The sequence below is a fragment of the Gambusia affinis genome, linkage group LG04 (genome assembly GCF_019740435.1).
Source record: "Gambusia affinis linkage group LG04, SWU_Gaff_1.0, whole genome shotgun sequence".
In the NCBI taxonomy this organism is placed as follows: domain Eukaryota; kingdom Metazoa; phylum Chordata; class Actinopteri; order Cyprinodontiformes; family Poeciliidae; genus Gambusia; species Gambusia affinis.
The window spans coordinates 17,153,797-17,282,751 of record NC_057871.1 but is presented as its reverse complement, the minus strand read 5'-3'; the positions used below and the strand labels follow the sequence as shown (position 1 = coordinate 17,282,751).

At 38.8% G+C, this 128,955-nt stretch overlaps 7 protein-coding genes and 1 non-coding gene across 14 annotated transcripts; 2 read left to right on the top strand and 6 right to left on the bottom strand.

The window, feature by feature from the left end:
- The first annotated feature begins 14,539 nt into the window (after positions 1-14,539).
- scoca (short coiled-coil protein a) lies at positions 14,540-21,592 on the top strand. 2 transcript variants are annotated; one of them, XM_044115062.1, is made up of 4 exons: positions 14,540-14,809; positions 18,879-18,950; positions 19,033-19,113; positions 19,585-21,592. In XM_044115062.1, exons 1-4 carry the CDS (start codon positions 14,758-14,760, stop codon positions 19,725-19,727), a joined length of 348 nt encoding a protein of 115 aa, XP_043970997.1. In that variant the 5' UTR covers positions 14,540-14,757; the 3' UTR covers positions 19,728-21,592. The 2 variants fall into 2 exon arrangements, with proteins under 2 accessions (XP_043970997.1, XP_043970998.1); XM_044115063.1 differs by lacking the exon at positions 14,540-14,809 and adding an exon at positions 16,715-16,882.
- On the bottom strand, positions 21,593-30,402 carry clgn (calmegin). The gene is made up of 15 exons (XM_044115059.1): positions 30,264-30,402; positions 27,314-27,574; positions 27,155-27,228; positions 26,988-27,046; positions 26,697-26,838; positions 26,523-26,604; positions 25,602-25,794; positions 25,313-25,502; positions 24,327-24,440; positions 24,075-24,231; positions 23,785-24,000; positions 23,584-23,700; positions 23,369-23,504; positions 23,142-23,284; positions 21,593-22,824 (listed from the first exon to the last, which is right to left on the bottom strand). The coding sequence occupies exons 2-15, from the start codon at positions 27,572-27,574 to the stop codon at positions 22,750-22,752; spliced, it is 1,959 nt and encodes a 652-aa protein (XP_043970994.1). The 5' UTR covers positions 30,264-30,402; the 3' UTR covers positions 21,593-22,749.
- Positions 30,370-39,665, top strand: exosc9 (exosome component 9). 2 transcript variants are annotated; one of them, XM_044115061.1, is made up of 12 exons: positions 30,370-30,485; positions 31,926-32,020; positions 32,582-32,701; positions 32,864-32,966; positions 35,312-35,449; positions 35,542-35,624; positions 37,521-37,653; positions 37,853-37,941; positions 38,775-38,921; positions 39,018-39,202; positions 39,310-39,391; positions 39,489-39,665. In XM_044115061.1, exons 1-12 carry the CDS (start codon positions 30,456-30,458, stop codon positions 39,550-39,552), a joined length of 1,269 nt encoding a protein of 422 aa, XP_043970996.1. In that variant the 5' UTR covers positions 30,370-30,455; the 3' UTR covers positions 39,553-39,665. The 2 variants fall into 2 exon arrangements, with proteins under 2 accessions (XP_043970996.1, XP_043970995.1); XM_044115060.1 differs by lacking the exon at positions 30,370-30,485 and adding an exon at positions 30,856-31,157.
- A 164-nt stretch (positions 39,666-39,829) lies between these two features.
- Positions 39,830-39,901, bottom strand: trnaq-cug. The gene has a single exon. It is a non-coding gene; the product is annotated as a tRNA-Gln (tRNA).
- A 3,944-nt stretch (positions 39,902-43,845) lies between these two features.
- On the bottom strand, positions 43,846-57,233 carry LOC122830029 (high-affinity choline transporter 1-like). Its single transcript, XM_044115058.1, has 9 exons — positions 55,606-57,233; positions 51,811-52,038; positions 51,025-51,138; positions 50,713-50,868; positions 49,978-50,126; positions 49,488-49,631; positions 47,051-47,204; positions 46,200-46,417; positions 43,846-46,072 (listed from the first exon to the last, which is right to left on the bottom strand). The coding sequence occupies exons 2-9, from the start codon at positions 51,992-51,994 to the stop codon at positions 45,509-45,511; spliced, it is 1,683 nt and encodes a 560-aa protein (XP_043970993.1). The 5' UTR covers positions 51,995-52,038; positions 55,606-57,233; the 3' UTR covers positions 43,846-45,508.
- Positions 57,234-57,409: 176 nt separating this feature from the next.
- On the bottom strand, positions 57,410-70,317 carry LOC122830028 (multidrug and toxin extrusion protein 1-like). 2 transcript variants are annotated; one of them, XM_044115056.1, is made up of 16 exons: positions 69,915-70,317; positions 67,625-67,726; positions 67,445-67,513; positions 67,077-67,225; positions 65,903-65,945; positions 65,663-65,707; positions 65,470-65,567; positions 65,280-65,377; positions 64,481-64,662; positions 64,244-64,352; positions 63,372-63,447; positions 62,968-63,037; positions 62,748-62,880; positions 62,566-62,660; positions 60,566-60,629; positions 57,410-59,074 (listed from the first exon to the last, which is right to left on the bottom strand). In XM_044115056.1, exons 1-16 carry the CDS (start codon positions 70,089-70,091, stop codon positions 58,851-58,853), a joined length of 1,734 nt encoding a protein of 577 aa, XP_043970991.1. In that variant the 5' UTR covers positions 70,092-70,317; the 3' UTR covers positions 57,410-58,850. The 2 variants fall into 2 exon arrangements, with proteins under 2 accessions (XP_043970991.1, XP_043970992.1); XM_044115057.1 differs by lacking the exon at positions 69,915-70,317 and adding an exon at positions 68,675-68,764.
- Positions 70,318-70,954: 637 nt separating this feature from the next.
- Positions 70,955-79,008, bottom strand: LOC122830027 (multidrug and toxin extrusion protein 1-like). 2 transcript variants are annotated; one of them, XM_044115054.1, is made up of 17 exons: positions 78,682-79,008; positions 77,688-77,776; positions 76,296-76,397; positions 76,135-76,203; positions 75,888-76,036; positions 75,380-75,422; positions 75,174-75,218; positions 74,969-75,066; positions 74,729-74,826; positions 74,360-74,541; positions 74,126-74,234; positions 73,530-73,605; positions 72,954-73,023; positions 72,727-72,859; positions 71,842-71,936; positions 71,670-71,733; positions 70,955-71,573 (listed from the first exon to the last, which is right to left on the bottom strand). In XM_044115054.1, the coding sequence occupies exons 3-17, from the start codon at positions 76,380-76,382 to the stop codon at positions 71,347-71,349; spliced, it is 1,545 nt and encodes a 514-aa protein (XP_043970989.1). In that variant the 5' UTR covers positions 76,383-76,397; positions 77,688-77,776; positions 78,682-79,008; the 3' UTR covers positions 70,955-71,346. The 2 variants fall into 2 exon arrangements, with proteins under 2 accessions (XP_043970989.1, XP_043970988.1); XM_044115053.1 differs by lacking the exon at positions 78,682-79,008 and having other exon boundaries at positions 77,688-77,889.
- Positions 79,009-79,945: 937 nt separating this feature from the next.
- LOC122830026 (FERM and PDZ domain-containing protein 1) lies at positions 79,946-117,803 on the bottom strand. 3 transcript variants are annotated; one of them, XM_044115050.1, is made up of 17 exons: positions 117,556-117,803; positions 112,993-113,042; positions 107,416-107,529; positions 101,011-101,133; positions 99,874-100,037; positions 95,006-95,108; positions 94,843-94,888; positions 93,515-93,619; positions 91,562-91,657; positions 91,244-91,369; positions 91,037-91,156; positions 90,306-90,442; positions 88,971-89,190; positions 88,645-88,827; positions 88,092-88,233; positions 85,987-87,246; positions 79,946-85,410 (listed from the first exon to the last, which is right to left on the bottom strand). In XM_044115050.1, exons 4-17 carry the CDS (start codon positions 101,127-101,129, stop codon positions 82,046-82,048), a joined length of 6,186 nt encoding a protein of 2,061 aa, XP_043970985.1. In that variant the 5' UTR covers positions 101,130-101,133; positions 107,416-107,529; positions 112,993-113,042; positions 117,556-117,803; the 3' UTR covers positions 79,946-82,045. The 3 variants fall into 3 exon arrangements, with proteins under 3 accessions (XP_043970985.1, XP_043970987.1, XP_043970986.1); XM_044115052.1 differs by lacking the exons at positions 112,993-113,042; positions 117,556-117,803 and adding an exon at positions 110,326-110,456; XM_044115051.1 differs by lacking the exons at positions 112,993-113,042; positions 117,556-117,803 and having other exon boundaries at positions 107,416-108,468.
- Between the last annotated feature and the right edge of the window lie 11,152 nt (positions 117,804-128,955).

Genomic DNA, 128,955 nt, shown 5'->3' with positions numbered 1-128,955 from the left:
ATGCCTCTGTTTTTTCTTTACATTTGAATCTTATGAGGCTTTCATATGAATAAATAAATTATATTGTTAAAATAATAATATTTCACTTAAATAGATGCAAAATACAGATACACAATACATAGACGCACAGTGGTAATACTACTAAAAAAACTACAGATTCTCAATTAATTAATCACATAAAAAGTCAAATTGTTTTGAATAAAGTAAAAAATAAATATAATAACAAATATAAATATAAATACCAAAGGAATATAAATCCAAGATAATTTGAATATAATCAGAAAATCAAAACACAAAGCTTCAATTTGAGAAAACACACTTGAAGGAATTTTGTGAAATAAAAACATGAAACAATGTCATAACTCATAAAGCACAATATATCAGGAAAAGACATCACACCCAGGCTATATTTTAAGTAACTGTGGATACAGAAATGACAGGCAGAAATTGCTGCATTTCTTTGGAGTTTCTTTAGGAAGCTACATTTTACTTTACTAATTTATTTGCTTGTATTTATTCTGGCTCCTCTGGCAGAAATCTGACTCTGAGCACATTCTCGAAATAGAAGAACATTTTGTGTTTCTTTTATGAGGAAAACCTTTCAAAACCGAATTTGACAAAAATATGTTCCTGCAGAACAAACAAAAAGGCCACTGGAATACTTGCAGGTATATATTTATATCTGCAAGCAAGCAATTTAAGCAATTTTTAAAAAAATTAAATCATCTTAAATCAAAAGAAATGATTTTAAGTGTGATTTACTATAGAGTACTGTTTAATTGTCGATATCTCACAGAACTCATCAAAGGTGGTGGTCTGCACTACAACATTGTGCAAAATATTATCACCCCATTTGGTCATGTTTCAACCACCACTGTCACGCTATTTTATTTATATTTGATGTGATGGATCAATTCGAGCTAGTGCATATTTAGGAAGTGAAAGATAAATAATGCATGATTTTAAACATTTTCGCCAATCTGAAAAGGGTGGTATGCATATGTATTTAACGCTCTTTACCCTGGTTTCCTAAATAATACACAGTGCAATCAGTCGCTTTGGAAGTCAGTTAAATAATAAACAGAATCCATGCATGTAAGTTAGTATCAGTGGAGAAGGCCTCAGAAGTTTGTTGGGGAACATTATTGTACAAACAGTACCATAAAGACCAAGGAACACAACAGACAGGCCAGGGAGAAAGCTGTGTAGATGTTTAAACTCCCAATTCTGGTGGGAGGATTTTAAGATGACAACAACTAAAAAATACATATGTATTTCCTGAGCTTTATTCTGACTCAAGTGGCTTTTATTTACAGTAATCAGACAGGAAATGGGCACCAAGAGTTGGGAAGAAGATATTATAAGAAGACCCAACTTTGAGTGTCGAATCCCAGACAGTTTCTGTGAGGACAAACAACCTACATGCATCTTCGCTCTACCACACACCACCACAACAGGACAACCATTACTCAGACATTCCTCAATCCTGGAACTTTATGCAAGATTGGACAAGGACAAAGTCATTGTGGAAAACCCTAAGTAGTTGGATTTACAGTTTCACATCACATAAGCAATGTTGAAGACATACCGAACATATTAGTTTAAGCCAAACTGGAATTTAAAACAAAAATTGTGTTTTGTGGTTGTGGAAGAATAAGACTGCACATTACGCAGATAACACCATCATATCATGTATTGTTACAATGGAAGCATTATGCTGTGTGGATATTGTTCCTCAGCAGGTATAGGATCTTTCATCAGAGCTGATGGGAAGGTGGATGGAGTTAAGTAGAAGAAGATCTTGGTAGAACCTATAAGAGGGGACAACACATTAGACTGAGATGGAAGTTCCTCTTCTACACATTTGTCCTTGTATTCAACTCACACAATGTCTAGACATGAGCCTAAATAAATAGGAAAGACTTGAAAAATGATATTTACAGATAATCTCCATCAAACCTAATAGATTTTAAGCTGTTTTGGTAAGAACAATGGACAAAGATTTCAGCTTCTATATGTGCCGTACTGCTAGAGACATAGAAAAAGGACTCATGGTTGTAACTGCAATGAAAGCTTTATAAAACATTGACTAAATGACAAATGCACAAATTAATTTGTTTAAAAACACACAGAAAACCAGGCACCATTTTATTTATACCTTCAACGTGCATGTTACTTTCTCTTGGACCGTCCCAGTGAAACAAATGGTAGTTTATGGTTGCACTGTGACAAAATGTAGACGAGTTTTCAAAAGATTAGCTAAAGATTAACAAACACAGATTAGCAAAAGTCTAAGAAAATGTAAGAATTGTCATTTGATCATTTCTTTGAGCATTTCCATCATCACCAGAAGCATCACAGGTGTGGACACATGTTCTCCTGCTCACGCATGACACTTCCCCCATGTTATGTCATGTCACAGAACAGCTCCCTCTCTCCTCCATTCATGACGTGCCTCTCTCTGTCATTTTTATTTTTATCTGCTGTGTCATGTGGGAGTTCTGAGCTCCATCCCCGACTGTTCAGGCCATATGTGCCCGCCTGTCTCTTTCTAGCCATCCCACCAACACACACAGGCACACACATGCTGCCATTCACCCGCTCACATACCGCACACTGGCAGACATAAGCACGTACACAGTCACTCTGTCTGCATGGCAATTAAACATGAACACCATGTGTCTGTGGTTCTTATTCATTTTCTTTTTCTGCTTCTGAGCTTAAAGACTTTGGGACTCTTGGATAGACAAGTCAAGATAGCTACAACCACAAATGGGCTTTCTGATCTTTGTGCTGTTAAAGTACAAACGGCGTCTGCTGGGTGCTTAACATCTCTGATGGCATGGATGACATCTTAGCAATCAAAAATGTTTCTTCAAGTCCGCCTACAGTGTTTTGAGTCAAGCTTGTCCTACAAGAAAACTGTGACGTAGTTAGTCATCACAAAATGCAGTCTACAGTATGTACATGGATTCAAATCTTGTTTTTCTTACAGAAAAACCCCACCAACATTCCCATTTGTTAAAACCAAACAAAGTTACCAGGATGCCACCTAAATATTCCACTGTCAACTCTAACTGGTATAAAGAGGAAAATGGGGAGTGAACGCAAGTGACAGCAATTCGGTCACAAAGTGGTAGGCCTCCTAACTTTATATGGGCTTCAGAAAAGCTTCAAAATTGGTGCAGGGAAAAGTTTTAAGCAAGAAGTTTGCAAAGCGATGCATCCAAGACTTACATCAACAAATGCAAAGTGTTGGATGCAGGAGGGTAAAGCTCACAGCCTCTGGCCTCTAAATCAGTACAGGCAGATTCTCACAGGTGATTAATAAAGCTTTTCTACATGACAATCCAATGGACAAGTCTGGATTTGGCAGCTTTTAGGAGAACAACCCTTCTCTGAATGCATTGTGTTGAGTGTAAATTTGGATCATGTTGTGTGTTTGCCAGGCCTAACCTGTTACTTCAAATGAAAGGTTAAGGTATCTTAATGGTTTTAAGATATTTTGGACAATGCTCCTAACTTTGTCAGAGGGCAGCATGGGGCCCCTTCTTGTACAAACATGACTTGTCAATTGTGCTCAAAGTAAAGTCCATAAACATGGATGAGCAGGTTTAGTGTGGGCTTAATTGGACCTAAGCCCAACTGAACATCTTTGTGATGAATCAGAGCGGAAACTGTGAGCCAGACCTTCTTGTCCAACATCAGTGTTTGAGCTCACCAAGGGTATGCTAGAAGAAACACACTTTGAAAATCTTCCGAACTGTTATAGATGCAAAGTGTGAGCTGAAATCATATCATACCTGATTTGATTATGAATTTGATGGTCTTTAAGTTTATGTGTGCAAAGCAAGACAACTGACTAATTTTGGCTGAAAAAGTTCTCTTTCCTGACTTCGTAACATGAGTTTTCTCTTAACTTGGTTTTGTGCTTTATTTTATTTTATTTTTTTATTGTTTTGCAGTTACCTCTGTCTCACTCTATGTGTTTAGTACAATTGCTCCCTGTACAGCTCATTTTAACTTAAACAGTTTTGGGTTTTCGGTGTTTACTGGCATCGTGTTGGGTTACCAACACAATATTAAATTAAGTGAAACTAAGCACACACTCTCCATTTTACAAAATAAATATATAGTTGAAGGACGTGCACTTCTTTTATATTAAATTGCTTCTGTTTTCTTTCTTTAAACTTCAACTATTCAGTCCAAATTATGACATCAAATAAGTGTCAATAGCAGAATTGGTAGAGATGATTGCATATTTTCTTATAGGTTTAGATATTTATATCTCCTGTGTTTTCCTTACACATGTGGTGGCATTTAAAGGGATAAAGAGGCTTTCAACAGTATGGGATTTATAGCAGTGAAGCATTGCAGCAAAAAAGAAATAATTAGTTGGGATGGATGAGAAAATAAGCTAAGCAGTGTGAGTGAGAGTGATGGAAAACTGCTTTAAAGTTTCTCAAAACTTTAAGTAATTTTGTCTTCATTTGCAACAAATTGAAGACCAAATCCAAAAATGTCTGACAAATATTTGATCCAGGATGGACTTATCACTGAAACGTCCTCTTGTGCTACCAAAATCCCTGCTTAACATCAAGCAGCAAGGTCTACAAGCAGTGTGATAACAAAGGAGGAGAAAAATTGCTGTGCAGGGGTGTAGGCGGGTGTGTGTGTGTGTGTGCGCGTGTGTGTGCGTGTGTGTGCGTGTGTGTGTGTGTGTGTGGTTGTAACTGGTATTCTTGTGTTGCTGGCCAGTCTGGACGGCTTAGTACTTTAGGAATGAATGGAATGTTATTTTACACACTCCACACTGGTTTTAAAGTGAGATGGTCTGTCCTTTTTGGTTTTCAGCTCTGACCTTGTGAGAACGACTTGCAGGAGTTTTTTTGAAGCGGGGGAGTGTCCAGCTGCAAACAACTATTGTTCAGCTGAAATATGGGTTCCCGCCATTAAATAAAAAAACACCCCCTCTAGTTTCAGCTTTCTGCTCTCCACTCTGGTTAGATTCAGTGAATATAACAGCATGCAAAGGAGAAAAACATGCAAAATGTGACCTTTGTTGGCAAGTTGAGGAACAGAGTTGTGTTTAGAAAGCCGGAGTGTTTATTAAGACGTTGCCTCAGCTGTTTTCACTCGATCTGCCAGTGCAGGCACACACGAGGCACAAAAGATCATTTGTTGTTCAGTCTTGAACAGGGGAAAGACGTAATTCTTTTCTTTTGTCACCGTCTTGCCGGTTTGTCTGCTCACGACTTTGAGTGTGGGTGGTAAAGAATGAGTTTACACAAAGGACATGCACACGTGTGGAGACAAACAGACAGGCTCACGGTTGGGAAGCAAGGACTGGAAGGAAGTGTTGGGTCTGCATTTCTGTTGCATCACAAACCAATCAAGGACATGCAGACCAAACAAACCCAGGCAGGAGAAATGTGTTTAACCTCATTTGAACATTTCCTCCCACACAGACACCACATTACTCCCCCTCCTGCATTTTTATTTCTGCCGCTAAGGCGGCCACGTCAACTTTTGCAGCTTTTTGACATTCAGGATGCACCGTTCGCCCTGAGGACTACCCTTAGACATGCTTGGTGATGCCCTCAGGCAGAATGGGGTTCTCCTTGGGCCCTTTGCCTTTCTGGAGTTCCCAGTCCTGTTAAAAGCAGAAGGAAAGACAGGAACAGTCCCCTGTCTGTCTTTCTTTCTCACTGGAGAGGTTGCCGGGCTGTTGCACCAGACCGTCTGCTCTTAAATTTTTAATGTACACAGCGCTGCCTCCAAGAATGAGATAAAGAGAGAGAGAAACGGGGTGCCTGATATATTGATGAGCTACAGGGAGAGTGGAGAATTGCATGAAAGGAGGGAGGATGGCTGAAAATCGGTGGATAAAAGGACAAAGGAGAGATACCTCACTTAGGTGCACAAGGATGCTCAACCACAATCCAGATGTTTTCTTTAAAACATCTGAGAAAAACATTAAGCAACCTTTAGTTGTTCAAGCGATCTGTCCCCATAAACATTTCTTGTCATTTTCATTTTTTTTTTTCAAACTTAAATGTTTCAGATAATCCATCTACCCGCTTATCCTCAGAGGATTACTGGGAGGGATCCAGTGGTCACTGGGCAAGAGGCAGAGTGAGTAAGTAAGTAAGTAAGTAAATCTTTATTTATATTGCACCTTTCAAACTGGAGTATCACAAAGTCCTTCGCATGGGCCAACACTGCATTAAAAGTAAATAAAATACGGTACACCCCTGACAGGTCACCGGTCCATCACAGGGCTTCAGTCTGTGAAGCCCTGTGTTTTGTTTTCTGCAGAGTCAGCTGTTTCAGAGCAGCTATACATAGGATAAGCTGTAGAAATTTTATGCAGAATTTAATCTTAGACAAAATAGACAGGCTGCCAAGGGAATTCACCTTAGTTTTTTCCAAATATTTACATTCATTTCAGTTGTCATAAAAGCAAAATCTGCCTGTTTTTGCAATTATTTCACACATGTCTGAGTTTCATAGGTGACATCAGAAATTCAAAGCACATATGATCAAAGTTTGCGACTTTTCAAAAAAAATTAAAATATCTCAGACTGTTGCTGTGTGGACTGATTCAGTAGATATGGAGGGTTTGTTTGTTTATCTATTTTATGTCATAAGAATACATTTTGTAATTGTTTTCCTAATCTGTAGATTAATTTGTATGCAAACACACACTGTGCAGCCACTTTTTGGTTTGTTGAATTTTTGCAAGCCAATAATTAAAAGCCTCTAGAATGGTGCAACATTTTTCCAGAATCACAGGACAACTTCTAAGTTGGCTATTTAGGGGAAGAGAAGCTATGATTTAGGGATAAATAACTTGCTGCTGACTGAAATATATCTGGCACTGCACGGCTTCTTCCAAAGAGGATCTCCTTTGCGTTGGGACACATCTTCTTATGGCTTTCTTTCAACAACTGTGCATCCATGCAGCTCCTCCAAAATTAACATATGGTCAACGTTCACTAAAGTTCTTACCACTCAGTCCTACTTGTATGGTATTTACACTAGAATTTAATTGCACTATTTCCTTACAAGGTATTAGAGTAAAAAGGGCTGAATACAAATGCATGATGCCACACTTCAAAGCTTTTACATGAAACACATTTTTTACTTTCTGCTTGACAATTACTTGCGATGTTTTGTCGGTGTTCAAAAAGCAGCCATGATAAAATACAACGTTTGTGGGTGTAATGTGTAAAATGCAAAATAAATTCAAGAGGAATGCATTGTTTTGCAACAGACTAATCAAACTAACTGCTTAACCAAATCCATATTTTGACTTTTAAATTTGCCACGTAGTGTATAAGTTAATCAGTGCAAAAACTTTCCTCTGCGCTGGTTTTAGACTTATATGTGCTGCAATGGCTGCATTTTTTTTCAAACAGGCATGTTATTGCTAGCCACTCTTACTGCACAAATCACCCCAGTGTTTACTCTTCCTGCACAGAGCTGTAACAGTCTGAAATGACTGTCTGGATCAGAAGAGGTGGTGACTGTGGTCACCACCTCTTGGAAAGGAGGAGGCGGAGCATTTTGTTTTCTGCAGAGTCAGCTGTTTCGGAGCAGCTATTCATAGGATAAGCTGTAGAAATTCTATGTTTTATTTTTCTTAAAGCTAATTGCAATTATGAACTTTAATCATGTAACATTGGACTGCTGAGGCAGATTAAATAACATAACAAAGAGTCCAAGATAACTGGGTAAAATCAGGTATCACAGAAGAGACTTCAACACAGAAACCAACAAACAATGATGGCAGATTACACTCCTAATGAGACGTTGAAGAAAGTTGGACAGTGAGAGACTCTAACTTCAGATTTTCTGTTAAGAGTAATAAAATGTGGAGTGGTACGCGCCAAGGAGCAGTTAAACAGACAAAAAGGAGATACACCAGGAGGAGCAAGAAGCAGAGCAAAGACATGAAACAGTACAAAATACATCAAAATGAATACATAACATACATCATACTGACCATTAAAAAATATCTCAGCATAGACAATGTGTACAGTGCTTTTCAAAAGTGTTCTTTACCCTTCATAAAAATCTGGTAATATTACTAACAAACTTCGACAGATTTAGTGTCACGTTATGTGACAAACCAACACAAAGTGGGGCAACATGGTGCAGATAATCAGAAAAACAGCAAAGATGTCAATGGCTGAGATCCACAGTTCAGGTAAAACAACCAAGCCTTCCCTGGGTTTTTCCTTCTTTCACTTGGATTTCTTCTATCGGGCCAATCAGCAAACAGAAGAAGTTATGAACCATGACGTCAATATTCTGCGCTGTTTTAGAATTGTAGTCTGCCTGTAGTTTCAGCAGTGGCAGCGGGAGAAAGTGAGTGAAGCCACTCAGTCCACGTTGGTCATGCTTCCAAATGTTGATTTAACATTAACACCTGCCTTGTTCGGCTCTGCACTTCCCTGTTTGCAATAGTAATGGTACAGTAATCTTTATAACATTGAACTGCTGCATTACTTATATCACAAACATTAGCGATGGGGTAACATTTTAAATTTCAACACAATTCCAGGAAACAATTCTTTCTCAATAGCCGAGAGCCCAGCAAATAACATAGAACAGGGAACTGGTTTTCACCAGGCTAAAGACAATCTGTCGGCAGGATGAAAAACGGCACAGATAAAATAAAACAGGAAGAAACTGCAAATTATGAATCAATCAAACTAAATTTGGTTCAATTAGGTCAATAAATGCAAATCAAAAGACAATGTTAAATCTATAACCACAGAATTTGACACAAATGAAAAACTAAGATTTTCAGATTTCTGTTGGTTAAAAAGAACGATTTGGAAAAACAGGCATGTTTAGTTAAAAATAATACAATACAAAGCCACTAAACAAACAAACAAACACACACTTACATGAGCAAACCATGATCACAAAGTATGCTGGGTAAATATGCTAATGAAGCCATAATGAGATGCACATGTCCTCTGCCATTAAGCGACATCTTGTTTCTCTTCAGAATATGCTAATTTCCAAAGTGCTAACGGGTGAACATGCACAAATCCAAACAAATAGGTATTTTTGACATCTTCTGCTTATTGTGAGCATGTAAAGACCCTCACAGCACTGCAACAACATGACTCACAATATGACTGTGAGTAGACATATACCCCCACAAATATAAGCAAAGATATCTGCTAATAAAACCTCATGGCACTCTTTACATACTGGACTGATTTACTGATGGATCTGTGAAAACAATGGAGATTATAGGATGACAAATAAAAACAATACAAATACAAATAGAGCTATGTTGGACAAATCAGAAAGATCCACACAGATAAGCCAAAACTACGTGATTGAGAAGAGGTGAAACAAATTGAAATACCGGGATGCTAAATGTTGAAAGTCAATGATGAACATAATTCATTGTCAATAATGTGATGTCACACAGTCCAATTTTGTTTCAGCTTAATTTTATTTACAGGCGGTCCCACTCAAATACTCTTTGATAAATAGCAACAATACCGCTCCCCCATAAGATGCCGCCCTGGGTGGTTGCCCAGGCAACTGCGCATACACTTTTATATCAATTAGCTGCAACCTGCTGTGGTTCACCTGATTTCATTTTAGTGATGACATCTTGTGGTCAGTGTTGTCATAATTGATATTAAATATCCATTTGTCCAAATGTGTTAGCAAAACATATATAAAGGTTTCCTTTTCGCATATATGAAGCCAGTAGCAGACGCCAACTTACAATGGTTTTACACTTGTTAAGAAAGAACAACAAGAAAATACCAAAGTAAAGGAGCTTTTTGTCGTGAACTGATGAAGAATGACCGCAGATAAATTTAAGCTGATTTGATCATTAAAAGAGAAGGAGTCTTGACTTTGGCTCTGAAACGAAAACCATTCCCAGCTGTAAAACACAGAAAAAGTTATTTCGGGATTAACCGCTTGCTCTAATAAAGACTGAACTGAATTCCCTCTAGCGTTTCCAAATTTAAATAATTGGGGTTTCAGACATAAGTGCTGATCTGCAACAATGTGACAGACTGACTTCTGAATTTAGAATTTAATATATGTTTTTGACTTCTTGACAGCAGCGAGACATGTCCTCGCAGGTCAGCTGGAGAAGCAGACTGACTGATGTCAACAATACGACCACACACTGACTCACTCATCAGTCACAGAAAATCCTTTAATAGCTGTTATTCCCCGTTTTCTTGTCATGTCATTATTACACAAGGCAAAGAGAACAATTAAGTAGGGCTGTTGTTTCTGCAAAAACAGAAAAACAAAAAGTGGCTCTTTCATTACCAAGACCTCTTTACTTGAGAGGGAATCTTAGTTCCAGCGGCTGTGATTACGATGCGTGAGAAAGGTTTCTTACATTTCAACTCGATATTAATGAAAATCCTGTCACCGTGTTAGAAGACAATGTTGGAAACATCCTTATGTGGATTTAGCTCAATGTGGAGAAAAAGCAAAATGAGGAAGACTGAAAACATCCCCACAATGTTTGAATGGAGGGGCAAAAGTTTGTAAAGTTGACATATATACACTATATACACTCACATTTAAACCAGATATTTACATCCACTCAACAAGGTGAGTCATAGCCCATTTTTCCATTTGACATGAAATCTGACTACATTTTTCCTATTTTCCTATCCCACAAAGGATATCCTACACAAACTTACTTAACTACATGTTGATTCAACATTCTGACGCATTTCTGTATTTCAATTTATTAAACAGGTGAATGTAGCGCCTTCAGGCATTAAAATCATTGATGAACCAGACTTAAAAAGGTCCACATTTCTGTGATTTTTTGGCTGATTTCATCTGAAAGACTCTTTCAATCACCAAAAAACTTTTCTTAGACGGATATTTTTTAGGAATAAAACTTTAGCAGAGCAGGTTGACAACTGCATTTAAACTCAGACAGGCTATCCATCCACTGATTTCTTGGTACCTCCCACCCTGTCATGACTTGTTGGTGACAAAGAGGCTTTCCATCCAGTAAGAGAGTCATCTCTTAAAAAAATCTAGAGGGTTATAGGTCAAAAAGGAAGGAGATCCAAATAAATATAACTTATGCTGAGTCATATAATCAGTTGGGCTGTTTATGAAGACACTGGCAGATCCTCAACCCAAAGTAAAACCCTTACCGGCTGTAGCCCCACACCATAGAGTATCTGTGAGAAAGAAATAATCTTTAAAGGCCACAAACACCTTCATTTCAACTTTGTAAGGGAACAGCAAAGATGGGACAATTTTGTGCCAGAAAGAAAAACATTTATGAGAGATTGTGCCCTCGGTTTTAAACCACTGCTGGCTATGTCGAGATGTTGCAACTTGCAGCTACTGAGAGATGCTGCTGTTTACTGAAAACATTTATGGAAGAACAGCAAGGCAGATTTCCAAAAAAGTCTGTTTAAACAATAGAAGCCCTCCATGAAGCCATCTTCACCTCACGAAGCACCAACCTACTGAAAACACTTCTGGCACATCTAAAAGCATTTTGGAAATGATCAGAAAGATCAGTGGAGCTTCATCACTATATATATATATATATATATATATATATATATATACAGTAAAAAAACCATATATATATATATATATATATATATATATATATATATATATATATATATATATATATATATATATATATATATATATATATATACAGTAAAAAAAACATATATATATATATATATATATATATATATATATATATATATATATGGTTTTTTTACTTATTGCCATCAACTTTCAGTCAGCTGATGAACAATCTGTCTGAGTTTAAATGCTGTTTTCAGTACATTACCCACACTGTTTGTTTTGGCTGCTGCTCCTGTTTCTTCTGTTTGCATTTTAAAGCTCAGCTTGAGATCTGCTTACAAGCCAAAAACATGCAACGTCTTTCTTTACCTTATGATTGTGACCAGAAGCCTCTTGTATTCAGGCTAAATCTAGCTGAGAATCTGGGGTAAGCCTTAAAAATAAGACAACTGTAATTCATTTAGAAGATGGCCAAAAGTGCTATAGATGAAACAATAATCTTTGTTTTATAGTATGTTTATTGCCCTTTCATAATGGCCTGGAAATCTGCATTTTGTGTGTGCTCTTCTCTTCAAAATAACAATAATTGTTAGGATTAACTTCACCACCTCTGTTCAGCCATTTCTTAACCTACCAGGAGTCAACTGTCTGCACCGTTTAGCTGCTCCAGGTCAAAGGTTAGACTGTATGAACTGAACACACTTACAGTATAATACACCAACAAGATAAGCAGGAACTAGACTGCAGCAGTAGTTGCACCAAACCAAACAATGTGACATTTATTTGCCTTTTTCCTCACTATTACAGTGCACTGGATATGTGAGGTTGTATTAATTGACAACTTGACCAACTTTTGAGCCATAAATAGGACACATTAATCGTTAAACATTAATAGGATACTTTTACTTCCAAATAGTTTACAACTTTTATTCTTCTCTTCCAGCTGACATTGCACAATATTGGAACAAGTATGGAGAAGTTAACTTGACCTGCCCATGTAGATGGGTTCGTCAAAGTTCTCTCCTCCATTTGGAGAGCTTGGTTTGATGCTGTAGGTGGACAGTCGGTGGAACAGGTGAGACTGGCGAGTCGAAAGCGCCACTCTGTGATTTCAGAAAGCGGGAAGAGACTTGTGTGTTTTCAGGAGCCAGTTTGTGTGTGTTTCATCTGCTCCTGTAGAGTAAATGAGAGTGAGATGAGTCTGAAGCAGGAACAGAGAGAAGAGTCAGAAAGGGGAGGGGGAAAATGGAGGGTAAATACACTCTGCCCCTCTACTGGCAGCCTGCAAACCCTGAAGTGGATGGATGGATGGATGGATGGATGGATGGATGGATGGATGGATGGATGGATGGATGGATGGATGGATGGATGGATGGATGGATGGATGGATGGACGGATGGATGGATGGACAGATGGACGGAAAGATAGTTAGACTGAGCTGTGACAAGACGCCAGGACAGAAGAAATCTATAACTAACCAAAAAATTTTTCATAAATTGCATTTGGTCTTCCCAGTTTGTCCCACAGAATGCTTTTTCTGTTTTTTTTTTTTTTGTTTTTCTCTTGTTTTTCAACTGGTTTGTTGGTTGGACGGTGCAGCCAGTGTGTTCGTCTCCTTGTGTGTCTGTTTTGTATGATTATTGATGGGTGGCATCATCCAGATCTTTGTGAAGAGGGAGCCAAGGAGAAGAGATTGTTCGTTCCCTTTCTGTCTCCACTCCCCCGTGATAGTCCACAGACCAGATGCCCACTTTGGCATCGACTCGCTGCCAGCGTTATGTTAGGCAAGGGGGGAAGAGGGGAGGGCGTACAAACACACATGCACGTGCAGACACATTAGCGCACTGAGAGCAGAAGAGGCTGTAAAAGAGCACTCGTCCATCTGTCCGTCTCCGCTGCAGAGAGAGCACATCAGCATGTTTGTGTCTTCTGCAGGATGCTCAGTGTTGAGTGTGAGTTTGTGTCTGGAAATCTGTTTGCTGTGATGAAGCCTTGCTGAAATGCAAAAAAAAAGAAAAAAAAAGGCTTCCTCTGGTTTTTAGCACATCAACTCTGATGATGTTTAGACCTCTTGGTTGCAACTCTTACCTCAGTTTTGAGTTAAAAACCCAAAAGGCTTGATAGACGAATAAAAAAATCTCACTTAAGAAGTACACACGTAAAGGCTAACAATGAACTATTTCTAAGAAAAGAAACATCAAGAAACATTTCCAGTTCTGATTCTGGAAACATGTGTCTGTTTGCTTCCTTAGATATAAAAACTAGAGCAAACCAAAGCATGAACTTGAATCTTGTTGGATCTGCCCAGGAAGGACCAAACATCTTTTTTTTTTCATTTTGTCGGTCTTAAATATTTCAGACTCAAATAAAGTGTAACACCAGAGAAAGATAGTCTGACTAAAAACAAAACACAGTTTTAAATGACAAAAAAACAAAAAAAAAAACCCCAAACAGCTATCTGGGTGATCTGGATCATGTTTGTCCTTAACTGACCTTCTTTATTTTATTTTAAATAGTTACTTTTCAAATGAATCAGCCTGCTTCTGTTACAGATGTTTGTGCATGAGGGATTGTTGTGAATCCTCTCTCTAGATTGCTCTCAGCTGAAACACGATGGAGTTTGTCTCTCTCCTGCAATATTCAGAGTTAACCAGCAGGGCAGATGTCACTCCCACAGACCAGCTGCAGTCATCTACTGCTCTACTCCTCAGGGTTCAGCTTAAACGAAACTAAATCACAGGTAGGTGACCCTTCCCACCCCATCCTGTGAGCTGCAGACTGTTCACATGTCAGTTACTGAAAGCACTCTTAATGTCAAGTTTAAGTACACGTTTATGAGTGTGTTTCACATGAGCCTTCTGGAGTTTAATCTTTGACCCTTGGTATTTTTCCTGCAGATAGTCTTTTGTAGTGCTTCAGGTGTTGCCATGACAGCAGTGTAACCTGAGCTGCCAGTCGGGTAGGACAGGTAACCAAGCTCGTACGGACGATTCGAGTAGCAGGTGCGTGAGCAGCAGGACAAAAGTGAAAGAAAGAAAGGAGGAAAGAGGGAGCCAGAAACCTGGAAACACTGACGGTAATGAAGGATTGTAACAGATAGAAAAAAAACTACAAAAAAAAAACACTCAACTATCCAAGCTGGAGGATGACAGAGAGACTCAGGCCCCCGAGGCCAACATGGACACGGATGATGGGACCTTTATGACCATCTCTCTGGCAGACGACTCAGGTACAGAAGTTGTTTTTAACCTTTAAAGATCTCTTAAAGAGACCAGATCCTTCCTCTGGAACCGGTTTCAAGTTCAGCTAGATTTTGTTTGTTTTTTTGCATAGAAAACTTGCAGCGAGTGATTCACGAGTGTGACATAACTGTGCACATTTGAATAAACTAACAATTGTCCCACATTCAGCTCACTACACACCTGATAGACGGGACAAAGGGCCATGAGGCAGATGGTGTGGCTGTGTGGGTGTGCTCTGACAGGAACAGGACGAATGCTTAGCTCTTAACAATACTTCCGCCAGTTTAACTTTCTCATCTAAAAACTCTCTCCGCTTCTAAATATCAGATCACACCACAAATTTGAGCTGAAAATTAATAAATGTGACTTGCGTTAAAAATAGGCACATGAATCTATACAGGCATTCGTCTTACTATTGGACACCTAATGAGATTAAAACTTGCCAGAATAATTTTTTAAGAGTTGCTTTGTAACGGTTCTGCTTGATTCACAACATTTGACTTTAATGAGAAAATACCAGAGGAAGCACTTGAAGACGACACTTGAAACACGCTGCTTCCTTGTGTGATATTTAAAAAATCAAGACAAATCGGGTAAAATATCAAGAAGGCAAGTTTATTTATTAAACCAACTATCCAAAGTGTTTCACAGGATGCTAAAAGACAAAAAAAGGTTAGCTGACGGACGATACAATCTTTTAATGTTTTGCTTAAAAGACAGCTTCATGATGTGATAGATATTAGGGTTTAATACAAGAAGAAAAATATGAATCACTCATGAGTAATGAGGCAAACAGTGTTGACGTAAAGAAACATATTTTCAGTTCTGATTTAAATGAGACAGCAGTTTCTGCATAACTCTGGTTTTCAGGTGGTTTGTTCTAGAGCTAAAGAGGATTAACAACTAAAAACGTCTTCACTTTGTTTCGTTCTGGTCCTGGGAACGCTGGGTACACAGGTCTCTGAGGACCTGAGGGGTCACCAATTGTTTGAATTTGACCTGCAACTTAGAAATGGATTTCAACCCAAAACTGATTAGTGATTTCATAGATCAAACCAAGAATTGTCACATATATCTTTTGACAAACAAGGTTCTAGTGATGATTTAGAAATACTGCATTGTTATCCATTTTGCTATAGTTTGTCAGGACTCCTACAGCAGCAAGAGCAAAATTAGTTTCATAAGTCTGGTTAATAATTTGTGCTACCATTATAATTAACTTCACTGCTCAACACACAAATCCACAATGTATAATTGTATGCCATTTAGATGAAAATAAATAGGTTTCCTGACCATATGAAATGTATTACTAAGCAGTACGGTTCAATATCAGTCTACACAATATTCATATCTCAAATGACAGCAGAACCTCACATTGGGTCTAACGAGATTACCCAAAATGGTAAAGAAGGTCACGTTATGGAAGCCCTTTGAGAAAGAGAGGAAAGAAGAAAAAATGCATATACTGCAACTGATTTTGTCATTGCTATATTTACCATTATATCGCCCTCACGAGATGTTCTAATATTGTATACCCCTTATTGTACCATGTCTTTATTAGGCTACTAATTAATTTGATCAAAGATGGTAAAGTTCTCTTTGATTTTTATTTTCTTAAGAGAGGATAAAACGTTTTTTTTTCTTTTTTTAAATCAACAGTTTTTGACAAAAAACATAAAAGTGAAATGTTTCTTTCAGTAAGCAGAGAGAGAACGAGCGAAACAGCTGAAGAAATAATACATCTGGAACAAAAGGTATTAGATAAATGCCTCAATCGTCCTGCCATACTACTGTTGCCTCACTTATTCCAGTAGCTCTAACTGCAGGCCGCAGCCAGGGGCTGCTCTACTCATTGCTTGAGATTTGATGGTTTACCTATTTCTGCGAGCTGCTGGTGTTGCTCCCCCTTTCGGTAGATGTCATTACACACATGGTTCAGGTTTTTTTTATATATATATATCAGCTGTCGTCATCCTCCTCATCATCAACAACGCCGTACAGTAACATCATAGAGTAATTCGACTAAGCGAAAAGGTGGTTCTTTTTTTTTTTTACTGTAGGTAAGTAAATTTCCTTTCTGTTTCCTACAACGATGAGGAGAAAACTCTTACTTGGCTGTTTAAATTGGATTACATGAAGCTAAAAGTAGCCACCAGCAGAAAACAACTCAAAAACAGTTCGGAGGCTTGCTTCTAACACCCAATGTTCAAATTATTGATCAGAGAGTCTCTTCCAACTGCGAGTCTGAAAACACGGTTTATGTTCCGCGGCTCTCTCGTCACATTTACTCTGCATTTGATGCTGGAAGTAGTTAGCATGGCTAGTCGCTAAGCTAATTAGCTAAAAGAGCTAACTTACAGAAACCCATTATCGGACAGGCTCTTTAGCTTTGGCTGGGTTAGCCTAAAATTATGACGCCTTTAGGTTTTGTGGTGTCTGATTGCTGTTCTTAAATGTAGCTAATTCTCACAAATTATGTACTGTACATACACAATCCTGATTCATTAAATCGTGACTTCAGTGGTGAAATGAATCGTGTTCGCAGAAAGCATACAGGGATTCACCACTGACATCCAGGGCGCGGTATCTTCAGCACTTCATCACTCGACCAGCGCCACCTGAACTCTAGTTTCTGAGCTCTTATAGCCTTTTTAGTACCTATTACAATTTCGAATTTAATCCGTTTCTTGTTTTTTTATTTATTTATTTTTTACAACTTTTCTAATACAAAATGTCAGGTCTCAATCTCCTTATTCATTTACTGTGTATGTGTAAAAAAGTGTTAACTTTGTATATGTTCTGTTTCTGGAAAGACATTCTTCAAAGCAGTCTGAATATTAAATTTCCTTACTATGAAGGTCTTTAAGTGAACTTCTTTGCTGCATCTTTAATCCAGACTTTGTAGCCAATCATATGAATTATTAGATTATAGGTGATGACCTGATTTACAGTACATGTCTGAATACAGTACGCGCTGGTGGTCAATTCTTATTTTATGAACGAAGCTGAAGTTGGTTACTGATTCGGAAAATGGCTAAACGGCCATTCCACCTTATTTTTCACTACCTTCAACATATTTAATATACTCTAGTTAAAATATTACATCTAGACTCTTCAAACCTGGACTGGATTATTCTGCTCAAATAGCAGAATAGAGTAGATTAAAGATGCAGAAGATAGTGAAAAAATTTGGTGGAATCGTCCTTTAGCCATTTCCCAAATCAGAAACCAACTTCAGGTTCTTATTGAGATACCTGAAAGCACAGCTTCCACCATGGCAAAACTTAATAAACAAAGGCAATAACAAAATTATGGGTTGCATAAAACCCATGAACTTAAGGTAGTTTCTTTTCAGTACGACTGTATGTGGGCACACAAAGCCACTGAAATACTAATTTGGAGTCAGATTGTTGTACAGATGTGAGACAAATCATTCCAGATTCTGTGATTTTTAAATTGATATCAAACATGGGGGAAAAATGTTCCTCCCAGACAAATATTATCCATATTTTCCTTCTTCAGCTAACCTTCAACCGACAACCAATTTTTATCGAAGTTTTGCTAGATAATCATTTTGTCATCATTGGTATTTTGCACTAAACCAAGTGAGTAAATGGGGGAAAAAAATTGTGAAATCGCTTAAAGATTCAGTTTGAAATTACTTCTTTGCTTAATTCCCTGTTAATGTTTGGACAAAATACTGGCTCATCACCAGCAATGTTATGCCTATATGACTCAGTGGTTGGCATTGAGGGGATTAAGCAGTAAGTAACATTCAAATGAATGGAGAATCAATGAAAGGCCATTCATACTGGATGAAAAACCTTAAGAAAATTTTGTACAAGACTTTAAACGATCCAGTTCTTTTTATTGCTTTCCTCTGTTATACCACCACAATGTATTTTATATTTCCTTCATGAAAAGCACTTTGATTGTCCTTTCTGCTGAAATGTGCCATACGAATAAATTTGGTAATAGTTTTAAAAGAAGTTCAAACTGTCCCGTTTAATCAGCAGTTTGTTGGAAACCATCCTGATCTCTGCCTTTTCTCCTTAGCCGACAGAGGATCTGCAGCCCTGTATACTAAACAGGAAGACGAGCTTTTCATCATGAACTGCGACATAGATGGTACGTCTTATGCCAGTTTTGCGTTATAGAATTATTATATTTACCGTGCGTTTAATTGTAACACTATAAATTTGTGTTTCAGGAGACCTGGAGAACCAGGCTGAGATGGAGGAGAAGACGAGGTTGATAAACCAGGTTTTGGAGCTGCAGCACACTCTGGAAGGTAGACGAAAGCTTCATTTGAATGACAGGGGGTTTTACCTATCCCAGATGGGAACTCGTCACATTTATTAAGAGATGCTACAAAGCCCTAACCAACCAGAACTCTGTAAAATAAACTTTTCGCTGTTGGACATGAGTATACCCAACCCGACAAACCAGCATAAAGGGCAGGTTTGTTCAGTACACAGCTTAGAGGTTACTGCAGCTCCTCCAGAGTTACCATGTTGTTCACAGAGCAGCTGGATGAGATTAAATTCCACATATGTGAACTCGATTTATTGATTAGCTTTTACTTCTTTGTATTTTCCTTCCATTTCAATTGTTCTCCTTGGTTAGTCTATCACACACATTACATTAATTTGTGAAGTGAAAAAGATGAAGGTATGAATCGTTTTCGGAAACTTGTTGCAAGATCTCCGGGGTGTCAGTGTAGCATCCGAACAAACGTTCAAGTCGGATTATCATCTTTCAGATCTGTCGGCTCGAGTCGACGCGGTCAAAGAGGAGAACCTGAAGTTGAAGTCGGAGAATCAGGTCCTCGGTCAGTACATCGAGAACCTCATGTCGGCCTCCAGCGTCTTCCAGACCACCGACACCAAGAGCAAGCGGAAGTGAGGCGGAGTCGAGCAGCAGGTGGCACAGAGCGGAGGGGGTCGGAGATCCCCGTAACCATTTACCTGAGTCAGAACTAAACAAATGTAAATATGAAAATAGCGTCTGTAAAATAATTTTCTTTGTGTTTTTTTTTGTGTTTTTTTTAACCCACCAATCTTGGGACATTTTGTTGTGCCTCAATTTAAACTTAATGTTCTAAAATGAATTTAACATCAACCTTGTTACCGTGAAACCTTCTTATCGGCGTTAATTTAATTTATTTTTGTTTGTTCTGTTGTTGGACGGCTGGATCTGGTACTTCAGTTGATCTTGTATCTCATGATGCTCAACTGTTTTCCTCTACTTGCAGTTGATTCGCTGACCAGTGTTATGCAGAATGAAAAATGTGTAATAACGGCATGTTTAAGCAATATCTTAAGTATTAACATATCTAAAGAAATGCCCCTATATTTAGCAGTAAACTGGATAAAGCTGAGGAAGTTTGCAGAGCGCGGTGTCAATAAGGAACGCACAGAGGCTACACGCTACGTCATCAATTATGTTTTTATTGCAAGTGAAATCTTTGTTTAGGTATTCAAGATGGAAATGCAAACGAGGTTTGGTTCCTTGTTCCTCTAGTAGTGATGGAGGGAACATAACAGGTCAAGTAACACGATGATGGGGGAAGAAAGAGATACTTTCAGAGCAGCAGCAAGACGGGCTGAGAGTGGTATTGATCCGATCGGTTTGGCCTGGGATGTATCCGCATCTTCAGTCTTGGCCAGCAGGCAGGCGTGTCCAAGCTCTCCGCCGCCTCAAAGAAAAGGGGGAGGGGGGAAGGAGTCGAAAAGATTGATGTGAATGAGAACTGGATTTTGGTGCTGCTTCAAACTTGTGTGTGAACACGGTGCTGTACAAAAACAGCTTCTATCACATTTTAATGTATTTTAATAGGGTCGTATGTGATAGACCAAAGTAGCGGACAACAGCCATTACTTATTGGAAGGAAATAAATATTGAGAATCCTGATCTGCTGTGAGAAAGAAGCTTTAGTTTTACTTTCATGACTGGTTCCAAGAGGTCAGTCTGATTAACAGTGGTGTGCAGACACGTTTTGGGGGGGAAGGTGCTCACGTGGAACTGTAGTGAGAAATTTTAAGACAGGCAAAGATACAAATATATGGAGGATTGGTAATGTAGGCTTTTAAATCTAGAAAATGCTACCTTGGGCTTTACACTAAGGAAATCAAAACGACTATTTCAGAAGGGCACTTTGTTTGGTTCAGAGGAAGAAGGGCAGGTGCTGTAGCACCACCTAGTGTCTACTTGTGCACGTTTGACTTGCATTTGTATTTAGTCCTCCTTTGAGTCAATACTTAGGATTTTGGAGCATGCCTGGCCACAACTTTGCACATCTAGAGGCTTTTTGCCCATATTTACAAAATAGCTCAAACTCCGATGGGATGGAGTGCGTCTGATCGCCGGGTTTTAAAGGGATTAGAGTTAAGGGGGTGAAGACAAATGCTTGCCATGTTTTTCAGATGTGTGACATTTTGTAAACCATGTACTGTTTTTCTTTCATGTCCGACTGTCAGTTTATCAAGCCAAATGCTGATTAAATGCATTCAGGTTTGTAAAAGTCAAAGTTCAAAAGGGTATGTTGTGGCTTTTCAAGGTTATTTTTTATACTTTAAGCAGTTATGTGTCATGCTGGCATGCTAATTTCCTCCTTTTTACACACTAGCTACTCATGTCTTGTGTCCACATTTGCCTTTAAATGTTTTTTTTGTTGTTGTTTAATAAAATCTCACAGTTACCACTTCAAGTCTTATCACCTGCACAGACCTACTACAGTAAAATAAAAGTACTTCCCAAAACGGACGGAATGCATGTGATTTCTTTTTGTATTAAATAGTTTTATTTCCAAGAGCAAATGTACAAGTTGCCAACAAATGTAAACAGGGGTTAAGTGCCAACATGTGGCTGGAGGGTGAACTACAAAAGCTTTAGACGACAATAAAAAAAAACAAAACAAAGATCGATGTGTTTCCCAGATCTAATCCCCAACTCAAAGAGGAAAGCACTGCTGCGTTTTTTTAATTTTTTATTTTTTTTATTTTTTTATATTTCCTGCCAAGGCAAAGAAATAATGCTACTTTAGCTGCAAGCATTGACTGTCAGTTTTCTATTTTCAGTTTAAATATTTCACAGACCTCTGCTCACAGTAAGCACATCAGTGGCACATATTTGTGGAAAGTTGCCTCAAGCCTTAAAACACTTTAATATTAAAACCTTTATTCATACGTACTGGTGAGAAACAGTCAAGTCGAAACCAATAAATAGAACAGCGGAGCAAATTTTCAACTCAACACTATAAAAAAAAAAAAAAGAAAGTAAGATGCTCATTACAGACCAACTAAAATGTAGACTAGCAATGCGTTTTATCTGGAATCTTCTAACCAAGTTGAGATGAATCTGTTAACCTTCGCTCTCGGCTCAGTTTCGAACGTTTTTAAAACAAGAACTTCCTCTTCAAACTTTTCCCCTCAAATCAAGGATTTACGTGAATAACCTCCGATATGCGGTAAAAAAAAAAAAAAAGTGATCAGCGGTTTTGGGTCTCTGCTGCTTTCATAAACTGATGGTTTATGAAGAGAGAAAGTGAAAACAGAGGTGGAAGACGCCGACTTTCTGACGACTTCTGGAACAGAATAAGGTTGTGGGGGGGGGAAGGAAAAAAATAAAAAACTATCAATGGAAGCTAGAAGTGACGGCGGAAGTAACGCGTAACCTCCGGGGAGCTCATCCGGCCGAGCGGACGGGAGGAAGGAGAGGCGCGGGACGGGGTGCGTGGGTCTGTGAGGCTGCAAACCTGGGCAGAGTGGGGCGGGTGGAGCTGAGACACAGATGAGGCAGCCAGCTGACTGCAGGCTACCGTTGGGGTTGGAGGGAACGCCGTGCTGCTCCGCTCAGGGAGGAGGGAGCAGCTACAACAGAGAAGACCTCCTTCAGAGAGGAAGAGACAGCAGATGTCGGGCTCGCCTCAGTCTTTCCGTACCCTCCTCTTTCTGACGGCTTGTTTGTGGCTCTCTCCTGCGACGTCGCCTCCATCTTTCTGCTGAACGATTTGACAAAAGAGAAGCTGCAGTTGACAAATGAGTCACTTTCAGTCAACCCAGTCGAAACCGAAGGGCGAGTTTTGTCTTCACTGTGGATCATCTACAAATAATTAGACTTTTCTGTCCTTATTGGTCAAGCTGTAATAGGAGTGCCAGATATTCATGTTAGCTAGCATGTGTTCATCTTCTGTATATTCTGGAGACTATATCAAACATGAGATCGTCAGATCAACGAGTTGTTTTGGTGGGGAAGTATTTCCAGCCCCCATGCTTACGGAAAGATTTACCACAAACAAACAAAACATGAGACTCTCACCTCATCTTCTAATGTTCTTTCTGGAGTTTTATCTTCCTCCGATTCGTCTTCCTCTTCTTCCTCCATCTCTTCTTCTTCATTATCAGCCCCCACTTGATTGTCTCCTTGTCCGTCGTTCTCCTGGCTCTCCCCTTCGTCTTGTGCTTTAAAAAGAAAAGCAGCAGTGATGACGAGGGTGAAGGACAACGCTGCAGTAAAGTTGAAACGCCAACAGATAATTGTCACACCTGCTGCTGGTTCTCCAGCTCCAGCTTCCTTCTCTTCCTCCTCTGCTTCTCCTCCCTCTTCCTCCTCTTCTTCTTCCTCTTCTATTTGAGACTGCGGTTGATCGACCCGTCTGTACACGTAGTCGTCTACTGGTTTCTGGAAATGATAAACAGCCGAGTCAAGTAGGAACTGTGAGATGGATTCATGTCGGTAAAGATCAGGAGGTTCTTGCCACCTTCGGCCAGCAGAAGAGCACCGCCAGTCCGACGGGCAGACCGACTGTCAGGACGTAGATTATCCAAAGCCAGGGTCTCTCCTCCGCCGCCATCATCAGCTGAGAAAATATCCCCGGCTGTTAGGATTAAAAACAAGAGACCAGAGATGAGCCTCGCAGAAACAGGACAGCACACGATCGGCCCAACCGTCCTCCACTGACCTCATTGGCGCTGGCCACCAGTTTCTTCAGCCCCCAGCTGTCTGAGGCCCAGCGGTCAGCCACCTCTTTGTGAGACGTGATGATGAAGTTATCGAAGTAAATGTCTGAGGTCATGGACCAGAGCTCCAGGCCCAAAGCCTTAAACGGAGTCATCCTGAACGGCTGCAGGTCCTCGAAATATTCTGGGTTCATCATTTTGCGTGGCTTCCAGACTCCCTGCAGAGCGGACGTGGTTTCATGACAGGAACGTCACAAACATACAAACAGTTCATGAGAATAGATCCATTTACCTGATAGTTTGGGTTGTCAATCAGAGGGGCTTTCCACTTGCCCTTATACTGAGGGTTGTTGATCATCGGCCGCTTCCACTCGCCACAGCCAGGAGCCGTCTCACAGGACGGGTTAGGAACCTGCGGGGCCTCCCACTCCCCATCCATCTCCTCGTCCCTGCCGCCCCCCACCCAGCAAACAGCAATCAGACCAACACATCACTCTGCTTCATTAAACACACACTGTTGGTGCCGGTCAGTTCCAGGACCCACCAGTCCTCTGGTTTCTCTGCATTTGGGTCGGAGACGAACTCTGGCTCGTCATCCAGCCATCCTTCTGGCTTCAAGGCCTCAGGATCCTCAATCTTTGCAGGAGCATCCTCGTCCCTGGAAGGCCGAGAGAAATGCAATTACAGATTTTATTTGAGGCGCAGAACGTCCGAAGTGTTTTAAAGACCTTTTATAATCACCGCTTTATAGATGATGTGTAGAAAGGTTTATTGCTGAATAATTTCTCTAGCTTGTTGAAGAAAGAACTGTTTGGGTTCCAGATATGTTTACGTCTTGTCATAAAAGCTTCTTGTCCTCGAGGCTCTGTTACTTTGATTCTTGTTTTTGTGTTAGCTGACAAGGTCCAACTTTTTATCTCTTAAGATTTTTACATGAATATTTCATTAGCTGGTCCTGGAGGTCTGGTGACCAGGATCTGATGGCTGAACACCAAACAAGGCTGGACACTAAATGTGTTTTCATTAAAAGCCTCAACTATTCCCACCAGGTTTGAGAACTGGTTTATGAAAAAAAACTATTAACTTTTTGTATGTAGTGTTGGTTGACGTATTTTTTTTTTTTTTTAATTTGTCAAAGCTCTTTTTTGGTTTATGTCTGAAAGGTTTTATATAAATCTACTTGCATTGATTTTTTTTTTTTTTTCCTTTCTTAGTTTTTTAAAGATCTTCAACTTTGATTATGTGACATAATTTGATCTACTGCAAATGGGTTCAACAACATTCGGGAAACAAAAAGAAATCCAAGTGTTTCTTAGATGTTAATGTAAAATTCTAAAAGGTATGCAACGGTCTGTCAAGGAACCGTTTTAATCTTTGTGTCATTTTTAATAAATTAAAACAATCTGTAATAAAAAATTGTTTATAACAACCGTTTTACAAGCTTTTATAACAGTATTTGAGTTAAAAATGTTAAACCAGAACATTTGGTGAAAATTCTGCTTGTTGATATCAGAGACAAAAATTAATCACCAGTCATCAGGCTTCACAGCCTCGGGGTCAGGGATCTTGGCCCTCTCGTCCCAGTCGTCCGGCTTGGAGTCATTTGGATCGTCGATCTCCTTTGGCGGGTTGACAGGAGGCACCATGTCGTACAGCAGGTTGCCACGGCTCACGCTCGACTGATCGATGAACATCTCGTAGCTGTTGTCTGGGTTCAGGACTGAAAGTAGGCAAAAGTAAGGACAGCACATACATAAAAAAAAATCCCCACAGGATCAAAAAATAATAATTCAACGCAGCTCGTCAATCAGCCACACACCCAGAGTGTAGAGGTGAGTCTTCTTGTCGGTGTAGAACTTCTTCAGGTCCACGTCGGCCCTCTTGGCGTGTTTCTCCTCCATATCTTTGTTCAGGGGGTTTTTGTGGCGGAAGATGAAGTGCAGTTTGTAGTCTTCTCCGCATTTGTCGGGGCCAAACATGATGGTGTAAGGTGTACGGTCATGGAACTGTTCCTGCATGCGAAAAAACAAGAAGGAAATCAATATGATCAATAACTTTACTGATTTGGCAATATTTCACTGAAAATTCCCAGTTAGGTTACGTGCTCCCTTTTGTCCTGACAAAAAAAAAAGGGTAAATGGATACGGTTGTGTCGTCGCTTGTTACTTAATGTTACTGCAGATTGTCGCAAAACATAAGTCTGAAACCTCATATAAAGGACATTTCCTAGAACTTAATAATTGCACCAATTAGAAAAAAATATCAGCAAAGTTCTTGCATCGGTTGCAGCACATTATTCTGCTAATTTAACAATGTAAGTAATCTTCTGGGGGAATGTCAGACAAGCCAGCAGCTGCCTGACATCCTACAGACCTCAGTTAGCGACACAAGGGTTAAAATTCATGAGAAAACAATTAGAAGAAGGTTAAAAAAAACATGGCATGGTTAGACTGATGCAAAACCTTTTGTTGTTTTTAATGAACAAAATGACATCTTAAAATTGCAAATGAACAAATGTTTCACACTAATATTTTCTGGCCAGATGAGACTAAAACTTCTACTAAAAAACCCAAAGGTGGAAAAAGGACACAGTCTGACTCTGTGGATATATTGAAATCTTGGGTGGCCATTATGTTAAGCAATATATCCAATATGAACTGCAAGCCAGAACACGCAGAAAATGAACATTTCTAAAATGGTGATACATAAACTTTAAGGAATATAAAACACAAATACCAACCAGACTGAGGCTGCCAGAGTCAGACAGCAGCTTGATGTACGCTCCACCACAGTCAATACCATCTTGGAAATTCACCTCATACCTGCAATAAAAAAAAAAACAAAAAAAAACTCAACTCTGACATTTATGTTTTTTTTTCATTAGAACTTGCATCTTGTTCTCATGTGAACTCACTGGACAACCAGAGGTTCATCCTGGAAGACAAAGGGCTTGTCCAGCATGGCTGCTATGGCGTGGTGTTTGGCCCGGGACTTGAGCACCAGGCCTTGGTCTCCGGGAACCTTGTTCTCCTTCAGCGGCTCCACCATCCACTTTCCTGCAGACAGACAGGAGAGGACAAATAAAATTTAGTCAGAAATAAGAATGGCTTAGACTGTTCTAAATGTCTAAATGGCTTTGAGAGTTGTGGATCTGTGGTGTATAAAAATAAAACACTGTAGGATTAGCAGATAAAAGGCTACAAACCGTCATATTTGGCGATTTCATCATCTGCATCCTCCTTTGTTGTTTTCGATGGCTGCCATCTGCCCAGATCAACATCCGAAAAAATCTTTCAGGTATGGAAAACCGTACAGGCCCCAGCTAACAGTGAGGGCTCATCTACCAGAGTTCCCATTAAAACCTAATTTTACCTGTCCAGTGATCCATCGTCAAAGGCTTCTGCAAAGTATACATCACCAGTGGGAACAGGAGTCTTGTATGTCACCTGGGATTAATGGATTATAATGTTATAATTTAAGATCAAAGGTTTAAAATCCAGATATGCACTTAATGTTGGATCTGTTCCCGACCTGGAAGGTGACATTGGCGTCAGATTCAGACTTTTCATCTCCATCTTTATCCTCATCAAACTGCTCTTCATCCGTCACCATTGCCTCCTCCTCTTCGCCGCCGTCCGCCATCAGAACCTGCATTTCCTCCTCGTCGAGGCGCATGTCGCCATCGCCGTCCAGGACGTCCGCCTCAGAAGGCTCCTCGCTGGACGCCGCGGCCGCCGCGGCCAGCGAGGACAAGAACAGCAGCCGCCACAGCCAGCCTCCACCTAATTTCATCTGAGGCGGACAGGAGGAGAGAAGAATGGTGGAAGGGGAGAGAGGAGAGGAAAGATTAAGGTGAACGAAGAGCGACGGCCACAGGTCGGACACTGTTCCCACAGAAAATGTCTAACGCTTTTCAAGCATTTTCAAATTTTTCCAGCATTACACCTTGGAGTTGAAAACAATGCAAATGAACTAAAAAAAAACCCAACAGTTTCAATTCAATATTATGATGTCATATATTGCTGTTATTAATAATGTCTTCCACATCGCACAGCACTGCCAAGACAAACTAAAATATAACAAAATTGTATGTTTTAAAATGTTTCTCTCTCACACACACACACACACACACCCTACACACCTGACTGGTCCAAAAACAAAACACAAACAAGAATCCTTCAATTTTGATAACATACAATGATCCTTTATTTCATTCAAACAGATCAATAAGTCATTGAGCTATTGGGAATAATAAATATTAAAAAAACAAAATAAAATAAAAAATGTTCTTGCTAGGCTTTTGGCATTTAGCAAGTAGTGATAATTTGGTAATTCTAAGTAACCTAAAACAACAAAAGTTTAGTCTGACATAACAGCGAGGGAAAAAAAAAAAGTGTCTTCCTTTTTATTAGGTGTATGAAAATATCTGGTTTCAAATGTCAATAATGTTTTCCAAATTTAGTTTTTGAATCAAATGTTAGATTGCACTTCATTACAAAACTGGACAGTTTGAACATCAAGCACTTTCAAGGACTTTATTAAGCTCTTTCCACACCTTGAAAACAAGTGTCATATAATTCAAGCGCTTTCAAGGATTTCAAGCACCTGTACAAACCCTGAACAGGGAGAACAAAGGGGCTGGAGATGTGGAATGATGAATGACACAGATTTTATTTATGGAGAGAGAGAACACAAGCACATAAAATGATGGAAGAGTGAGTGGATGAGATACAGAGGTCAAGCTAAAGCACCTTAATTATTCCTTTGAAAGATCCATACAAGAGTCAAGACTTCTGTACAAAGCTGACCATAGGCTAAAGAACGAAACTCTCTAAGAAACAGCAAAAATTCTGTGGCCAACTGCAGTTTTCCTCATCTAGACTTCTGGTTTCATGACTGTATAACTGCAGAGCTCCATGCATTGAAACACAATCAGAAAAAATCTGCTCAATATTGCCTCAGAGAGACCTATAATAGCATATCAGTAGCTTCATCTGGATCAGCTCAGCCTGGCTCTGTTTTGTTGTGAAGCAGGAAATTAAAATCCTCACTGTAGATGCAGGCAAAGCACCATGCTTCCACTGATATACCATATTTTTCACTCTGATGCTTATCTGTTTTTTTCCACAAATGAGGAGCCTGTTGGGAACTCGCCTCCACCGGCTCAGTTTGCACCTAAAAGTGTTACACAGAATAACTACAGAGGATGTTCATAAGAACCATAAGACCTATAAGGAAATCCAAGATTAAGACTGGATTTTATGCAACTAGAATGTAGGTGAATAGGGAAGAAAGTAAAAAAAAAAAAAAAAAAATATATATATATATATATATATATATATATATATATATATATATACACATAACTGTAAAATTAAACTTGAGTTCAGGATAAACTGAAGAAAAATTAGAGTTGAAAAATTTGTGATGATTTAGGTCTTGGTATCTTCCTGACACGTAGAGATCAACCAGTACGACAAGCAGTTCCTAACTTTTAATTATTAAATCCTGTTTTCTATTCACAAAATAGCTTTTTATAAAAAAAAAAAACAGACAAACAACATTTATTCTCATTGTAGCTAAAAACACAAACAAATACGCAATCTTGTTATACTCCTAGTATTACTCTCTGAAAAGAAGGACAACTTTTTTTCCTGTCCTTTTGTTATAGTGAAGCAGAAAGCGGCTTAAACAGAAAAAAATCAAAAAACAAATGGGAAACGGCTGTACTGGAAATCTGACCAAAAACAGTCAACAGCTGAAAAGAAGTTTGAAAGTCTAGAGAAAACGTAAAAACTACAAGACAAAATATACAGTCAAGGGAGATGATTTAAGACTTTTGTTTAGACCGAAATCTGAAATATCATGCATAAAAGCTGCACTGATTTAATTTAGGTTATCAATTTATTCAGATGATCTACAGGTGTGTTAACCTAATGGAGTACACAAAGACATATCATCCTTCCAGCTGATTTTACTAGAACAATCCAAACATCTGTCCAACGTCGCTGATGATAAACAGTCGTCCATTTTTATTCGTTCGTTATAAACCGCTTTGCAGATTTCTTTTACAGTTACAGCAGCCCTGGCAGCGATAAAACACAGACAACAAACAGAACGTGGCTGTGGAGCCAACATGGCGGCCACAGAGGACCGCAGTGGCCCAAACGGTTTAGGATGAGCGGCTGTGTCCGCAGCACCTGCTCCTTTGCCTGATGCTAACAGCGCGGAGCGCCACTCACAGACAGCAGACCTTAGCAAAACATGGGCTTAGCAGATCAAACTAATGAGCTCAGACAGGCAGCACCATAATCAAACACGCGCTGGCGTTCAATAAGAAAGCTGCTATATTTTAATTGGAAGCAAAACGGGTTTGTTTTTGCAGTAAAAAAAATGAATGAATAGTAACTACTAGCTGGCTAACTTAGCATTAATGTCGCATTATAAGGGATGTAGAGAGTCATTCATCCCAAACAATTACCTTATGAGGTGCTGTAACCGCAGAGAGGAAAAAGATCTTTGAAGTCTGCCTCTAGGTGTCAGAATCTTGCGCTGTTATCCTGCTTCGGGTTTGGCGAGGAACAGTTACGGTGGAAAGAAGATATCTGAGGGAGCGTGAGTGACAGCTTGGTCCGAATAACGGTGATGCCAGGCTAACTGAAGTGATGCGTTCATGGACAAGCGAAAACAGCGTCTGTTGATAGTAAGCGCGACAAAGCTAAATTATTATCACACCAGCAGAGCAAAAAGCTCGGTGTTTTGTAGCATTTCTTTTGGTCTATCCCTTGAATTTAGATCCTCCTTTTATGTGTAATGATTTAGTAAGCGTTAAGTTACATAAATAATATCCTCTGGAAAACTGTAAGGTCATGGTCCGTACAGACATGTGAATATGAATAGAATAAAATAACCTTACTTGGTGTCTTTAGTTTTTAATCTACGCTTTATCTCGATTATATTTTCTCCCAAAAATAAAACCCTTTGCCCCGCATTTCGAAAGAAGACTATTGTAGAGCTTGGACGTCCCACATTTCTTGCTTACATTGAAAGCAGCACATGTCGTAAAATGAAATAAGCTTTATTTGGGCTTTGGGTTAGTGAATATGGGCTATGTTCGGCACAATAGCTGACTCAATTGGAAATGCTACACTAACGCCAAGGATCAAACGTTTAGTTCAGTTGATATATTTTGGGTTTAGTCTGTCGAGCTTTAGTGCCGTAAAGCATGCTTGCTCGCAACGTGTAAACACAGACTCCGCATGGTTTCCTGAGAAGTGATATAAAAGAATATACTAGAGAAGCCGTCAGCATGAAGGACACACCACTGTCCAACTGTGAGCGGGACTTCATACTGAAAGCCATCGAGGAGAAAAAGGTGTTTATTGTAATCTTTTTATTTCGTCTATCCATGAAGCTAGAAAACAGTATGAACTGAATTATCGCCACCATTTTCCAATTAACACAGGAATCAAATTGAAAAACATCCAGATTGTGGTGTCCTTTCCTCACATACTTTATGAAGAAGTGAGGAGAACACATAAGTATATTTACTTGGATGGTTTGTGAGAATGGCTGAATAGGTCGTTTTCTTTTTTACTTATCTCAAAAAGTAAAGTAGTTATTAATTATTAGTTGTGGAAATGGTACAAAAAATACCCTAACCAGAATGCAATTTTTCAGGAATAGAAGGCAGTGTGTGCTCTTAGTGTTTTCTGAAGATAGAATGGTGACGGGAGTTGTTTAGTTTTATCACTACAACAAACATGGAAACTAGCCGTGCATATAGTTTTGATTTCTATTTCTATATTGATTTCTATTTGTATATCCTTAAGTTCCCTTGTCAAGAAATGCCCTTTCATATTTGCCTCGCTCAGTAAATATGATATTTTAGAAAGGTGAGAAGACAAACAGCAGGAGTAAACTGTTCTGCCCAAAAAGAGGCTTTTATTAGGCTCTGGATTGAAGGTTAAATATACCAGCACAATAGTGTTTGGTGTATAATTTATTGTAACTTGACAGTAAACCTCATACTGCCTGGAACAGTATGTCAGTGGTATTTTGGTAAGAAAAATACCAGCCACCCAGAATAGATATCAGTGCTTTAACACATACAATTTAATCTTCCTGCTGTCTCTTCCTCTAGCGCCTGGATGGGCGACAGACGTATGATTACAGGAAAATAAAAATCACTTTTGGGACTGACTATGGATGCTGCTTTGTGGATCTGGGACAAACCAGGTGAGCGTGTGGTCAGTACTAGAACTAGGAACCAAAGCAAACCAGTCTGAGCTCAGGAAAATGCGAAGGCCCGATACTAACATGTGATCTGTTTGGTCCAGACTTTCCCACTATCTTTGGAGCCAATCCATCATGGTGGACTGCAAGCTGGCTACAATCCAAATTGTCTAAATTTAAAAAAAAATAATCTTGTAAGATTCAGGATGTCTATTACTTTATCAATTTCAGCTTGATTCCTTTTGCTCTTGTTGGAAACTATGATTACCTTCTATTTACAATCACCTTATCATGTGTGTTTTCTCTTGTAGATTTTTTTTTAAAAAACTACAGCTGAAATAATCTTTTCTATATTTTCTTCAAGTTTAGTATTCCCCCTTTTGTCAGTGCAACTGGAAATAATTTCCTTCATATAGTTCTATGTTTACGTTACAATGAAGATTAGGTTTCTGCCTCTAGATTTGAGACACACCCCAGCAGACTTTCAGCTATAATTTCAGCAAAAGGTGCTTTTACACACTATCGACTTGGTTTGTGGTTGAGTTATGTGTCTCTGCTTCTCAGGGTCATGGCCCAGGTGTCATGTGAACTGGTGGTGCCAAAGGAAAATCGTCCGAACGAGGGAGTCATGTTCTTCAACCTGGAGCTGTCGCCGATGGCCTCCCCGGCTTTTGAGCAGGGAAGGTGAGGCCGGCCCGAGGATTCGGTTTATTCTGCACACGGATCCGGCTCACGGCGCGGCTTTTCATCCCCTCTTGTTTACCCTCTGCGTTCCATTACGCCTTAACGAGTTTCGTCGGCCCGTTGAAGCAGAAAATCATTTGTGGGATTTTGTCCTCCCTGCAGACAGTCGGAGCTGTCGGTGAAGCTGAACAGACAGCTGGAGAGATGCCTGAGGAACTCCAAGTGCATTGATACAGAGTCCCTGTGTGTGGTGTCTGGAGAGAAGGTGATGCACATGGCGAGACACACATTTCCTACGCTGAAATACAACACTTGCAGTTAAACTGCTCACATCCCAGCTGAGGAGGGAGGGACAGGCTTTTTTTAAAATGTATTTTTCTGAAACGTCTTACTTTTTAGGCTCCAGACAATTTCATGTTTATTTTTAGAGAACCTTACTAGTTTGCGGCTATTTTCATATTCACTTCACTCAGTTTTCAGTTGACAGCCCAGTTATTGACATCCTTGATTAAAAAAAAAAAAGTACTAAAAACCAACTGGAACTATTTCCAGAGACCGGAACAGACCGAGACACAGACGGGCATCGTCTTCTTCTAAAGACAGGTTTCCCGACTTGTATGAACACAGAACAACATGAACTCTTTGAAATTTTGTGAGATTTCCATAAACATTTAGAGAGTGTAGAGACGACCCAGCCCTACAGATTGTGCAAAGAGGTTTAAGTACAACTGTGTGAGATGTTAAAGCTGACATTAAATGAGCCTTCTTTAAACTTTACCTTCTGAATGACAATACTCAAATTTACCCACATGGTGGCACTGTCTCCGTTGTGTGGTTTTCGAAACCTGGAAAGCAGTGATGACCACAGCTGGGTCTCAAGGGCTCGTGTGCTACGTATTTTAGATGTCGCTCTGTGTCGACACACCTGAGTCAAACAATTGGTTTATTACAAGGACACATCTAAAACCGGCCTGCAGGACACAGACCCTTAAAGACTGACGTTGGACACGCTGACTTTTGAGCGCCGTGTCCTCCACAACACGTGACTCTGTATGCTTCGTATGCGTTCCCTTCACAATAAGACCTTGGCTTTTATTCTGAAGGGAACTTATAAGGTCCAGTTATGCGAGTCGCATTTTCCAATACCAGTGTTGGGTAGTAACGGATGTAACTGTAATTTAATTAAAAAGGATGTTACAATGAGAAAATATGTAATCCAGTTAGTTACTTCGAAAATATTAAGAATTACAAATTTAGTTACATTTAAAAAATATATAAACAAAAACCTTTGCGAAATATATGTAATGATATTTTTGTCTCTATCATAAATGCCAGACCTCTTCAGACCTGTAGCTGGTGGAAGACACCCTATGTGTGCTCGTTGTGTTTTCTGAAGATGAAAGTGGAGTGTGTTCGATTTTATCACTACAATCGGAAACATGGGCTCTTCGTGGAGGAGACTAGTTTTATTTCATCCACTTTACAGGCAGTAAACAGACTGTCAGGATTTAACAATTTTCCCTTTACAAAACAATCAAACCTCATCAAAACAAGATGCAATCTGCAGACAACTGGCACACTGAACAAACAGAAAAAAAGATCGGCATACCAACGCAATTTTACACCGGGCTAGCGGAGCTGCTGCTTACCTTACAGGCAGTAAACACACTGTAAGGGGCAGGACAAACATCTCGGAATTGTGGTAATACCAGCAATTACATAAAACAATAGTACCGTCTTCTGAAACATTTATGCACTGCTTTACATTTACATCTGTGAATATAAAAATGTTTTACGAATATTTGACTGTTTGGTGTTGATGCATGACAAACATAGGAATCTATTCTTTCCCATGAGACATTGTATGCAATGTGCTAGTGTTATGGTTTTCATGAACATAAAGTAAACTAGAAAATTCCTGAAGAAATTTAACTGGGGCCTGCCAAAGTGTGCCCGTCGGTTTGGACCCAGGGTTCTGATGCTAAAAATTAGCATCAATGCTAACCTAGCTAAATAGTAGTCATTAGCTTCTGGAAAGTCACAAGTATGTTAAGTAAGCTGGACGTGCACCATTGAGTATGTTAAAATGAGTGTATGAGCTGAAATTAGCCAAAATGCTAATGTAAGCCTAAATACTTTCAGCAGCATGTGGGGTATCATTAGAATGTTCTCAATAATTTACTTACTCCATTCAGTATACTAAACATGGCTATTAAGTCAGAAAAATAGGTAATAGCTTATTTAAGCTAAAAGGCTAATGCTAATCCTAACCTGAGAGAAACAGATAATGCAGAATCATATTATTGCACTGCCTGTGGCGGTGCACTAAGAAAAATAAAATGTTGAACATGGGTCAATACTCATTAAAACCTCAAAGTAATCAAAAAGTAATCAAAAGTAATTAGTTACATTACTTTTTAAAAGTAATCGAAAAAGTTACACTACAATTACATTTTAAACAAGGTAACTTGTAACTGTAACGGATTACATTTTTAAAGTAACTTACCCAACACTGCAGACCACATGTTAAAATGTTTGACCCGAGCCCCACACGGGGCCTGTGAAAGAACTAGAAAGCACCGTGTATTTTGTGTTTCCCCTCTGATTCAGGTGTGGCAGATCAGAGTGGACGTCCACACGCTGAATAACGACGGGAACCTGATGGATGCCGCCAGCGTGGCCGCCATCGGCGCTCTGTGCCACTTCAGACGACCCGACGTCAGCATCCAGGGAGAGGAGGTCACGGTGGTGAGTCAGCCGGGTCCAAAAAGGAGAGGCTTTACAGTCAGATGTCTTCATCACAGCATCTTTTTTCTTTTTTTTTTTGCTTTTGTCTGCAGTACAGTCCAGAGGAGAGAGACCCCATTCCTCTGAGTATCTACCACATGCCCATCAGCGTCAGCTTCGCCTTCTTCCAGCAGGGGTGAGGACTCGCTGTTGTGTCTATTTCTGTATTTATAATATCAAATAGAAATCCATACGCAGTTTCGGTAGCTTGCTTCTTCAGAGAGATGCGCCAAAATACTGATTTGGACAATTTAATAATAATCACATTTACTATGGATTTGAAGTTTACATCAGCAGTTTTTATTTTTCAAAAAAAAAAAGGCACGTTTCTTTAGTCTTTATTGAATTATCTGGTAATTTTTTTTTTTGGCGTATGGCAACTTGAATTTAGAGTAAAATCAGTTGAACTTTGTTGAAATTTTAATAGTAGAATTAAACAGACTTATATTTTGGTGTTGTTCCCCAGATGGAAATGATTCTCAACATTCTCCGTCTGTATGTCATTTTTAGTGATTTTTCACAGTTTGCTGCTAAAGCGACTATTTCTGAGGGTGTTGCCGCTTTATTACGTAACATATAGACCAGGGGTTTTCAAAGTATGAAAGGGTGAGCCCCCCTCCAAGGACATGGGGTTGGAGAGAGTTGTAAAAACTCCACCTTCAGCCCCGCTCTGGCCAAAACCAGTGTTAGCATAGTTACTTTGAAAAAGTAACTTTAATTGGACTACTGATTACTCCTTGAAAAAGTAACTTAGTTATATTACTGACTACTTGACTTGGAAAGTAACTAAGTTACACTAAAAGTAACTTTTTAGTTACTTTCAGCAGCTGCTAACAACAACGCTCCACCTCCTGTGAAAATCACATTGATCTTTGCCAATATTTAATTGTAAGTTATTTTATAATGGTAACATCAACAATGTGTCTCCACTGATAAGGTTGAACTGAAGAGGAGATTGTAGAAAAAACAGTACAAAAAAATAAAAACATGAGTAATTTGTGTGGTCCTCTGTTGTCTGGAAAACTCTAAGAAGGATTTTAAAGCCTCCCCCCCCCCCCAGCCTCCAGATTCTGGTAATATTAATAATCATAACGGTGCTAACTTGCCATTATAATTATTGCCAACTACGGACACGTTTATTCGTGGCTGTTTTCATGTTTATTGCGCTGTTCATATTGGTCTCGATGTTTGCCGTTTTCTGGAGCGCAACGCGAAGCTCGACGTCATTCAGAGGTAATATATTAACAAAGACACAGCGGGACGGATCATCTGAGAAATGATGGACAGGGAGAGACTGAGTAAGACTCCCTTAATGACGGACAAATTCTGGGATTTATTATGAGTCTCTGCTTATTTCCAACCCCAAATGAGCAACTTCACGTTCAAAAACGAGCCCAAAAAGGCGCAACCAGCAACTCATTAAATTTGCAAGCGACTTTTAAAAAATTAAGCCCAAAGCCGTTTATAATAATCGGACTTGGCGACAGAAACTCAAAATAGTTCCAGTTTTTCCTCCAACAAAATGCGCATCTCCCTCCATTGTTTACATTTCTGTCGCATAGAGACGTCGGTCACTCGACAAGACGAGTAGAGGAAATACGATTAAATAACAAAAGAAGATAGTAACGCAAAAATGATTTTGATAAGGAACTGTAGTTTGACTACTGGATTTGAAATAGCAACGCGTTAGATTACTCGTTACAGAAAAAAGTGGTCCGACGTCAACGTTACTGACATCACTGGCCAAAACATCCTCTAAGGTGGGAAACATTTCCACTGATCCCCGCTCCACACGCGCACCCCACTACCAACTTTTTACTAAATCCACAGAGTTGATCTTGTGCGTAAAAGACGTTTCTCTCACATCAGTAGACAGCAAGCAGATAGCTTTTCCGGTTTACTTTTTCCCTCGCACTGCGCCTCCCCTAAAGTGCTCTGGCGCCCCCCAGGGGAGGCGCGCCTCACACTTTGAAAACCGCCGATATAGACGTTAAATCGGAGTCCCGCCATGTGAACGCTGTCCTCTCTGCAGAACCTTCCTGCTGGTTGACCCGTGTGAGCGGGAGGAGCGAGTGATGGACGGCCTTCTGATGATCGCCATGAACAAACACAGAGAGATCTGCTCCATTCAGTCCAGCGGGGGCATCATGCTACTGAAAGAGCAGGTGAGCAGACTAGAACGAACGCTGCCGTTCTCCTTCCTCGTCTCCCTGTCTGAACTTTGCACAGTGCTCATCCAACCAGTTTCATTCAGGACTGTCAAATTCAGTAGAAAATCTGTGATTATTTCTGCATTATGTGCACGTGTTACCATTGATTTTTCCAAGTTATTTTAATACAATTATTTCTCCTCTGTCGGTGAAGGTGATGAGATGCAGTAAAATAGCCAGCGTCAAGGTGTCTGAGATCACAGAGCTCATCAACAAAGCTCTGCTAAACGACAAGACTGCCAGGTGAGCTGTTGGGTTGTGATATATTTGGTTTGAGAGATGTGGACTCAAGTTGGGTGTTGGAACAAATTATTAGATTTTCTTTTGGTTTCAAGGGGTTGGTCTAAATGTTACTTAAATATTTCTTTAAGCTAACATTAAATTCCAGCCAGTTCATATTAACTTCTCATAATTCACAGATTTAACACAACAAAGAAAAATTAAATAGAATTTCATTTCTACAAAGCATTCCAAAAGACATTAATTAAACAGGGTAAAGCATGTTGCCTGAAAACTTTAAATAGAAGCAACAAGATGTAACTTCCTCTCAGCACTTAAAACAATTATTATTTAAAGCCAATATGGTGACTAACGTATTACTGTTTCATTTTTTTCTTTTTTGCTAGCAAATTAAATAATAGTCAGGAAACTCATTTAGTCAAATGGTCACCTGGGCAAATAGTTGCATATTCCTCCTTAAATATTTACCAAAAAGATTTGTTTTCTGGATTTACAATATTAAATTTACTTGGTAATATTTTTCAGTATTTCCTTCACATTGAACGATTTCCTCTGTTTATTACGTGTGAGTATGAGCTGGATCAAATGATTTAGAAATTCTTTCAGTTGTTTTTATTACGCTGTGATTACTTTGCATATTTTGTCAAATGAAGTGTTTTATACGACGTGGACTCGTCTCCCAATTTGCATATCTTGACTTTGGATTTGACTTGAGACAAAAGTAAAACTTGAAACTTGAAACTTGCATGTGATTTGCGAAACGGTGACTTGGTCCCAGCTCTGGAAAATCCTTGGAGGTAATTGGATCAGTGTCTTGTGTTTTCGTTCTTCCCCAGGAAAGCAGGTGGGAGGTGTGGTTTTGCGGAGTCCATGCCTCAGGAGCGAATCACAGCTCTGAAAACGGACCAGATAGCCGTGGAGATGACCGACGTCAGTGAAACAGCCAGTAGCATTGTCCAGACAGCCGAAGCCCCACCTCAAACGTATCCTGAACTGATCTTAAATAAGAACAAAGGAAGACTGAGTGTCATATATTTATTTGTATTTTTTTAGTTAGCCTCTTTAACCCCATTCATCAGGGTGCCATCCCCATCGGTGCCGGTCCCAGGGGTCGGACAGGTAGGGGAGGGTCTGCGCAACACCTGGGGCCTGGAAGAAGAGGAGGAGGAGGAGGAGAATGGTGGGGAGAGCAGTGGAGGAGACAGTGTGGAGGAAGTGACAAAGATGGATGTGCAACAGCATCAAGAAAACAAGAGCAGAACAGGTTTGCTTATTATTGTGCAAAAGTCATAAAAAAGTTGTTTATAAAATACTTTTTTTGTCATAAGTAAATATTTCAGATCATGTAATAGATTTTTTTTTTTCTTTTAGTGGATGTTGTGGAGATATTAGATAGTGATGAAGAGGAGGAGGAAGTGGTCATCCTTTATCCTGAGACACCAAAAAAACCTAAGTAAGTGCACTTAATCTTTCGTGTTAGAGTTGAGAAAGTAAACAAATTGTTTCCGATGCTGGTTTCACTTTCGTTCTTTCTTTCTTTTTTTTTTCAGAAATGCAGGGTCCAGTTCTGGCCAGAAGGGGGCAGGAGCATCCAGGAAACAAAAGAAAAAATGATTCGTCTAGTAGTTGATCTGACAGCATCGTAAAATAAAAATAAAAATAAGTAGAGTGACATCGAAATGCAATGAAAATGTAACATTGTGCTAATAAATATATTTTTTACATAATTTTGGCTTTGTCCAAGGCTTCATTAATCATACATATAAATCAGACATTTATTATTTTTTTATTAATTGAAAGGGTCATAAAAAAACCATGTTGACAAATGGACGGAGTCCCAGCATTATTTACCAATGTATAGACAAACGAGATGGGGAAGTAAGAAAAAGACAGGTTCCACCGAGATTTGAACTCGGATCGCTGGATTCAGAGTCCAGAGTGCTAACCATTACACCATGGAACCTATGTTAGAAATTGGCATCACCCAGAGGTATTTGACTCAGCAACATCGGAACTACTTTGTTTAGCAGCTGTTTAATTTGTCACCATGTTTTTTGGTTAGGATCTGCGTAGTCCTTGAGTAATCGTTTCATAATTCTAGCGAAATATTGTTCTTTAATACAATATAGCCTCGTCTTCTGCGGACTAGTTTATAATTGAATGATTAAGGTTAATGAAAAAAGAAGCTTTTCATTAAAAATTAGGTTAAAATGAAAAGCACAATAATAAATCAGAAAATATTGGCCCGTACGGGGATCGAACCCGCGACCTTGGCGTTATTAGCACCACGCTCTAACCAACTGAGCTAACCGGCCACGGAAGTCTGGCCCATCAGGTCTGTTTACATCTCACAGCAAATAACATGGCTGTGGTGAAATGTGTTAAGAAGTTGATTAAGTCTGAGGTTTAGCTTGTCATGAGAGAACAACCCTAATCATAGAGTAAAAACTGTAAAGGAGACCTTCAGATCAGGTGATCATTTCAGTCGAGGGAAGGAACGATTCATTCAAGACTCATCCTCAGTGTTCAGGAGAGATTGGTCTCCTTGCCTCAAAATGCAAAGACAGCCCCTCCTGTTCTGATAGATTTTTGAGGATGGCTTTGAGTTCAAACATGACTTCAGCTACTTGTGATCGGCTCAATTAACTCTCCTGCTGCAGTATGGTTTGCTTATTTAAAAACTGCCTTTTCTTCAGTAAACACATGCCCTTCTTCTATTTTATTCCACGAAGTCTAGAAATGCATCAATAGCGATTCTCTGTATGCCAATTGATCACTTACTTTGTGTTTCACATGTGCAACACTCTCCCACATGTTGTCACATGCTGTAAACCAGGTAGCAACGTGTTCAGAAATCAGGAACGAATGATGGCTTCACTCCATCTGGCAGGATCTGCAACGCATTACAGGCTCAATTTGCTTAAGTGTTGAAAGGCCAGTAGGGGCGTTTGCTGCGGAAAACATAGTCCAAACATCTCTGTTTGTTCTCTCAGCTCTTGATCAAAACAACATTGATTGTGCTGTTCTGTGGTTTTCTTCCAAGAGCTGATTAAAATACAAGCAAAAAACTCATTTTGTGTGGATATTTCATAGCAAATACTGAGCTATAATAACCAAAGCTAGGCCAATTTACCAAATGAGTATGCTTTGATCTAAACCAGGGGCCCCCAAAGTCGGACATCCTTCATGTTTTTGTTCTCTCCCTGGTGGCACCAACAAGCTTTTCAACATGTCAATGTTCTTTTTAGGCCTTCTAACGAGCCATCATTTGGTCCAGGTGCATTAAACTAGAGAGAGAACTAAAACATGTAGGATGTCGGCCCTCAGGGACCGACTTTGGGGACCCCTGATCTAAATCATTCCACTGTAGCTCTGATTGTTGAGGGTTGTTGCCCCACTGGAAGATGTTCATCTGGCCCAGTTTCAAGTCTTTTGTATGTTAACATTCTTGTATCGTTATGGTACCACCCACCTCATGTTTATCTGTTAATCTGTGTTGGTTTTTTTTTTTTACATAAAAATCCCCATGACAGTCACTGAAACGTGAGCCCTAAGGAGACAAAATGTGCAAAAGGTGAAATGAGAGTAAATACTTCTGCGAGGCGCCGTAGACAAACTCCAGACCTGAGAACTCAACAAACTCCTGCTGTTCAGCAAGAAAGAGAACAGCAGTTCCCTCATAAAATGTTTTTTTTTTTTCTTTTTCTTTTTTTGGGGGGGGGGGGGGGTGAGTTGATTTTCTTGCAGATCTCTCTGTAGTATTAGAGGAAGTTGGAGTGAATGAATTCACAACTCTAAAACAATAAAATTGACTTGACAAATAATTTGCACCCCCGACTGTTGCTAATGAAGCAGGCAGGGATCCTTGTTTCTTAGTGTAACTGTCCAAGACATTAGTTGCTACGCGGACCTCTGGCGCACATGGATTTGAAAAAAGAAAATAAAAAACTGAACTAATGACTAAAAAAGTATGTTTTTCACTTGGCATAGATACATGGAGGACATTCTTTTGTCTGCAACAGCATCTTGGCAGTGAAGAAGACATTGCCAGCTGGCTTCCTTTGCCAGGCCACAGGAAAGAGCTCCCTCAGTATTTTTCCCGTGACGTCGCCTTCACTGCGCTGGCACATGCAGTCCTGTTCTACTGTAACATCACAGTAATTTTGCCCATAAATGACTGACTTTCTCGAGAAACCAACAAGTTGCATACACTGAAGGAAGTGAAATGATTTGTGTAAGCATGGAGTCTGAAAGCAAGATTTGGTGAGAGAAACAAAACTTTTCATTGGGGCCACAAACTGGCAGGTTGTGGCATGTATTAATAAAAATGTCAGGAGATGTTTCTCAACAGGACCTCAATTTTTTTTCTATAAACGTTGTTAAACTTGGCAATATGTTCCTCCTCACTGCTGCTGCAGCGGAGAATATTTGCTCAGCATTCTCCAAGGGATCATCCATGTCAGAAGTTCTCTTCCTCTGAATTATCGCCAATATCAGGTGTAGTGCCTTTGACAAGGCACTACAGTTGTATCTAAAAAATATAATGACAATTAAAAACAAAACAAAAATCTAATAACCAATGTCAATGTATAGAGTATGAATTTATATAAATCTGATGCTCCTGTTACACCAAAAATGTTCCATCCATCTTCTATTCTAGCATATGAGAACATCGTCAAATCATAAAACAAAATATCCTCAGTCATCATCTGTGTTCACTTCATTTCTCTTCACAGGAAATATTTGGTTAACTAACCACAAATTAGTCTGAGATGTTGCAAAATAGCTACCATTTCCCTTTTAGGAGTTTCAAAATAACTGCACAGATATAAAAAGGTCTGCTTACCAACTACAATGAACAATAAACTCCTTATTGTGCTGTAGCTGAATAGGACAGTAAGGGCTGTAAACGCTCTAATATCAGCATAGTAGACTATGCTGTCCTAAACAAAGTCACAGTACCTACTATGGTTTACACCTAAAGGTATTGTCATAAAATGTTAACCTTGATGCTATTGGAACATATGCAGCTGCTATGAAGAAAATCACATATGCATGCCCACTTGATAAAAAATAATCAAACATTATTCTTGTAGAGAATCACTAGAGCTATAGTTTTTTTTTTTTTTATCAAGAAACGTATTTATTTTTTTAACGCTACTTTTGCCTATCAGGAAAATGATCTGTCTTACTCCTAAAGGGGTTAATTCAAATTAGATCAAACCCCTAGACGAAACTCCTTCAACCATTTTAACTCCAGGTATGCTTTCTTGAATTTTTCTTGGAAAAGAATTGACCTGGATGCCAAGGATTCTTGAGAGACATCTTCTGCCTTGATGTAACATCAGTATAGCCAACAGTTGTATTTGTGGCTTGTTCTAACCTTTATTTAAGGCGCACAGCCAAAAACAATTTTTATGTCCAAATCTTTTGAGGTTTTCTTGATGTCGCTGAGAGAAATCAGTAGAAATACTGTTTCTGAAATTTACGACTTCCTCCTATCATCTAGCTTAAAGATAGTTATGAGATATAATTCAACTTAGCAGCGTTTTTAGATCCCTAACAACAGCCAGTGCCATTGGCATATGGTGACAACGGAGAAAGGTCAGCTTATAAATTCATCCAATCTTTGGAGTTTGAATGAAATATTCAAGTTATTAGGTTATTGGTGAAATTTTAAAGACGAATGCCTAAAGGATTAATACACCGAACATGTTCAACAGCCCATTTCCTCCAGCCGTCTTCTGGTTTAGCACACTGGGATTTTGGTATGATCTGTTAGGGACATAATTAAAATATAACTCCTTGAAAGCTTTCACACCAGATACAACACAAACAAAAATATTAAAATATTGTAGATTATTGGGCTCTGGTATAAATACGGACCTTCCTTCTTAAGCAGAAGAATGTTTTTATTTAAGAAATGCAAGAAAGTACAAAAGTAAAAAAAAAAGAAGTATACAAAGAACATGTGAAGAATCATACAGATATAAAAACATTGATTAAACTGTTTTTTTCATCCAGGTATTTGGCTCACATCTGATGAATGTTACAGGTACTTTACAGTGGAGATATTTTGTCTCATGCTCAGATTTTCACAGTTTGATCGCTGTTTTTCTCTAATAAAAACAGGGCAAAATGTATCTAAAATGTGCTTTTAGATGCATTTTGTTGTATCTAAACGCACTGAAAATGTCCACATGTATGACTAAACATGATTCTTTTTATAATGTCAAACAAATCCCAGGGTGTAAGAGAGATAAAAAATCACCAACAAAATGTCACATGAACTAATAATTGCAATGTTTATGTACCTGAATAATGCTACACGACTAGCCAATTAGGGCTACGATTGTTTAAGCAAACCTACAGTAAATACTGTATAATTACAAAACACCGTCTTTACTCTCTTCATTTGTGCTTTCAAGCTCAGATTTCTATGCAGCTGTTTGAACAACAGAGTTGTGTGAAAGTGTATTTGGCTCTTATGGATTTCTTCTGTTTTTGTTTTTTTTTGTTTCCAAACATAAATGTTTACAAATATCAAACAAAATGAAACATCGGGCTAAGTTATCCTGAGTAAAACAAAAACAAAAAAACTAAAAAAAAGTTTTCATTAAACACATCAAATATTGTTGCATCCACTGATTTAAGATGGTTAAAATATTATTTAAAATCACATTTCACATGATCCTTGCAACCAGAAAAATATAGTCACTATGTTACATCTGGTGAAAAACTAAGCATTTTGTAAAGTGAACATCATAACAGTCAAACACGGTGGTGGTAGTGTGATGGTCAGAGGCAGCTTTGGTTCTTCAGGATCTGGATTTTTAGCTTCAGTTGTTGGAACAATGGATTTGTTTCTCAAGCAGAAGATTCTGAAGGCTTTCAGTTTGTGACATTAAGCTCAAGCCCACTTGGTTATACAGAAGGCCAGCAACGCAAACATTAAATCCATCAAATACGCATCTGAATAAGTCAAACTACCCAGAGTAACTGTTTTGGAGTGGCATAGTTAAAGCCTGGACATAAATCTCTTCAACTTGATGTGGCATGCAGGCTGTCATGCTCAAAAAACCTCAGATGTGGCTAAACTGAAACGAGTGGACAGAGAACAGTGGGCCAAATTCCTCCACGGAGATGTAATGGACTCCAGTTATCACGTTCAAGGGTGGCACACAAACAGTTATTAGGTTTAGAGGTTTGGTTTCAACAGCTTTTCTCACTCACAAATAAAATCATCTGAAAACTGTCGGAATATCTTTGTCTGATATGAAAAACCATATAATTTATCCAAAACGTTTAAGAATGGCAGAAAAGCAGAGACAGAAGATATCTGAGGAACACAGTATTGTAAACACAAACTGTTCCAGGTTTAGAGAGCAAAACCTTCTCTAAACATTTTGCTCTCTAAAAAGTTTAGAGAGCAAACATTTTAAATTAATGCTATTGCAAAATAAATTGGAAAATAGCAAGAACAGAGAGCCTTACTAAAATCTTTGTCAGCTTCGGTTCACGATAGCTGAACTAACTATGAACCTAACCTCACATACAGAATGAACAACAATTATATTTCAGTTTGTGACAATCGCTGTAAAGCCACACCACGGCTGTCCTCATCACTTTCATCATAATTTCCTCCTTCGTCTTTCAGATTTTGCGCAACACCGTCCTCCGGTGGTTCAGTGACAATACGTCTAACTTTGAAAACGTCCCATTTTTCAGGCAGCAAGCTGTGGTTAAACATGACCACAGCCAACCAAGAAAAAATCAATATGGCTGCCAAGGTGCACAGCATGGACACTGTCCTTACAGGAGACTTCTGGACATAGATGCCATCTTCAAGAGTGCAACCTGGAAGGTGGAGAACAACAGGAATGCCCAAAGTGTTTTCTCCTGACAAAATCCTCACAGTCACCCCCACAATGTAACCCACAGTGGCGCCATAACCATTGGTCACTCTGAAGAAAAGGACAGAAACCAAATGGGGGAACAAGAGGGTATAGGAAACGTCTGCTCCAAGAATCCAGAGGAACAGGGTGCTGTTGGTGCAGAATGTTATCGATGTTCCAACAAGACCCACAACTACCACTGATGCCCGAAACACCCACTGCATTTCATTGTCTGAGGCCTGGGAACAAAAAGTCATAAAAGAGAAGATGCTTGGTTATTTATATAAACATCCTGTCCACTTGGGATCGGTTAATTTGTCTGGTTTGGTTTTAAGGCTGCCGGGGTTGAACCTTCAATCTTGTTACCTGTGTACGGAAGATGTTTTTGTAGATGTTTGCGGAGAAAACAGAAGTTGCGGCTAACAGAGCCGAGTCTGTGGAAGACATGACGGCAGCAGCCACGGCTCCAATTCCAATGATGGATATGTAGGGCGGAGTGAGGTACTGCAGCGTGAGAGGCAGGACGAAACTGTGCTCCCCGCGGAGGTGAGGAGACGGAGAGCCATATTGAGTCAAGTTCCAGTCTGGATGGGAGAAATTCACAACATAAACCCTGTCCTTTATTTTATAATTAATGATTTCTTTTTCTACATTTTGTTGTGCTTTTTTGCACAATGACAATAAAGGAATTCTGATTTTGATTTGTTTTTACTCATGCAGCAATGTTACAGCCCAGGTCCAAGTTCTGAATCTTGAAGAACTCTATAGACTAGGGTTCAACGTGATGTTCTAATAAACCCGGAAATTTCTGAATTTGATTGATATGAACAGATTCTGAGCTACAAATGTTTTAAAAAAAATCTTCTATCACCAGATCTCACATTATCGTTGTGTTATACTCATATGGAGACTTTTTACAAACATTTATTTATTTTAGGTCGTGTTTATAAAAACATTGCCAAATCTGGGATCATTTCAAACCTACAACATACGACTTTTACTCAGAGTCGTTATAAGTTACTCTATTGGTAAGACTATGTTACTGAGTAGCTCACGGTTGCATCTTGCTGAAGTGTGGCATTTATTCAATGTGTGGTTTAAAAGTTATGTAAATGGCTGCCAGAGAAAGGAGACATGACTCTGAGGTATCATTCGTTGTGAAAGGCTGACCAGCATTTACTAGCTAATATGTACTTTGTCTTTAGCGTAGTTCTTACCTGTGGAGGCAGCCACAGCCCCCACCAGAACAGGAGGGATTCCTAGAATGGCAATCAGGAAGGCTGCTGCAAAACAGGTTAACTGGGCTGTGCTTGATGAAGATGCCGACAGCGTCCTTTGGTGGAAGCATTGGAATGAAAGACTACCAAGTCCCTGAAAACAGGTGGCAAAGAAAAGTAAATTCTACACAGAAAAAGCAAAGGCAGCAAAACTTGAAGAGGAGAATTCACATGCAAAAATACTGGATCAGCTCAGAACAGTGCCTTATTGTAAAGAACCTAATAAGTCACCAAAGATTTTTTTTTTTTTTTTAAATGGAGTCCTGCTGAAAAGCCATTGGACAATACAACTGCATACTAAATCTACCTCAAATTTAGTGGTTCAAAATAAACTTCACCCCTCTATGGTTGGCAGATTATCAGTGTAACCTAAAAAACGCCATCTGAGTTTTTAGGTTCCTCAAAACTAAAAACTCGGATCCTGCAGATGTGGGCAGACATAAAAGCAAATGTCTGCCCACATCTGCTTTTATGGCCTGCTTTGTTTAAACAGACCTCGTGTAGCAAACTACGTCTCCCAACTTACTCAGTGAAGTCTGTTCAAACAGCACTATTGTATTTTGTTACTCCTGTACTATCATTTTAATTACCTTGGTGGCAACAACATATACTCTACAGCAATGCTTATCATTTTGATCACACAGTTAATATAGTTAACCAGGCTTTCCAATTTAACGGCATTCTACAGTCACATTAATGATCATCTGTCCTTCAACTGCAGGAAGTGTGACGTGCTCAAATAATAAAATTAAATCCATTCAACAGATGCTGACCTGAATGGATCTGATCCATGTAGCACTAGTTGTAAGTCTCAATCTCATCCTCATTTTTGAATCAAAATACATGCTCTTTATACCTCTTTTCTTTTGACTAAACTCAACAGAGAACATGCTGTTAATTGATCAGTTTAAAATCCAAAAAGCAATGTAATTAATGAATAATTCATAATAAATAAAAAAAACATTTTCCTGTATTTGACCCATGCAGGGTAATTTTGGTCACTATCTGACTGATTAGTGCCCTTCTGATTCAAAATAATGTCAAGTGATGCTGAAAAGATACGTTGGCCAGAATCCTTCCATATTGATACGAGAGTCTGATGTGATAAAACAGAAGATTATTGTTGAGATGCTAATCAGATATTAAGTCAGTTAATGTAAATAGGATTTTCTTCTAACTCAGAAGACTAGCCAGGGGCAAATTTTTCTGAGGCAAGAGCTTACATGTAAAATGTTCCAGAGGATTGCCAAAGTCTCAAAAAGTCACTAAAGAAGGATGTTTCTAGACCAGAAAATGAGCTGAGAAGAGAATCATTTTTCCACATTTAATATAGAAGATATGTGAATGTGAGATGGTTGGTTACAGTCACATAAAGAAATACAGAAGAGATTATTTTTCCCCAAAAGAGCAGCTTTCAACTAAGTTGTAAAAGACGCTATTGGTCTGTTAGTTAGGAAGGCTAGCCGTCCTAAATGACAACAGGAAACACTGGAGGTTTAGCTATTTTGAATAGCGTACAAACTTTTAGTAAAACAAGTTAAGGTGCTGATCTTTTTGTCCTCTGCTACTTTAATGCTCTCCTGGTGGTTCCCAATTGTTTTTTTTTTCTTACATTATTGCTTTAAAGATTTATACTGTCATATTTGTAGAATCAACTTGTCTGACAAGCGGAAAGCTTATTCAGTAAAACAAAATAATATGCAAAAGATCAAAAGCACTGCAGGTAAAATTTATCATTTTAAAACTATTTTTGTGTTCACTCAAGTTATCTTTGTCTGGTATTAAAATTACTTTGCTGACGTTAAACACTTAGGTGTTACAAAAAAGCAAAATCAAGAAATATGTAAGATGATCAAATTTATTTTCACAGCACATAAACTGTACAGTGTCAGTTTTAGAATTAAGATAACCTCATATATCAATATATTTATTTTTCCAGTCCTAAAACTTAGGGTTTTTCGAGATGGTTCATCTTCAAACAAAACATAAGTCATAATCTGCCTGGTTTTAAATCAAGATGACATTATTGTGCTTATTTGAGAGTAGAATTGCTCTAGGTGGACTCAGTTTGGTGTAAGAACTGTTGTAAACTAGATACTAAGATTTGTCTTCAAAAGTATTTCAAAAGTAGTCGATACAACTATATTAAGAATCACTGGGTTGCAGAAGTGAGGGCGGAGGTGAAGTTCAGCATCTCACTGCAACACCAAAATCAACAACATGTTGATTGTTTTAGCCAAGCTAAAAAGAGATGTAACCCCGCCTCACTGTTTTGTTTAGCACACTTTTTGAAATTGTGTCAATTGATGAAATAAAAGGCATATGTGTTATTTTTTAGGCCCAATATTACAGAGGTAAAATATACTGACCAGCTTACCAGCATTAACCAGTCATCGATCCACTTCCAGACTCTGTCTTTATCCAGACTTCCAACCCATGGTTCTTGAAATGTGTGGTTGAAAGCCGTCTCAGCGATGTTAACAGATGTTTTGTTCAGTAGAAGAAAGGGTACACACAGCCACTGTACACAGACCAACACACACAATGAGCTCATCAGACTCCAGGCATCAGATGAAAGCAGCAAGAAAAAAAAAAAGAGCCATACAGATGACATGAGACTTCATAACCTGGACATGTTTGTGAAATTCTCCAAACTTTTAGCACTCGGAAAATTGTGAGTACCAACTCTTAGAATGGAGAACAATAAAGGAGATGTTGCTAATACTAAAGCAGCGCTACATGACTAATCAGGATCAAAATAGCTTTGAAATGATTTAAAACTCATTAAATGTGGAAGCAGAAGTAGATTGTCAGATAATGTAGTGTAAGTGTTGGTGTTTGTAGTAAATGACTATCCTCCTACTTACCAGACTGAAGAATATGAGGGCGAGCTGGATGACGTCAGTGTAGGCTACTGAATAAAGACCTCCCAACAGAGTGTAGACGATGGCCACCGCTGCTGAGATCCACACTGAGTAGCCAAAGTGTAAGTCCAGTATCACGCTCATAGTCACTCCTGTTAGAGAAACACATAAGTTAGAGAAACAAATACCTCGACTTGCATCCAGTCAAAAGAGTTTTATTGTTTTTTTTTCTCTTGCCAAACTAATAGAGCACCTCGCAGAATTATTCATACCACTTGGAGTTTCAAGATTTGAAAACTTGCTTCCATTAATGACCGCTGACTTTTATTTCCCAAATTATTTTTTGGCAAACAATAACTTTTTTTTTTCTTTTACTATTTTAAGAAGGCGGTGAATGCTTCTATAACATTCCTCATTCCTGGGCTGCAACACTTTTACATGACAAACAAAACAGAAATGGCCAATTCCCTCCCCTCCCGAAACACATACACAAACTCCAACAGGATGGAAATAAGCATTATGCGTTACAAGACCGATATCAATATTCTTAAAAATTAACATCAGCTGATAGTGATGCTAACACTGATATATCAAGCATCTGGAGTTTTCTGATGTGGTAGGTGGTTGTGACACGCCCCAAAACATTTCCAGCTTCAGATTCAACATGTAGTTTCAACATGGGAAAGTGAGAAAATAGCTCAAAGGGTGACAATTCGTTTTAAGGAGCTGTTTACTCACCCAGTCCTAACAGAGTGCAGGACACCCAGAGCACATCCACCAACATGCATGGCAGCACGAGAGCCCCACTCAGCACTCTGCCATACTTTTCCTGGAAAGGGTCCATCATGGTGACATATTTCTTCTCCCTCATTGGCTTGGCAAAGAAAAGACCACCTAATGCAGGGGTTGAAATATCACCCATTGTCCATTGTATTCATTCAGTAATGGCTAAATATAATGTTTCATAGAAAAGTTTGGATTGGCCCAAACTGCATAGACACATGTGTTTGACATTAAGATCATCGTCTCCTCTTGCCTCTGCAGTCTTACCTACAATGAAGGAAACTGAGTATTGTATGGGCATCAGAGCCCAAATCAAGCCCATTTCGGGAGTGTACACAGCCTCAGCAACACCCAGGATAAAACCTCCTCCAACCCACGTGGCTGCACAAGCACAACAAGCACAAATCAAGCAGAGGAGTCTGTACAACTTAAAAAAACAAACATGGATTTTTCTGCAACAAGATTATCCTTTAAAGGCTAGTTTACACATTGTGGGTGCATGCACTGGAGTTACATTCTAAAGACAAATCCATGGATCTGCACATATTTAACCACTAATATGAGGGGATCCACTGTGTAGATTTTTTAATTTTGCTTTACTCATTTTATTCCAAATGATGGAGAAACACTAAAACAAATAGAGAAAGGTTCAAATCAGGATTTGGTTACAGGTTCAATCTGCCCACTTTAAGATTCACCTGTATCTCTGAGAGTTGTATAACTTTCTCAGTTAAAAATGACTCAGAAAAATGTTGAGAATGTTTGTGTTTTAAAATTATATAAACAGCTAGGACATCTACACACTAAAGATTCACACCGATTCAAATAAAGTGGTTGTGTAGTTAAATGAAGTGTTGCATAAAGCAAAACAGTGCAGATATATTCAGGTTTTGTCTTGTTTCCTTCTTTTGGCTTGATTCTGTCCTGATCAGGTTAGCGGCTTTAGAATTTTCCTTCAGTATATTCTGTTTTGCCTTTTCAGCTGCTGTTCATTTATATCTCACTTTCTGTACACTAGCATATTTGTAATATGTGTTTCCCAGAATCCCCCACCTGTCATGGTGAATATTCCAATCACCAGGCTGATATTCCTGTCTCCAAGCAGCACCACCTCTGTCCTGTCTCCACTGCTCTTCCTCTCGGCTCTCCTGGACTTTCGGGCGGCCCAAACTCCCGTGCCCAGGATCAGGATGTAGAACAGCACCACCGCAACCACACCGGGGATGTTAAGAGCCATGGGGGTCTGCTGTCATGGATCGCACTGACAGGTGGATGGGATGGCTGGGTAACAAGATACAAATAATGTACACAGTGCAAAAGCATGCTAGGACAAAGATAAAAAAACACAGATAGGAAGTTAAAATCTCTGTGTTGCAACCTGTTGGAATATTTGCTGGCATGCTTTGAACTTGAAAAGCGAAAGGCTTCTGCACAGTTCATCTGTGTAATTCCAGAAAGTACTTTTCAGAGAATTTCAGAAAACCACACACAATTGATTGTTTTAGGTTAGTAGAAATTAAGAAAAAAAAAGAGAAAGATTCAGCATTTCTCACAGTAAGTTAGAAACTCTTGTTGGTTTGTATTTATTTTTATGAATTGATATTGACTATTAACAAATTATTCCATTACAACAGTCGAGTCAAAAAGACTATCAAGTCTGGATAGTCTGGATACATGAGGGGCTACAAAGACTATCAAGTCTTTTTGACTCGATAGTTTTTAAACACTCAAAAAATGCAAAACGTAAAAACTGTCAATTACTGCTGATTTAGAATGGCTTTCATACCAACAAATCAGTGGAAGTAAAAAGAGGAACATGAACATTCTAATTGATGTCAGAGCCAACAGGGAGGCGTTAATGAAGAAGGAAGGATTTCTATCCAAGTGAAAAAACACACACAGTAGTCAACTTAACTCACTTTTACTAACCTCTTTCAAAGAAAAAAATAACATTTTAATCAAAGAGTAACATCTTGACAAGTTAGTTGCTGCATCGGTTTTTCGAGAGTATCAACAAATCTCTGACAGGAAAAAAGATGTACATGTAGCTAACATCCCACATACACAACCATGAATGACAGTGGTAAGACACTCCTCCTGGCTCTGATTGGCTGTTTCTGATCAATCGAGTATGACAATGGGCCACCAGGGAGGAGGCATAGGAGGTCAGTTTTTCACAGATTTTCTGTCTCATGCTATACTGACAGGACATTGTGAGAGATGCAAACTGCAGCTGTAAGACATTGTGAATGTTGTCTGGATACATGAGAGGCTACATGAGCCACATAAACAACAAAATTAAGCTGACAAAGAAGCTTTTATTTGTAGAAATGTACCCTATTATTTGTTATGAGATTAGTAGTTTTGGCACTTTCTGTTATGTCTTTACATTTAGAGTCTTTCTTACTTTTAACGAATCCTTTAACTCGCTAATGTAATGAATATAAATCTAATAGGAATAGACTGACAGTGATTATTGTCTTTTGATGTTTTTCATAAAAGGACTGAATGAAGAGATTGTCAACAATGTGACTATTTTTTGTCCATCTCTTGCTCTCTTGTGGTTCCCACAAAACTGAGAACCACAATGTTTGACATATTCACTGCAAATGGAGACAGTAAGTAAAACAAAAACATAGTTTTAATGGGTGGACACAGAAAAAGTTACAACCTCTCCATAAAACTCACAGTGCTAGCAAGACAGGTTTTGTTGTTTTGTTAGAGTGGGGCTCAAAAGGCTATAAAAATGCGTTTTGGATGTACTTGTCTTTGTCCAAACATATTCAAATTTTAGATGTTTTCATTTTAGTGGTGCACCAATTGCAGCTTTCTGGCTGATAGTCAAACTTTAAAAAGCCTGACCAGCCAATTCTGATTTTTTTTAGCAACTTTTACAGACTAAAATTGAAAATCTGATCTTATTTTTGTGAATTCATCAGGCTCATTCAGATGCAAAAATGATGTAAGTGCAGTGGTCCAAGAGAAGGTTCAATAATAGGAACAGCTAGCTGGCTCTGTGGAAAGAACTAGGAGTCGACTTAGATCTTCCCAGGTCTAAGCTCCGCCCAGTGGATGAACTTTAGAAAAGCTGGATGCACATACAGCTTTCCTTAAAAGTTCTTCAGGTTTCACTTCAAAGATTTTAATAGTCCTTCCTCCACCCACTAGAACAGGAGAAGAACAGCTCACGAGTGTGTGTCTCTTGCTGGTTGGCTCCAAAGACAAGGCTTTGGGATTCAGGTCCTGTGGTTGGGTTTTAGAGTGAGGTAATGGGGTTGGTGCTTATCTGATCAGCTCTGAGTTTTATTGCAGGTGAGGGTGTTTTGATAGTGACATCTCCAGGAAAAAGAGTGCTTAGGAATGCAATCTGGTCAGTTGGTCAGCTTGCCAAAGCACTCCTTTGAGAATAAAGAAGTTGCTCGAGGCCAAACTTGAAGTTTCAACCATCAATGATTAATGGGGACCCATGTGATCTGCTGGTGTTTAATCCCCATGTCACATTAAGACCAGAGTCAACTGTGAACCAGGACATTTTAGAGCACTTCATTGCTCCATTTGCTGGCATTTTCTAGCAGGACTTCTCACACTGCTCACACAGTCAAAAGTACCAATACCAGCCTTACTGATCATATTACAGTGCTTGATTGCACAACAAACCCTATTAAGATTCATGCAACCTATTGTTAAGAATATGAGTTACCACAACCAACTATGCAGATTAACTGAGTGTGGCTGTCTTAACTTCTCAGCAGAGACCAACATTGCTTATCATTGATGCAGTAATTCATGCAGAAGGCGTGCAGACCCAAAAATTTAGTGCATACCGTATGGTACATGAACATACTTTTCAGTATACTGACATTTCTGTATTTAAAATGCTTTTTAATTTATATTAAATATTACTGCACTTTTCTAGAAAACTGTTTATTGGGGGTTATCAATATAGTATCACATATCAATATAATATGTGTAACTCTGCATGCAATGAATTAATGAGTCCAGCTCTAATTTAATTTCTGAAATAAATGGCGTTTCTTAGGACATTCCACTTCACTAACATTCACCTGTGTGTTCGTGTGTTCTATAAATGTACTCTTCATTCTGTTGTGTTTTCTGAGAATTCACACACTTGCAGCTTAGATGGAAGAGACATGATGGAAGAGACATGATATGATGGAATATGATATTCCATCATATTTGTCCTGGGGGATACCTGAAAGTTGTGAAACCTGTAAAAGTTCAAAGACTTAAATGCGCAGTAGCGTATCTGCGCAGCAGCTGCGCTTATGGAAAATTCCATAAGACCAGTTGCATCGCAGTTAACTGAACGTTACTGCTGCTGATCGTTGACTCCTTCCTCCACTTTGCTGTTCAACGCTGCTGCTGTTGACACATGAAGCGTCCCTATGAAACCCAGCACCTTCTGTTGACTTTACTTTTTAACCCACTGTATGTATACTAATTAAAGTTAAAGCAAGAGAAAAGTCTGTCTGTACAGTCAGCTTTAACCAGTGTCAGAGTCGGACTCTCAGGAGCGCGAAGAAGCGGGTAGATTCCGAGTGCGCGCCTGCTTCTGATGTCGATGTTGTGAGAGGAAGTGTTAGTCAGCTGGTTAGAGACGGAGACGCCGGGAGCGCGCGCTGACAGAGAAGGCGCTGCTTCGGTTGTTTAGTAGTAAGTAAGCTAGATGGATGGTGCGTTCAAAATAATGTCCGTACATTGATGTTTGCAGCTTTGTTAACTATTTAGAGATGACAAATAAAACTCTTTGTGGGCTGAAACGCGTAGAAGTGGTGTTGGAACAAGAGAAAAAAAAAATCAACAAAATGAAGGAAATTGCAAACTTACTTTAAGATGCCATGAGACAGGAGATACAATTCTGCATAAGTCCCTCGTGTTACGGCGTGCCCCACTGCTACATGCATTTTTAATTCCGTTTATAACATCTGGACCGTGTTCAGAAAACACGCCCATTGGTTGCGATATTTTAGAGACGCATCGAGTCACTGCATTTGCGTTAGTGTGGAAAATTTTCGTCTCCTATCAGTTCTCATAAATGAAGGGTTCTGTTGAAACATGTTAGAAATATATTGTTGGATGCTTCATGGGCTGCAAAGAAAATAGGGGCAACATTTCTGTGGATTAGTCATTGTTGCAGTGAAAACAGCTAATTGTGACCTTTAGGCGTTTACACAAGCACTTCAAATAGTCCATCACGACATAACGTTGAGGTTCCAAAATATATGAATAAATAAGTCAGTTTGTTAGAATTAAAGGCAGTGGAAAATTTTGTACTCTCATGTCCCCTGTAATGGTCAACAATAATGCACAAAAAGCCCTGGACCACACCCCATTTTTTTTAAAGGTCCCAAGAGTCTGACTTCCTTGTGAATTGTTCTTGATCTATTGTTCAGTTTACCTAGAGGTCTTATAAAAATTCTAAAGCTATTTTTGCGCAATTATGGTTGCTTTTACCTCCTCTCTCAATCTTCTTTGACACTCATAAGAAATACCCCATTGTTTGCTAAGCTATATAACATTTTCATTCATTCAGCTCTAAAGAAGTTAATCAGATCTGTAGCTCTTAATAGTAAATGAGCAAATAACTAACTTTTAGCCTTTTGTGATACAAGCTGGTTGAAAAATCGATTTGTTTCCTCCTATTTCTATAGTTACATTTTTCTTGTGGTCTGTAGTTAGAGCTCTTGATGACACATTACACTTTAATAAAACAGAACGTGAACTATAATTGTCAAGTCTTGCCTGTCTGGACTGTGATAAATGTTAGCTGATAAGAACAATGCATTAAGTTTTTGTCATTAAAAGGCACCATAAAAAAAAGATCAAATAAATGACCACTGAGTTAATAGGTTACTTTAAATTTAGGTTTCTGTGCATGTGCTTTTTAATTATATTTAGTAAGTCATATTTTTTGTGTCATTCACCAACATTATTGCATATTTTTCTATCAGGTTTAGATTTAACTTAGGGTTACACTGGACTTTGCATTTTTCTTATCTTAGAATATTCTACGATCTAACTCACTTCTCTCACAAATATCCGTGATCCTCAAAGAGCACCATCCTGGATTTATACTGAGATTAAATTACACAATTTGATAATATTTACAGACAGAGTGACTCTAAAGGCAGTGGATTTTTTTAGTACAGTGAAAGGGACTAAAAACAAACGCATGCCATGCTTTCCAGATTTGCCATGCATCCTTGTTTTTCACAATGAGGCACTTAACATTTAGTTGGTTTTAAATCACAAAAATAGACAACAAACTACTGTTCCGTTTTGATTTGGTAGGCAATGAGCAGAAGTGCATCTTTGGAATTTTTTCTTAGTAGGATGATGTCCTAACATGTGAAAGTTGAATAAATTTGACAATTATCAAGTCACAGCAACATATCCATTTGCAATGCCACAGTGCTCTCTAGTGGACACAAACCGATACAGCATGTAAGGCCTTGCGCTTCAAATTTTAGTTGAACAGAAGTTGGTCTGATTTTGTTTGGTCTTTCCTAAACACCTTTTACAACCAGGTTTGGTTTATGGTTACTTTAGGAAAACCTTTGGTAAATACCCAACTACATAGAGCAATATTAACAAAAACCAAATGAACAAACAACAACGAAAACCACAAATCAATACTTTTCCTTCCAGACCATTATCAGCAGCAGGATCAAAAGGCAATTATTTGTCTATGAAGACATGACCCGTTCTCACTCCCAACTCGTCATATATTGACGCATGGGACGTCCGTCCTAGTCACATATGGACATGTGGGGTACCCCAATATGTGAGGTTCAGAGGTTCCAAAGGTAAAGACAAGTCAAGGCACGAGGCTTTGAAGCTGAAGAATTCTTAGAAATGAAAATACACTTCAACTGTGAGAATCACTGAAAAATTCAAACCTCTGAAACTGTGACAGGAATCAAAGAAGAAAATAATGATAAAGATGAACAGAAGCTGGAGCGGTAGATCTAGTTGAGCAGCTGCCTTGTTAAGGCAAAAATGAAAAATATTCTGTTTTAATAATGATCACTGTTATATTGTCTTAGGGTGAAAAATGTGGACTTTCACCCTATCCTGGATATATGATCCATGATAAGCTTCTTGAAAATCTGATCTTACTTTAATGACAGCGTCAGTGGAGAACAGGATAGTGTTTCTGTTAAGGCATGTGGAGACATTTTTCTATGATTTGTCTGTGTTTGTGGCAGTTATAGATTTTTATAAAAATGGTCAAAATATTTTGCTCTTAATATGGGCAAAGAATCACAAACACTGTTTACTTGACGTAAAAACAGACAACTATCAAAGACTTTAGAATAAAGGGTTGCGTTTAAAAAAGCGCATCGAACAGTTATTTTATATGCACATATATGAATATATTTACCCCTAGGTATAAAGTTACTCAGTGTACCACACGGCACTTTACTGGCCGCAGGTGTCCACATAGTTAAGGCTTAATGTCTTGCATTTGGGTAATGACTGGCCATCTGATAATAATAAAAACTATACTATTGGTCAGTTAAGGAACGCATTATGTTAGCTTTACAGTATATCGTCATGTTTATGTTACACGCTTTATTCCCATCTTTGGTTGTATTTTATGCACTCAATCTTCAACATGATATAGACGCTCTACTGTCAGACAGTGCTGGTTCTATAAATGTCTTACAGCCTGTGTGGTGTGTGATAATAAAAACTTATTAAAGCTGCTACTCATAAACCTGACTTCAACTGGGCAGTGAGGATGTACAGCCCTATTTAACTTTTAAGTGTGCTAAATTATTTCACATTCCTTAAATGCACAGTTGCTTTACAATAAAATCAAGTACATGTTGGAGACTTATCATTCATTAATGTTAAAGACCAGCTTTTACTGAAACATTTTAAGGCTAGTAAAACAGCAAACACTTGTCTGATGTTTCTAAAATAAGCTTGGTTTGGTTTGGCCGCAGTTACATTTGTTCAGCATATGACTGAGAGGCCATTTTAACCAAAATAAGATTCAGCCAAACTGTCCCATCAAACCCCAACGCTCGTGAATTTGACTGCCAACTTGACACTATTAGGAGGGATCACTCCAGCATCTTAGTGAGGAAGTGTGAGGCCACAATTCCCGCAGCGAGGATGATGAACATGACCAGCACCGCCAGCCCTCGCCGCAAAACCAGCTGAGTCCCCGACAGGACGTCCCCCACTGTGGTGGTGGGTTTACTCTGCTCTGAAGGATGGGTCTCCTGGTACACATGGTCCTCCTCATCACGAGATGCTGCAGCACCAACCTGGCTCTGGTTGCAGGCTGAAATTTAGATTGAGTTTTCAGGTTTAGAGATTTTATACAAAGACACCAGTTCAAAGAAACAAGTTTGAAATCACTTATCAAACATGCTAGTTTGACCGTTTTATGGGCTCAATTCTCTTCTTTGACAATTTGCACCACCTACATGTTGAAACTTTGTCCCGTTCTTATTATGTTTTTTTTACCTGTAAAGAAACCCGTGAACTTGACCCTTTCTGTTTTAGTAAATCTGTCTTTGTAATCAAGCATTTCCATAAGACAGAAATAGCCCTAGAATTTTCAAACCTCAAATTTTTTCTCTTATATATGTTTGGACCAGTTGAAATAAAAAAAATAAAAAATTATGACTCTAAATCAAATCAAAATAACTATGAGAGATCTCCTGCTAGTCGGTACTGTCTATCAGAGTGATAATCACTTTTCCCTACATAGAAACCTAGCTTAACTTGTTGGTTGTCAAGGTAGCTACAAAATCATTCCTTGATGGAGATAACTGGGTCAATATTGAGAATTTTGGGGTAAAAAATATATTTATTTTTTTAAAAATATATTTATTTTTTTACCCCAAAAAGTTATGCATGAAGCCACCAAAACTAGAAAGGTGGAATATTGCAAAGGGAAGAAATGACCCGATTATTTTGTTCATGTTTTCTAAGTAAATAAAGAAAATTCTAGAATATCACTGAAAATATTTAAATTTTTGTAAAAATATGCAAATGAGAAGAGCAATAATGTAAAAATTAGCCGCCATGTGCCTAAAAATCTTTGTAACAGGGAAAGAGAAGTTTGAGTCTGGCTTGGTAATTCTGGCTTGAGTGTAAAAGCACTTTGGGTGGTAGAGTATCACTAGAAAATTGCTACATAGATACCGTTTGATTTACTTAAAATATGTCAGCATAAAAGTTAGGCCAAAATTATTTAATCCCCAGCATTTAGGGTACACCAACTACAGTAAATGTACTAAAAATTGCGCAGCTTTTATTTTCAGTAGGTGAAAATACAAAAGGAATCAGGATTATGCACCTTTGCGATTTCCCAACTGAAGACATTTGAATGAAATATGTTTAAAATGTTCATTTATAATGAATTTCACTGAGAGAGGAGGCGCTCTGCCAGGAAGTTGGGTTTGACAATGTAGCAGACGGGATAACAAACAAGTTCGACAACCAATGCTCACGTAACATCTGAAAAACTTGACCACATTCATTGTGCTTCAACCATATGTTACTAACATCTTCCTGAAAACTTACATGCAGCTGAATGTAATTTCTGCTGGAAGTGTCTTTTAGCTGCGGAAATTCCACGCGCATATTACATAAATCCAGACAGGAAAAGTGCAAAAACTAGCCCTTCCTATTGACATTGTAAATATAAACATTATTATTTCCATGTTATTTTTTGCTCAAAAGATAGTCCAACAAAAAAACAGCACCACACATCAGACTCTCGCACTTATACAAGTGGTAATAAGATTTGAGTTTTCCAACTCACCTGAATTTTGCATCTTGGTCGTATCTTTTTCTTCTTTGCTCTGCACTCCTGCCCTCACAAGAGCCTGAGCAAAAACATGAAGCTTTTATTAAAAGTGTGGATCATATTTTTAAATCATTTTCTTATAAATATTTTTATGCTGCAAGCTTTGCACACATCTGTGCAGGTTCATTCTTTAAGAGTTGTTCTCTCTCTCTAATGCACCCTAACGGCTGATCAAGACTGCATCTTGACAGAATGTGGAGTGGATGGTATTTTGAGGATCTGAAAGAGCATTTCTACGTTGCCCTTCCTATGCATGATGTAGAGCAAGACTTCACTGGCAGTTTGGAGGATGTACAGAACGTCTGTGGAGTTATTGCGGTACTTCATTATCGTCAGCATTTCTTGGGGTGACATTGACTGGCATGGGTCTCACGGTGAAAACAGAGAGGAATGATCGTCCTCCTCTTGGTACAATAACAAACGATTTTACAAAGCTGATAAGACAAACATACTGCAATGTTAATGCCATACCAATAACAACAAATATATTCTGCTCCATGCTCAGGCTTGTTATAGCAGTTACCTGCATGTGATGAAGGGCGTTGTACATGTAGTCTAGTGTCTAGGAAACCTAGTAACAGAACGTCTGTGGAGTTATTGCGGTACTTCATTATCGTCAGCATTTCTTGGGGTGACATTGACTGGCATGGGTCTCACGGTGAAAACAGAGAGGAATGATCGTCCTCCTCTTGGTACAATAACAAACGATTTTACAAAGCTGATAAGACAAACATACTGCAATGTTAATGCCATACCAATAACAACAAATATATTCTGCTCCATGCTCAGGCTTGTTATAGCAGTTACCTGCATGTGATGAAGGGCGTTGTACATGTAGTCTAGTGTCTAGGAAACCTAGTAGCCTGGTGAAAACCACTGTTTTGCACTACGGTTTGCTTTGTACAGAGGGTCTGGGCTCCCGCCTAACTAGAAACGATTACTTCCTGGAGACGTGGGTTCTGTTGAAATTTGAAATGTTACCCAATTGCTAACGTTTGACTGTGATTTGTTTTGATGAGTTAGTTTGACATTATGAAGCTTAACGGAAATTGCCTGCATTATAAACAACCGCCCTTCTTTGCTAGGAGAGAAGTACTGAGCCAGACAGCTGTTAATGTTAAACAATGTTCAGTGTTTGGAATCTAGCAAACCTAGATGTGTGGCCAACACAGACTGAACAACTTCTTCCGTTTCCTCCGCCGCCATTGCTAAAACTACAGGGAGACCATGATTGTAAAACAGCGCAAAAAAATCAACATAATTGTTGACAACTTTTCCTTCTGTTTGCTGATTGGCCCGTTCTGAAATCTAATGGAGGTAATCCAAGTTAATAGGAGAAAGCCCAGACTGTGCAATAAGCGAAAACTGAATCGAACGGAATAATGCAGGAAGGCAATGACCAGGTTTGTAACCGAGGGAAGCTATGAAGTTTTAAGCCTATAGTTTCAATGTAAAATGCTCTTTTTCTTGTGAACTACCATCTTTATCTAAAAGAAGCTCTGGCCTTCAGTGACGAGCAGTACAGAGGACAAAGAAGATCAGAGGAGACGTGATGGAAAGCATGAGAAACAGCTCGAAGAGGCAACACAATTCCTCAGAGCCTTGCTGTGATCATCTCACAGCGATGAACAAAAAATATATACATTTTGGATTTTGAGGGCATTTTTTCCTTCTGACTCCTTTTGCAGACGGCTTCATGAGACATGTTTCATTTATTACATAGGTAGCAAATCTCTGCAGCTCTGTATTACATGACAGAGATGGAGTTTTGAATGCTGTACGCAGCTGTTTAACTTCACCACGATTTCCTACCCAATTGTCCAAACTGAGATCACTCCAGCTGCCGGCTGCTGTGGGTAATATACAAATGATTACTCTCTAGAGAAGATAGAATCAAACTCATTTCGTTATCTAATTGTACGGCTGGAGATTAATTCGGTAAATCTTTTAATCACCTCTTTTACAGCCTTCTCCCAGTTCAGCTTGGACAGATATATGATGAAGAAAATCGACTGCATCAACACACAAACTGTAAGTCCCGTCCACAGCCCTATTAAGGAGAGAAGACAACAGAGTTTGCGCTGAGCTGAAGGTTAACGGTTCATTTCAATACAACACACAGCGACTGATTTCCTACCTATAATCCCCATCTTGGCTGCAAACATCAGGGAAACGCCAATGGGGAAACCGATGAAGTAGTAGCCCACCAGGTTACATAGAGCACCAATCAGCTGCTTTCCGGTTCCTCTGAGGACGCCTCCAGTAACACCCTTCCAGGAGGAAATGGTGATTTGGTCAAGTCACATTTTAAACATGCAGATGCTAGTTTGAAATTCGGCAGTGAAGCTATCACCTACTGCGACAGCATCACACAGATGTGTGAAGCAAAAGATGACCATGACATCAGAAACTCTCAACAAAATATCTCTACAGGAAGAAAAAAAAACAACAACAAAAAACAAGCATACGGTTTATGAGTTTATATGTACAAACATTCCAACAAAGCAGAAAGTCTGATAAACAGACTCAGATAAGAAGGAGCCACATCTTTTGGACAGTGAAACACAATGTTTTGTGTAGTAAATGAAACATTTGACGTTACAAAATGTGAATAAAACCCAAAAAGATGAGTTGAATAATAATTTTAGCTCTGTTTAATTTGGCAGTTAGCATGGAGTGTACTGACTTCTGTAAATCTTTAAGCAGTCAGGCAAGTGGAACGGGATAAAGGCTAACAGTGTTATCTAATAGCTTCACTTACTGATCTGAGGTGAAAATGTATCCAATGACGTCTTTGCAGGCACCAAGAATTGCTCCGACAACACATGCGATTATGACTGAAAAACATCAAATAAGCAAAAGACAACTCTGAATTAAGAGTTTGTAGATTAAAATCACAAGGAAAAAAACAACAATATGAACCATGAAATGTTCAGCTGACCTCTGTGAGATGGCATTATGATATATTGTAATCACAGTTCAAGCTACAGTTATATTTTGTAGAGTTATAAAATAGGAATACCTAAAGCAGAAGACATTTGGGGAAGAAAATTAAATACAGGATTGTATTGATGACTGTTACTGAGAACATGCTGCATGAAAAAGAAAACAGAACGGTTATGGGTATAACCGGAATGATACAGTCAGGTTATAAAAGGTGTGTCTCCGCTGCAGGACCATATTCAAAAACAACAGGTTTTAAACCATTGCCTAATCAAATCACCATGATAGACATCTATCTTAGAAAACCGTAACACTAGAGAGGAAAGTAATGGAGCCTGAACTACGTGTAGAGTTTCATGTTAAACAGTTCTTCCTGGTTTAAGATTCTCAGCATTTTGCTTCAGTCACTTCAATTAAAACCAATCGTTCATATTGAGTGGAGTGCACTTTTCCACTAAGTCATGCAAACAGATATTCAACTGAAATTAAAATTTAAAATGTATTAATTTATCAAGATCTGTAGTTGGATCTCATCGCATGTGTGCACTGGATGGGTTGCTGCTGACATCTGGTGAGAATTTATTTGCTTTAGCAAACATATTTATTTAGAAATCTGGTTGAGTGTTTAGTACTTATTGTAATACACTGTATGTAACAGAGGTGAGTGAAATTTGCATGCATTGCTCTTACATGCACAGACCAAGGGGACTTTGCAGGACAGCTTGGCCTGTTCAATGTTCCCGGCACCAAGAGCATTTCCAACACGAACACTAGCAGCAGCAGAGAATCCTAAAGGAAACTGTTGGAAGAAGAAGATGTGCACTTCAGTTTCTAAAAAGAAAAAAAGTGTTTCAGCTATGTTTTAATTTACTGTGAAACTGAAATGAGAGAAACTTCAGAACGAGGGAACAGTCTTGGAGAGGTTACCATGTAAGCAATAATCGCCAGCTCGTATATGATGGAGTTCGCTCCCAGCTCGACTTCACCGATCACTCCGGCCAGGAATCCTCCCGCTTCAAAGATCCACCACTCCAGACAGAGCATCAGCATGCTGGGGATGGCCAGCTGGATGAACGATCCCCACTCCTGGAGGCAGTCCAGCGACCAACCTGAGGGTCAAAACCTTTAATTTATCTGTTTGAAAAACAAACTAATCAATGGATTATCAGGGCCTTAGAAAATGTTTTTAAACCACAGCATTTTCACATTTTGTCAGATTACAAACAAAAACCTCATCATGACCAAAGAAGACATCTTCTTCGGTCATTTTGTCTACTTTACATTGTAAAGTAGAGAAAATATAATCCGTGGGTTTCAAAAATATTTCTACATAAAGTTTTGAAAAGTGTGGGATGTATTTCTACCCAGTTCCCTCTACATTTACTCCGCTGAAGATAATCCTACGTATCCAGAGTTGTTCAAAAGTCACACCATTGGTTACATGAGTCCACTTATGATTTAATCTCATTAGAAATACAACTATGTATTAGTTCTGCACATCAAGTATTTATTGTTGCTTGGAAGGTGGCTATAGGAAAGCCACTATTGAAAGAAATAATAAATTGTTTATTTTTATACTTTTTATCTATAGAACACTGCAAACATGTAAAGGAAGATCCTGTCAGACAAGGCCAAAAATAAACTTTTGGTCTACAAAAAATAAAAAATAAAAAATAAAAAAACCTGCCTTTTTATTGTCCCCCCAAAAAATCAGTAATGAACTGACCTCCCCATGTAGGCTTATGGAGACCCTTCAGGCAGATGTAAGCAAACAAGACCACAGCCAGCACATACTGGGAGATAGCATTAGCTGCTGCAGACCCACTGGAGGATAAAAAAAATAAAAAAAGATATTAGGATGATAAACAAGCCCAATCAAGTTTAATAGAACTGATGGAAGCTTTTCAAAAACTTACGCAACACCCATATCCAGAGGATACAGGAACACATAGTTGATTATTGCGTTCAGGATATTTCCGATTGCTCCAGATATAACTTGAGGCCATATAATTCCCTGTAAACATCACAACGTATTCTTAGAGTTACTTTTATTAAACAGACTATGATTTTAATTACGCTGTCAGGACTCTGTGCTTCAGTAAACCGTACCTGGTTTTGGAGGTACCTTGCCTGGAGCTGGTACATAAAGGCAGCCTGAAGAAAATAACACAGTGCTGAATTAAAGCTTCTAAAAGGAACAACACTAAGATTACTGACTAAGCAACTGGACAACCTCCCTGCAACAGATGAAGCTTTAGTAACTGTGACTCAAAAACAGGTAAGGTATTTTAAGTTTCAGAAACAAACTTGTGTCTGGGAAGGTTAAATGAACTGAGTACTGAAACTCACTGGTAAAGAAGGCATGAATACGTTCACATACATCTGCGAGAGTCTTCAAGTGGGGAAAGAAAGAGAGCAGAAGAGTGACTGTGACAAATATGCAAAACAAGTCAACATCTGTAGATAAATACATCAGACAGGTACAGCTCAACAAATTGAAATGTTGTTTTTAAAAAAAAAACAAAAAACCTTTTTCAGTAATTCAGTTGAAACAGTAAGACTCTTACTATGAGTTTTCATTAATAACAGAGTGATTTATTAATATTTTTGATTATTTTTGATGATTTGGGAAATAAAATACAAAATATTTAGTTTCATAGAAATTGTAACATATTTGTGTTTCAAATCAGGATTTCAAACACAGAAGTCTCATGTTGTGGCATGCTTAACAATGGAGAACACCGGTTGCCTTGACATCTTTCCTGCAGACAGCCACTGACCGACCCCCTTCCACAATAAGGGTAAGCAGCAACAAAAGACTGTTGCTAGAGAAGCTCACTGTTCACAGATGGCTGTATGCCATAAATTTATAGGAAGGTTAGAAGAAAAACGCGTGATAGAAAATCTACTTACTTCCTTTCCAGAAAAAAAGGTAGTGTTTCAGTACAACTATATATGCAAGACATTTTATGGACTGGTAACCTGTGCATGGTAGATTCTCTTTCACGGTTTTTTTTTATTTTATTTTGTGGAGATCTATTATTTTTGTGGGACTCCCACAGTCTACATATTTTGGCATCTTGTACCAATGTTTTATTAGACTTCTCCCTGTTTCCATTCCTCATCAAAGAATTAAGTGACAAGATTGAGTATCGGTTTGTTTTGCTGCATGTAACAGATTGCAAATAATAGCTGTAGATTTTGTATAAAAATTATATAAACATATTTGCATGTTTTGTGATTAAATATTTGCTAGAAAACAAAAATAAAAGATGGAATAATAAAAAATAAAAAAATAACCACACTACTTAATTATTTGAGTGGCTTTGACAGTTTGGGTTTATCAAGAGGTCAGAAGCAAAAGGTTTGGGAACCGCAGACTTTTTCTGTTAAAGAAGAGATTGTGCAAACTTTGCAGAGTAGAGGCGATTAATAAATAGAAAAGGTAATGCTGAAGAAGAACAATTGATGATTAAAAGGGATTCATTATGTGACCCTGCATGTGGTGCTGCAGAGAGCTGACCTGGCAACCTCTGGACTCTGCTTGACGGCCAGCAAGAGCGGCTCGGTGTTGATGAGGACGGCCCAGCAGGGGAAACAGGCCAGCAGCAGAATCAGGATCCCCCTCTGGAGAATCACACCCACACGCTTCAGGTTACCGCTCCCATAGGTCTGCGTGAAACAGGCAGACAGACGTTCAGGTAAAAAACACCAAGACTGCTGCAACAAGAAAAGTTGTGGGAGATCTTGGAAAGCTAATTTGATCCAAATGCTCACCGCTGAGCTGTTTCAAAGCGGATCCCAGGAAAACCTGGGAACCCAGCTGTAGCTGCTGGGACTGACTCGGTTACGTAAATAAAGTGAAAGAACAACCTCTGCTCAGTACAGTACCTGTGATATGAGCGTATCGCAGGTTAATGACAAACCGGTGCCAACGGAAATACCGGTGACGTTAACCACCTGCAGAAATACAAAAAGATACAAAATGCAAGGTAGAGAAAACACATTACTAAATACAAGGTTGGATGAAACAAAACAATAAGAAACCAGGATTCCAGAAAGTCTCCTTACCGCAATCGACAACGAAACCCCGGCTAGTTCAGTTTTTCCCAGGTGGCCGCAGAACACCATGCTGACAAAACTGATCATAAAGATCATCAGCTGGGAAATGATCTGAAATATATAAATACATATATATATACAGTATAATCGGAGCTTGTGCATGTCAGACACATGAAATGAATGAAAATGAAGAAATATCTCAAAAGTTGTGAAAAGCTCAACAGATTTTGCTAAATGTTGAAATATCTGTAGGTCACTATGTAGGTCACTTTAAACATAAACAAAACATTTAGAGAATTGGTTGCACACATTCCTGTCATGTTAAATTTGCCACATTTTTCAATTGTCTTTAATTTTCCAATTTTTTATGTTAAAAATGATGATTGCACACAACTTAACTTTTGTTGCAATATGTGCAGAGTTCACCTGACAAAATATTCTGAATAATCTTCAGTCTCTTCCATGTCGTACCACATGTTGCAACGCTTATCCCTTTGCATGAGGGACAGCCCAGTTTTTTTCCTTGGACTGCTTTCGACTTACAATCTACATTATACGTATGTAATATTTATAAATATGATTTAAGATTCGTCCTGAATGCAGTCACTGAGCAGAATGCTCTTCTGTGTCATCTGGAAACAGAAACAGGTTCACTGCACAACAACCTATTGTTGTCTTAGAAATGCATGATTTCTTATTTGGCAAAACTTAACAAGAAGAGAAAAGAAATTATAATTTCACTGGTGAGGATGCGACGGAATATCCATTGCATCCATTGCAATGGAGGGAATCAAGCTAAAATCCAAGTTTATATAACAGCTAGGCAGCTTAAACAGTCAACATGAAACATGGCAAGAGTCTTGGCAAAGTATTTCTTCTCTCAGAACTGTTTCAATTAAACAAAGTGGTAAATACTTGTGAAATTCAAGCAAGACCTTACTGGGTTTTCAAACCATTCACACAAATAAAACGTGGCACTCTACAAGTCTGGCTTGGAGAACTGGAAGAAATAAGAGACCCAGTTTTAACTTTTGTAAAGTTTGGAGATGTCTTAGTCACCTGTCTTTCCGGCGGAAATGTACAAGATATGTAAGATAGAAAACTATCACTCCACACCTCTGAACGTCTTCCTCAAAAATGGTTAGTATCATGTTATTGGTATGCATCTGCCATCTAGAGGACAGCAAAAACATGTGCAAAAAGTTTCTTTGGTCACATCATGACTGTGATTACATTTTTGGTCCATGTGCAAAATGTGGAAAGCTAACATATGTAGCTCACTATTACTGCAGAGAAGTGATGAGTGTTTTAAATAGAAATAGAGAGCATGATTATGATGATATATGGATGGAAAATAGAATAGAATAGAATAGAATAGAATAGAATAGAATAGAATAGAATAGAATAGAATAGAATAGAATAGAATAGAGTTATCCTTTATTTTCCTTCCTTTGGTAAATTCAGGTATGTCAGCAGTAAAGTCACAGGCAAGTAGAAGTGACAGATACACTTGAAAATAATAATAATGAAAAGTAAGAAAATAAGAGACAGTGCAATGAGGTCAAATGTATATAGTAAGAAAACCTATGCATTTATAAAAATTCGCAAATGCAAATTTTAATAAATATTAAATAGTTTTATACATTATAAACTGTGCATTTGTTTATATTCATAAAACAGAAAAACAACCTATTTAAGGGGCTATCCTAGAAGAAAACCTGTTAAAAGATGCAAAAGGATAAGACAGAGGTGGGAGTTCACCTTTCTGAAGAACAACATAAAGTACAACCAGAGCTGATGCAAAGAGTTAGAGCAATGCATATTCATCTGGTACAAGAACATAAGTCCACAATAAGTGGCAACAATGGAAAACTGCTGCTCACAGATGCTCTAAAAATAATTTAACTGAATTAAACATCTAAAAACCTGCTAGAGACATAGTGTAAAAGATCAGGCATTCTAGATTTTTATGTGTAGGCTACATAGTTGTACTCTAATTTATGGTGATGTACATTCCACAGTTGTTGTCAATTTTGAAGATCCACAATTTAATTTATATTTTTAAGCTTTTTCTAATAAAGAAAAACATGAAACTGTTGGAAAAAGAAAACGTTGAATTTTAAATATTTTAAAGAACCTAACAACATTTTAACATGTCCTGATATCGCCGCTTAAAGAATAAACACAGTTGTCGAAACACGTGCAAAACTAATAACGCTAATATTGTGATTTATTGCGTTAGACAAAAGTGAACTATACAGCCAACCAATCACTGAATGAATACCGCACTGAGTCTTACCACCGGTCCCGCCAGTTTGAATAGCTGTTCCAACTCATCTCTGTACTTTTGCGGAACTGAGTGCCGTATTTTCTTCAGGCAGAAGCCGCAGCCTTCAGCGGGGTCTGCTTCAGCTCCTTTCAGGTCCACCTTCACTCCCTCGGCGTGTGTGGCCGCTGCTTTGCCCGGACCGTCCATAGTTGACTTTCTCCCTGCCAACGTTGTGACTCTGGACTGACTGGACAGGACTCTGTCCTGCGGGTGTCGGTGGTCAGACAGAAGCCCTGCAAACGTGAGCGGGATGTTTTTACCAGAGGAAGGTCACGGGAGGGGCCGGAGCTGTGCTGAGAGTGGACGACTGTCCTCAGAGCCTCGGAGCCTCAGAGCCACCCCCTGCTGCTGTCATGGTGGGTTCAAGCGTGCACGAAAGGGTCAAGTTAACGGGTGATTAAAATACCAAGAATCAAAAGCTCACAAAATAAAATATTTAAAATTTCAAAAGAGTCACTTTCATGGTTCATTACTGCTCCATTAGGATAGAAACCCTTTGCCTCACAATGCAAATATTTGGGTGTGTCAATAGCAAACCATAAGGCTCATGTATACAAGTTCATACATCACCAAAAAAAAAAAACTTAACAGAAATATTGTCTTTCTATAACTGTATTGATTATGCCATGACTTCTTGACATGATCAATACTCTGGATTTGTATTCTCATTATTATATTTCTCTAGGCTCTCTTAAATAGACTTATTGATACTTATATAGATATGGCATTATATCTATCATTTTAAACATGGTCAAAGCTTTAGTCTAATTTATCTACTGCATTTCCTCTTTAGGAAAATAAAATGTCTTTCTCCTCTGTCTTGGACAGCTTACACACTTTGTTGTAAAGTTATTTATGAGTAAGACAAGTTCAATATTTAATTTCCTTTCAGCCAATTTTTCAGTCTGCCTGAAATGGGCAACTTTGACTGTCCTCAAACAGTTTCAGCCTTTTTCACATCAGCCATCTGGATTTTGAACGAGAAAACAAATCACACAAGGAAAGACCAATTGAAATGTAAACATGAAATATTTATATTTCTGCTTCTGAATGTTCCAGACATGATACAGACTCATATAAGACTGAATACATGCGCACAGAAACCTGAGTTGAAAAAACACAAATCGTTTTTCTTTCACCTCTCAAAGTGCTTCTTTGTATTCTCGTAGTCCAGATAAAACATATTGAGGTTTGGGATTTGCAATGTCACAAAATCTGAACCAGTACATCAAGATTTCATTATTTTGTAAGGCACTTCTCTTTGTGTCCCGGTCTTTCTGTTTTAAAGTCCTCCTTCAACCTTTAAGGTTTTGTTGGTGATAAAAACAAACAGAACAGAACCAGCTGTCTGTAAGCTGCACCAAGAACCGGATTCACACCATCACCTGTAGGAAATAAATCATCAAAACAGACTGACTATCAAATTGCTGCTGATGACTCCAAGCGCAAGAATGACGATCATGATCAAAAGTGTCAGTCCACGTCGTAAGACCAGCTGTTTAACCGGCAGCAGGTCCCCCACTGTGGAGGTGGCGAACTCTCTCCGGTCTGGACTCTGGACGACACCCTCTTCCTCGTTGGTACCTCTAGTTGGAGTAAAGCCCACATGGATCTGGCTCTGACTTGACTCTAAATGTTGAACAAGTAATTAAGCTTTTGAGAATTAAATCAGGTTGTTGTTTTTTTTATGAATAAATGTGGATAGTGATAACTGTTTATTCCAACCTAATTGGTCCAGATTAAATGTTTCTTTTTCTTCCATGAGCTGAACTCCTGCTCTGACTTGAGCCTGATCAGACAGAGGACAAAAGTAATGAAATGCATTAGTCAATAACATGGTTTCCCTTCAATAAAAATTAATAAAAAATAAAATAAAATTAGTAATTCAGTTTCCAACCTCTGCTGAAGCCTTTTTCCAATTAAGTTTGCACAAAAACGCAATGAAGAAAAATGCCTGCAGTGAAACGGCGATTGTAAGTCCGGTCCACAGTCCTGTTGTAGTTGTGGATAAAGCAGATTTCATGATGCACCAAGTAGACGGAAAGAGACAATGTACAGGTGCAGGTGAATAAAACAAATTATCGCTGAAAAGTTTATTTAGTAATCTACAAGCACTGATAACACTGACTGGTTTATCCTAGTCTGAGGATCAGGGCTCAAAAAAACAAACAGGAAATTATAAATGGGGTAAAGACTGCTACCTTAACAGATGATCAGCAGACAATCATTGACCACCCGTACAAGGAGGGTGAGCCACAAGGGGTCATAGCTAGAGAAGCAAGCTGTTCACAGAGTGAACATGAACTATTAGAAACCTGAGTTGAAAGTAAAAATTTGGACAAAGAGCAGAACGGCCCAGAATCTTGTTGCTTGAGGTTCTGTAGAAAGCTTCCATATTCAGTCTGTGCTTTTTAATCAAATCCAAAGTAAATGTGGATGTTCACCAGGAAACGTTAAGACCACTTCAAGCTTTCCTTTGCTGACAAACTTTAAGGACATGCCAATTATTATGTGCAAAAGCTGCACAGTTCATGGAGATACTGTGAAGTTGTCTGACTTTCTTTAAAATGAAAATGACCTTTTCTTGGTTTTATGTAACAATGTAATTTTCTGACAAGCATAATTTTTGTTTTTCATCAGCTCTAAGCCCAAACCAAAATTACAAATCAGAGGACATATATATTCCTCGGATTGTTATGAGGAGTTTTAGGTTTTGAATTCAACTTTATTAGATAAATAAACGTTCTTGCGCTAATGACTTTACATTTGCTGCTTATCTCACCAGTAATTCCCATGTTTGCAGCAAACATGAGGGTAGCACCTATGGGAAACCCTATAAAGTAGAAGCCCACTATGTTAAAAATGGCGCCAACCAGTTGTTTCCCAGCTCCTCTGAGAACTCCTGCGGCTACACCCTAAAAGTAAACAAATGTACGTCGGATTAGAATTTGTGTGCCGAAACCTGCAGTCTCAGAGTTTGGTGTTTGACTGACTGAAAGTCGTTCTCACCGCAGTCGCATCGCTGACATGCATGAAGCTGAATATAAGCATCACATCCGCAACCCTCTGAATTATGTCCCTGAAAAAGAGCACAGGAATAGAATCCTTTAGACTGTAAATCGTTACCAGCAGGAAACATTAAAAAGTACTGTTAGATGATTCACTTTTTTTAGTGAGGTAACAACGACGTAAATGATATCACGTTGTCTTCAGTAGCTGGAACTGACTTTAGATGAAATGCGCTGATTTTGGCACTGATGGGCTAACATTTTACCACTAATACAACAAACTTAGTTCATAATATTATATTATTAAGCTACCAATATTAAAAACAATTCAAACTTTTTCGTCAACCATTTTTTTGTTTTTATTCAGCGACTCTGTTACCGGAGCTTTTAAACATAACTGAAGCTCATTAAACAGTTACAGTTTAGTGTCCAAGAGTCTGCATATTAGTTAATTTATGACTGTCTGCTGTCTGGACACTAAGAAATCCTGTTGTGACACATGCAACAAGCTGCAATCAAAGGTCATTAAATTAGCTGGGTTTTAAAAATCAGTTACTGAGTTTGGGGTTTAACTTACTGGTCTGAGGTGAAAATTAATCCAATGAGATTTCTGGTGATGCTGACGCAAACTCCAACAAAGCACGCAACAATGACTGTGCAAAACACGCAAAACGGGAATGTCAATAAAGGTGAACAAAATGAGGTAGTCAATCAGTTTCCACTTAAAATAAATGACTGATGTATTTTTTTTCCTTCTTTAAAATGTTTCTTTAACAGTCAGTCTATTGTAGAAATATGAATCATGAGAACTTTAACATTTCAATAAAAATAAAACTGGGTTGATGAAATAGGTCATAGCATTATATGTTATGAAATATTTTCCAATATGACAAAACCTGAAGAAAAAACGCCCCAGATTTCTCCAAACGTGCCCACATTCCAATAGAATCAGAATTCTGCGGGGACTAATGATTCTAGCTCAGATTTATTGAGCTAGAATCAGGGACAGAGAACCCGTTGTCAGAGCTTTTGTTTTTAATCTTATGGCTTATGCATATACCAAATATTATAGCAACGCTTAAAGACAAAGCAATTTTCTCCGTACTGCTCCAGTTTTCTGATTTAAACACCTAACATCATGTACGAGCACATATGCTGTGGAATGGGTCTTACATGCACAGATGATTGGGACTTTACACGACAGCTTGGCCTGCTTTATGTCTCCGGCACCAAGAGCATTCCCGACCCGGACAGCAGCAGCAACAGAAAATCCAAGAGGGCACTGGGAAAAATCAACACAAAAGAGCAGAGAATGTCACGTATATTTTAGAAGTGCAGATACTAATGCCTGCAGGTAGTGTTTTATGTGCAGTGAGCATCAATGTGTGTGATCTATAGACACATTACCATGTAAGCCACAATGCACAGCTGGTATGCAATAGACTGAGCCCCCAGTTCAACCTCGCTGATCACACCAGCCAGGAATCCTCCTACTTCAAAAATCCACCATGACAGGCAGATTATGAACATGCTAGGAATGGCCAGCTTTATGAAGAGACCCCACTCCTGCAGGCAGTCGAGTGACCAACCTGTGAGTCCACATATGCAAAGGATTTGACCAGTTATGACAATAAACAGGGATAATAAAACAGAAGGAGATTCTTACAAAAGTATAATGTACGTAACAATAATTTAAAAAAAACAACAAAGTGCTAGAATACAATCTAGAATGCAAAGATTTATAGTTTCTGACTTGGTTCTGAGACTTGAACTGACCTCCCCACGTGGCTTTGTGAAGACCCCTCCACCAGATGTAAACATGCAGGAGCAAAGCCAGCAAGTACTGAGAGATGGTGTTGGCTGCTGCAGATCCCCTTCATAGAAAACCCAGAGCGACGACATGGAGGACGGAAACATAAGCACAAGACAAATTAGTACAAATGATTATTCAGAAATATCTAGTGATAAAGATGTCTATTCTTTGTTTGTTTCAACTATAATAATCTAGAAACTCACGCTACACCCAGCTCCAGATGATAGAGGAAGATATAGTTGATGAGAACATTGAGGACATTCCCGGCTGCTCCAGTTACAACCTGAGGCCACATGATTCCCTGACATTTAAAGCACAGAATCATATTTGTTTAATTTCAAACAGGCCTAAATGTATATATATTTTTTTTTACATTCTATGTAAGCAGCTTTACTCTGAGAGACACACCTGGTTTTGTAAGTACTTCCCTTCCAGCTGGTACATAAAAGCAGCCTGAAGATCATGACAAAAAAAGAAGAAAATCTTCAGGTTTATTGAATCAATCAAGCTGTCATTGTTAATCTATTTTCCCTTTTTAATATTGGTGAGGACCAGGAGATGGAATTTTCTACATTTTTTGTGAAAAGGTCATTTTAGTGACTCATCAAACTCACTGGAAGAGCCGGCATGAAGATCTTCACATACAGCTGGGACAGACTGCAAAATAAAAACTTAATGCACATAAGAAGGACTTTGAACTGAAGACATTTCCATTTCCAACCCTTTTACTTTTTCACATTTTGTCAAACTACAAACTTCAACTCACCCTACTTTGATTTTATGTCATAATCCAACTTTGCACTGTCCATTGTATTTTTTTTTTTAAAAAACAATCTCAAAAGTCATTTTTATTTTACACTAAATTTAAATATGCATAATTAAATGTCTGCTCTGAAAGTAAAGTGGAAGTGAAGTGAAATTCCTTGTCCGTGTGCAAAAACGTGGCCAAACCAGCTGATTCTTACCAGCATTGATTTCAATTTCTTATATATAAAAATCTAAATTGTATGACGTGCATTTGTTGTCAGCTCTCTTTACTCCATTGAACTTCCATAAAATTTCAAAATGCGAAAAGGCCTAAGAGAAATGAGATGCACTTGCTAAACTGGATTTGAAAGACACCTGGCAACCTCTGGACTCTGCTTGACAGCCAGCAGGAGGGGCTCGGTGTTGATGAGGACGGCCCAGCAGGGGAAACAGGCCAGCAGCAGAATCAGAACCCCCCTCTGGAGAATCACACCCACACGCTTCAGGTTACCGCTCCCATAGGTCTGCATGTAACAGAGCAAACAAACGGATTTGATACACCTGATGCAAATCTTTTACTATTTAGCTGTTTGCTGAATAACTTTAGATAAGGATTATCTACCTGAGATATGAGGGTATCGCAAGACGCGGACAAACCCGTACCGACGGAAATACCGGTGACGTTCACCACCTGCATGGGAGAAAGCAAAAAAGAACTCAAGAATCAACTCGACTCCAAGAGAACAACCTGGGAATTCATCACGTTTGCCCAATTATGTTCACCGCAGCTGCCAGTGATACTGCCGCTAGCTCCGTCTTCCCCAGGTGGCCGCAGAACGCCAGGCTGATGATGCTGATCAGGAAGACCATCAGCTGGGAAATGACCTGAAAACGCAGTATTGTTTTTAGGGAAAATAAAACAAGCCTTTTGTTACAAAGGCATTTTAAAACATTATTTTAAAAGACCCATAAACAAGGAAAGTGTCCTTTAGGATATGATTCATAATATTTTATCAAGATATTGTTAGCCGAACCCTCTGTCCCCACACCTTGGTCTGTCGCAATAAGTAATAAATCACACGATAAACTAAAACAAACTCAATAATTTTCATTTGCATGATGAATCGTTTACCTCTTTATACCAAAACCGGTTCAGTCTGATGCACTGGTCTCATCTAGCCCTTTTTAAGGACAATTGTATTTACAGAGACTTCATAATTCATTTTATTTGTTGTTTCTGTTTCTGGGACAATTTATCATCCAGCAAAATTTATTATTGTGACAGGCCTAATACAATCTCCATGAAGGCAAAAGGAACAAATGACTGTGCATGAAGTAAAACTGTCCAATCAGCAGATTGTAAAAGCACTAAGAAGGTGTCCTTCTATCTGAATTTTTTAACACTTTCTATTAAATATGTGTTTTAGAATGGTATTTATTTATTAAAAAATTTATTACAGTCTGACATGGCCACACTTGTAGAAAGTAATATTTTCTGAGATTCAATATTTTTATATCTATTTGAGATTGTATGACATTTTAGGAATCTAATATCAAACACAAATCTATTTTTCTGTCTCCTATCCTATCTGTCATGTGACCTGGTGGTATCTGTGGTGATGCTCCTAAAGATAAGAATTGGAGAAACCTGTGAGTGGTTCAGAGCGATAATATTTTTTTTCTGTTGTAACTCCCACAGACATGGGACTTATGTGTAATTTGTAATCTAAGTAGCTATTTTGTTTCATTTTTTTTTTTTTTTTTTTTGCTGACTGGTCTATGGCTTCCAAATTCTGCCTCTATATAAAGGTGGCAGAAGGTGGCACTTTGAAAAAGGATTGATCAACTGAAAAATTCTGGTTAAAAAAAGCAAGTAATTTTTTAAAATTATAAGTTAAAGAAAAAATATACTGTATTTTAACAATGGACATTTTTTTGTTGTAATTTTTAGGTTTTACTTCAAGTCAACAAGATTGACCTTTTCTTTTTTTTTTTTTTTTATTAATACTTATATTTTAATTGTATTAATATAAAAGAAAAAAGAAAAAAAAGAAAAACAGGAAAAAGTTATTTCTTGTAACCCTTCCTGTTTCCGGCCGAATCCATGGCAGCTTTACTCTTCCTGTTTCTACTGCGTTCCCCTCGGTCCAGGAAACAGCAGTGCCTCCTCCTTACCACAGGTCCTGCCAGTTTAAGGATTTGCAGCAGCTCATGTCGGGAGTCCGCCTGGATTCCTCTGAGTCCGCAGTATTTAGCGTTGGTCTCTACAAAAGAAGCGTCAGTCAGGCGTCTGCCAGCTCGCTGTTTGACATTTTTGGTATCCTCTGAACTATCCATGACCAGATATGGTGCGCCTTCTTTCTTCTTTAGATTTTAACGGCAGCTTGCATCCATTATTGTTGCACTACTGCCATCTATTGGATCCTAATATCTATACTGTACCTCAAATTCTCATAATGATTCCAGTAATTGTTTTTTTTTATCTTCTTTTTTCCCCTCAATACTATTTAACTGATCAACCACATCCTCAAATTTCAATTCCCTATTAGAACCTAATTCCGTTTTCAATAATCTTTTCATTTACATATTTTCTACAACTAATAAAAACATGTTCCATCATTTCCACAGCATCACACCAACTACATAAACTAGTAAGATGTTTCCTCATCTTAAAAAGAGTTCCATTTAAAACACTCTGTCCGGTTCTTATTCTATTTATAATTATCTCCTTCCTCCTGTTTGTTCTAATCCTTACATCAACTGTATTTTGTATCCTTTATAAATGCCTTCCATTTATTTCATTATTCCACTTAATTTCCCATATCTTCTTACTTTCTCTCCAAACGCATAGTTTGGAGAGAAAGTAAGTTTTTCTTGTCTTTTCCACCTGAGCTTCTGAATTACATCCAATCAGAAGATTTTTGTCTCTCAGTATCTTGGCATGTTTAATTTCTCCAACATGCGCTTTAAGTGCTTTTGTTAACTTAAGTGGATCAATCTTCTTAACCCCTTCTCCTTCATCAAATCTTACTAAAATAGTCATAGTTGGATTTTTTAATTCTTCTGCTTTTTCCTCAATGCCTTCACTATCGGTGCCTTCTGTACTTTCCTCACTTCACTTTTCCCTCTTTCTTTCAGCGGCTCGCTGCTTCTTACCACCCTTCCTCACCTTTTCCTACTCTTTTTCTTCATTTTGACCATCCATCTCTTCCTCTTCACTACAATCCACACTATTCCAGTCATTTCTTTCTAAATCCATCATTGCCATGTTCTGATTTAAGTCCAAGCTAACAGCTGCTTTTGCCTGGTTGCCTTGGTAACCAGGCGAAAAAGCTTTCTTTCCTTGTTCGCCGTCTCCACTCCGCGTACTCATCGCCCCCTGTGATTTTGGTCGCTAGTGCTAATGGGCCTATGTTGAGCCTTTATACATCTGACTCCAGAAACGGTCTCCTCCCACTTAGTTAAATGTTGCTTGTTGCTACTGAAATTATCCGGAGCATATTGATGTAGCGCAGACAGTACGTCTGCTCGCGCTAAAAAAAAAAGAAAAAAAGAAATGTTTATGACGACACTGCTACCAAAGGGAAAACAGTCAGCCTTCCCTTTAACTATTTAGTACAATGCAACTGTGGGCTATTTTATTTGCAGAACACCATTTACTTTCCTTAAAAAAAAAAAAAAAAAAAAAAAAAAAAATATATATATATATATATATATATATAATAAATCACTTTATGTGGCAACTGTTTAACTGCTCCTTTAAATACGCTGACATCACCAAATTACAAGGTCTAAGGACAAAGACAGTCCACGTGATACAGCATGAATCAAATTACATGCAAAAAATGATGCTTACAGTCCCATTTAATAAATTGGAATACTGTAAAAAAAAAAAAACTGTTTGTTTTAGGAACTTCATTACTAAATTAAACACATTAAGATTAAACAGAGATGGATGTTTGAAAGCCTGTTAATTGTTATTAAATGGAATTTAAATTTAGAATATTTCATCAGATCAAAAAACAAAAAACAAAAACATGTTTATTACAAAAGTATGTAATAAGAAAATTATGATTACCACCTGCTTTTATTTTGAAAAGTCAGTCTAATCTCTCAGCCTCAACATCAAAACCCATATTCTAATTTGATAATCTGCTTTTATAATGTTTTGGACATTTAAATTTCCATGAATATCAACTTTACTTCCAGTTAAAAGAGGGGCATGGGGTGTAAAAAGAGCTGTAGAGATCTGTAAATATTCCCTCGGTTAAATTTCCAAGGTGGTGTTAACAAGCTTATTTTTGGGGTGTGATAATTAAGAAATTGTAAATTCATGAGCTCTAATTATGTTCCTACATTATTAGAGAAATTATATTAGCTTTTACTTTGTGGATATTAATTTAACAATTGCTAAGTAATGCAAACCCTCCTTGTCAAAACAAAACTACATAAAATAAACATATTGTTGATTTTTAACAATTAAAACTTCAAATGGGATTTAATAAAAACCACAAAATTGTCTTGAGTGCTGACTTCAAGAAGATTAAAAAGCTCATTCAAAAATGCAATTTCTTAAAATAATTTTTTTAATGGTGGAAGTTGAGCATTACAAAGCAAGGATCACCATTCAGTCATTCACAGATTAAATCCCTGATTAAACAATGTATTCTATATGAGCATGCTTTGTGAGGACAGATGAACACCTTTAGGTGTCGGACAGCTTCACTTTGTGGCCATAATAAGAAGAGAGTTGGTTCCTTTTCCGAGGCAAAGTAGAAATGAAGTTCAATAAAATATATTATTCTGCAACCAAATGCAACAAAACAGTACATGTCAGTAAGTAAAGCCTTGGCTGTTTTTAGAATAAATAGAAACACTGACTGCCATAAATGGTGTTCCCAGCACTGAAGTGTTAGAAGTACTCCTAATTAATATTTCTCCAGTGCACATGCAAGTCTCGTGTAATTCAAGGCGTTCAATTTTAAGAAACATTCCAAGTGAAAATGCTTATCAAGGTTAATAAACTTTAGGTAATACAGGGTAGTACAAGGTTTTGTGCTAGATGTAATTGGAATTTAATGAATTCTGATGACTGGATCTCAAAATAGACTGGACTGATGTGAAGTTTTCAGTGAACTGCCCACCAAACATACAAAAAGCTGAGAAAAGCTCAATCAGTCAATATTCACCCCTGCAACCTGGGGTTAAACTCAGTTTGGGATTTCTGTGGCCAGATTCTGCTGTGACTGGATTCTTGCTCGTTGCTGTCAACCGCAGTAAGAAAGCACTTGGTGTAAAGGACAGGTAAGTATGAATAGGTGTTTCTGACTGTGTGCCGAGCTCAAACACAGTTGTGCAGGTTTTCATTGTCTTGAAAACGAGGTATGCAACTCATGACTCTTAAATCCACACAACTATAAACAAAAATAAATATATATATTATTAACAATATTTGGAGAAACGTGTTTGGAAGTTAGTGTTTGTACCAAGAAAAATAAATGTCCATCCATATGCATAGGAAGGTTCAGTCTTAACTACAGGTGCAAAAAGAGGAAGTTGGATAAACAAAGATAAAAGCAGTTCATTATATTTAACTGTTCATAAATAATACCAAAGGTTCGTGCAAATTTGCACTTAACTGAATGCAGCTCATTCAAACTGATCACGTAATGCACATACGCCGGCATTCCTCTGCTATGTATAAAAAAACAGCAAACAACTTCCGGTTTGATTTCTCGAATCACATAACTTTAGGTTTTGTAAACAGTAACATTCAAAAAAGATCCTCCCAGATGGACGGGGTTATGTAATTATACAGCACAGTACAGCACCTTACAAAAGTATTTGCTCTTCTTTAACTTTTTCCACAATTCCTATAACTCCAAACGTCAAATGTATTTTATCAAGACTTTAAGTGATACACCACCATAGAGTAAAGCTATACATGCTCTTTTGTGTTGGTCTATCACAAAAAATCTAAAGGGAAAAAAAGAAGTTTGCAATTGGGTGTGGCAAAAATGTAAAAAAAAATAAAATAAATACTTTTGCAAGGCACTGCATGCAAGAACAAGTAAACCACAGATCTCAGAGGATCACCAAGTTATATTAATGAAGAAAGCTGAGTAAACTAAAGGGCTGCGAATGAGTAAATCAAAACCATTTACTGTGTGTGATGGGATTTACACACATTGTTTCTCCTGCTAACAAAGCAGTCTGTAAACATTTCTCCTTCCACTGACATTCTACGCTTCCTCAGACACACAATAGCAAACCTTTCAATAAATAAATAAATAATAAACTTGCTAGATAAAGAATACATTCAAGTATATCAGTTCCTAAATATTACAAATCCACCGTTTGTGGACAGCAAAAACTTGTGCAGCATAAAGAAAGTCATCACATGCACCTCTACACATGATCACTGTTAACTGCATCAAACTTGGCTCTGTCATGTTGATTGTTGAATGTTCCAGCTGATAAAGTCTAGAGCAGCTCTTGGGCTGGACAATGACACCAAATCTGAGGTTGTTCTCTCACAGTGCCGTGAGGGTACGAAACAGCTGGGTGAGGCAGAAGACGGAGGCGGTAAGTGCTGTGCACTGTTTGGCTAGCAGCTTGTTGCTCAGGTCTTGACAACTACGTTTGCTGCTGGCTCGCTCCGCCGCCAAGCAGAAGTCCCTGAATGAGCGGGCAACATCTGCCAGGCCTGCGACTGCCTCTGTGTTTCTTCGATCGCACCTTTCGCAACCAGAGAACCAGAGGCAGACGGTGGCCAGCTCCACCAAGGTTCGGAAACTGACAGCTAAAAACCGGAGCATTTCCTCTGGGCTCTGGCCAGTCCCTGCTACCTTCTGGCAACTAGACATGAGTCGCCGTGCTTCTAACTGGAGAACCCGTTTGTTCTCTGTGAAGTGTGCCGGGCATGTGTCCCTTGCGTGACGACCTCCAAGCCCTGCCACAGAACGATCAGAGCCACCACTACCTTCCAAAATTGATAGAAGCTTATCAATATCTCTGCGAAGAACTTGGAAGCCTTTGGGGGGTTCTGGGTAGTGCTGCTGACCCAGATGAGTGAGAGTGTCCTTGTGGGTTTCAGACAAGTAGGATTCCGAGGTGTCTGAGTGGGGTGAGAGAAGAGGGCTGAGCTCAGAGGTAGAGGAGGAGAAAAGGATGGTTTGAGGAAATGACGGGGAGAGGGTGGAGGAGGCAGAGATAAAGGAGGGAACAGGAGGAGATGTAATCAGATGAAGACCTGCTTTGGAAGTTTGAGAGATGCTACTGTTTCGAGAGCGACAGGAGAACTCGTAGACTGTGAGCTCGTCATCAAAGCTGTCTTCTCCACTGAAGCAGTCTGTATATGATGCTGGACAGCCACAGGCATCCAGGGGCACCTGGACCCCCTCTGCTACTGACTCACACCCAGATGCAAGTATAGAACTGCAACCAATCTCCGACTTCAGAGGTGTAGTGGCAACCAGGTCAGCTGGAGTACTTGTCTGAGACAAATCCTCACAGATGGTGAACACTCTGCAACCAGCAGAAGATACTTTTGATGGGTCTGAAGTCTGCTCCAAGGGACTACAAAGGCCCATCAAAGGTCTGTCACTACTTGTCCTTGCTTTTTGAGATTGACCATGAAAAGCAAGTTGTGGTCCATTCAGATTCTGAGTAGTCACCACTATTGGAGACTGATTACTTCCTTTGTAACCTGGGATGTCTTCCTGTAGACTGTTGACTTTTATGTTTAGTTCTGGGGCATCTGTTACAGGTCCAGGAGTGTTGGTGTTAAGCCCAGAAGTATCTCTTTGAAACAGGCTTGTTATGGATGCAGGAGGCTCTGTTATGGGTCCTGGTGTGTTGTCATTAGGTCTGGAACAAAGAGTTTGATGATGCTGTTTGGGCCCAGTCTGTACAGGCAGCTGACAACTAACTTCTCTTTTCTCAGACGCCAAAGGAGATCTCTTTGCTGCTGTTGTTTCTACAAAAAACTCCCCATCCAATTCAGATCCAGTCAGCGTTGCATCGGAATCATCTGATTCGGCTGAGTCAGGTGCTATGCATGTCTCTAAGTCAAGGGTTTGCGTGATGTCGGGAACGTTGTCGGTGGTACATGCATTGTCACTACTACCTTCCCCAGCTGTACTCGGTGCAGAACTCCCAACTCCTACTTGAGTTAGACTTTCTTGGGAGCGTGATAGATAAAGGGGCAAGTTTTGAATCTTCCCCCTTAGCGTTGAGGCAGATAAGCGGCCCATGATGCTCGGTGAACAAGTCTGTAAGATAAAATGAGATGGGGGCGGAAGCTCTTTGGAGAGATCATTCAGTGTGGCAGCTTTTGCCATCATGATGCCAGGACTTCCTAAACTCTCTGCAGGTCCACTACTCATCAAGGTTGAGTCACTTTTTGGTTTTGGTGTAACCGTGTTTTTCAGTGCAGTTCCTGAGTTAAGAGAGGATATAATGCTTGTTGCAGCTCCCAGTTTTGCCCTAATTGATTTTATAGCGAGAATGTGATCAGCATTGACAGAATGATCCCTATTTTGGAGTTCAAGGTTTAAAAGAAGCTGAGTGCTGATGTGTGTTTCATCTGTAGTTCCCTGGCTTAAATAATCACCAAGGCAACTGTTAGCACTTATAGTCCTGTCTTTCGGTTTCTTACCCGAAGTGTAACTTATGGAATAACTAGCATCTGCATCATCTTCATCGTCAAAAACGTTGTCTGAATTAGAGCTTTCTGTAGATTCATGAATGAGTTCTTCATCATTAACACTTATTAAAGCCTGTTTTAATAATTTAGCAGAGCCACTGTGGTTATTACTCTGTTCTTTGGGAGCCACAGCAGTAGGATTAATTGATGTTGGTATGTTTTTGGAGATTTCTGCCTCTTTTATCAAAAGCTCTGTTTCTGGTTTAAGTGCAGGAGGTGTTTGAGGGAGAAGAGGTGATGGTGGAGGAGGTGGTGAAATCAGTGAAAGGAAATTCTCATCAACATGTTTGTTTATATGTGCAGTGACCAACCTTTCATTCACTTCTGTAAAACTATTAGGCATAATGATTGCACCCTGTGGCATTTCATCACCCACAAGGGGTCTCTTTAAACTGGATGATAAGTCAAACACATTCTCTTTCTTTTCTTCTTTTCCGTGCTCCCCAACTGTATCGGGCAAAAATGTATGACTAGTAAGTGGTCCATTTCCTGTCACACCTACTGGATTTTCCTTCTCTGCTTTTTTTGTTTTCTCACCAATCTCTTTCTGATCTTCCCCTTCCTCCTTTCCGTCACCTCTCCGATCTGCGCTCTCTTTTCCATCTGGATCAACCCGGCAGCGGACAACCGTGATAGTAGGAGGAACCACCTTTACCAAATCTGTGACTGATTTGGATTCCATTGCATCTGGTTCCATCTCCATTTCATGCTTCCTGGTTCTGGAGGGGGGGGTTAGATTCCTGTTCTTTTCAGAAGCAGACAGAAAGCCTGGGTCATGTGAGCAAAGCTTTGACAGGATGGGTTTGGACTCGAGCTGAGCTGGTTCTCCTTCAGAATGAGTGAGAGAGGAGATGGTAGGGCTGGGATTTTGGGTTTGCCCTGAGGGTTCTGGATCTAAAGTAAGTATTGGGTTATCATTTGGACTTGTCAAAATGTTTTTAAGAAACCTGTAAGAGTTTAAATTGGACTCCGATTCAATGTCAGTTTGTGGATACGTAACTCTGGAGGTGTAATCTGTTTCCATGAAAGAGCGGCGCTTTCTGGACTTCTTCCAGAGGAGAAATGTTGACTCTTTGCTTTCTCTTTCCTCTTGGTCTTCCCCTTTGTCCATTTCTGTGTCCGTTACAGAGACTCTGATATCACTAAGGCTGAGAATGCTCAGGGTGTCCAGTTTCATTTCTGTTCGACTGCCTGCAAGAAACAAAACAAATGCAAAGGTGATAAAAAACATTTCTTGTATGTTTGGAAAAATACTCATGTGCTTCCTGTGTAAAAGCAACACATGATATTTACACAAGTTTTTCTTTGCTTAAGCTGTTCACAAAGCTGAGTTTTTCAGGTTTAATTTACAATTATCATGTCTTCCTGTAAGAAAACTTTTATGCAAGTGTAGGTCAGTGACATTGGGACAGTCTTTTCCAAAGCTTCATCTGTCTGTCTATATTTTCAAATCTGCTGTGGTATAAGAAGCTGGAAGGCACCACTTGAGAGAGAAACATTGAGAAAATGAATTTATATCCCAATGGAAATCTCACCGAATTAGAAATTTAAGTTCATGTCACTCTTTTCTTGAAACTCATCCTCACTTACCATTGAAGGTGTTAGTATTTTTAGCAACTAGTCCTCATTTATGATTAAACATGTGCAAGAAAAACTTGTGTTGAGTCAATACTCAATCCATTTCTGTACTAAATTCTACAGCCACCAGATGGCAGCAAAATCATCAGAAGAATGTTGTAAACAGCTTTTTGGCCAAAGATAAATTACCTCTTGGGACAGCACCTGACATGGGATCTTCAGGTGAGGTGAAGCGATCTCTCGCATCAAAGAACTCCTCATCTGAGCTGCTGTCCCCGAATCCAGGGGGTGGCTGGAGGATGGGAATCAGCTCAGATCCATCAGCCTTCGCTTCATCCTTATGATTGCTGGGATCCTGAGGGCCTGGAAGGCTGCGGGCGCTGTCAGGGGTGATGTTGGAGCATAGGTTGTAGTAGCAGCGAGCATCGCTTTGGTCAAAGTTAAAAACAAAGTCTTTGTGGGAAGACGGGGATGATGGAGAAGCGGAGAGAGCATGCTCTCCAGAACTTTCACCTTCATCTGCATTTCCCAGTGTCACACTTATATTGCTCTGTAACTTTCCCTTCCGCCTCAGCTCGTCATCTTCAACATCATCATCCTCACTAGCCTCAGGAGGGCTCGGCAGGAGATCTGCGAGACGGGAGAGCTCAGCGAAACACAGCGAGCTGTCTGCTGAGCTGAGTTCACCTGAACGTTTTTGACATTTGGGGCTGTGGGATGGGGTGCACATAAGTTTGGGATCAGCTCCATCACCAGATCTCCTGCAGTCTCCTCTTTCTCCTGATTCTCCAGCACAGCTGACAACTGTGAGGTGAATGAGGGGATGAGAGTGAGGTGGTGGAGGAGCGAGGAGGTGAGGCTGAACATGTCCATCAGAGTGGAGGTGAAGCTGAAAAGGGGAGTGGACGCAGACATGAGCTTGTGAGAGAGCTTGAGTCTGGACAGAAGAGGAGGTGCACGAAATTAAATCATCTTCCTCCAGAGCATCAAGAGAGTCACTGGAGGGACTGGTGAGGACGCGGGAGTCAGTGTGACATGAGTCTGATGCTTCTGATACAGACGGCAGCTCTTCCTCTCTAGTTCTAGGGCTTACTTTATGAACCCCTGAATCATTGCCTGTTATTTGAATTTGTATTTTTGCACCAGGCCTCTTTCTGTTCAATGTGTCCTCATTCTTTCCCTCTTTACTGTTTCCTAATGAAGCTGACTCTCTTGGAGTATCAAGATATTTTTCTTGTTTTGGTTTTTTATTCTCCACCGGTGTGTCTCCCTTCTCTTTGCAGTCTTTGCTTCTCATCCGGTCCCTGTCCTTCCTCTTTCTTCCTTCAGAGTCTGACAGGGATCTAACGCGAGGGCGGGGTTTGTTTTCTTGAGATGCCAAGCTGTACAACGGCTCCATATCCAAGTCTGAAGAGTCCTCTGAGTCACTTGCACATCTGGACACATAACCTGTAAGCCCACATTAAAGCAATAGTCAGTCACAACAAGTGACAAGTTTTGTTTTTGACATTCAATGCTACATCAGCACAGAATCTGCTGCCTGGCACAAACACTCTTACACTTTAGCTTTTTCACAGTACACCACCTTTATTGTATTTTATTGAAATTTTGTGTATCCGACCAACAAAAAGCAGTGGATATTGTGAGGTGGAAATAAAAAGACACAATTTTTATTTTCTACACAACTACAAATTTGAAAACTTTATCACTTTTATTATTAGTAACTACAAAATCAAAATCTCCAGCAGAAGTCAAACAATGAGTGAACACAGTAACTATATATAATTTAATCAAAGTATAAACATATTGATTCTGTTCCTTGTTTTCCACGTCAGAAACGTAGACTTCTCTATTGAATTAGCACATTAAAACCCGACATACAGACTGAAGTCTGTGATAAAATGTGAAATAGTTCATGCAGTACAAACATTTCCATTTGCCTGCATTTGTTTTCTACAACATACAAGATAAAACCAGAAGATAAACAGTTTGCATGTCTAAATCATAAATAGTTCATTAATTGGATGACTTCTTTTTTGTCAGCAATTTTGATTTTGGATTTATTGAGGTGTACAATAATAGAGGTGATAAATACCAACGTGGCACCAACTTTTCAGGTATGTAGTTGATTGCTTTTATAATCAGCAGCAGTACCTTTCTGAGCCGTCAGAGAAAATTTAATGGTCAGATACTGTCAGATTGTCTACCTTGAAAAGACTTTAAATGTGGATCTTGAGGAAGATACAGAAGGGTTAAGAAAGGAAATCTTGTTAAATTGTTTTTTGCTTATGTACCTTCTTCAGCAGAAACTCTGTGTTTCTTGTCATCTATCCAGGGGAAAACGTTGAGGTTAGGGTCAATAAACACACGACAGTAGCCTGCTATGAGGCAAGACATATCTTTTGCTGCACCAGCCTCCAATAGTAATGTGATGGGCTGTGAGAAAGAAAATCAAAACATGGATTAGATTAAAAAAGCTCCTTTTTCTCACTCAATAAACTGACATTATGAATCCTCTCCTTATAAACTTAAATTGTAAATTTGAGCTACTGATGTTACTGTCACTACTTTCTTTGTGGGAAGCCATTACTTAATGCATTGAATTAAATGCATTAAATTGAATGCCGTACATTTAATTAAATCTATCTGGTGTCCTGTACATAATGTCACCAGTCTTAGTGTTTACGGCGGCTCTTGTCTTTTGTTTCTTCCAAGCTTTTTTTGAGGTCTCAATTACAAGGACAGAAAAAGCTACAGGCCTGAAGACAACTGAATAAAAATTTAACCTGAGCCCTTTAAGCATGCACATCATGAACAAGTTGGTGTGTTAGTCTTCCAAGGACTTGCCTTGATGTCCTGCAGGTATATCTTGACGAGGCTGACTTTGTCTGATTCCGGCAGCAGCTCGACGCGAGTGATGCAGTGGAACTCTGTAAGGGTCGTCATGATACTCAGCTTGTGGTTGACCACCTGACTCACCCCATAGCGCGCGCCAACCAGCAGGCTCACCATTGACTCTCTGTCTTGAAGCTAGAAGCCCGAAGGAGAACAGAAAGAGAAATGAAAACAGCGCAGCTGAGAAAATGTAATTTAAAAAAAAATACAAAAGAATTTAAAAAATCTTGTTGGTCTATGTCAGCTTTCTTCCTTTTTATTAGCTGGAAAAAGCCTACCATCAAGGTGGCACCAAAGGACTTTCCCCCGAAAGACTTGAGATCACTCAGCTCCTCTAGATAGTTGATCCGTGCTTGATCTACCGACAGACTCTTTTGCTTGGGATCATGCTGGGACTGGGTTTTCTTCATGTGAAAGCCGATTGCCTTCCTCAGATCTTTTTCTCGCATGTTCCTCAGTAAGGTGGACGACACAAAATTTTCTATGCCCCAAGTCTTCCTGGAGCAAACACAGACAAAACAACTTCATATTTGCTTTCATCAGAAAGTAACTGTGCGTTACAAACATCCAGTATCGCTATCAATGACGTGAATAGATTTTCAAAAGTGCTATTGTCCCCTGGAACAGAATCTGTAATGTTTTCCCAGATAAATCCACTATAACCAAAGGCTAACTCAATTAATATATTTGGGAAAATTAATTAACAGACAATTATGCATCCAAAGTAATTTTTAAACAAAGTTGCAACACACTTTTTTTGCAGTTTGCCACAATCCAACCAGGGCGCTGCAAACGTGGACGAAAGCAATCTTGTCAGATGACACCAAAACTGAACTATTTGATCTGAATACTAAAAAGCAATGCTCTGCATTACCATGAATACACTTTGTGATGGCAGCATCATGCTATGTGGAAGCTTTTATAAAAGAGAGATAGAAAGCCACACTTTGTGTTGGTTTATCACAATAAAAATATTTCAGTTTGTGGTTGTAAAAGTGATCAAGAGATATGAATTTGTGTACTGGATACTGGATTACGGCTTTCAGCTTAAATTGAAAATAAACTCAAATCAAAGTATAATCGAGAGTGCTTCAGTACTCTAGATGTAAAATAAGACCTGAGACTCTTTGCAAGACCAAAATCTGATCCTGATTCTCTGTCAGGATCTGACATCTCTACATTCAAACCAGTCTGAGTTTGGATTCTTCTTCCACATTTGCCATATAATAAAACAAAATACCAAATAGTGTCAGAGCACAGAGCACCTCCTTTCTGCATTCCTCATCTTTTATGCTAACACTTTTCAATTGATTTAATTCTTGATGCCGATGTCAGAACATCCTCCTGTGCTAAAACCTGAATGACGCTTCTGAGCAGATAAAAGCATCTGCTAAATGAGTAAATTCTGAGATACCCTTAAGTAGCAGTAAGATTAATTTTTATTCTGCTAGGCAGCTTTGTGTCTTATAAATATAAATACACAAAACTGTGGAAGCTTGTTTGCATATGTACTGAAGAGGAAATATCATAAATATCTTAAGGCTGCATTATACTTATCATAAAATGTGTGTTTGATTCTCTGTTGCACTTTAATAAATCACACAAAGGCTTACGTGATCATCTTCAGGTTGGCTTTGGGGGACAGTCCGCAGCTCACCAGCCTCTCCTGAATGTGCAGCGCAGCAAGTCTTAAGGCGGTATTACACCGCATTTCAACGGCGTAGCGTTCCTGCAGCACATCGTTCACCCCCTTAAATATGGAATGACACAAATGATGAAAATTTGATTTGGCAAATTAATTTTTCTTTTTTCTTTTTTTTTTTAAACAATGCTATTCTTGCATGTTATTGCATCATTTTTCAATTTTATGTATCTTGTACCCTGTATCATAAAAGGTTGTAATTTTTTCTGAAGAAGCTGAGATTTTCTTCCACATCAGACAAAATTTGTGAACTATGTTAATCATAGCACTTCAGAAAATATCACACCAATTCACAGCAATCTTTCTGAAGGACTTATTATTTTACTAATCTTATGGACATAAAACTGAATTTGTAGAATTTATGTTTGCATCTGAAATGAGTTCCATGATTTCATCAGAATTAACATTAGTTTAGTTATGTTTAGTTAAGTTTAACTTTACATATTACATTTCATTACATAGCTATATGAATAGTAATCACGTCCAAAAAAATATAGACTTTAACAAAAAACACACACATATTCTCAAAGGAGGTGGAAATTGAATAAATGATACCTGAGGAGGTATCATTTATTCCATCCAGATATAAATGATACCTGAGGATAGTTCCTCAGGTATCATTTATTTCCCTAGGAGCTGTACCTGAAGGTAAAGATACTCGAAGGCAGTGGGATCCTCCTGCAGCAGCGTCTTGAACTCTTTGGGCATGAAACAAACACGGAACAAACACCTGTAGTTATGGACTTCCTTCTTCTGGACCACCTGAGAACATGCATACATACATCATGTCATTCATATATTTGCACAAACAGCTGAAAGCGTAAATGTTCTCCCATTGTGTGTTAATACCTGATGTATCCTCTCCTCTTCATGTAGCAGCAGCAGCTTGCTGCTGTTGTGCTGCTGTTCGAGCACCAAGGAAAAGTGTTCAATTCGGTTCAGTGAAAGTTTTTCCTTTAGTGTCATCACAATATCCTATAATGGAAAAACAAAAGGCCATCTTGAGAGAAAAATAATGTTTACTTCTAACAAGTTTTTCTTTGAAGTTGCAGATTATTTTCACAAAAATTCCTCTCTGTGCACCAGTCGTACATGTGGATACGATGAATCACAGTCGTAACCATCTTGTCTCAGGCTTTAAAATCGTCAGCAGTCATATCAAAATACCTTGACAGTTGTGCTGGTCTCAAACTTAAAAGCCTTAGTCTGCCCGTTCTCCAGATACACCTTCAAAACGTTGGGCAGGAAGAGCAGTGAGTTCCCCTGTAGACAAACAAGAACATCAGAGATCAGCGAAAGCGTTTGACAAAATGTTTGAACAGGGTCAGGGCATGTTAGCATGAAGAAATATCAAGTAACACATCTTGAAAAAGTATCTACAAATCTTGGATCTTTTTTCAGCATTACAATTATAAACCTTAATGTATTTTATTATGTTTCTGCTGTATGTGACAGATCAACACAAAGTGATGCATAAAATGGAAGAAAAATTGTGCGTGTTATTGTATACTTTTTGCATATAAAAATCTGTGTGGCATGCAATTAGGTCTGGACTTAAAGCATAATAATGCCAGTTACATATTTCACATGGGAGCTGATCATTTTGGGTGATATGCAGTGGTAGGTAAGTTTTGCTTGAAGTTCAGTTTTTCACATCATATTTGCTATGAACTCTAAATGCCTTGTGTCAAACTGCAAGCCTGGCCAGAAAACAGGCCTGGCTTTCTTCTTGCTGCTCTTCCATAAAGACATGATTATGATAAAGAACACCAACTAGCCGAGTTGTCAATAGATTCTCCCAGCAGAAATCTGGATTTCTGTAGATCTTCCAGAGTTACGACGAACCTCTTTGCTCCTTCCCTGAATTATTCTCTCCTTACCAACCTGCAAGTTTCAAATGTTTTCACAGCCTCTGACAGGTTTTCTTCAAGTACTTCCCTGTTGTGACTAAACAAAAGGAACCCCACTGCATAATTGTACCACCACAATAATTCAACATAGACATTGTGTTTTCAAAACTGATGAGAAAAGTTAAGAAACAAGGTATGAATACTTCCATAACAAAATGCTGCAAGGCAAGATTGAACTGTTGCATTTTTGTAGCATGGTAATGATTAAGTTTAAATTTGGAAAGATTCTTTATCTGCATCATTAAAAACAGAACGTTGTTTACATGTCATGGGGTAATAAAACAGTCAGAACATTTGCTCTTTGGCTTTTCTTGCAAAGGATTTCTGTGCATTACACTGGCCTGTTTCTATCTGCCCTGCTTGTTCTCTGCAGTGAGTCATCCCTGTCCTTCTATGATTTTGGAAAGTGTTTTTCCTCCACTGACAATGTGATGTTATGAAACATTGATGCAGCCATGTTTTAAGTTCAAACGTAGAGCAGTCGATTTGAGAGCAGTCGAGTTTAGATCCCTCCCATCGCCAGCTTCTTCTGCTCTGCTTTCTCTTGCTTCATCTACCCTGAATGTCCCTCTACTTTTTCCCTTTCAACCTAAACATGTCTTGTAATTGCAGAAATTAGGACTGAAGAGTGGTTTAACTATCAATCCACATTTCCTCTGTCTTTACTAATGGACACTCCAGTTTCTGGCGTGTTCCTCCTGCAGATGCTTTTAAATCCACAAGAAAGATGGGAACTCAACCCAGCAAGAATGAAGGAAATAGGGGAAAAAAACTGCATACATGAAATAATACCAACAAATATAAATCAGCATCAAAACCAATTTGTAGAGTAAAATCTGAAAATTATTTCTTTGCTTGGCACTGTTGGAAGTTGGACTCGTTTAAAAAGCAGATGAAAATCTTGAAGTGTTTATGAAACTGTGCGTGTATCCCATGTGTCTGCATTACAAGTCTGTTTGGGATCGAGGGAGTTTCATGTTTATAGTGACATTAAGTCACGGGAACAAACTGTACGTCCGAAAATAAAGATCTGCTGATCAAGCTGATTGGAAGACAACACCTCTGTAACTCTAAAAATGAACCAAAGTTTATCAGATGACTATTTTTATCTTTTGACTGTCTTCCCCTGTATCTGATACATATCACACATGCAAAAAAGTTCTTGACATTAATCCCCCTCATTCTTTTGTCTGAGGTAACTAACACCTACCTGAGACTGTCCATTGACCTCCACCTCCTCTGCAAAGTGGACTTTGACAGGGTTGGACCTGAGCTTGGCCCTCTTTTCAGGCGTGATGAACGACGATTTCGGGCCCTGAGATGAAAACACATTAATAAAACTTGATCTACAGAGATTCCTTAAATCTCACTAATGATTTCTTGAAGGGAGAAGTGAGATATGAATAACTTGACAAGTGTTTCCGTCAGCAAAAACTCCTCATGAGACTCTCTGAGCAGCATCCATTTATTTACCATTATCTAATCAAATCAATCTTAATGCAAACGCACTCCTCAGTTTCACAGATGCAGAGTGAGGTGCATGTTTAGGCAGTAAACAAATGAGTTGCGAAGACCTTCGTCCTTTTCAAGGTAGATCTAGTTGTGGGGAAATTCCTGTGGGTTTAGCCTACCGTCATATCCAACACTGATAAAGTGGTGTGTGCTGGGTGAGGGGATTGTATGAGGTACACCTCAAGCTCGGATGCAGGAAGAGCCTGATTAATGTTTCTGCTGACTGCAGCATTTCAGAATCCCGTGTGAATAGAGACACTGAATTGCAGAGGCTGTACTAGAAACACACCATGCTGGTTAATTTACTCAGTGCTACGAGACACAAAACTCTCCTGAATATTGATCCTCAGCTCTATTTTAAATCATGTTTGTGGGGTAAACATTGAAGGCAAAAATTGTTCAGAAATCCAAGGGCTTTTAATAGCTTAGAAATGAATGAAATCTATTAAAAAATGATAAACAAGTGGAGAAGCAGAACATGTCAAATGACACAGTTACAGTTAACTAAGGCAGCTACATAGTGTCATTTGTATTCAACGTGTGACTAAATTTGGCATCAACGTCGGTGAACTAAGTACTATTACTTGTTGTCTGGAAAGAATGGAGGAAGTAAGGAAAGAAGGAAAGAAGGATGGAAGGAAAGATGGAAGCCTGCAGTATAAACCCTGTCTATGAAACTGTCAGAATGATAACACCTGCAAACACAAGAAAATGTTTTACAGTGAGTTCCACTAAACTGTGCAGTCAGTGTTTTATTCTCTGTCTGCCTCCTCATGCAAGGATTTTTGTGTTCATTAATATTTTACACCCAAGCACTAGGAAATGAGAGCAAGCAGCATTTTATTCCGTCAGTGTAACATTTAGGGCCGCTCTTTCTGCATGGCGATCACATGTTCTCCCTGTGCATGCGTGGATTCTCTCCAGGTACTCCACCTTTCTCCCAAAGTACAAAAACATGACTGGCAGGTTAATTGGTCCAACCAGTCCAACTCAATCCACACATTCAATGGTTTCCAGCAGACTCACATGCATGATTCTGAGGACAGTCATGGTCAGCGTGTCTTGACACTCCCTAAAAAACACAAAAGCTCTGGTTGTTATGGTCAAACCTGCTACAAATATACCAAATACACTGAAAGAAACAACCTTCAGACATGTGAGCCTCTGTTTTGTGTTTGCGTGTGCAGACCTGATTATTTCAGCAGCTTGCTCTGGGGTCAGGTCATCGACAGCCACGTTATTGATTTTCACAAGCTGGTCGCCAGGGACGAGCCGGCCATCTGCAGGACCACCTGGACACACAAAACATTCTTGTGTCGTCATGCCTGAGGGGCTTTCAATTGGTCTGAGCTCACACAGCTCATGAGTGCTGGTGACAGGCAGCAGCTTGTGTTCTAGTCATTTCCTTTCATCTGACTCCAATGCAATATTTTCCATCCTGCTCTGTAAAGAGCTCGCTGTCCCACAACATGAATATTAGCAGTCAATTAATTGTGCTTCAGTGTTTTACTGTCGCCAGCAGAAATCTCCCATGCTGAAGTTTCAGTTCGGTTTCGATACCTGAGATGATTTTCAGATGTTTGTTGTAATTTATCAGCTAATTTAGTCTACACAAAGATTCAAGTTGCAATAAAGACGAGGAGAAATCAGAACGGTGACTGAATATTATGGCTTGTAATCTCGCGCTGATTATTTCTATATTAATGTTCAACAATATTTAGATGTTTATCTTTAAGGAAACCCACTGATGATCATCTAGTCACAAATATTTTCTAACTTTTCTCATATTCAAAACTGAAGCATATAGTGTTTATTGGTGGAGATGTTCTCTGCAGGAAGAGGGGTCCCTAACATTATTCTGCATAAGGCCCCACACCTGCATGGCGAGCCAGAGCCACTGCACTGCGTATCTCTCTGCTGAAACAGAAAGATTTAGTTTATGGGGCATTAATAGGGACAAGGCAACGGTATTAGGGGTTCGTCCTGCCAGTTCAAGTCCCCACTCTGCCCGTCTCTGTTGTGTCCTTGGACTAGACACTTAAACCGTCTTGCTTGCTGGTGGTGGTCAGAGGGCCCGGTGGGAGCCTCACTTCTGTCAATCTGTGAATGTGTGCATGAATGAGCGAATGGCTGAAAATAGTGTGAAGTGCTTCAGGGTCCTCTGAACTTGGTAAAGTGCTGTACAAGAACAGACTTTTCTGTTTTGACTGTTGAATTTTTGTTGAGTTTTTGACTGTTGAGTGCCAAAGAGGCTATTTATTTTTCTAGGCCAGGCTTTATGGGATACATTTTTGTGATGTCCACTCTACACTGGACCTGTCTCGCTCATTCATGTGTTTACAGGTCCACACAACGAGCAGATCTGCTTGACTGAAACAGAGGAAAGGCAAAGAAGACATTTGATATTGTATAGTTTGAGGCGTTGTAGTGCTTCACAACATGAGCGTGTTGCGTGATTCGGGGTGAGCACAGTGGCTTCTCCATGGGCTAAACCACTGGCCCACTAACCCATCGACCCACCGGGAAAATCCCCGCTAGTCCCAATGGCCAGTTCACCCCTGGTTCTGGTTCTCCACCACACGTATGGATCTGCATGCCGACCAAAGAGTTTGACTTTGATCTATGCTAACAAGAGCACCTTCTTCCACATGTTTGCTGTGTCTCCTATGTGGCTTGAGTCAAAGCCTGACAGTGGGTTTGTCTTGCCACTTCAAATTTTTGACAGTAGTCTTCCTGTAAATAGATTGTTCAACAAAAGCTGTGAATCTCTGTAGCTCTGCCAGATTTATGCATCTTTACCGCCTCTCTTTGTCGAGTCTCTGAGTTTAGCTCGACGGCTAGAAGCTTTGCAGTTCTGCCCTAATCTACATTTTTCTTTATAATGGACAGAAAATTTCACCATGAAAACATTAAAGCTTGCGATGTTGTTTTACCACCTAACCCTTCTTCAAATTTCATCACAACTTTATCCCTGACTTGTCTGCTGTGTTACTACTCTGTGTGATGCTGTTTGTTCACTAAAAGTATCCACTTAAATAAAAAGTTATATCGAAAGTCTTCCATGTGCATTAGCACTTTTGCAAGGCACTGTTCTAAGAACTAAATTCATTCTTTTCAAAACGGCAACAGGAATCTTTAACCTCCTTCCTCAAGACATTTATTGTCTTTAAGGTTGTTTTTAAAAACAACTTAACTGGGTTAAGCATCTGTTATAGTTGTAAATTGATTCCAGATACTGCTGCTGGTTGGTGCCTTGTTGGACATGTCTTTCTGTCCTGTACTCAAGCTGTTACACAAAGCATTATGCAGCAGGTTCAGTGAAACAAATGAACAAGCTGACATGTTGAATGTGCTTGACACTGTAGGAGCTCTCATTAGACAGGATGAAGGCTTACAGACGCCAAAACTGTGGTCTGCTATCAAGCTGAATACATGAAGAAATTGTCTGAGTTTATATGATGTGAATAAGTAATTAAAGTGTTTTCAAAATATAAATCAAAGGAAATATGTGGGTCTCTTTATGAACAAAATGCATACATGAATTGATCATCAGTATCAAGGCTTTCCTCCAGCCACCGTAGGTTCGTGCTTTGTCCACTTTGCCTTTCTTTAGCGTGCAATATCAGGTAGCTCTCAGACACGAGACATCACTTGATATTTTCTTTAAAAACAATGTGGACAGCAGCCGGTGACACTGATAGGTCTGAAAATGCTTTTGAATAAAGGATTCATATTTCACTGTCAAGATGCTGCAGCACCTGCCAGATACAAAGAGACAGAGGGTAGTGAAACTGAGCCAAGACTCAGAGGGGCCACTAGTGGTGTGAGGACCAGTGTGTGTGCGTGTGTGAGAGTGTGTGTCATGGGTAGAAGAAACAGATGGTGACAGAACAAACTTGAGGCAGACGAGAGAGAAAAGTTTCTGTAATGTGCCCCTGAACCTCAGAGGGATTGAGATCTGTGTTCCTCTGCACTTTCAGTTTCTCAGTAAAAATATTTCGCAGTTCGGTACTAAAATGTTTTCTGAGTCATTAGGTAATTTGCAATTTTCTAGCATCTTTTTGTAAGGATGACTTACAGTATTTAGTCCCTTTTTATTGATCCAGTTTGTTAGTTTCCAACATGCTAACTCCAGTTTTTAACTAGCTGTGACTGTTGCAAAAATACACAGAACCTTGCAAAAGTATTCATAACCTTCAAATTTTGTCATATTTTGCCACTTTACAACCACAAACTTTAGGGCATTTTATTAGTATTTTAGGAGATAAATAGAACTCAAAATAGAGTATTAAAAAAATCGTGGTTAATGGTTTTGTCAGCACTTGGTTTTCAATATAATTTTACAAATGGAAATCTAAACAAAATGTAGCATGCATTTGTATTTAGCACCTAATTACTTGTAGTGGTTTTTCTGTAGTGAAAAACGACTACAGACGATGATTTTCAGACTTATATTACATGCTAAGATTTCACATCAAGGCATATGGAGATACAGTTCTATTTTCTAAAGGAGAAAACATTTTTGCAGCTTCATCTTTTGTCCTTTAGCGTTTGATTTAATCCTCATTATTATCAGCATTTTTCTTGGGTGCTGTCATCTTGAATCCCCACTGATGCCACCTATATTTCAAAGTGAATTTACTGCAACAAAGGGCTGTTAGGCTCTCATTATATTAACCCTTTACCTACAAAGCCTCAAAAAGCAAGTGAATAAATGAATGCACATATGAAAACTCAAAAAGGATTTTTATTTTTATTTTTTTTACCTATAAAAACCAAAACCAGTCAAATGTCAGTTTAAAACAAAATAAAGAGTTGGGTCTCACATGTTTTCAGATTTTTATTTGAAAAAAAAAAAAAAAATGTATATATACTTTGAAAAGATTTGTGTACTTTTTCTTACACTTCACCAATTTGCATGACTTCTGTGATGGTCTATCATAATGAAATGTCATCAAAAATACACTGAAGATTATGGTAGCACTGTTATTAAATGTAAATTAATAATTACATGGTTAGTATGGTCACAAAAGCTGGTCAAACCAAATCTCCCTTACAGTATTTACAAACTCTACTGCATTTACACTTCTTCTGACACATGTCAGTGCTAAATAATTCAGCTAGGAGGAAGTGCTTGCAGTGAGCTGAGGTGCTCAGGCATACCTTCGGCTGTATGCATCTACATTATCTCACATCTTCACAACACCCACAAACGCACGCACAAACACAAACAAAGACATTAGCGCCGTGCAGCCCTTCCTCCTGTTAATGTAATTTTGTGTACATCTCTGCAGCATCAGCGTACAGCAGCAGCCCAGCTGGAGGTTTTACTTTGTCAGTTTGTACCGACCAAAGGTCCGCAGAGGTCTGGCACAGGTTCACGCTTTCATTTGCTGGGAAGAAATTTGTTATGCAAATTGCAAAAAGTGTACTGAAGACTACAGTGAAAAAAGCTGACAAATGCTTTCTTTTTAATACGACAGTATTTGCCAAAAAATAACAAAAACTATTAATCAGTGTTTTACAGCGCGGATCTTGATTTACTGCAAAATAAATCTATTTTATAATGGAAAGTTGATTATTTGGAAAATGTATAACAAGAATTTTGCAAATGTAACAATTTATATATTTCTACATTGAAAGCGCTTAAAACACAAAGAATAGCCTTCTCAATATAAACATATTTTATATAAGAAACCAAGTGTGTTTTATCTTTTCTGTTCTTTCAGTATACATGAGAGGGGTTCAGATAAAGGTGCTTATTAACTTACAACAAAGGTTTTACTCATTACAGGGAACATTGTGCTGGGGCAGAAGGCACCGATTCAGCAAACTAAAACACTGCAGCTCTTCGTAGAAATTTACCCCGTGGAATATGACTAGTTTGACTTTCTCCACTTTCTGGTGGAGAAAGTCAAACTAGCACAACTAGTGTGGTGTAAAATATCTGATACAAACTACTGATGAACTTTTGTGATATTTCTATTAACAGAGATTACATTTTGCTATTTTCTGTCTAAATTAAAACTAATATTGCCTTTGAGGAAACTGTCCTACCTGTGGTGACTTCCTGCACCAGGATGGGGATCTGGCTGGAAAGCGTGAGGCCATGGGAGTTGAGGTCCGGGTCCTTTTGGATCTGAACATTGAATCGGAACGGGTAATTTCTCTGATCGGAGCTTCCATACTCTCCTGTTTTCCCATCCACTGCAACACGATCTCTGCAAAGCATCAGGAGGACGTCTTACTATGTCGTTGGAGGTTCTATGTGAAATTATTGTGATTTTGTTTCAAAAACTATAATTTCCAAAACTTAAGTCGAAACAAGAGTACAAGGATTTTAAAAATAAAATGGCTAATGTTTGCAGAATTTCTTGTTCTAAAACTTGCAGAGGTCAAGCAGCATGAAGCAGGTTACAGCCATGCCTGTAAGGATTTGTATTGTGTGTGTCTCGTTTCCTTGATTACCCTCAGTGTATTTAATCCCACCTGTATTCCTTGTTCCTAGTTGGGTCCTTGTCTAGTTGTCTTGTCAAGCTGTCTGGTCTTATGTCTGTTCTGCCGTCAGTTGTTTGTTGATACCAGTCGCTACCAGTGTCTGAGCTCTTAGCCTTCCGCTCATTTTGTGCTGCCTGGACTTTGTGTTTTTGTATTTTTCACCCTTAAATCATCATTCTCACTCAACAACCTTGGTTTATCGTATCTTCCTCAACATCTCATACCCCAAATCATGACAACGCCTCCAATATCTGTTACCAATACAGATGTTAGTTTTTAAGTTCTAACAAGCACCCCTATTAACCTCATGGTCACAGTAATTACTGAAGTGATATTCAGATTTTTGAGTTCTTAGACTAGAAGAAAGGATCCACGTCATTCCATCATGATTCAACTCAGAGCTTCAGAAGGCATCTGATCTTGAAAAAACAGTCTTAGCTGTTTATTTTTTAAGTCTTTCAATATATTTAATTTAGACTTTTTTTTTCTCAGTCACATAATATTTCATTGCAGAACTCTGATTTGATTGGTTTGTTTGAAGTTGTTTTGATTTTGTTTGAGAACACCAAGGACAAAATTCAGACGATTCAATGTCTTGATGTTAAACAGGTCAGTCTCCACATCAAAAGACAGTCAAGACAGATTAATTTGATTACCTAACAACTGCATCTAAATGAAAACAAAACAGAATCCTACCTGCTCAGAGAGTGAGACCTGCTGCCCAAGTCTCTGGACCGTCTCAGCCATCGTCCCACCACCTGTTCCACTCGGCTGGTTCTGCGGGACGGGGAGCGACTCCTGTCCTGAGACTCCATTTACCTGTCATTAAAGGAAAATGTATACATATCATTACAATATTCAAAAGAGATGTATTTTAATGCAACTTAAATTTAATTTAGAGCATATCAATGAACAGGGCAAGAATTTAAACAAATATTGGGGTGTTTTGGCCCAACAAAAGACCCGGATGATGCACAAATCAGGTAAACAAAGTCTAGAAATGCTCTTTTCCACTGACAGGAATGTTGGTCCTAAATTAGGAAATGCAGGGTGTTAAACAGAATGATTCTGTGATGAGAGTACAAATGCTTTGTGTCTGCAAAATGCATACTGTGGCGCTTCCTGTGCTGAAGAGAAAAGGTAACACCTCTGAATGGACAGGACAGAAAACTGCCAGAGATTTGACAAAGTTCATTTGCAGTTTCTGCAAATTGTTCTATAAAATGGACATGAGCTGAAAAAAAAGTAGGATGTAACATTTATTGAATGCAGAAATCCAACCTAAGTAGCTCACATATTTCAGACATTTCAGATGCCTACATGTGTATTAATGTAAGAAAGTCAAGAGTAAGAGCAGGGATGTTTGGCTAAGCTTCCAATGTTTTAACAACACCTATGGTGTAAGCACCACCATCCTAAAAAAACAGCACTAGACAGACAGAAAACAATTTTAATACAATAAATACATTTAAAAAGCTAAAACTAGATAAATATTCTTTTGCTTTTTTGGACAATGCTGTCATATGAGCTGATATTGTTTGGTGAGGTTCAAAGATCTATTGTGACATTTTTGGATTTTACGTGGGTAGAGGCCAACAATGACATCAGTTTTGGCATTGTGCAGCTTAATGGTCTCTTAGCCTGATTTATGAACCACCTGATGCAATATTGCCCACAAGCCTCAATAGTAATCAATAAACATAGTTCATCATTTTAAATAATGACGCACTCTCCTTTAAATGAGTCCCTGTTGTGCAGCTGTGAAGCACGTAGTTGTCACAAATGAGAACGTTGAAAGGCTGTGGTGGCTGGTGGGAAGGACATAATGGGCCAACTTGGTGTCTACAGGGTTTGGTTAATGGTGCATCGAGGAGCTGGGCAACATTTTAGATAGTGACATATCAGATTACATGAAAACATGCTTATCAAAGATGTACAGGCTGTGGCTGGATGAGAATAAGTGACTGGCCAGCTATTTTCACTGATGGGGATATTCTACATTTGTCTTCAACAGAAGATACTCAAAGTTAGAAAAAATGTTGCCATGGCATCTCAATTAAGGTTTTCTGTTTTATAATAAGTTATTTATACCCAACTTATCTTGTTAGTGTAAAAATGTTAGTTTTAGCCTACATAATGTTGTTACATTAAAAATGTTACATTGGTCAACAGTAGCTATGTTTCCATCCGATTGTCATGCAAATTTTGAGGGCGCATTTTAAATGTTGCAAAAAAGAAAATGTAAATAAGTTTTGTTTCCATCTACTGGTTTGGAGCAAACCAACCTGCTTCCAAAGCGTAATTTTACCATGTGTTACTGTTGGGCAAGTTGTAAATCTTCTGTCATGTCAACTAATATTGACAATATTACACGAAGACCGGAGAAAGGACAGCAAAGCAACACTTCATCAATCATGTGAGGTCGATGATTTATATGTTTGACCCTTTTAGCCAAATGTGCTTCCACCTCCCTTTTCTATCTCTTATATTGTTTTTGGAAAAGCCAAAGAGAAAACCTTTTTTGCAAAACTGAGGAAGTTATTTCAAATTTAATTTTACTATTACCATCAACCTTTTCAAAGCCCATAAAAAAGGTTAATGGAAGGACTCTGTTTCCTGATACCCAAAATCCCTTTAACATCATCACGACTCCACCAGGCTGTAGCTGAGAAACAGATTCTCTCACAGTGAATAATTAAAAATAGAATAATTAAATAGCAAAATAAATTATTGAAGCCATTATTTAATTAGCAAAACCAACGAGATGTCCTCTTAATATACATTTTAAACCAAAATACAAGGCAGATATGTGTACAGTGGTCAGACTTCAGAGGTAGACAAAAAGAAAGACAAACAGGAAGGAAGGAACAATAGACAAATGGATGGATGGATGGATGGACGGATGGAAAAATCCAGATTTCAAATATGCTTAAATCAAATTCCAGACTTGTGCAGACTGAATTAATATAATAATTCATTGCTGACTAATCACTGAACACAAGAATAAAGAGATGAATGATGGGATGAATGAGAGGCAGTGGCATTAATGCTATACTGAGAAACAGCATTGGGATCGATTAAATGAATGAGTGAATGATCTCAGCGGGTCTGATGTGTCCCTCAGTGAGCAGCTACAGGAAGGAATCTCCCTCCAGGCAGAAGCTGAACATTAGCACCATCCATTACATGAAGCAAATTGCTGACAGAAGAAAAGGGGGAAGAAAAGCAGAGATAAAGAGTAAATAGGTGAGAAAAACAGCCAACTAAGGGAGGTGATGACAGACGACAAGTGTGATAAAAGTTGAGAAAGGCGGAGGCGTGTTGAGTGACGCAGGCAGACAGCAGTGTCTCCTGGGGGATCTTTGATTATAAGCACATTATCCATCCATCTGGCAGTACATACCCCTCTCCTGATCCTCTCTGCTGTTCCTTTCTTCATATTAGCCCTTTAATACTTCCTTTAACCCATCTCGTTCTTCATATTCACTTGCTGCAGCTTCCTTCAAGCACTTCTCATATTGTATTAACACAATGCAAAGTGTGACTTTTTTAGAGCCATGATATTCATGCTACCTTACTACTAAACGGAAGGCTGCCAAAATCATAGATACAATCTCTTCTATTACACTCTTCCTCTGAAGTCACTTTCTACAAAATCCGATACTCAAGAACAGATTGATATGAAGCCAAATGTCTGCACTTTTCAGTCAATAAAAATATTGGGACAAAGTGCTCCTTTACAACCTGCCCCCCCTTATAAGCGTGATTCCTTCCAGAATGGCTTTGATTGAGTACACAGATGAAGTCCAAGCCCAGCAAATCAAATCAGCCACAGCAGCATTGCAGTTCCTGTTCTGCAACGGCAGCATTCACGATTAGGGATCAGAGAGGAAATGTCAGCTTATTTTCTGAACAGGTGTAATAAAAGCATCGGAGGAAACCTTACACTTAATCCCTGACATTTTCAGAAGGACTCTTGTCGAATCAGGAAATAAATGCGAGATTAATCACTGCTTGGTAAAAATGTAGATATATCACAGCTGTATTATTAGGTCTGCACCCACACACTCAACACATCCACTTCTATATCAGGATCAGTGCTAACCTAAACCCTGTTCACATTGACAGCAAAGCAAACTCTTTGCTGTGGCAGAACCAAGAACTTCACAGGTGACTGGTTGGACTGTGGAGACAAATTGCTGTTTTGAATCTTAATTAATAATTAAGAGTTATCTTTAGTCCTTATTGAAAACAGAAGAATAAAACACAGAGCTTCATCATAGGACACAAACCAGATTACCATAGGAAAACAAAGCACAGTGTCTCCTATTCTCATACCGTTTGTTTTATTACCACTCATCAAACAGCAGAGGAAGATAAATTCATACATAAAGTTCAGTCACAATTGATGTTTGCATCTGAATTTATTGACATAGCTTGCAGCTTTGTTCTTTTTATATTACTAGCTGGTGTCTGTAAATTCTGCTTGAACGAGCCTGTGTCACTACAGTTAGCAGTGCTGCTCATGTATTATAAGACATATATTTTTATATATTGTAACGACCAATCAGAGATCAGAATTCCCAAATATAAATGCATTTACAAATTAGGCTGGTAACATTAACACACTGTTACAAACACATGGATGATACAGAGTGGGATCTGATTGGGTTTTTTTCTCTGTGTATGAGCTAAATGAAACTGTACTTGTAGAGTTAATAATTATTAGATTTTTTTTTCTTTGCTTTTGTAGCTCCTTTTTCTCAGATTAAGAAATCAGTTTTAATCTGCCCTGCCTAACTAAAGAAAACAAATAAATAAAAAGTTTTCTACCCCTACCATCCAGCTGCATATCATTATTTTAACGTCTCTTTCCACCACTACGTGTGTACCATTAGCTTGGGCCAACGGACGTGTTGTGGGTAAAGTAACAGCAGATAAAGCTTGAGTGGTTTCCTACTCCTGTAAAACATAGAATGATTATTTAAAGAAAATGGAGACTATTTTCAATGTATAATATAGAAAAACAACATATATTAAAACTTAGAAAAAAGAATGACCAGACTTCTCACAGAGAGAAATGTTCTCCCATGCACTTCTGGGTGGATAGTGTAACATTTTCTTAAAGGGATGAAAGTAAAAATTGGCTTGTCTGGATTGTGATTGTAACACAATGCAACTGCGATCAGTTGAGTGTGTGTGAGGCAATAAACAAAACAAAAATACTGTATATAATCTGTGTGGACTCAAGCTGCCTGTCTGTGATGTTATGTAGCAGGTTTCTTGTGGAGAGACTGATTAAGAAAGGTTTCCCAGTCCAGACAGAACAGATTCTAAAACATCATTTATAAGAATCCTCTAAATGTACAACACTCCTGTTTGTTGGTGATCTATATTTGCTTTTCCCTTTACTGAAGCGTTTGTTTAAAAAAGATGATTTTTAATGCCTAATACAAATATTGCAGTGTGGAATCTGACCCTGCCGTACAACAACTGCAGGAAAGAGTCATCCCAGGCAGAAAGGTTGGCTTTTTGTTTATTGCTGAGACAGGAGCTGGGCAGTATAACAACTGCTGCAGAGAAAAACACACACACTCTCACAGTTGACTAATGGGGCTGCAGCAGCACTTGCAGTTTATTTTCCACTATAAACATTTTTTTGTGTGTATATCTAGAGTTACAATGAGATTAATATGTTCCTTTTGTCATATAATCTCTTCATCTATATTTAATCACATAATTTTAATGTGAGCATTTGATTAAAGGAGCTGTTAGTCAGATTTTTTTCTAATCCGTATCTTTCTTATGCATGTCTTTATAAAGCAGCACCCAGAGAGAGAAATGTGGATAAATACAAATGATTAAGCAGTGAAAGTTCATTAAGTTTTAATTTAGACTAAGATTTTTCAACTTTCAGACACTGCATAGATTTAAAAATACACAATTTAAGAACAAATGTGGTTGCAAAACATCAGAAGAAGCAATTAATGCAATTGGATGAAAAGTTACAGTTGGGAGATAACTTTGGTCGATGCTGGGTGAACAAGTGAATAAAATGTTTTCCAACCTAGAAGGTTCAAAAGTAGACCTCAGAGTTGTTGTGTTTCAGGTGATTTCCGACACCAATGAATATATACAAACTTACAAAGACAAAGAGGAATGTAAGGGAATCGAATAACAAAATAAATCAGTTTTAAAACACAATTTCCACCCGGTGTTATATTTACATTTCACTAAAAGACATGAAGGATGAAGTTTAAAAGACAAAACATGACTTTTCAACTGGGCTACATGTTTGCACTGTTGCCTTGCAGCAGTGAGGTCTTGGATGACTATGAGTTCGTATCTTCTCCCCATTATTGCGTGAGTTTTTAACGGATGATATTTCATCTCAAAGTCTAGAAATGTACATATAAGGTTAAGTGGGTTGACCTTAGGAGTGATTGTATGGGTTCATGTTTGTTTGTCCAGTCACATCAGTCAGCAGAGGTACCAACCCTAAACGGAAAAATATGCCAACCAGGATTGGCGTCTTCTACCGCTTTCTGTGATGCGTTCATGGGCCTATGAAAACATGGAAATGTGGCTATGCTCTCTTGATTAACATATCTTCTAATGTGATTGATATGCTCCTCAGAATTTTTGGCAGCAATGTGACTCCATAAAAGGGTGCCAAAGCCGCCCCTCACCTCTTGAAAAGTGGGCATAGGCGATGGATGGATGAATTAATTTTCTACAGCTTGGAAAAGTGAAACATAGTGCGAATCGAGTTAATTTATTTTGTGAATTCAACATCCTGGTATATTGAGACACAGATTACGTCCAACTTTTACATAATGCACAGCGCAGGCAAATGGGATTAGAGAGTGTGTCTGGAGCCTGTGGCAGGGAGTTTGTGCGTCACTCCTGCTGAGCCAGATTAAACTGAGCTTCAGTCCAACCCTACAAGACAAACTGCAAAGCTGCAACTCAATCTCCCCGTTTGTCTCATTTTCACTTTTATCCCTCACTTTTCTGAACCTCTAATGTCAGCGGCTTTATTTTCTGTAAACGTACTCATCACATGTGCAAACAAATCTGCCTGACATAGCAAACAGTCACCTGCTCGCCGCCCCCTCTCCCAGGGCTCCCTGAAGGCGCTGGTTGCAGTCACGCTCCACGTTCGGTTCGTCCATCATCTGGTTGAAGGGGACCCGGATGACGTATCTTCATTTCCTGAGGATATGCACAACATAATAGGGAGCCTTTAGACAAATGTGAAGTACTGTGGCAACACACAGTGCCTGCAAAAGTATCTACACCCATTTCACATGTTGTCATACACATAAACATCAATTTACCTTACATAAAGTGCATGACAAAGTAGTGCTTAATTGTGACATGTAAGGAAAAGAATCATGTTTTTTTCCAATGGATGGGTCTGAAAAGTGAGGATTGCATTGGTGTAACACTAAATAAAAACAAATTTACCCAGCCCTCTTCAGATGTCACCTAATTAGAAATTTTGTGGAACTTAATCCAGCTGCCCTGTGAAGGTTGAAGAGGTTTGCTAAAGAACATTAGTGAGCTTAAATTTAAATCATATGGCATAACTCCAAAGCTACAAACAGATGGAAGTGACACCAAACTGTCTTACCAACAAACGGGACATTATTCAGAGAAGCCTCCAAGAGGCCCATGCAACTCTACATAAGCTGCAGAGATTCACAGTTCCATAGGGAGAGTCTGTCAACATGTTTATTGAGAGAGAGAAAACTACATCTGCACACAACCCTGAGCACCCTGTCTCTAGAGTGAATCATGCTGGTGCCAGAATCCTGCTGTGGTGTTGCTGCTCTACAGCAAGTAAAGGGAAACCTTTGATGGGAAGCTACATGCAGTCCAGTCCTGGAAGAAAACCTGCCAGGAGCTGCAAAAGACTTGAGATTGAAGTAGGACCAAAACCTCTAATAATACAGCCAAAGCTACAATAAAATGGTTAGATCAAAGTCTTTTGTTAGAATGGCCTAATCAAAGTTTAGACTTAGTACAATTTAGAATCTGTGGCAACACATGAAAGCCGATGTTTGAAGACATTCTCTGTCCAACTTGATGATATGATGAAATTGGCAAGGTTGAATATAAAAAGTTTCATGCAGGTGACCTCCATATTATTAAAGTCATGATGATGATCTAGTTTTTTGTTCAAGAATAAAGGGGACAGACTAAATATGTGCCCAACATTTACATTTTTGTTTGGTAAACATTTTGAAATCCATCAGTTTCCTTTTACTTCACAACTATGTACTCCTTGTAGTTATAGTTTTTCAGTTAAAATCCCAATAAAATACATTGCACTTTTTTATTCTAAGGTGACAGAATGTGAAAATATTAAAAGCAACGCAAATGTTTGCATTTATTTACATCTATTTAACATTCTAATCTTTTCTTCTGAAAGAGGAGAAGGGAAATGAACATAAAAGCTCCACTGTTCAGTAAACAAAATTAAACAATTCAGTAATTTTCACAAGCAGGAAAAGAAAACATTCAGGGTGAAACAGTGCACTAAGTTAACAAGACAAGGATTAGGAGAAAGCCGCTTGAGAAGCAGAGTGCAAAATGATATTTCATAAACAAGCAGAAATATGAAAAGGAAGACAATGCAGGAAAAAGTGGAGAGAAAAGTGAAGGATGGGGGAATAAAAGCATCAAAGAATATAGTGGGACTCCATCACAGAGGGATAGGTTGGGCTGAGCTGTTTGTGGAGTCCCACTTCCCCCTGCTCTGCTCTAAACACCATGCATTATTAACAAGCCCCTTACAAAGCCCTGGGAAAAGAGATGCTAGGAACTCTTCTTTATGCCCTCTCTCCACCTTCATCCACTCAGTTACCCTCACCTCAGTACTCCTTTCTTTAATAACTCATTTTACCCTCTTGTTCGAAGTTAATCATTTGATATATGTTCAGGCACTTGAGTTGCCAACAAGACAGCTTTTTATTGTGGGTATATCAAACAGCTTAAACACCTCACAGATGGATAAATTCGTCTGTTTCCTGAGAAATGAATGCCTGCTACGTTTACTTTCTTTTTCTGATGTACGGTAACCGATAAAAATTAGTTAAATAACTTTTCTTTTTTTTTTTTTTGCTTCATTTGATGATGTGTGTGTAAACATTGTGTTTCCGGAGTGAGAGTATCTTTGTATCATCCCGGTTAGCAGCTAGAGTTTGTGTGCGTTAGTCAGTGTGCTGCTCACATCAATAATGTATCCAGATAATGCAACCGCTTCGCTGTACCAACAACTAACAGGCATACCGATGCACACAGATGGAGACACGGAGTGGGAGAGAGAGGATAGACATGAGGCAGCAAAAAAATGGAAAGATGAGATGGGGAAATGTGAAAAACACAATGCATGATGAGAAAATGGTTTAAAGTCCAGAACGTGAAGCAAATTATAATACAATTCAGATTTGACTTGGATTTCACCAAACTTAATTAGATTTTTTGTTTTGTTTGTTTAATGACATACCACATTTCCATAAGATTGCAAGAGTCCCACACAAATGAACTCAAACAACATAAAAGTCACTGATGTGCAGCAGAATGTAGCTGAAGCCAAATATTTACACACATTGTGTATAAAAAGACACAAAGGCTTTTTGTCTGACATTAAACTGTTTTCTGTTTTACATCAGTTAGGATGATCTAAATTATTTTAAGGAGGATTATTGGGGCTCATGTTGACCCCATGGAATGCCACCCTGGGGGGTTGCCCAAATCAGGAACCGCCACTGTTTATTGCCCCACGTTGACCAGGATTCACTTAGAAATAATAGTACATTCTAATATAACCTTTCTGGAAAAAATAAAGGATTGTAAAGAAAACATCTGAGCTTCACTATGGCCTTTTTACTGATTGGTCAGATCCTTTAAGGGCTGGAAGATCACAGAACAAGATGAATGAAACCAGAATAAATGCAATGCAGTCATCAAAGTTACCAAAATGATGGAAATCATTTGTGATACCTCATTTCTTTAACAGGTCCTGGCACCAACAGCAGTACATGAGATTAAAACAGGACACCCTCTTTGGTGGAAGGGGATTTCTGCTTTTCAAATGGATTTGGTTGTGAATAACGCTTGAAATGAGAGGAAATTCAGTGATAACACAATGAGATGTAATGGAAGAATGACTACGTACGAAAAACATTTGATTTGAATTTGTGTGACAAAATTGAAAAGATTTTAGTCATCGTAAATTTGTAGGTGATATAAAGATTTAAGCTTAGTGCCTTCCCAACCCCACTAGGGGACAAGGGAGTTAGAAAATCAATGGACGGACGGACGAATTTGGACGGATTTGACGGACGAGACAGACAGACGGGACAGACAGACAGACAGACAGACAGACAGACAGACAGACAGATAGATAGATAGATGGATAGATGGATAGATGGATGGATGGATGGAAGCTTAGTGCCAGTTTTATTTATTTCATTTATGTTGTACAAGTGGACAACAAAAAGTCATCTCAGGGCACATGCAAGCAACACAGGTCTACCCCTAACCTCTGACTGCACCTTGACTATGTTCAACTTTAGAGATAGCAATCCGATTAGGAGATCGCCGTTTAGACAGACATACAAGCACACAAACAAACACACATTATCCATGTCACCTAATGACATTTACTGGTGGAAGACTCCAGTAAATACTGCCTCAGACAGCTCGCGGTCATTTGAAGATGTGAACGCCTGCGCATCCCTCAAGTTCCACATTTCACTGCTACAACAGCAAGAATCAAGAGAAAAACAGAACAATCTACAAAACTATGCCACAAAACCAGCATTTTCTTTTTTTATAGTATTGAACAAAAAAGTATACAGAAAAAAAATCAGCTCTGGATTTCGGCTAGTGCTCATCTGTCAACCAAACACAGCAGAATACATAACGTCAACAAATACCTAATACTCTGTTTGTATCAGTGTGTTTGTCCTAACCTTCCTAAAAAATATAGATTTAAAAACAACTAGTGCACAAAAACTGGGCTATTTATTTCACCAGATTGATTATTTTGAACATTTTGCAGACACTTGACCATCACATATGATTCAAAATGCTTGTACTGCTTTAGCATTTTTACATTCATGCTATAACTCCAGACTTCAAAGTGTTTTATGGGGGTTTTACTTGGTAAGTAGGCACACAGTAGAACATACAGGAAATGTGAAATGAAAATTCCCATTATTCCATTATACAAACTATAAAAACTGCTGTGTGCTTTTGCACTCAGCCCCACTCCCTGTTGGAAGTAATAATTGCTGCAAATATATTTTGAAATGTTTTGGGGAATCAGCTCTTTACATCTATAGACTGAAATTATTGCTACTTGCTCAGTCAGGTTAGACATAAACTTTCAAGTTTCTGGTTTACTCTAACATGTGAATATGCGTAGTCTGAGCTGTTCCATTGTACCTCCTGGTGTTTGCTGACTATTTCGTTTACTTAATCAAAAAAATTTTGTAAAAGGATTGTGGGTTCAATTTAAAGGCCACATCCATATAGACTTTAAATCTGTCAAAATGTCTGCATATTCAGAAACATTATAAATCCAGTCACAGCCTTTTCGTTATAGCAGTCCTACAAACTTATTCCACTTACAAATGGCTCTGTAAACTACTTCCAGTAATCATTCTAAAGGTTTTCCTAGCAAAACACCTTCTGACTTTTTCATGAACAATAGCTGAGTGTAGATTCGCAAACATGTGGGCAATTAGACTGGCTCTTTTAACTCAAGTCCATTAATGACGCTGATTTCTTTTTATAACGTCCCATTTGATCTTTCCAGCACTTAACTGTTCTTGGTTCGATACACACTGTGAACTGCATGTTTATTCTTGTATTAGCCTCAGAGAGGCGAATGAAAGGTTCGTCTCCAGGCTTGATCACAAGTAGTCATATTCAATAAATTAGAATTATACATCCCAATAAGGCTTGGCTGCCAGATTTGGTAATAGCACGCCTTTAAGCAGGTATTAAACATGCTTTTGATTAAGCCCACATTCCAGTTTTTAAACAGATTTTTTTAAGGCATCCCAAAATGTCAAATTTCAAAACAAGGTTTTCTTCATGCAGTCATGCGAAAATAGATGCTCCTGTAAAAGTCTGTGTGTTCTAACATGTTCAGTCATACAGATATTTAACAACCATTTCAGCAGTTGGTGTGCTGTAGACTGCTGCAGTGAGAGTGAACACCATGGTGAGATGAAAAGAGTTGTCTGAGGCTTTCAGAGGGAGGATTGGAGCAGGTTATAAGCCTGGAAAGAGACTTAAAGAGATCTTTAAAGAATCTGAATTTATCCATTTCACTGTATGGAAAACACATCTACAAGTAAAGGACATCTAAAGCAACTGCAAATATGCCTCGATCAGGTAATCCAACCTCAGGATCAGAATGCAGGTTGGTGTTAATTTGGAGTTTAGACCTCTGATTGGATGGAGGACTTGAACGGACCACCCAGGACTCACCCAGGACTCACTCAGGACTCACCCTGGACTCACCCAGGACTCACCCAGGACTCACCCAGGACTCACCCTGGACTCACCCAGGACTCACTCAGGACTCACCCTGGACTCACCCAGGACTCACCCAGGACTCACCCAGGACTCACCCTGGACTCACCCTGGACTCACCCAGGACTCACCCAGGACTCACTCGAGGAGCCGGACTCTGTCTGCCGAGCCTGGTAATGCGGAGGGAACAAAAGGGAGAAATCCATATTAGTAAGATTAATAGGCCATACACATTTGAACAGCACTTTATTTACTTTAGGGAAACATGAAACAGAACATTGTGAGTTTTGTTAGAGCATAGAAACTATGAACCATGAAATCTTAGACTGTTGTAAATACTCAGCCGAAAGGAAACATATTCTGTATCAAATGGCAACTTGTGTACGAAGCAATGTCTGTTTGAGGAGCATATTAGACTGGGAATCCAGTAAATGTGGATGCAAATATTTTATATGCTTCCTCTGGGAAACTAGCCTTCCTCTGCAATTCCGCTTGAATATAATCTCACTTACACTGCAGTCTGGGCTTTCTCCTTGATTCTCTCTGGTAGGTTTTCTACCAGTAACCAGACCGAAGAAGAAGTTGCGAATGATGACATCCATTTTCTGCGCTGTTTCTAGAATTGTAGTCTGCCTGTAGTTTTAGCAATGGCAGCAGAGGAAGTGAAGGAAGTCATTCAGTCTGTATGGGCCACGCTTCCAAACATTGAATTAACATTAAGAGCCGCCTTGTTGGGATCACAGTGGAGGTTGGTTGCTTGCAGCTTCATAGCATCAAACTGGTGCATTACACGTCACAGGCAACCGTTAGCTATTGGGTAAAATTTAAAACATCAGCAGAATCCATTCCTCCAGGACGCAATAGTTTATCAATAGCCAAGAGCCCAGACCCTCTGTACAAAGCAAAGTGTAGTACAAGGGGCTGGTTTTTATCAGGCAAGTTTGAAACAGGATTAAGAAGTTACTAGATCTAGTACCGTGGTATTCTGCACACCTGCATTGCTGCTCAGGTGTGTTTTCTTCTGTCTGCAGGTTTGTGGGGAGGGTTAGAGGACTGGCAAGTTCCTTTTCCTTAAAACCTAGCTAAGTTTGTGGATCCTACCCATGTAATATTTTTGGTGAGTTTTTCTTTTTTGTTGTTGTTAGATAGGAATATCTGGGTTATTCTTTATTTATTTTCAGACAAAGAAAGACCCTGTTAGACTGTGGTTTTATTTGTTTCTTAAATTTGGGATGACCTAATGACCCCTTTCTCTGATTCAAACTTTTGAGACAATAAATAAAAACTCTTTTCACATTTTCAGGGACTCTGTCAACTTATTTGTCCAAGATTGTAATCTGGCTATCTAAATACATGGCGTGTATTTGTAGTAGTTGAAAGGCAGCTCCTCCATAGATGGATTTTTTTTTTCACGGGTTTAGATCAAACACAGTTTGCACATATAGTACAGACCACAAGTTTGGACACACCTTCTAACTGAATTCAATTAGAAGCTGTGTCCAAACTTTTTGGTCTGTACTGTATGTGTCAGAGTTCATAACAAAGACTCACCTGAAAAAAATTATATTAAAAAGAGGGTTTCCAGTCATCAAGCCATGTACCATGGCTGATATACCATTTGTTTTAACAAGCAACTGAACCATATAATGTTGACAGTGGATATTTTTCTAAAGGTTTTACACAGCCACGCTGTTCAGATTCCCTCTAATTCCAGTTAATATCCTGATTTGTCCTACTGATGTAAAATCAGAAGTTTCCATTCAGTCACAAATGATGCATAGTTTGTTTTTCAACATTTATCAGTGAAAAGCACTTCAGGAACTATCCTTGCTGCTGTCAGAGAACCCCTTCATCAGGTATTGCAGACCAAACTTGGCTATAAATGTCTTGATAAGAGATGAGGGTCAATCTAAAATCTTTTGGACCTCAGTACAGAAGGCTCTCTTCAGATTCAATTGCATTTGTCTGACAAGCTGTGAGAAAGATCAGATATAACGATAAAATGTTGAAAAAGATTTCACAAAGTAAAGCTTTCAGATCTAATTTGTAAAAACTAAGTTATAGGGCGATCTCAATACGTTGCGGAACTGATCTGGGGAAGTTGTTGCACAATCTAATGCTATGAGACCTACAGCTTTTTGATACAGTAACAGATATAAAGTTAACCATGAACAACAACACGCTGCCAAAAGACAGATAAAATATGCAAAAATGCATTTTTATCACGTGTAAGCACAAGAACGCTTGTGCACAGAGAAACAAAGAGTCTGACGTGCACACATCCAGTTGTTTCTCAGTATTAAACTTGACAAATAAGAAGCATCAAAAATGTAGCCCAACCTAAAAATAACATCATAAATGAGTAAAGCCGAGCAGAAAGGGCCGTCAGAACGCAGCCATGCAGCCTCGCTCTTCTTCTGTTTCAGCTCTTGAGTGTCAGGACTCAGTTTTCATTAACATCCCTGCACAAAGCACAGGATGGTTGGGACAGACAGTCAGTGTACAGATGGAGTCGAGCTATTCATGCAGAGCACAAGATCACGTTTCTTATCATAACACAGTGAAAACAACACAGTGTATTCCAGCATGATGGAGCAGAAAATATGATCATAAGATGCATGTGCTTGTAGATGTGTGTGTGAGCACGCACAGTGATGCATTAGTAAAATGCATTTCACACAGAGGATGTACTATGAATCTGTTCATCAATTCTTCACCAGCGGTTGCATACAGTGAAATGATTGGGTCGCTTGCTGCGAGAGCCGCCAGTGGTAGTCTGAGTGTCTTTGTATCTAATGACTGATGTAGAGCTACCCTTATGACAACTTCTAGTGTTTTCCGGACAAATAGCTCAATTAGGCATAACATCATGACCCCTGACAAGTGAATAACGCTGATTAAGTTAGCACTGTGTTCTTATAATTGTTAGAAAATGGATAAAGATATTGACGAGGGCCCAGTTGTGATCGCTAACAGGACAGGATGCTCACATGCCGTTTGTTAACAGGCTTGTTTGCACGATTCTATGTTAAATCTAATAAAAATACTTTTAATGAATGTTGAAATTCAGTTTAATTGTTCTCTACTTTACTGTCCATTTTTGAATTATCTTCTTGTGAGTTTAATTGTGAGGGGAATAAATTGACTAATACAGCCATGATGTATGATGCACAGCGGTCTCTCTGGCTAGTTTGATTTGATTAGATGATTATTGAGAAGTAAGCTGACTTGATAATGTTTTCTTTACATGGTAGGTGTGTTTTATCCCTTAAGACAAGCTAGGTATGGCCACCTCAGAAAGACAAAGTAGCGATTCTTCTTCTAGAGTTCACAGGACTAAATAACAGCAGTTGTCTTTGGAGCATCACCTGCTTTTAAGGTTTCCTTGTGTCCCCGCTGGTTTAAGGTACATCAGAACCTGGAGGACCTACATGAGGACTAAAAGTATGTTTTACTTAGATATGGTTAAGGAGTGAGTAGTTTTGCCCGTTTGCTTTTGAGTATCTAATTCTGTAGGTGGGTGGATAAATTCAAAATATTGATAATATCGACATGAAGTCGGCGTCAGATACTAGGGAGGTGAAATACAACTTCAGTACTTTAGTTTCAAATTCTCTCTTGAAATTTGACTTTATTCTCATTTTGTAGTTTAAAACAGATATACAAATATATCTGTTTTCAGTTGATCTCAAATTAGAATTTTTTTCACTTTTATTTAGGAAAATGCACTCAAATTTGACTATCTGATTAGAGTGAATTGGAATAAACTGGTACCATTTAATTAGGACCCCTGTATGTACTGTATGCAAATTAATATGTATTGAAATATGTATCTCGAGAAAAGTGTCTAAAGATATTTGTTGCACATTGGTGCTATATAAACTGAACTGAATAGTTTGACTGATCAGATAGTTTCTGAGTATAAAAAGTCAGCATGGCACTTTTTGGTTGTCCATCGTTGCTTATTTGACTGAGGTAAGTTTATGAAAGAGTGGCAGCTCTCACCTGCTCACCTAAAGCTGCACTGGCTGTCATGGAGGAGTAGAGGTAGGGAAACTGAAGCTAATTTATTTATTTATTTATTAGCTCTGTATAAAAGATTTATGGATGCTTTGTCTTTTAATGCACAGATAAACATCACAATAAACACCTAATTAACACATTTGTGATAAGCAGACAACATCTGCTGTTTTTCCTTGCAGGTTCACTGGGAGTCTAGTGGCTGTCTCCAGTGGTTAATGGGCAGGAGGTGGGATATTTACCCTTTACAGGTTGGCTGTTCTTCACAGGGCAACACAGAAACACACCACCATGCACGCAAACACAAGGACTATTGTTGATGTTTTCGGACTGTGGGAGAAGGCTGGAGTACCCGGAGAGAACCCACGCATGTCAACTCCGTACAGAGAGAGTCCAGGATGGGATTCGAACCCAGGACCTCTGTTGCCATCACCTGAACCACCGTGCAACCCAGCAAAACAACGGTGGAAGCTTATTGGGAACTTAAATATAATCTTATCTCTTAATTTTTATTCTTTCCCTTTTTTTTGTCATTTCCCTTACGGAGATGCACTGACAGGAAACCAACATAATTGCGATACATTATAATCCATTTTAGGCACTTTCTGTCTTGTTGTTAGTGGGTCTAGTTGGCTGTATAACAACAAGGGTTAAAGACCTTACCGAGTAGCGGCTGTTCCTGTCCTATAATCCTCTCCTGAGCGCAGGGCGGGCCGTCCCGACAGTCCCTAGTAACGGTGAAGAACTTGGAGAAGCACCGCAAAAGAGCCGCGCCTTCCTCAGACAGCAAAGAAGCCAGTTAATCCATATCACCTGGGGGTTTCAGAGCGCCACATCCTCCGGCAGAAATCAGAGGGAGCGTTTGGTAGTCCATACGTAGGTCCCTGAGCAGGTGATGCGAAGGGACGGGATGAAAGGTGCTTAAGCGTCGATAATCTTCTCAATCAACAATCCCATCTCTCTCCGTCTCTCTCTCTCTCTCTCCTTCTCTCTCTCTCTCCGTCTCTCTTTCTCTGCCTCATTCTCTCTCTCTCCTTTTATCCCCCAAGTTCTCCGTCACGCGCTCTCTCTCTCTCTGGTACTGTTCTCTCCATGCCTCTTCTCCATCTCTCTGTCAAACAAAACCCAGTTAAAATTTGCATTAAAACGACACAAGCCGAAAACAAATATTGGACTCGGCGTTGAATATATAAGGTATATTCAAAGTCGAAGTTATAAATAGGCGTACCATTTAATATACTATTTTTAAACTGAGTTTAATGACGCAACCTTATTAGCTCACACAAAACATAATGGCACATTTCATGGACTGAAAATAGGTATTTGTCGCCCCCTACGGGCGATAGTTCTTCACTACTACGCACCTGAAGTTTTTTATTTCAGGATTCATTCAAGGCTAGAAGAAGTTAGTTAAACTCAAAATTATTCAAATCCCTGGCCGATTTAGATTTTAAAGCAATTTCTAATAAGATTATCAAAAATGTTAAGGAAGTATCAATCTTGATAATGATTAATCTAGTTCTATCTGCATTTTAATAAAAAGGCATGTTGAATCTCATTTATTTAAAAACAAAACACTTGTAAATGATAGATGACGGTCCATTTGTCAGCCAGTTAGAAAAGATCTTTGCTTCTGGCAACTGGCTCATCTTCAGTTCTGCCTCATGCACCAGATGGTCACCAGGTGAACATATCAGTGTTTTGTTTTTGAACTTCTATATTCATCAAGGATTGTTCATAGAGAACACCATATTTGAGCATAAGGCTGGCTCTCGATTTACAGGTTGATGTACAGTCTTGCACTGTAGATCAACAGTTGTGACCATTTATGGTCACAAGCTTTGGGTAGAGACCAAAAGAAAAAGATGATGGACACCAGTGGCTGAAATGAGTTTCCTCCATAGGATGTCTGGGGTCTCCCTTAGAGAGGATGAGGAAGTCAGACATCCAGGAGGGAATCAGAGTAGAGCAGCTGCTTCTCAACATCGAGAGGAGCCAGCTGAGGTGACTCGGCACATCCCACTGGGAGGAGACCCAGAAGAAGAACCACCAGGAGGGAATATGTTTCTGAATTTTTCTTGGGAATGCCTTGGGATTCCCTCAGAGGCCCTAAGTGGCTGGGGAGAAAGAAGTCTGGGCCTCTCTGTCAAGATTGCTAGTCTCCCAACCCCAGATTACACAAAAAATAATTAATAGGTAGAAGTTTAGATTAAACGTAAGCCTGCCAGGGGTTTGAATGACTCTGTCCTGTGCAAATGCAATAGTAATAATGCCCTATGAACCTTTCCACACTTGTGCTTTGGAATCTTTTTATCTCTAAAATTTGTGGAGACCAGTTTAAAGAGGTCTGACAAACAAACAAAAGAAAATGGTTTGGCAGTGGACTGAAGACAACTTTAAATGTAAACAAACAGCCAGAGGAGGAAACATTGATCGAGACAGCTATAAATTATTTGTACAAAATCTCCAAGTAACTTGAAGAATGTCTGGTTTTCCAGTAAATTTGGTTTAATAACTTTTCTCTTTGGGCCCTTCTGTGGTTCTTTCCTTTTGTCTCTTACGTTCTTCTGTCATCTGTTCCTTGTTCTTGTTTCTTTGTTTTAAAGTCAATTGTTTATTTCTATTTAATTGTATTTAATTTTGTTATTAAGTAAAATTCCCAAGTGTCGATTTTCTAATCTATTTGTTAAAATTTTCTGACCGTATACAGTCAGCTCACACTTCTGGCCGCAAGATGTCAGTGTTGTACAAATTCTCTTTCACTTTCTGTAATTTTGCTTCTGTCTTGTCTAAATTTCTTCCACCAACACACAAACACGGCTTCCACAGGCAGCATTAAGATCTGTAAATCCTTTATCCATCCTTCAATAATAATAATAATATCATAACCCAACTTCCAGTCATTGCTTGATCATCTTCTTTTTACAAAGCCCACAATCCAACTCATGTCTGCTCTATTTTAACGGGGAGGAAACTCTGTTGTTGCTCTTGTCTCGACCCCCCTGCTTTGAGGTTGGTTTGATCTCCGTCCTTGGCTGTCAGATGGTGGACACAACTACTTTGGGTGGGTGCAACGGGACTTTTTTGCCTTTTGAGTGTACTGAGTCATCAGATTCAGCTCTATACTCTCCTACTAACAAGGACAGGAAAGTTATGGCTAGAAAATCGTCCACAAGATGGAACTTTGATTTAAAAAAATGAGCAAAGCACCCTTAATGAATGAATCTGAATCTTAGATCGGAGCCCAAAACAGAAGATTTATAACGATTAGTAAATACAAGTGAAGAGACTGAGGCCAAATGCTAGAGGTCTTTGGGTTTGGCTCAAAATAAATAAGAATATCCTTTCCTTTGGTCATTTTTTCTGTAAACCTTAAAGAAGTTGTGTCTTCAAGAATTTTAAAAAGAGATACATTTCTTCTCGAGACCAAAACTTTTAAAGCAGGTCCAACAAACAACTCCAATAACCACAGAACAGTGTACACACATTCTCGTCTTTTCTTCTTCCAGTTTCCTCTCTGTAAGGAGATGAAAAGATCTTTCATGTTGTTTCCTCTTGTTGCATTATTTATTGCTGTGTGGCACTTTATTAGTTGGTTTCATCTCAGATTTTGCAGTCTGGTTTTGGGGAAGCCTTTGAAATGTGTTTCTGACTCCAAACAATCCTTTGCCTGCTTTCTCTCACTAGCTCCAGTCGCCTCATCTCTTATGTGAATAAAAAAGAAAAAGGACTTTCAAAGAGGATGAGCCACCCTCTGAAGCCAAAATCCATTCAGCACTGTCCTAAGGAACAGAGATGTTGTTCTTGTTTCATTGCTAACATGAAAGAAAAAGAAGAACATCCTTTTTTTTTTTTGTCATTAGCCTTATTAGCATCATTATCCTAATATGGATGAACTTCAGATGACTGGCTTGGAGTTGTTTGTGTTGCCACTGAAGCAACATGCATGGTCTTTTACATACTACATCAGAAAATGCTTTAACTGCCATTGGGGTATGTTTTTGACAGCTGATGCATTTTTGATTCAACCACTAGATGGTGGAGCTACTCCTGATTACAAAAAAAAGTGAAGGAAGGAGAAATATATTTATTGGAACTTGTCACATAAATGTGGGCAAAGTTGGTGAACCAAAACAAATGAAGGCAACGGATTTATCCTGAAAAATTAACAAATGAAAAGTTTGGAACCTTTAAAAGTCTCAGAAAACACTGTGACACATATATATTTATGCACAAATATCTTCGTTTGATAAAATCCAAGCCTTTTGGAAGTAAACACACAGAAGAAAACTAAGCAGTGGCTTATAGCACCCACACCTCCAATAGGCTCCAAAGACCAAAGTCAGGTTCACAACTGCAGCCACATTTAATGAACTCACTCATTTATTTCAGTTGCTCTGTTTTTGAATTGCTTATGTTTCTATTGGTTTACATAAAACATATGCTATGTTTTTGAGCGTTTGCCCTTTCAATTACCCATAAACTATACAAAAAAAAAATCTTGCCTTTCAATTTGGCACCCCTAAATAAAATTCTGTTATTTTAAGCATATTTATGTTACACAAAATCCACTTAATAATCTGAGCCAAAACTTGCTGCTCACAGAATATCCCCTGTCTTTGCTTGATCTATTTTGCAAAGATAAATGGGTGAATCCCATATTTTCCTTCTAATTCATAATAATTATTACTTTGTGTTGGTCTTTTATATGAAATGACTATGAATATATTGAAGTTATTTTCGGTAATATGAGAAGACATGAAAATGTTCGATACTGTATGGCATTAAAGTTAACTAAACGAGCATATAGTTATGAGCTCAGGCTCTCACTAAACCCACAAACATGTTGAACTTGTTAAAAATACTCTGCCTTATAAAACACATTCATGTGAATAAGTCACTTGAGTAATATGCTGTGCGCTGATTTATTATTTTACAGCTGTAAACAATAATAATGGTTATGTTTTATGTTATCTTCATTACCGCTATACAGGCAACGCCTGTTAGAAAGACACCCAAATCAGATTTGGGACACAACCAAACAAAGAGCATATATCTGTACCTAATATATTATCAGTATATTGTCCCAAACAATTTACAACAATAATGTTGTGTTTGTTTATGATACTTCATATCATAAGGTTATCTATAAGCACTTGTCTATAGTTGAGAACTTTACCCACCTTGGCATTAATTTTATCTTGAATTTAAACTTCGTAAACTTGTCTTTGCAATCAAGTGAATAACTTCTCGTCTGATATTCTTCACCATCATAATCCTGCGTTAAAACAGTAGTTGCAGATGTGCAGTGTAGATTTCCAACAGTACAACAAACATTTCAAAGCAAAGCTTCATTAGGATAAAGATGAAAAGGATCCAGATGAAGATCTCATCGAAACCAAAGCCGTGTGTCTAATACAGAGAGCGATGAAGCTGTTTTCTCCCATCAGAGGGTTATCACAGATAGAGAAGTGTGCTACTGTAAATTGTTATGAGGACAGACTGGATAAGAGCTCAGAGCACCAGCATGAGCCTGGTTCAAAGGGGCCATCACGTCGGGTGAGAGATGAGATGAAGGTAAAAGGAAAGAAGAGCTAATATATTTTGGATGGCATGGGAACGGCTGGTGATGGGGGCTGAACCCTATGTAAACTTAATGGCTGGGCATTTCCCTCCCCTCCGTCTTCTTTTCCTCCACATGGTTCCTTGCATCTTTATCAGGAAGCTCAACCACTCTGCAGCTGATGGTGGATAAGCCCAGCAGGGCTGGTTTTGGTTTGAACTTGTCTTTTATTCATTCCATCTCTCACAGTACCCACACCTCCACCATGGCCCGGTTTCTCCTGGCAGACCTTAATCTAGCTCCCTAATCGACTGCAGACGTGAGGCTTTGCCATTCTTCATGGGACGTGCCTGGGAAATGGACAAGTTTCCCCTGTGACTGTGGAGCTGGTTGGTGCAGGTGCAGTAGAGACTCTGTCACTTTCAGGGGAAGGATTGGCTTCTTGCTGTTAGTGCTTCTCATACTCTGAGTTTGATAGGACAAGAAGCAGCAGCACTGGGCAACGTTATGGCTAAAGGGATTTTTTTTTTGAAGTGGAGTCTTATGGGGTTTGCAAGAGAAGTCAGTATCTTATCTAGAGTAGATAATAGAGCAATCACAGTTTGGAGAAAATCTGATCAGAGGGTCAAGTTTGCAGGACCCACCTGCACCTTTTTACTTTTGCAAAAGTCAAATGTGTACATTTTTCTTTTTTTTACTCAAAAATCTGTGTGGTATTGATTATTGCTGATCAGCTGAGTCCATCAGAACCTTTTGATTGTCTCTTTGCTTATTCTATGCTATAGCCAGCCTTAATATTTTCTCAAGTCTGCTTTGCAAAGTATTTTTAATTCAATTAGACTGGATAGAAAATGTCTTACCACAGATTCCCAACTATATTTAGGTCTAATTCATGGGTTTTAGGATGCAATCGTCTCCTCAGCTCCGCCAGAGTTACCATGGACTTCTTGGTTGTTGTTTTTTCTGAATAACTCTGTGTTTTGCTTTTTTATTTATTTTTTCTGCAGTTGTTTCATACACATTGTCATTATTTTTAGATGACAGACTGTAAAGTGCTGAGAGAGATGATCAAGGTGTGGGATTCTGTCGAGCATGAATACAATTAACACTTTTTATATTTTCATTTGCAAAAACTACTAGCTCCTTATAATGTAAAATTCCAATAAAACTGATTGAAGTTTCTAAAATTTCTCAAAATGTGTAAAAGTTCAAGTTGTATGAATGTGTTTGCACGTTGGTGCCAATATTTTCATATCTTCTCAGAAAAAAGTTGTCATTATCACATTTCTTGTCACTAGTTTTTGTTTGCAGTTGTTCAGTTAGATCAGGATACTTGTGGGCCGCAGCTGGTTTTTGGTCATTGCACATTCAACAGCCTGAGGTTGCCTAGTTGACAGGACAGACAAAATGAAACATAATCCAAAGTTTGAACCAAAGACTTGGAGAGTTTTGGGTTTGTTTAATTAGTCTTAATTGGTAGAAATCCAACCTGAATGAGTTCTTCTCTACTTAACTGTTAGCTGGAATGCTAAATGAAATGTTTTACCTGAGATGATCTATATGTTTTCCACAGGGAGTTTGTGTAACAGTGTTTAGGTTTAAGTTGTAGAATCCCACTTGCTTTATATGTATCAGTGCATTGGGGAAATAGCGCCCCCTCCCTTTGTGGCTGGTTATATGTTGCTGGTTCCTGTACTCAGTGCCAGTCTGTGAAAGCTGCATGAGAGGTGAGTTGCATTCTTCAGCACGCAGTAGAAAAGTGTTAGCAACATAATAAAACATAATTTTTACTAACTTAGAGAAATAGTGTGTAATGACTATTTACTATATGTGTGCCTGGCACCAATTTTTGTACTTTTAGTTTTGTTAATATTGTAAAACACTTTATGTTCTAAGTTAAAAGCTAACATAACTCTCTGTTATAGTGTGCTGAGTGAAGCTCAGCCGTTGCACTGATTCGAATCTCCGATATGTTCTCAATCAGGCAATAAACAGCCTGATCACCCAGAAACTCCTTGTCTTCATTAAAAAAAATCTACACAACGCAGAGTCAAGGGGTTACTTGGGCCGGCCTGGTACAGTGGAGTGAAGCAGAACCCGGTTACTCTGACTACTCAGAATTGTTCCATACAACACTTATATATATATAAACAGTCAGCAGAATTAACAAACCTACAAAAACAGCTGGTCTTAGCTTCTGTAGCTTTTTATGAGGCAACAAGTGAGCAAAACCCTTTGATTCAATGTGAACAGGGTTCACCCTATTCTGAAACTAAGCAGAAAAAAAAACTACACACATGCATAAATAACTCTGTCTTTTATGTTAGCCTTATAAAGCGGAATAAATAAGCACAATCCTCTTCACTCAGGGTCTTTGTAGAGAGGAAGCAGCTGGAGATGGCACTGGGCCGCGTTATTGTTTGTCAGCAGCTCCCTGTTTGTACCACAGTGCCTTTTTGGCGTCTCCTGTAGAAGCGACAGGACATGTCAGCAGCACAAAAAACAGACTGCTGAGTAGGAAAAGTGTAGCGATGGTCTTTGCTGATTGTCACACCAAAGTTGGATGAATGCTTTGTCTTCCCATCAACCAAATACAAACCAATTTAGCAGAGATAATTGTTGAAAAACTGAAATAGAGCTAACATTGACTTTTAGATATACGTGTAAAACATGTCATCAATGTTTATTTAAAGTATTTGATGTAAATCCGAATCTCGTGGTCCTAGGCTAACGCTAATGATTGCTCCAACAGAGGCCAAAACTCCAATCCAAAATAAAGATTTCTACAAATACTTTTTGTAAGCCTCTAACATGCTGTCTTAAAGCTGATGATAAAGTACACAGGAACTGATGATTGGAGATGTCAAGGCCTTTCTGTGTGAACCACATACGGAAAAGAGAAAAGTATCTTTTCTGGTCAAAATAATTTACTAAATAGAAAGTAAGTCAATATAAGAACAAAACCAACCGAAATTACAAATATGTAAGAAGGGATATACAAAGTGAGTGTGAATAAAACAGCTGAGAAACCCCTCCTGTTTCTCTTTAAATTTCCTCAGCATCTCATTATAATGACAGTAACCCGTAGGAAGAGCAGGACAGAATGTGCTAGTGCTTTTTAAAGCCTTGGAATACTGTGTTGTTGATAAATGGCTCCTGTCGACCTTAAAAAACAACTCTACAAACATTTAAGGAACCATTTAGGAACATGAGCCTGAAAATCTACTGACATGTCGTCCATGCTTTCTGGGCCTTATGTATTTCTACAAAACTTAATTTCCTTACATTCTCCGTCAGTGTTTTCATGCTAATTCTTCCTCTGTCCTAGAAGTGGGTTTAAACGTTCACAAATCCAACTTTTTGGAATGAGCGTCCGGGTCCCTTTAGTCTAGGATTAGAATGAGAGAAAGAGATGGATGGGGAGAGTGAGACGGATCGGTGCACGTACAGCACTACTCAGCACAAACTGGAAAGGATCAGTAGGAAAAACACAGTGTCTCACAAGGAATCAAAGTGTGTGTTATTTATCATTGGGGGAAAAAAAATTAAATGTGTATCTCTTTTGAAGACATTTGATTAGCACTGTGCAGGCTACGTTTCCAAAAAAATTGCACGGACTGTTGACTCAAAGAGTCCTAAAAGGTTTGCTTGGATTTCCAGCCAGCTGGCCGTAGATGTAGGGAAATTTTAAAACAACCCAGTATTAATGATACAGCCAAAACCGAGGGAGAGTTATGTTTTAGGTTAAAGTGTATAAAGGCTCAAAGGAAAATAAGGCATTCATTTGCACATTAGCTCTTTTTCACAAATACAATAAAATGCTCTCGTCTACATCTATTTATCACCATGATCCTTTAGTTCTGTTAATCAGGTTTCTTTGAACTGACTCGGATGCAGTGTCATATAAATCAGCTCTTACAATCTATTAACAAAATACAATTGGCATATTTCGAGCGTACTATCTCCAGTCGCTGTCATCTGTTGTCAGAGGCACAAGCCTGGTCAGTGCAAGCCCATTAATTCAGACAGAGAATTAGCCTACCAAATTGAACATCAATGGAGCAATAATCCTACACACTGCTTTGGTTTTCTGCCAAGTTCTGCAGCCAAAGTTCAACTGAACTTGAACCCTGAAAGTCACGACCACAGGCATTACCACACTGACAGCAGGCCAGCCTGGTAATGGTGCTAATTTTTACTAAAAAAACAAGAGACAGATATATACAAAAATGGTTAATTTTGTTTCAAACTTATTTCACATGGTCTTCTACCTTACATAAATCTTCAAGGTGAAAAAAAAAAAAAAATCAAGAAAATAAATGTTTTCATTAGTTTGTTTCGCCGAGCATGATTGTTCAAATCTAAGGCTGCCTTTTACTGCTCTATGATATATTTCTTTACATTGCAAGGTCTACGCTTTTTGGTGTTGAAGCAAGGGTGAAGGCAGACTTCTAGGTCCTATCAGGATAGAGAGGAACAGTTTTGTCAGGCAGATGATGTGGCAAGACATGCAATGAACACAAAGCGGTCTCCGCACAACACGTGCGGACCTTATGTTTTATCAAACTTCTCTCTTTGATGCAAGCTTTAGAAAATGGAGAAAAGAGAGCAAGGCTAACCAAAGACAGAAACACTTTAGTTTTACTTCCCCTCTAAAAAGAAGTTTCACTTGTAAAAATAAGTTTCACTTCTTTTTAGAGGGGATAAGCTGAATTTCTTTCTGCTTATCTTACAGTCAGAACTAAAGAAAAAACAGATGCACATTAAAAACCTTATCACTTGAATGTGTTGTGAATATTTCTCAAAATGCTTTTGGTAACTGTTGTGGTTAGTTGGTAATATTTATAATGTATTTAGTCTCTCCTGAGTCTGTAGTGTTGAACAATATTTTGTATAATTAGAGCGGTGAGTCTTTTGGGATACGTCTCTACCAGTGGGCATTTTTATCTGTTCTGCTTTGAAAAGTCGCTCAAGCTCAGTCTGACTGAATGGTGTTTCCACAAACTTTCAAGTGGACTAAAGTCTGAATGTCAGATACTTTACATTTAAACCAGGTGTCACATTTTTCCACTTTACCATCGTACACGTAACTTTGTGTTAGTCAAAACACAAAATTCACAACGATACATTCAAGTTTGTGCTCATCACATGACTAGTCAAAGGAAAACAGCAGCAGGACTGGCTACTTTAAAAGAAGCTCCCTCGAATGAAACATGTGCTTGAGATACACTCATTTCTTTGTTTTGTTTGCTGTTTCATTGCTGTTCATTTGGAACAAGTGCCACAGTGACATGAGAACATTTTGAACAGGAAGTAGATGCTAATAGCCCCAAAGCTGTGGTTCAGAAAGACAGATGTTGCAACAATCAAGCAGGGGCATGAGGAAGTGGGTGACTGGGAGCACAATGCCCAGAGTGGTCTGATAAACACTTTGGGTGGAGGAAAAACCAACCGTCTGTCGGATGTGCTTTTGAAGTCTGCTTGTATTGTTTTGGTTTTTTTGGGGGGTTTTTTTGAGCCGTTTATTTGGCAGATAAAAGAGACAGGTGCCTTTGTTGTTGGAGGCTACAGGAATGTAAGAAATGGGGCTTCCATTTTGTGTCATTATATCCTTTTTTTCATATTGGTTCCCACTGCAGAAGACATGTACAGTATTTACAGGAAAAGCAAAGCTCCATTACCTGTCCGTTTTATGTTACCTCGAGGTAGTGTGGGTTAAAAAGACTAATAGCCTTTGATGAAATGGAGCAAAACTTAAACCCCAGAAACCAGTGGTCTTTGATCATTTAACCTGATCTTCTTATATTTAATAGCGAGACCCATAGAAGAAGCATGGGAACAGGCTGCAGGTTCTTTGATGATTTGCACTCAGGTCACGCGTGGTGGGAAATGCCATACCACCAATCATGAATCCAAAAGAGATTTGTGAGAGCTTTACAGCAAAACAAATAGAGTACTCCACTTTGTGTTGTTTTGGGAGACAGCCTTTTCTCCTCAATATGAAGAAACTTACAAACATTTTGTTGATATCAGTGATTTCCCCCACTTTTGTTATTCTTTTCCATCAATTGATAGTTTAGCCAATTCCTGGTCTTCAGCTTGTAAATAAAAACTACTAAAAACCCATTTAGTTCTACATTTCATTGAGTTACTTACCGCCAACCACAACCTTTTTAAACACGGGTTTGTTTCAGAGCCAAATGACTTGTGTCACTGAGATGCCTCAAAACCAGCCGCTGACTTTGTCACATATCTAAAAACTGGAACTATGGGATTTAGGAAGGATCTGCAGGTAATTGATTTCTAAGCACAAACTAGAAAAGAGAAAACGCAGAGTTCTTGTTCTGGACCCCTGATTTGACTACATTAGGGTTACTGACACAACGGTTTTCTCTCCTCTCTTTTTCTGCCCCTTTTGAACTGTTCTCTGTAAATCCAAAAGAAACCTGTGTGTAAAAATAACCTTGGATTCCTCTCAGGTCACTGTCAACTTGCTATGC

Excerpts from the sequence above, each read along its gene's own strand:
- scoca (XM_044115062.1), top strand. The coding sequence starts at position 14,758 with ATGGACACGGATGATGGGACCTTTATGACCATCTCTCTGGCAGACGAC. Across the intron at positions 14,810-18,878 it reads CTCTCTGGCAGACGACTCAG|CCGACAGAGGATCTGCAGCC; the intron begins GTACAGAAGTTG and ends TTTTCTCCTTAG. Across the intron at positions 18,951-19,032 it reads CATGAACTGCGACATAGATG|GAGACCTGGAGAACCAGGCT; the intron begins GTACGTCTTATG and ends TTTGTGTTTCAG.
- clgn (XM_044115059.1), bottom strand. The coding sequence starts at position 27,574 with ATGAAATTAGGTGGAGGCTGGCTGTGGCGGCTGCTGTTCTTGTCCTCG. Across the intron at positions 23,701-23,784 it reads TGGTGGCCAGCGCCAATGAG|CCGGGGATATTTTCTCAGCT; the intron begins GTCAGTGGAGGA and ends TAATCCTAACAG. Across the intron at positions 23,505-23,583 it reads TGCTCTTCTGCTGGCCGAAG|AAACCAGTAGACGACTACGT; the intron begins GTGGCAAGAACC and ends TATCATTTCCAG.
- exosc9 (XM_044115060.1), top strand. The coding sequence starts at position 31,092 with ATGAAGGACACACCACTGTCCAACTGTGAGCGGGACTTCATACTGAAA. Across the intron at positions 32,021-32,581 it reads GTGGATCTGGGACAAACCAG|GGTCATGGCCCAGGTGTCAT; the intron begins GTGAGCGTGTGG and ends TCTGCTTCTCAG. Across the intron at positions 35,625-37,520 it reads TTCGCCTTCTTCCAGCAGGG|AACCTTCCTGCTGGTTGACC; the intron begins GTGAGGACTCGC and ends TCCTCTCTGCAG.
- LOC122830029 (XM_044115058.1), bottom strand. The coding sequence starts at position 51,994 with ATGGCTCTTAACATCCCCGGTGTGGTTGCGGTGGTGCTGTTCTACATC. Across the intron at positions 46,418-47,050 it reads GGCTGTGGCTGCCTCCACAG|ACTGGAACTTGACTCAATAT; the intron begins GTAAGAACTACG and ends TCTCCCATCCAG. Across the intron at positions 46,073-46,199 it reads AAAACATCTTCCGTACACAG|GCCTCAGACAATGAAATGCA; the intron begins GTAACAAGATTG and ends TTTTGTTCCCAG.
- LOC122830028 (XM_044115056.1), bottom strand. The coding sequence starts at position 70,091 with ATGGACGGTCCGGGCAAAGCAGCGGCCACACACGCCGAGGGAGTGAAG. Across the intron at positions 67,514-67,624 it reads GGGTTTCGTTGTCGATTGCG|GTGGTTAACGTCACCGGTAT; the intron begins GTAAGGAGACTT and ends GTATTTCTGCAG. Across the intron at positions 64,353-64,480 it reads TGGCGATTATTGCTTACATG|TTTCCTTTAGGATTCTCTGC; the intron begins GTAACCTCTCCA and ends TTCTTCCAACAG.
- LOC122830027 (XM_044115053.1), bottom strand. The coding sequence starts at position 77,849 with ATGGATAGTTCAGAGGATACCAAAAATGTCAAACAGCGAGCTGGCAGA. Across the intron at positions 75,067-75,173 it reads GGAAGTACTTACAAAACCAG|GGAATCATGTGGCCTCAGGT; the intron begins GTGTGTCTCTCA and ends TTTAAATGTCAG. Across the intron at positions 74,235-74,359 it reads TGTGCATTGTGGCTTACATG|TGCCCTCTTGGATTTTCTGT; the intron begins GTAATGTGTCTA and ends GATTTTTCCCAG.
- LOC122830026 (XM_044115050.1), bottom strand. The coding sequence starts at position 101,129 with ATGGAGTCTCAGGACAGGAGTCGCTCCCCGTCCCGCAGAACCAGCCGA. Across the intron at positions 90,443-91,036 it reads TCGAGTATCTTTACCTTCAG|GGGGTGAACGATGTGCTGCA; the intron begins GTACAGCTCCTA and ends TCCATATTTAAG. Across the intron at positions 89,191-90,305 it reads GCCAACCTGAAGATGATCAC|GAAGACTTGGGGCATAGAAA; the intron begins GTAAGCCTTTGT and ends TGTTTGCTCCAG.